Raw genomic sequence first — 130,944 nt, 5'->3', positions numbered from 1 at the left:
GCTGTGCCTACAGGTGTGCTGTGCTGGAAACAGGCCAGCCTGACAGTGTTAGTCTCAGTCGTGTCCGACTCTTTGCAACCCCATGGATCGTAGCCCCCCAAGGCCCTCTGTCCATGGGATTCTCCAGGCAAGAGTACTGAAGTATTCTTTCAGTATTCTCTCCCTTTTCTGGGGGATCTTCCAGACCCAGGGATCCAACCGGGGTCTCCTGCATTGCAGGCAGTTTCTTTACTGCTGAGTCCCCAGAGTAAAGTGGAGATCTGCAGGAGATAGGAGAGCTGGCTCTGGTGGGTCCTGAGGTTTCCCAAGGTGAGGGTTGCCTGGTTTGGCTCCACAGGGAACCATTTGCTGGATGGTTCTGAGCTGATGACACCTGGGGTGTCCTCCTTGGCTGTCCTCTCCTGATCCCTACAGCCAGGGACCCAGGTGGCTGGCAGAGGGCTTGGGGGCACAGGGGAGCATGGGCCGGTAGTGGTTATTGGGAGAGGCAGGCCCCAGGCAGGGGCGACCCAGAGGCTGAGAGGGAGGCAGTCAGGAATGGAAGGGGGATCAGCGCACAAGATCCAGGGATGTGTGTAGTCCCGGAGAGGGGTCGATCACCTCCAGCTGGAGTCCCTCTTCATCTCCTACTGGGCCTGGAACGTTGCCCTGAGTGGAGCAGGCTGGCGGTGCATCTCAGGCCGAGAAGCTCTGCGCAGCCAAAGCACCGCAGCAGTCGGTAGTCACCGCCCCTCCAGCGCGCTGGCGGGGCAAGGAGGCGGAGGCGCGGCCCCCGGGTTGGGATTTGTGGGTGTCAGGACTGCATCTGCGCCAGCATCTGAGCCTGAGTGGGCGGAGGAGCCAGGCAGGCGGACCGCAGACAGACCCAGCCGACCTTCCCCCACTCCGTCCCCGCCCCAGTCCCTTGGAAGGAGGGCGAGTTTCGGGGGTCAGCAGGCTCAGCTGTCTGCGAAGTGGGGCTCCGGGCTCGTCACCAGAACGCCTCTCCGGTCCCCGGGAGGCTGGAGCTACCCCAGAGAGGACGTCTGCAGCCTCTAGGGGGCTCTCGGGAGAGAGTAGCCCCGGGCCCCCAGCGGTCGCGGGCCAGGTGGCAGCGCCCGGGCTGGGCTGCGCGGAGGAGGCGGCCTCCCCCGCCTGGGGCGGCGGCTGGGGCGGCGGCAGGGGCGGCCCTGGGATCACATGGGTGGAGGCAGGTCCCGGAGTCCCGGGCGGGCTCTCCCCAGAGTCAGGCAGACGGCGGCGGCGGCGGCGGGAGCGGCGGCTTCTCCTCGCCTCCCTCCTTCCCTTCCCTTCGCTCTCCGGCCTTGCCGCCCAGCCCGACAGGTGAGCGGGAGCCAGGTGAGCGGGAGCCAGGTGAGCGCTCCCACCTGTGCTCGGGGCGCATGGCTGGCGTCCTCTCCGGCCCCCGGCGCCTTGGCCGTTCTGTGCGCCCGCGGCTCCCTGAGCGCCTGAACCTCTCTGCACACGGCCGCTCCCCGCAGCCTCGCCTGCGGTCGGTTCCCCACCTGGAGCTGGGCTTTCTCCTCCCGGGCGCTCCTACTCCAACCCCCGGGCGCACCGGTACTTTGGTTTCAGAGCTTAGAAGGCGCCTGAACTGGGCGAGCCAGGACGACGGGCTGGGCACTTCTTCGCTGCCCCGGTGCGGAGTCCACTGACCAGCTCAAAGGTCTGGGAATCCAAGGCATTTGTGAGCCGCCACAGCCGACCTGGGGCCTGTGCGGGGGACAAAGAGATTGGGCCGGCGCAAAAGGGGAAGCCGAAGGGTCGAAGGGTCGAGAAGTGGGCAGACAGCCTCACTTGCCCTGGCACCCTCTCCCCAGTCTCCTAAACACAGGAAGTGGTCTCAGTGTGCTTGATAGATTTTGGCAGCGTCTGTAGTCCATGGGCCTCCTCAAGGGCAGCCCCAGGGTGGGTGCTTGGTAGTGTGCTGGCCCAGCTTGGCATTACAGCTTCCTGCCTGGGTTGGCTCCTGACTCCAGAACGAGAGGGTCAGGAAATCCTACAAGGGCCTGGTCAACAGGGACACTCCCTTACCCAGTGGAGGGGCCCTGGATGGGAGTCCTGTGGCCCCAGCTCCGCGGCAGCATCCGTCAGCTCACCCTGCTGGTCAGTGCCCCGGGGTGGGTGTGCCCAGCTTGGCAGGTGAGCCTGTCCTTCTTCCAAGAGCGGCTGGGAGGGCAACAGGCCACTGGGGGAGGTGGAAGCCTTGTCTTGCCACTTGAACCACGTTCCCAGGGGCACAGTAGGCAGCTGGGAGGCCCCCAGCCAGCTACTTGAAAGCCTGCAGTGGTGCCACCCCTTTCTGTTCCCCGAGTGTTGTCCTCCCCCAGAGCAGGGAGGAAGTACCTTGTGCAGTCGGGTTTGGGGACCGGAAGCCAGCACTAGGGGCCCTTAGTGTTGATAGTGGAGGAGGGGAGAGGAAGTGCTGACATCCACCACCTGCCAGCCCTGCCTGCCCACCTGCTCTCAGCAAGCACCAGTGTCTAGCACCCCAACAGCCTGCCTCCAGGGAGCTGCTCTGCTGAAGACGCTAAGGGGGAAACTCAGAGTCCTGACTTCCCAGGGTGGGGGGAAGTGGAACTGAGGCCTGCGGGAGAGGTTAGTCACTTCCTCTACCAACCTCCACCCGCTGCCTCCCCACCCCGCCTCAGCCCCTAACTGGCTGCTCCAGGGACCTGTCACACACCCCGCCTCCACTTCACAGCATCCCCCTGGGGAGCTGAGGGGCCGGCTCCATCTCTCCATCCTTTCTGCCTCAGGTATGGCACTGACAGTGGATGTGGTGGGGCCAGCGCCCTGGGGCTTCCGAATCTCTGGGGGCAGGGACTTCCACACACCTATCATGGTGACCAAGGTGAGTGCTAGTTCCAGGAGACAGGGAGGTGCCCCCAGACTCAGGGCCTTCCCTGTCTGTCCAGTCCTCACAGTCACCTTTCTCTTTTTTTTGTTCTGGAGTCAAGGCCTGTTTCTGAGATTGTTGGCTGGGGCAGAGCTGGGACCAGGTTGCCATGAGGATGTGGTGGCCACTTCTAGGGAGTGAAAGGGAGCTGGGCCAAGTGCAGGGCCTGCTCTTTCTCCTCAGTCACTGACCCCATACCTACTGGCAGCCACTTTTGTGGTTAGTAGGAGAGGCGCCCTGAGCTCTTGGTGATTCTCCCTGACCCAGCCAGGAAGTGTTCATGCAGGAGGCCTGGGCAGGCAGTACCTGCATGATTTGGTTTGCACAAGCAGGGCTCTTTTCAAGCACAGTTCCTGAAATTCTGCCATTGCTTATTCTTTGAGAGGCCCCGTTAGAATCCCAGTGCTGGGGTCAGGGGTGGGGGTGGGGGGCTGCCACTCCAGCTTCTGGACCCCTCCAGGAGGGGATAAGCTGATTAACTGGGTGGACACTGGGTGGGCAGGGAGAGTGATGTTAAAGGGAGATACGTAGGCCAGCCTGGTGCAGGGCAGCTTCTGTGCTTCTTGGGCTGGACAAGGACATTTCCTCCCCTCATTCCCACCTGAGTGTCACTTGAGACGACTTGATCCTCATCCCCTCCAGGTAACTGAGCGGGGCAAGGCCGAGGCTGCTGACCTCCGGCCTGGTGACATTATTGTGTCCATCAACGGTGAGAGTGCAAAGGACATGCTTCACGCCGAGGCCCAGAGCAAGATTCGCCAGAGCCCCTCACCCCTGAGGCTGCAGCTGGACCGGTAGGCCCTCCACCTCCACTGGGCCTGCCAGTATCGCTCTGCCTTCTGCCAGCCCGCTGCACAATGACTGCCCTTACCCCCTACCCTCGGCTCCAGTCTGGCCTGCCTGAGCCACTATGGCTCATCCGTGGGAAGGTCTGGGGCTCTAGGGCTGCAGCAGGACAGCTGAGGCCAACCGGGTGCCCAACCAGAGTCGGGTGTACAGTCAGAGTCGGGCAGGCTGGCATCAGCCACCTGGATACCCGGGTTTGACTGGTTCCCAGTGTGTGGGGTACAGGGCGTGGGCATGAAGTGGGTTGAAGAGGAGGAAGGTGTGCCTGAGGCTGGGTCCCCAGGGTCCCTGCCTCCAATAGCCTCTGTTCTGATCTTGGGATGATGAGGAGTTTGGGGTCTCCCTCCCCATAGAACCCCCCTGTGGCTCCCCATTTCCTCTCTGGACCCTGTTGGGGAAGGTGGATTCCCAGACTCCTGGGTCTTCAGCCTGAAACCCTGGGCTGGGTTGAGGGGTGGACAGGTGGCTTCCTGGGGTGGAGCGTCCCAGTGAGTCAGAGGGCAGGAATGCTGGGAGATCCCCCTGCCAGGAGAGCCCTCTGGGCGGGTCTTGAACCTGAGTCAGGTACCTCCTATACCTCTGCCAATGCCTCCACCAGCAGCTTCCCTCTGGGCCGGGGCTCCATGCCCTCTCCTCACCTCTGCTGCCCCTCCAGTGCTGGGGATGCTGGCTGCCAGGACCTCACATGACCCCAGCGCCTTCAGTGCCTACATCGTGCCACTTCTGGGTCCTGAGTGTTTACAGGAGTGGGGCCTGGAGGAGGAGGGTAGAGAATGGGTCATGGCATCTGGGAGGGGACCGAAATGCACAAGAAGCTGCAGAGTGGGGTGGGGGAGGGGCGAGGAGCTGCTGACACCATCACTTCCTCTCGCGTCCTTCTTGGATGGGACCAGCCCCATCAGAGAGGTGGTACCCCCAGGCCTCCTCCAGTTCCATGTGGGGGCAGGTCCAGACTCCCTGCCTCCTCTCTCTTTTGCTCAAACCCCTCCTAACCTCTCCCAACACCCCAGCCCCTGGAGACCTCTCAGGCACTCAGAAGCCCCAGGCAGGAAGTGGTGCTCTGGGCGGGGCCAGAGCCCAAGCTCCCCTCACTCAGGCCCTAAACTCTCCCCTGGGAAAGAGCCGAGGCTGTGGCTGGCACGGAGTGTGGGGACTGAGGTTCCTTATTGACCTTGCTGGAAGTGGTCAGACCTCCAGGATTGGTGTAGTGGGACATGGTGGGCCCATCCCTCACCCTCAGCAGCTCCCAGCCCTCCAGTCACCTCCTGTTCAAGGCTCCAGTCAGATTCCATTGGAGGGGAGTCCCTGGGGAGCTGAGGCTGGGGGTTGGGGGTGCCTTGGTGATTGACAGGGGAGCTGCCTTGTTCTTTACTTCCTTCAGCTCCCTGCCTGGCAGGAAGCAGGGCTGGCTCCACCCTCTGTTTTATGGTGGGTAGCCTGCAGAAGGGGCAGAGAAGTGATTCTTTCAAAGGCTAAGCTGGCGGGGGGATAGGCCCCTGGAGAAAAGGGGGCAGTGGGCCCAGCTATTGCTGCCCTTTAGGAATTTTGGCAACTCTCTCTCTCTCTGGTCTTAAGTTTCTCTAGGGGTGAAAGATAAAGGATTATTTATATATAGTCAGCTGTCCCCTGCCAAACTGATCCACAAACTGATGCTGACTGGTGATACAGTTTGGGTGAAATGTTCCCCCACCACCACCAAAAGAGAAGAAAGGGAAAAACAAAGGCAAGGCAGAGGGGGGTGATATTGTTTGGAGGTTTTAGAAACTGGAATGGATCGGACTTCTTGCTGAAACGGTGTCCTTTCTGCTTTGTAGTGCCGAATTGTTCTCTGCTGTAAGAGATGATGGTGGTCATTGATGATAGTTACTTGTGAATTTGGTAAAGTTGAGACTTAGCTACCTGACGTCTGAATGTTCTGTACATTTTCCTAATCTTGAGAACCCAGTGTGGGCACAGCTGGAATCTACAGCCCCTACCAGCTTAGTGGAGGTGCCAGGACCCCAGTGACACTCACCTCCCTCTGTCTTCTCTTCAGGCCCCAGGCTGCCTCTCCCGGGCAGGCCAACGGGGAAGGCTCCCTGGAAGTGCTGGCCACTCGCTTCCAGGTAGGACGATACCTCCTGCTGGGAGCCCCACACCCTGAAGTGGTGGGGGCCCCACACCCTGAAGTGATGGGGGCCCCTCCCTTGCTCCTCTCGGCCCTGCTCTTCCAGGCCCCTCTCTCCACAGAGCTCCAGGAGGATACACACTGACAGCCGGGCCTCCCTCAGCCCCCGGACATGCAGCCCCTTCTTCACCCTGCCCCCGACCAGCCCCCAGGCTCCCACTGGAGAGGTGGTGACCAGCCACAGGTGAGCGTGGCGGGTGGGCACCACATCCACAGGTGGAGGCTAGCCTCTCAGAGTTCTGAAGCTGAGTTTAGGGGGCTCTGGGGGTCACCTCTGTTTCCTTAGGGCAGCCTGGTAGACAGGACCCAGGCACTCTCTGTCCATTTCCCCATTTCAGTTTCCAGAGCCTGGCGTACTCCCTGGAACCTGCTTCTGCTGACCACTTGTCCTGTGCGGGCTGCCCTGGAAGCCAACAGGTGAGGATACCTGGTTGGTTGGTAGTGGTGCCTGTAGGGCCGCAGGTAGCTGGCCCCACCTGGGCAGTCAGCACTGCGGTCTAGCAATGGGTGGGCTCCTCTGCGGAGCTAGGAGGCCAGCGCTCTGGTGAGGGAGCAGTCCTTGTGCTGGCTAGACCCAGGTGGCCTTCGCCTTCTGCATCTTACATTCCTACTCGCTGCCACCTCCTCCTTGCTGATGGCTTCCTCCCTTCTCCAGTGTTTCTCTTGGGCTGGGACCGAAATAGTTTTGCTGCTGTTGTTGGGATGATTCCCTTTGGCTCTGGCTGCATCTCTTGAACACATTCCTCCCCATTCCAAGCGCCATGCCTGCCCCCAACTCCCATCACCCATCCCCCCTCTTCGTCCTCTGACTCAGCCCCCAAGAACCACCAGAGAACCACCAGCCGGACTGTGATTCCAACTCGAGTTGCATATGGCTTATTCTCTGTTTTTCCCCCCCTCCCCAGCCTTTTACTTCTGGTCCCACTGTCTGATAGACAGGACCCCCCAGGTCCCACTGTCTACGAGTGACAGCCCAACCCCCACCCCTTGGTGGTGTTTCTCCTCTCCAGGGGCAGGGGTGGGGAGGTGAGGAGTGAGGCGGCCAAGAGTCCTGGCCACAGCTGCTGGGGGCAGAGTTTGTGGGGGCAGGTCCAGCCTTTGGGGTGAAGGGGATGAGGCCCAGCTGCTGGAATCCTACCTCAAGTTGATTCTGCATTCCAGAAAGCAGAGCCTTTGGAGACGGCTGGGGGAGGGTCCTAGAAACTGGGGGCTCTGGAGAAGGACAGAGCAGGGTCTTTTGGAGGCCTCGTAGTAGGGGCTCCCTGGTGACCTGCTGCAGGGCCTGCACAGTGGCCCTCCATGCAACGTGGGCATAGAGATGTATATATTCAATGAGACACCATCTTTAAGGAATTTCAAACATAGTTGTAGAGATAAGAGGGACATGCAAAACAATTTTGGAACAATTAAGCACTGAATGGTATGGTCTTAATTATAAAAGCAGGAGGCGTTCTGGGAGGGGACAGCTGAGTGTGGGCTGGGGTGGCCTGAGAAGTCTTTGTCAGGAATTTTGCTGGATGTCAGAGGTAGATTTCGGATTAGAGATGATGAGCTGGGGAGATGGGAACGCAGCGGTAGGAGCAAGACCTGGCGTGTCTGGGCCTGGGGGCCTTCTCCACAGAGATACGGGCTGAGACCAGCTAGGGATGAGCTTGGTCCATCCTGGCCTCCTTCCTCCCAGTGTCTGCAACCAGGGCAAAGGGGAGAGGCAGATGAGATGGGGAGTGGCTTTCAAAGTGGCGGCAGCAGCACCTTGGAACTTGTTGGTAATGCAGATTCTCAAGCCCCAGTCTAAACTTACTGGATCAGACAGGAGTGAGGGCCTGGGTGGGGTGGGGCCACCCATCTGAGTTCTCAGGAGCCCTCAGGGATCTGCTGCACACACAGCTTTGAGGACCACCCATGTGGTGTGAAGAGGAGCTCTGGGCGGGGTGGCAGGGAGACCTGGGTTAGTCTTACCTCTACTGTGTCACTTTGGACAAGGCCCCCTTCCTCCACTCTCTAGGCCTCAGAGTTGGACCTGAGGCTCTGAATTCCCTTCTTTGATCCTGAGGTCTCTTGTCATTCTTTCGACAAATATTTGTGGGGCAGCTGATTTGGTCAGGCACCCTTCTAGGCTCTAGGGATACACTGGTGGAAAAGCAGAAATTCCTAACCCCCTGAAACTTGCATTCTGGTCTACAACAGTGAGGCTGTGGTCAGATGGGGTGGAGTCACCAGACACATAGCTCCCTCTTGGGAACCACCCGTGCATTTGAGCACCTTCTGACTCTGTGCACTTCAGTCGTGTCCGACTCTGTGCGACCCCAGAGACAGCAGCCCACCAGGCTCCCCCGTCCCTGGGAATCTCCAGGCAAGAACACTGGAGTGGGTTGCCATTTCAAGGCTCTGAAAAGTCCTGTGAGAAAGATGCTTAATTTTATTAATTTCCTAAACTTGTTTAACTGCAGAATTTCTCCTGGGGTTCCCCATTATCCACTCCCCCCACCACTCAGTTATTAACATTCCCCACAACACATTTTGAGGAGTATTGGCTAAGTATTGACAGCTCTTGATGAGCAGATAAACAGCTTTGGAGATGAAAGGTGGTTTGGTAAAGGGAAGTGTCACCTATAGGTGCCTCGGGGGGAGGAGGGAGGGAAGGGAGGGGAAAGGTGAAGCTGCTCCAAGTCAGGGATTTGGGCTGCTCAGGCTTGCCAGGTGGCTCACTTGTAAAAGTACTCGCCTGCAGTGCAGGAGACACAGGAGACGTGGGTTCAATCCCTGGGTCAGAAAGATTCCCTGTAGAAGGAAATGGCAACCCACTCCAGTATTCTTGCCTGGGAAATCCCATGGACAGAGGGAGCCTGGTGGGCTACAGCCCATGGGGTCAGAAGAGTTGGACACTGACTAAACCACCACCACCTTGGGGATGAGGTGGTCTGGCAGGTAGAAGGGGGCAGAGGTGACTACAGACGAGGTGCCACTGCCCCAGGCTGCAGTGGTCATGGCCTCGTCTCTGGCTCCCGAGCTGGCTAAGGCATCACTGGGCTCAGGAAGTAGGACAATACCAGTCCTTATGGTGCCCTTCGGAAACCAGAAGTTGCCCCCTTCTCAACAGGCACACTCTTGGGTGACCAGATATGAAGTAAAAACAGCCCCTGTTTCACTGGCCAGCATGAGGACATGGCCTCCGAAGGGAGCCAGGGTGGATTTCAGCTCTCCCTCCCTGCTGGCCAGTGCCCCCATGCAGGGCACACGCTGGCCTCTCCGGGACAGCAAGATGAACATTGTTCTTGAGTACCTGGTGCTGGCTGTCCTTCCTAAGGGAATAGCCTCACCATCTGTCAATTGACTGCATGGCACCCAGGAGCCCAGCAAGGGGTCCTAGCCCAGCCTCCCACTCCCTGAGTGACTTGGACCAGCCAGTTTCCTTGCTGACCTTTAATCTCCTTACTGTAGAAGCCGAGGAACAGAAGAATGCAGGCTGGTGCAGGGGGTCCGGTGCAGTGAGAGCTTAGGGGTTTGTTTGTTTCTTTGTTTTTTTTTTAAAGGCTCTGAAGTTTCTGTTTTCAGCTTAAGAAGTCATGAAGTTTTCCCACTTGACACCATACTTCAGCCCCAACTTTTAAAAATAAAGCATTTAATTTGGCCGCGCTGGGTCTTAGTTGCAGCATGCAGGAACTTCTATCTTTGTTGTAGCATGTGAACTCTTAGTTGTGGCATGTGGGATCTAGTTCCCTGACCAGGGATCAAACCTGGGCCTCTTGTTTTGGAAGCTTGGAGTCTTAGACACTGACTCCATCCCTGGAAGTCCCATCCCTGACTCTGAATTTTAAAATCGAAAGTGTTTGGCTTTCTGGGAAACTCTGCCCTCAGCCTGGCCTTGGCGAGCCTAGTTGTCCCTGAGGCTCTCCTCTCCTTTGGGGATGGCTATAGAGAGAGTGCAAGATGCAGGCCAGAAAGCAGAGCGACAGGGAGACTACAGGCAAGATTTCCAGGTAGAGAACAGGTGTGAGAGGCCCAGAGGGCAAGCACACACTGAGCAGTGGACTCCGCTGTGAGCCCCAAACAGGCCTGGCTCCTCAAGGCTCCATGGGGCAGGACCAGACTTCCCAGGGCAGTCGGGAGAGGCCGGTGAGCCCAGACCCTGGTGTTATCAGAGGAGAGATCTCCTCCAGCACGTGAGGGAGACGGGACTTTTGTGTAGCCCCAACTCTGACACCAAGAAGGGTCTTGGCCCTTTATGTTTCCTTTTCCTCATTGCAAAAGGGTCAGCTTAGTTTCTCTCTGCTTGTCGGCCTCCCCTGGCACCAGTGTGCAACATCTTTGCAAACACAATGCGTGAGATGGCAGAGGAGCCTGCACAGTGGCCCCACATGCTTGTCTTCAATCTGTCCCGCGCCTGTTCCCCTTGGGGCAGCAGCTCACCCTTCCAGAGCTGGGTCCCTTCTCAGACCCAGTAGGAGCAGCTGCTGGTGGTTGCTGGTGCAGCAGGGGGAGCCTGCCGGTCAGCGAGGGCTGGGGGCCCCCTGGTGTTGGTCTGGGGAACAGTTGAGCTTGGCCGCTCAGATGGGTGTGCTGGCCCAGGGCCCCACTGCTGACTCCTCCCCTGGTGCCTCTCCTTCCCACAGGCCAGCCTCAGCCCTGCTGGCGACTCAGCGGTACTGGTACTGCCACCACCGCCCTCCCCGGGTCCCTGTTCCTCCAGCCCCAGGCTCAGGTACCACTGGGGTCTGGAGGGAGGGGTGGGATCTTGGAGGGTCTGGGAGCAACAGGAGACTGTCAGGTTTCCCAGAGAAGGGTGGGGGGGTCCCAGCTCTGTAAGCCCAGTTGGCTTCCCTTTGACCCCCAGAATTCTTTATCCCACCCCGGGCCAATCTTCTCTGCCCTCCTGCTCTTCCTAACCCCCGGGCACGGGCCCCTCACTCCTGGCTGGCTCCCTCCATCCCTGCAGTGTAGCCTCAGAAGGCGAAAGCCACCTCCTGAGAGAGGATTCAGAAGTCTTCAAAATGCTGCAAGAAAACCGCGAGGCACGAATGGCCCCCCGGCAGTCCAGCTCCTTCCGGCTCCTGCAGGAAGCCCTAGAAGCTGAGGAGAGAGGTGAGCCACTGGGGGCTCGGGCAGGAGGACATTCCCCCAGGACACTCTGAACCGCTGACCAGATGTGTTAATAAATTAGCATTTAGATCAGTATTTTTTAAGGCTCTGACTTATAGAAGCCAGCGTCCCTGAACTTCAGGAGCCTCTGGTCTGATAGGGGTTACTGGGGTGCACCCAAAGGTGCTGGCTAGGTTCACGGAAGTGCCAAGGGAACCATAAAGGTAGGTGGTGGGCCCTGGGTCTCCAAGGAGGACTTCATGGAGGAAGAAAGGTTTGACTTGGCCCTTGAAGAAAGATCAAGTCTTTCACAAACGGCCTTAAGATGGTGGCTGGGAGCCGTGTGGAATGTGGAGATCTGAGCCAGAGGGTTTTCGGGTGGGATCAAGAGGACTCTGGCTGCATGGAGGGGGGCTGAGGAGGTTAAGTCCTGGCTGTGAAGCCTTGCATCCAGGCTGAGGAGTGTCCCAACCCAGGAGGGCTGGGTTAAATAGTGCCAGAGGATACATGAGGGGCCGAAGTAGGCAACAGAAGTATGGGCTCCTGCCAGGGGTGAGTTGTTAATTCATCAGACGTTTACAGACTCATCCAGTGGATCAGCCTTAAGCTATGTGGCAATCAAAGGTGGTCAGGACCCACCTCTACTCCCGAGGAACTCCGTGTATTGGGCAGACTGGCTGCTCAGCATTCTGGGAAGTGGATGTTTGTGTGTGTGTGTGTGTGTGTGTATCTGTGTGTGATAGGGGGGCAGGCACTGCCTCCTTCCAGAGGAGAGATGAGGAGGGCCTGGCCTTGGCAGTGGTATCAGGGGGACGAATGATGGGACTGTCAGAAGTATTTGATCAGCAGAATCACTGGTACCTGGTGAAAGAGAAAATGTTAGTCACTCAGTCATGTTTGACTCTTTGCAACCCCATGGACTATAGCCCGCCAGGTTCCTCTATCCATGGGATTCTCCAGGCAGGAATACTGGAGGGGTCTCCAGTACTTTGGCCACCTCATTCAAAGAGTTGACTCATTGGAAAAGACTCTGATGCTGGGAGGGATTGGGGGCAGGAGGAGAAGGGGACGACAGAGGATGAGACGGCTGGATGGCATCACCGACTCGATGGATGTGAGTCTGAGTGAACTCCGGGAGTTGGTGATGGACAGGGAGGCCTGGCGTGCTGTGATTCATGCGGTCGCAAAGAGTCGGACATGACTGAGCAACTGAACTGAACCTGGTAACTGGTTCCAAGTCTGACGTTTTGCTCCTGGAGGTATTCACAGAGAGAAAGGAGACAGGGTAAGAAGGTTTGGAGCAAAGCACATCCATCACCACTCCAAGGCCTTGGCAGGCCCTGGAAGGAGGCACAGAGAGAGGTGGGGAGGGGGGCAAAGTGTGTCCATCACCACCCCAAGGCCTCAGCATGCCCTGGAAGGGGGCACAGAGAGAGGCGGGGTAGGGGGCGGTGAGGGCAGTGCAGACAGATGGTGACTTCACCCCTGAAGTCTTGGCATCCTCAGCTGTAGACAGGGACCATACCTGCCAGGTAACATCTGTGCTTCATCTTCACGTTGTTCCAAGGCTCAGACACCATAATGCACATGAGAGCCCTTTGAAAAGTACACAGAGGTGGTATGGTGTGTGTTATTATCTGTTATTACCATGTCTTTAATGTCATGACTGGATCAGCAGAAAGGAACCGCCTGCTTGGTCTGATGTGTCAGACACTGAGCACAGACACTGCTCAGGCTGCCTTAGCTTGGGTAGCTCAGCCTTGAACCTGCTCCCTGCTCTTGACCAGCCTCAGCCAAGGGTCTGGCATGATCATCTCCTTCTTCCATGACCCCCGCTCACACCCATGGTTACGTTGAGGTCCACTTGGAAGTGTACCTCTGACAACGAGTCTCTTTGGAGCTGGTGCTGGTGGAGGTGGAGTGAGCATCAAAAATACAGCCTGGGGACTTCCCTGGTGGTCCAGTGGTTAAGATTCTGCCTTTCAATGCAGGAGGGTGTGTGTTCAGTTCCTGGTTGGGAGACTAAGATCCCACATGCCTTGTGGCCAAAAAAAAAAAAAAAAAAAAAAACCAGCCTGATGCTGCTGCTATGGACAAGCTCTGATGTGTCTGTCTGTCCTCCCCCCTGTCCAGGTGGAACACCTGCCTACCTGCCCAGCTCGCTGAGTCCGCAGTCCTCCCTGCCCACCTCCAGGGCTCTGGCCAGCCCACCCAAGCTCCACACGTGTGAGAAGTGCAACACCAGCATCGCGTGAGTGTTGGCCGCCTGGGGCGCAGGGCCTGGGATGGGGAGGACAGGGCCCAGATGCTCTGCGTGAACCCACTAGCCAGAGGCCCTGGGGAGAGCGCTGCCACAGGGGACTTGTGATGGGCTCAGGGGTCGTTTCAGCCTTCTTGGGATGCTTGCACGGGCTTTTTCCTGCGGTCTCTCCTCCTGCTCCATTTCTTACCCTGCCTTCCTGGAGGAGGAAGAAATGCTACTGTTTTTGATTTCTCTCCAATCATCATCTCACTGCCTCTGGAGATCTGCTCCGCCTCCTCCTGGAAGGTCTTGTTCTTACTCCCTTCTTCCCGCTCTTAGGCTGCCTTTTCCAGAGGAAGGTGCATTTTTTCTCAGTGGGTGGCGTGATAATGTAGCCCAGAGAAAACAGTCTCTGGAAAATTGAGCCTTGGCCATCCCACTTTCCTGGTAAATTTCTTCCATGCTCAGTGTTGACGGTCAAATAACTCTAGGCAAGTCCCTGGCCTCCATGTTTCATCTGCAGAATGGGAGGCTGCCCACCCCTGCTGTGCATACCCAAGGAAGGGGATCCTACGCCTTGGTTCTCAAAGAGCTGCAGCTGGGCCCCTGAGGGATTTCAGCCAACACCCCCAGAATTTCCCCTTCAGGAGGTCCCCAGCCCCAGGATTTGCATCTCCAATTCATCCCCTGGTGACACGATGCTGTGGGTCTTGGCACCTGGGACTGCACTTGGAGAATCACTATTCTGTTAACAATCCAGAAGATTCAGGATGGTGCTTGTCTGCCTTTGTGTGGGGGAGGAATAACTTTAAAACTGGGGTCCTGTGGGTGTGGGCTGGGGTTTCCCTGAGGGTAGACCTGAGGAGTCAAGTGTTTGAGATTTTGGGACCTTCCAGGGTCCTCCTGGCTCTGGGCTGGGAACCAGGCTCCCTGAGAATGGGAATGGTGGCATCGTGCCAGGCACTCCTGTCCCTCCCTCCTGCCCCCCAGGTTAATGGCTGTCCCCTCCCTGTCCCTGCAGGAACCAGGCCGTCCGCATCCAGGAGGGGCGGTACCGCCACCCTGGCTGCTACACCTGTGCTGACTGTGGGCTGAACCTGAAGATGCGAGGGCACTTCTGGGTGGGGGACGAGCTGTACTGTGAGAAGCATGCCCGCCAGCGCTACTCTGCAGCCCCCACCCTCAATTCCCGGGCCTGAGCTCTCAGCCCACCCTCCACTCTGTGGGCACCTCACGCCAGACCTGTGCCAATAGCACGTTGGCCTGGAAAGGTGATGGGGAGCGGCGTGAAGCCAGAGGCTGGGACCTGCCTGTGCTGCTGGTGAGGGCAGCCCACCTCCCCAGGCCTCTGCTGGATACTATTGCGTCCTCCTGAAGGACAGGCTCTGCATTAAAACCCGAAGTGGATGCTGTACTGGACATCTTTGTGCACCAGGGATTAAGCAGGTTGGGACATGGATATGTGTCTAGAAGGAGAGGGGTGGGCCAGAGGCTACAGGTATTCACTGTGTAAAGTTTTCAATATATGAGCACTAAAAATATATACTGTACATGAACAAAATATAGCAGTGCCCCTGTCTTCTCTCCTTCCCTGCCCCAGCCCCTGGAAATGCGCTTCCCCTAATCCTAGGTGGAGAGTCTCTTTATTTAAAAAAATTTTTTTTAAATTTTGCACTGGGTCTTCACTGCAATGTGAAGGCTTTTCTTGTGACACACGGGCTCTGCAGCATGCAGGCTCAGTAGCTGTGATGTGATGGCTTAGAAACCCTGTGCCATGTGAGATCTTAGTTCCCTGACCAAAAATCAAACTCATGTACCCTGTGTTGGGAGGCAGATTCTTAATCACCCCACCCCAAGGGACGTTCCTGGAGAGTATTCATATATAACAATTTTTTGCCCTCTCATTTCCCCCCTCCCTCAAACCCCACCCCTACCAGATGCTTCGCCATGTGACATTCCCTACTGAAGAGACTGGCTCCTTTTAGTGGATGGTGATGCTCTCCCTGGACCATTTTGTAAAGATGCCTGTTTTATTGGGATGATCCCTGGTAGAGGAATGAGTGTCTCACTGGGAGCCTGGAGAGGGATTAGGGTGACAGAGCGCTGGAAGCAAACAGGAGGCAGGCCCTGAAACAGCTTCTGCCCAGGCCCGTCTCAGTAAGACAACATCTTCCTCTGCCAGCCCTGCCTGGGCTGGCGCTCTGCCCCTCGCTCTACTTCGTATGGATGCTGCCAGCCCTGCTGACTTGCTCAGAGGAGCTGGTGGGGCAAGTGAGGAGACAACACCTAAAGCTGTGGTCCCCAACCTTTTTGGCACCATGGATTGATTTTGTGGAAGAAAAGTTTTCCACAGACTGGGGCAGAGAAGGGGGATGGTTTCGGGATGATTCAAGTGTTTTTCATTTACTGTGCACTTTATTTCTGTCTTGTGGCAATCTCAGGATATTCCACCCTGACTTTAGGGCTAGGGTTCATGCTCCTGTGCAAATCTAATGCCTCAGCTGATGACAGGAGGTAGAGCTCAGGTGGTAATGGCAGTGTTGGGGAATGGCTGTAAATGCAGATGCTTTGCTCACTGGGCCTCCTACTCACCTCCTGCTATGCAGTCTGGTTCCTAACAGGCACGGACTGGTACCGGTCTAAGGCTGGGGGGTTAAGGACCCCTGATCTAAAGAACTTTGTGTCCTTGCCCAAGGCTGTCTGCACCCATTTGAGAAAGATCATCCCCAGGAGAATCCTTGGACAGGGCTGTGAGTTAGCTTTGCCTGGGAGGGACAACCCAGCAGTGCCCCCACCCTCCCAGCCAGGGTTGGTCTGCCCGCCTCTCCCCTGGGAGCCCCAGCTGCTTCACAGGTGGTAGATTGGAAAGCTGGTGCTAGGCGTGCCTGCCTTGGGGTATGTTTGAGTCAGACAGGGGGTGGTGGTCCTCTGCCAGATTTTTGGCTTGATTCACCCATCACTTCTGGTCCTAATCCCAGAGGACATTTTAGAAAGGCGCATGGGTGCTGCTGGGGTGCAACACCTACCTTACCACCCAGTCAGTCTGGAGAGAAAAGATAAAAGCTGGAGGGTGCTTTGGTGCTATCTGGTTCTTTTTGAATGGAATCTTGCAAAGACTGTGTGTTGCCTCCTCAGGCACCTTGATATAATTTATACCTTGCTATAACTGTCTCACTCTTTGCCTGAATGGCTGCCTTTATTTTTATAGGAAAGATCAAGCCTCTCTGTGGCTCAGGAGTTGTCAGGCCCCAACAATCTGGTCCCAAGTGGGACAGGGTCCTTGGCGCCACCTAGTGTCAGGTGTAGCCCTTGGCAGGGAGAATGCTCACAAAAGGGGACTGATTGACTCTGTACATTCTTGGGTCCTGGCGCAGTGGGAATACCGGAAGAGCACTTTTGTGGGTTTCCCAAAGATATATAATCAAGTGGCAGCAATAGAGTTGACATGATGAAAAGTGCTATATGGTAGTGAGTGTAAAGAGCTTATGTGGATCATACAGCAGCACTCAGAGTTCAGAGCCAGGGCCATCATTGTCAGAGGAACAGGACTCAGACAGACACGAGGAGAGCCCTGCAGAGTGAGGGGGTCAGTGCAAGCGGAATGCTCAGGTTAGGGGAGAGGCTGAAGGCGATACTGAGACAAGATTGGAAAGGAAGATGGGAGCCTTGAATGCCGTAAGATATGGTTTGAATTTCACCTTGAGGCTCTGTGGACAGTAAAAAAAATTCAGCAGGGAAGTGACAGGTTGGAAAACAGAACGTTGGAATCTTAATATGATCAGATCACCACGTGTAACAAACCATTATCTTAGACTCATGGTAGCTCTAAGAAACAGAGAACAAATGGGGTATGGATGGAGGCCCATGTGAAATGGGTCAGCCAGTGAGTTGTTGAAGGCCTTTCAAAGGCTGGACAGGTTTTAACTAACAGTAGTGTAGTGTTAGTCGTATCTGACTCTGCAACCCTGTGGACTGTAGCCTGCCAGGCTCCTCTGTCCGTGGGATTCTCCAGGCAAGAAGACTGGAGTAGGTTGCCATTCCCCTAACTGTAGCAGTCAGCTTTCCTCCTCAGGGCCCAAGTGTTTCAGCATCAGAGTTCTTTGCAGCCATCAGCCAGCCCGAGCCTGGGGGAGGATATATAATATCCTTTGGAAGACAGAGTTATTAGTCAATCCTGGTTCTTTGGAAGACAGAGTTATTAGTCAATCCTCGTTGCCAGAGGAGAAGGTGGGGGGCAGCCTTTGGTCTGTGCCCAGCTGTGAGCATCTACCTGCTTTGACCCAGACAAGCTGGGGAGGGGACGGGACCCCACCTAAGCAGGCAGCTGCTATTTGTCCAGCTCAGTGCCCTCGTTACTTTCTTCTGTGTTTTGAGGAATGACTTCAGAAATGATGACAGATTCGAGTTACAAGTGACCTGAGAGAGCATCTGATACAGCCCCCTGCTATCAGAGATGAGAAAATGACTTTCCCAAAGTGACACTGCTAGATAATTCTCAGGTGCTTTAATGTCAATTCTCACCATTCTGAAATAGGTACTGTTGTTATCCTAGTTGTATCGATGAAGAAACTGAGGACAGGGAGGATAAGTCACTGATTCAAGAACTCCTGGCAGTAAGGGCAGGGGGCTGAGGAGGAGCCAGGAGCCTGACTTCTGGGTTCCTGGCTTACCCTGGGCTGCTCTTGTCCCTTCACCAAAGGCAGCCTTCCAGGTCACGGGGGAGGTCACCACAGCTTCCAGCCATCTCTAGTCTGCCAGAAGCTGCCCTGGGCTCTTGGCTTTGCCTTTCCTCCTACAGGGCCTAGCTGGCAGGAAACGTGCTTCCTGAAGCTGGGACTTCCCCCATGGAGGCTGAGGGATGCCTCTGCTGGGGCTACCATGTGTCTCAGGGACTCATGGTAGCTACTCATCTGTCAGTTCGGCAGCGAGGGTGTGCCCCTCCCATCCCTTCCAGCATCACTCAAAGATAGATGATTCTTCTCTGGTAGAAGGTGGGGGGAAGGAGAGACAGCCTTCTGGGGGGTGAAGACCTGGTTCAGCTCCAGCAGGCGCTTGCCACAGTTAGGACAGTAAAAGGCAGATGGGAAGGCAGCATGAGGCCCCCCACTGTGGGGGATCTCAACCACCTTGAAGGTTCTGGCATATCTACATGGGGAGGAAGGAGTGGCCTGGAGGAGAGTGTGCCTGGTGTGTGTGTGTGTGTGTCTGTGTGTGTGTGTGTGTGTCTGTGTGTGTGTGTGTGTGTGTGTGTGTGTCTGTGTGGTTTGGGCCCACACAGAGCCCCATGCTGAGACACTGCATTCCTGGCTGGGCTGGCTTCCTGCTCCAGATACATTCCTGCCCCAGAGTCACCACAGAGACTGCCTGGAATCTAGCCCCACATTCTTGAAATTCAGGACAAGATCTGGCAAAAGTTCCCTCCTTTTCCCTCCCCATCCTCTGACTCAGGAGGGGGGAAGCCCCTTGACAGCCAGCCCTCCCTCTGTACCCCCCCAACCTCCGCCTCCTCCTCTGGGAAGCTTGGTGCAGGATATACCCGGCTGTTGGACTTGTACTGTCCCCAGGCCCAGGCTTCTCTGTACCTGGGAAAGAGCCATGGGGGGTGGTTTCCAGGAGGACAGGGCCGCCAGCGGGCAACCCAGAGAACTCAGATAGCAGGGAAGGGTGTGGCCTGAAAATCAAGGTGTCAAGAGTAAATTTGGGCAGTCATTGTTCCCGGGGGAGTTGGGCGGGGTGGGGGGTGGGGATGGTGAGGGTTTCGCTGCAGGCCTGTTTCCCCGTCTCACAGAGTTAGAATCATGTAGTTTTTGATTCCTGACCGATCCTGCGGGGGCTGTTGGAGGAAGGTAGGAGGAAGCAGGGGGTGGGCAGACTGTCTTCTCCCTCCCAGATAATTACCACTTGCAACTAGTGCCTCCAGCTCCAGCCCGCCCTCCTCCCTACTCCCAGAGGCTCAGGTGCAAGTTTGCACGTCCACCAGCTCCCTTATCTCCCTCCAGGGAATTTGGGTCCAGCTGGGATTTTTCCAGCTCCGGTGACCTTCCTCAGGAGACTGAGGTTTCCTTAGAGGCCACCACCCCATCTGATCACCAGGCTGTCTCAGCTTTTGCGGTTGCCTGCGGTGGTGGAGTTCCATGGACTCAAAGTGGGTGGGGCTGAGGACTGGTGAACCTTTATACTCCCAGACCTCCGGGCTGCCCTTCTGTCCCCCTGTTTCACTTTCCCGGATCCTGAACCATACCTTCGCCCCCGCCGGATTCTGCTCTAGCCCAGGTTCCAAGGCGCCCTGCAGTTGTTGGAAAGGATTTCTCTGTGCCGAGAATCCCTTCCACCTTTGATCGCGCCAGGTTTCAGAGTGGCTGAGTGACTTTCCCGAAGGCACACAGCTGAGCGCGCGGACGCGGACGTCCTGGCCGACGATCTTTCCACCGCCTGCACGTGCTGATCCATTTCCTTCCGCGCTCGCGTCCGGTTGCCGCCCCTCGCCTCTCCCAGCTTCATCTCGGCCGCAGGAAGACAGACTCGGCTTGGGAACTGTGGGCGGGGTGACCCCATGCCACGGGCGAGACCGCGTCCCCCGCCAGGGTCCCCGCTCCTCGGCTAGGCCGGCTGGGCAAGGGAGCCAGGGGCGGGCCTCCTACCCCTGGCCCTGACCCCGGCCCCGGTCCCCGCCAACACTGGGCTGGGGGGCCCAGGCCCCGCCCTCGCGGCCCTCCTCGTCGCATTCGCACACCTGCGCACCCTTCCCCGCCCCGTCCCTCCCCAATCCGGGCTGGGAGTGTCCCGTGGCCGCGCCCTGCCGGGTCCGGACGCGCAAGCCTAGCCGCCCGCCCGACAGCGGCTCCGCCACGGCGGCCGTGATAGCTCGGTCCTGCTGCAGCGGCCACGGCCCGGGCGCCGCACTGGGGCCGGATTCGGGCCATGCTGGGCCGGCGGCGCGTCTTCGCCGTGGAGCCACTGGGCGTCCAGGGTGAGTCGCCCACTCAGGGGCGGGCCCGGACCTTTGGCCTGGAGCCAACTCTTGTGCCCTGGCCCCTGTCTGCGCTCTCCGCCCCACCCGCAGAGCCCGCACTGCCTGGCGCAGCCCGCAGACCTCGGTGCGCCCTCCTCGCCGCCTCCCTTAGGAAGGGCCGGGGATCGCGTCCGCTGTTGGAGACTCTTACTTTTTGGCGTTAAACCGATCGTCACCTCCACCCCATTTTCCCGGGGTCCACTTACCTCTAATTCCTGGTCAGGATCCTCCTTTCCCTGGCCCCTGCCCCAGCCGGCGGTCGCAAAAAGCCCTCATCTCTGCGGCGGCGGACCTCTTTGCAAAGGAGCCGCGCAGGGGTAGACTTCCTGGTGGACTTTCTTGCCCAGAGGGGCCTGGTTTGGCATCCAGGTGCGGCAGTCCGGGAGAAGGAGGCCGGCCTCCGTCCCCTCCAAACTCCAATTCTGTATCTTTACGATCGATCGGGCACCTAGATTGCAGGAGAGCCTGGCACAGACCAGGAGAGCTGTAGAGAGGACAGTGATTGGGCAACCGCGCTGCTTCTCCTTCTACCATTTGGGTTCCCTTTCCTCAGTTCAGATTTTTCTCAACTCTCCCAAATCTTCTGCTTCTCACTTAAAAGAACAAAAGTCCAAAATGATTATGGCTATTGTGATTTTCGGTACCTTTTCCCTCCAGGACTTCCGGGATGGACTTTCTCTTGCATCCTGAGGCCAGTATAGATCCCCGCTTCCCTCTTTGTGTCCTTCCCCCTCTCCCGGAGGCGGGGGCACAGTCACACTCCCCCTTGGGGAGCAGTTGAAGAGGCTATAGTTCCCTAGTGATGGCTCAGAGGTCTTAGGCTGACCTCAGGGGCCAGAGTGCAAGGGCTCCCTGGAAGCAAGTGCCCACCCCTCGAAGGAAGATATCATTAACAATTACTTTTGTAAAAGGGACCCCGGTCCTAACCCAATCTCCCAGACAGGGATGGAGGGATCTGGACACGGCTGTTGTCCGCTGGTCTCCTCCCGTCACCTTTGACCCAGGACACTCCACCAGGGGAACACCACCAGTTGCAGGAATGTTGGCGCAGCCGGCCCAGCCTGATGAGTGACTCTCCTTGCAGATGGGGCTGGCGAGGACCTGGCACATGGTTGTGTAGTGCCTGGAGTCATCAGCACCTACAGGAAGATCCCAGATGTGGCTCCAGTTTGCTCATCAGACTCCTGGAAGAGGCACGACCAGCTGAGAGGTCCCCAGGGGCAGGCACCGCTTCTCAAACTGGCCTCCCAGGACTCAGGAGTGGAGATGGCAGTTGGGGACAGCTCCCCGGCCACCTCACTTGACTTTTCTCAAGACTCTCTGAACTTTGAGCCCCTGGGGAACTCTGAGTCCCTAGCCCTTGGTGCCCTGGAGCCTCCTGCCCACCTAAGCCGGCTTCTAGCCAGCCGTAAGCTGGAGCAGGTGCTGGAGCGCTCCCACCAGCTCTCAGTTCCCCCTACCAGCTTATCTCAACACTGCCACTCCCCAAAGCTATCGCCTAAGTGTGAAATGCCCCATTCTGAAGCAAGAGGACCGGAGGCCACAGAGGCAGAGAGTGATTTAGAGGATGGCCTGGAACAAGCAGAGGTGGTAAGTGCCAACTCTCAAGTGTGGGATGGAGATGGACTCCCCCCTACCTCCCCTGCCACCGCCCCAACCTTGTTCTCCCTGGAACTCTCCTAGGCAGGGTATTGTGTGTGTGAGTGTGTTTGTGTATGTGTTAATCACTTAATTGTGTCCAACTCTTTGCGACCGCCATGAACTGCAGGAGGAGACAACCCTGGCGCCTGCAGCTTGCCAGGCTCCCCTGTCCATGGAATTCTCCAGGCATGAATACTGGAATGGATTGCCATTCCCTTCTCCAGGGGATCTTCCCAACCCAGGGATCAAACCTGAGTCTCCCATGTTGCAGGGAGACTTTTTACCATCTGAGCCACCAGGGAAGCTGGGGCAGGGCATTCCTTGCTTCTAATTGATGGGTTGAATGAGATGTCTCACCTCACCCCCAACCCCCAGCTGTGTGGAGATGAGCAGGGCCTGGGGCCTACCTGGCCCTTTGCCTGGTTGGGCACAGGGTGACCAGCTGGGTGTGTGTTCCTCCTCTTACTTTTTCTGACCCCATCTACTGGCCTGTTGGGTGGGAGTCTGGCTGGGTTCAGAAGTCTCTCTGACCTCACTGTGTCCCACAGGTGGAGGACTTGGGGCCTGCGGCCTGCTCCGGCCTTCCGGGGCAGGGTCTTCGCTATCTGGAGCACCTGTGCGTGGTGCTGGAGCAGGTGGCAAATCTACAGCAGCTCTGTCTGCAGCTGCAGACTCAGAGGGGCCCTGGGGTGAGTGAGCTGTGAGTGGGCAGACCGGCTGGTGGGCAGGTGAATGGGGGAGGCAGAGGATCGGTGGGACCCCTGAAACCAGGACTCCCTTCAGAACAGCCTCAGCCCTCTAGCCAGGCCCAGAGAGCCTGTCTCTCCTGTGCACAGGATCCTGAAGAGGAGGCGCAGACAACCCTGGCGTCTTCACCTCTGCGTTCTTATGCCCCAGGCAGTGAGGTGCGCGGGCCGTGGGAACGGCTCAGCCAGACAGAGGAGACAGGTGAGCGCCAACGGCATCTCCCTCTGCATCTTGCCCGCCCAGGGCCCCACAGGCAGACCGCCTGAGCTCTGGGCTTGATGAGTGCCTTCCTGTTCCTTGCTTGGGGTAACCGGATTATCTTTCTGAAGGAGCAAAAACAGCTTCACCCCCAAAGGTAGGGGCGCCCAGTGCCAGCCCTCCCAGGCTGTCAGAGGCCCTGGCAGAGCCAGCTCACACCTTCTCATCCTCCCAGGAACACAAGGTGGGTGAGGGATATATGTGGGGCCTGGCCTGCTGCAGTGGGAAGCCTCGTGTGCTGCAGTCCATGGGGTCACAAAGAGTCGGACACAACTGGGTGACTGAACTGATATGTGGGGCCTGGTGACAGGATGGGGTGGGGGTGGTATGGTTGGGATGTGTGAATACCCTGAAAGCTAGAATATGAGAGGATTCCTATTTGGAGCAGGTGACTTGGTCCTGATTGTGGTTACAACTATCTGTGGGAGCTTGGTCAGGGATATGTTGTGAGGAGGGACCCTGGGTGACCCCCCTCACCCTCTGCTCAGGGGGATCACTCCCACTGGAACAAAGTCAAGGTCCTGCTCAACCGGATCAGGTGGGGCAGCCCTCGACCTGCTGAACTTGCCACCTCTGCCGATGGCCCTGTCCCCAGGTGAGTCCTGTGACCCAGCCCCCAGGTGAGTTCTGTGACCCTGCCCAGGGCAGGGCAGAAGGAGGAGCCTGATGAGCTAGGAGGCTGGGGTTGTGCTGCCAGTTGTTATTTTTGTCCCTGCAAAATTTGAGAGAGGCAGTCTTAGAGAAGGCTTCCCCGGTGGCTCAGCGGTAAAGAATCTGCCTGTGATGCAGGAGACCTGAGTTTGATACCTGGATCTGGAAGATCCCTTGGAGAAGGGCATGGCAACCCACTCTAGTATTCTTGTCTGGAGAATCCCATGGAGAGTGGAGCCTGATGGGGTCACAGAGTCGGACACAACTGAGCAACTAAACAACGAGTCTTGGAGAGGTTGTGGGAAGAAACAGAAAGTAGTTAAAAAGCCCCATTTATAGATGAGGAGTCTGAGAACTGGGCTGGGGAGGGAAGTCATCTTCCTGAGGCCACATGGCGAGCCAGTGGCAGAGCCAGGACCAAAAGATAGGAAATCGTCATGTGAACCCAGCAAGCCCTCAGCCCTCAAAGCTGAAACTTAGGTCACCTCCCTGGGTTTCTCCAGGAAAGCAAGGTAGCACACAGAATGCCACAGCGGGTGCTGGGAGTGAGGGCCAGCACCTTTACTGAATAACTCTCCAGGGGGAATATCCCCATCAGTTAATATTCTTAGGCTTTTCACAATTGTCGGTCAACTCTGGGGCCATCGTTACTTGTTTTTTTAAGATTAAGTTTTGGCTGTGCTGGACCTTTGTTGCTGCTCGGGCTTTCTCTAGTTGTGGCCACCGGGGGCTACTCTGTTGAGGTGTGTGGGCTTCTCACTGTGGTGGCTTCTCTCGTTGTTGAGCACAGGCTCCAGGACATACGGGCTGTAGTAGTTGGGGTGCATGTTAGCACAGCCTTGCAGACTGTGTGATCTTCCCAAACCAGGGATGGAACTCATGTCCACTACATTAGTAGGCAGATTCTTTTTTTAAAAAAAAAAAAACAACAAAAACCCTTTTATTTTGTATTGGGATATAACTGATTATTCCAGGGCTATATTGAAACCCTGGTGATTGTCCAGTCAGTTATCACCAGGGCTTTCCAGGTGGCTCAGATAGTAGGGTCTTACTGCAGTGCAAGAGACCTGGGTTCAGTCCCTGGGTCATGAAGATCCCCTGGAGAAGGGAATGGCAACCCACCCCAGTATTCTTGCCTGGGAAATCCCATGGACAGAGGAGTCTGGCGGGCTACAGTCCATAGGGTCGCAAAGAGTCGGACGTGGCTGAGTGACCACCACTTTGACTTTCATGGCCAGTTAACAATGTTGTTGTAGTTTCTGGTGAATAGCAAAGGGACTCAGCCCTACACATGCTTGTATCCATTCTCCCCCAACCCCCCTCCCATCCAGGCTGCCACACAACACTGAGGAGAGTTCCATGTGCTGTACAGTAGGTCCTTGTTGGTTATGCATTTTGAATAGAGCAGTGTGTACATGACCTTTTCAAACTCCCTAACTGTCCCTCCTCCCCACCTCCCACCCCAACCCCTGCCCTAAGCAGGCGGACTCTTAATCACAGCAATCTGCCATCATTACCTTTGTTTTTTTCCCCTAGTCTAGAGCTTCCTTCCTTTTTCCATAGGATTGCATCAAGGGACCTCCCTGAAAGGCCTCTGGGCCACCCCCTCCAGAAGACCTTTATGCCATCGTTAGTGGTTAAGAAGAAACAAGACAGAAACCTCTCTGTACGCTGAGACCTCCTGGTGCAGGGGTCTGACTCCCATGGGGCGAGTGCAGTGAAGTCTCCTTGCCGTCTGCCCTGATGCTGCTGCTGGGCACTGCCAGAAAAAGCTGTGGATGCTCTGTCTTCTCTCTGAACTCAGGCAAGGGCTGAGTCCTTCTCCTCTGAGCAGCCAAGGAGCCCTGGGTCCCTGAGAGGCCCCAAAGTGCAGCAACTCCGGGGCTCCTCCTTGGTTGCCAAAAATCCCTGGGCTTAGGCAGTGTGAACCTCACTGATTCATGGGGAATCCATGGGGCGTGTCAGGCACAGTGGTATATCGGCACCCAGTGTGGCTGTGGGTCTGTGGGACTGTCAGTGTGGTGAACGGATTGGATCCAGCTGGCTCTCTGGAATCATGCCCTCATGGTGAGGTAACCACAGGACGATGGACGTGGCCTTCACTCCTGAGTGGACAGTTACTGATCTGGAGTCCTATCTTCTTCCTCATACTCAAGTGGGTGGCCCTAGAACAGAGAAGGGTACTCTTGCTGCCTCTGCCTTGAAATCTTGCCTGAAGACTGCACCAGGGATGGGAGGGTCAAGTACAACACAAGGAACAGCAGAGTAATCTTCAAGGTCTACTCTCTGCTGCTTTACTGCTTATATCATGGCTGAAACCAGAGGCCCAAATTAGCATTTAGACCTTGACAAAATCGCTTAACTTTTCTGAGCCACAGCTGCCCACTTAATCTCCCAAATGGTACAACGATGCCTGCCTTGCCTACCTCACAGACTTGTTCTGAGGATAAAGTGAAATTAAGCTGCCTCAAAATGCTTGCTGCTGCTAAGTCACTTCAGTCGTGTCTCTGTGTGACCCCAAAGATGGCAGCCCACCAGGCTCCCCCGTCCATGGGATTTTCCAGGCAAGAGTACTGGAGTGGGGTGCCATTGCCTTCTGAATGTTAGATGAATAGGAAAGGGGGTTGGAGGGAGGCTAGACTGGAGGGATGGTGAGAAAGTCAGAGGATAAGGGGGAACTGGGGTTGCTAATTGGGGCTAAAATGGCCAGTGATTAGTGGCGAGACTTGGAGCGAGTCATTTGAGTCTCTCACATATCACATCTGGGAATTAGAACACTAACACCTGACCTGCTCATTCCCCAAGAGTTGATGTGAGGACTAAAGAAAATGACTGTGAGAATTCTTTGTAAATGTATACCTAAATATTGTGAAAGTTTATCTTTCCATATCACCTGTGTTGACTGAAAAAATACACACAACCTAAGAGACCTTTATTCCCTGGGAATTTTTAGGACTTCAGGCCTTGGAGACAGCATTTCCTCAGAGAACTCTTTCTAAGGAGGTGAGGCGAGGAGTCAGGTTATATAAAAGTTTGCAGCAGGGGATGGGGGTCTGAACAAAAGTTTATTGTTAATTAAGGAAAACCGAGTATCTCAAATCAAGAAATTTAGCACTCTTCTAAATATCAGAAGCTGCAAGCGTCTGGGCTCCCTGAATTCATTCTTTTCATATGCGTCTCACTTATTGGGGGCCAAATCCTACTGCATGATCATATACATCTTTAATTCCTCTTTCAGCTTAGGGAGTGGGGGATGTGGTGGGTGGCTGCCTCTTGCTCCTTCTTGCACACACCTGCCCCCTGCCCCAAGCTCCTCAACATTTACCAGGGAAGTGGCTAAGTGGATGATGGCTGCCAGATAGCTGGTATTATTCTACCTGGGCTCAGAAAAGTATTTTTCTGAGTGAGGAAATGGAGGAAAATATTTTCTATAGGAGGAGGACACAGTCAGCACACCAATATGGGAGGAACTATTCCATTTCACACCTTTTAGGTTCCAAGCTCTGTTAACTGAGCAGGGGGTAAAGTTTAGTCTCCTGCAGGCACCCAGAAGATGGGAGGTATAAGTGGGGGGGTACCCTCAACGAAGGGTAGGGCTAGAGATGGGGTCATTGGTTGAGTCAGACACAAGGATATCTCTATAGAAACAGGCACTGATCATGCATCCTCCTCCAGTCAGCTGGTTCTCTTGCTGCTGCTGGCTTGGGGGTCCGCCAGAATGAAGCATAGGTGCTGCTTTATGTTTGAGGGTCCAGCTCCAGCTGTCTTTGGACCAGGAACCAGTTCTCTGAAGTCTGCTTTTCTCATGGGGCACGTAAGCGAGGACACCACCGACGCGCGGCTTCCTAACGCATATCCGATCGGGGAAGGCGCACTTCCGCTCAGCAGTTGGAGCGGGATGGCAGGCCGGTGTGGGGGAAGGGAGAGGTCGGTGGAGAGGAGGGAGGGACTATATCCGGGAGAGTGGCAGCTTCCGACCAGTGGTCGTGCTTCCGGAGAGGCGCTTCCGGTGGCGGCGGCAGCAGTGGCTCTGGTGGTTCCGGGTGTCTTTGTCCCCCCGGTGTCGCGGCCCTGGCCCGCAGGTGGGTTGGGGGGGCCTTCCGCCGCCTCTCTGCCTCCTTGCCCCTCCCCCGGCCGAGGGGCTGCGAGAGGCAAGCCGCGAAGATGCACTGGGCGCGGAAGGGGCCGAGCCCCTCTCCGGACTGCAAGTCTCGTCTCCCTGGCAACGGCCTCGGCCCTGGGGGCGGGCGGGAGGAGGAGAAACCTCGCGCCTTCGTCCTCCCACGGCGGCCTGGCCGCGGCCCGGCCCGGGAGATCCGGCTCTGTTGGCCGCTGAGACGGGAGCCGAGGCACGGGGAGCGGGGGAGCAGGAGGGCGGGCGCGCAGCCGGATTTGCGTTCGCCTGGCCGCGGAGCTGTCTTCTCACCAGCCCGTCCGGGGAACAACGGGCCGGGCTTCCGGGGAGAGGGCCTACACCATCTCCTCTCCGGCACCAGCCTCCTCCATTTTTCCGGGCCTTGCGTGGAGCTTTTTGGCGGATGTATTTGAATGAATGAATGTCACCAGGGCTCTTTCCAACCCTTCACTCTCCCCAACCATCTGAGGGTGGCGTGGCATAGTGAGAGGAGCGCTGAGTTGTCGGGAGACCTAGGTGTGAGTCCTAGTTTTTAACGTACCTGGTTCTGTGCCTCGGGCAAGTCTCAGTCCCTCCGAGCTTCGGTTTCCTTTTGTTTGAGTGTAACAGTGTTACCCATCACTAGGTTATTGTGAGGGAAACTGGAGCATTGTAATTTCTCTATTTCCTGGTCCATTTCCTGTTCTCTCCATCTGTCTTCCCTATTCATTCTCAGTATACATTTCCCCACTTTCCTTCAGATCCTTAGTTCCTTTTTGGGGGGTAGGTGGAAAATCTTCCCTGTGAATTGTTAATTTATTTCTTTTCTGATTGAAGGTTTTTTCCCAAGACTCTGAAAGAGGACAGCATTCCCAATGTCCCAGTTTAAGCGCCAGCGGATCAACCCACTTCCAGGGGGACGCAACTTCTCAGGTGATCACCTTTATCTCTACCTGGCCCCACATTGGGAAGTATGTGGTTTGAAGTTAGTCTTTAACAGAAGTTAGTCTTTAAATCCAACAGGGGTTTTCCTGGTGGAGTGCAGTTTGCTGCTAATGTTTCTTAGGAAACTAGTCAATGACCACAGTGGTTGTCAGCAAAACTCTGTTGGGGCTTGTACAGATCCACTTTACACTTTGGGTTTCCTGTCTCCTCTAGCTGACTCTAGTGCTTACCATGGTAGGTGCAGTTCCTGGATTGCTTCTCTTCCAACAGGCGCAGCTTCGACATCCCTTCTGGGCCCTCCTCCTGGTTTGCTCACTCCTCCTGTGGCCACAGACCTGTCCCAAAATGCCAGGCACCTTCAGGTAAGTTGGGCATTCTGTCTGGTGAGTTTCAGCACTCGGGAGAACCTCAGCATGCATGGTTGTCCGATGCTTTCATTCTTACATGACGTTGTTCATCCTTCTTGACACTCCTGTCGTCAACCAGTCCAGAGATAATTAGATCTCTCTGACTGGGGAGTACTTGGTTTTGATTCTAGGGAAATCTCTAGGGTGCTTTTTGGAGTTACAGAAGAACTGGGAATCCTAGAAGCAGCTTATGGCCCAAGAATCAGCATGACTCCCCCCACCTTCAGTAGGTTATGTCCACTAGACACATGTGCTTCCTTCTACAGGAAGCTCTGTGCAGTACTTTGAGCTGGGGCTGGAGGGGTGGAGAAAGATGAGATGCTAATGGCAGAGCATGGATAGATGCTCCCTCTTACCTTTAAACTGCACTTTTCTCACATAGGGTGGAGAGAAACAACGGGTCTTCACTGGCATTGTTACCAGCTTGCATGACTACTTTGGGGTGGTGGATGAAGAAGTCTTTTTTCAGCTAAGGTAGGCTGAGGCTGTTCCCCTTCTGGAAATGCTTACGGGATTTGGTTCTGTCACCATGCTGGTGGGTCCTTCTAAAGACGTTGCTTTGCTGTTACGCAAGGTGTGAGAAATCTTGATGGGAAGGGCCTCATAGGGACAGTCAAGGTGGCTTGGCCAGGGTCTCTCTCCTGACTGGGTCTCCTGGCTTGTGTGCTGGCAGTGTGGTGAAGGGCCGGCTGCCCCAGCTGGGTGAGAAGGTGCTGGTGAAGGCTGCATACAACCCAGGTCAGGCAGTACCCTGGAATGCTGTCAAGGTGCAGACGCTCTCCAACCAGGTATTCATCTCTCTTCAGCTTGTGCATTGGAAAGGGGTAGGAGGGACACCCTGGTGCCCGGAAAGATGGACAGGAACCTTTCTTTGGTCAAGGGGGTAGGGCCACATCTTTCCAAGGTAGTGAGCGCTTCAGCCATGGGATGTCCTGAGTTTCCTGGTTACTGTCCTGCAGCCCCTACTGAAGTCCCCAGCACCTCCCCTTCTACATGTGGCAGCCCTGGGCCAGAAGCAAGGGATTCTGGGAGCTCAGCCCCAGCTGATCTTTCAGCCTCACCGGATTCCCCCACTCTTTCCTCAGAAGCGTGAGTACCAGCGACGTGGATATTGGGGGTGTGGCTTTATGGAGTACTCTGGTTGAATGGACTTGTAAGAATTAGGTTGTTCCTCTCAGTAGGAGTGGAGACTAGAAGAAGGGGACAGGAAAGTTGGGCAAATATTTAGGTGTTTTGAGTCACTATCCATTTCCTTTCTGCAGCTCTGAGTCTCTTCCAAACATCCCACACACTTCATCTGAGCCACCTGAACAGGTTTCCTGCTCGGGGCCCTCATGGACGATTGGATCAGGGCCGAAGGTAAGATGATGATCAAGCAGGAAAGGTGCTTCATTTCATTGCCTCTAAGAGAATGTGCCCCCCACCCCCACTTGTTTTTGGCCACTTCTTGACACTAACATTCTCTTTGTGCAGCTAGATCCTAGTCCCCTTACCCTAAGATAGGCTGACACATTGAGAAATAGTGGATCTTTATAAGCTGGTTCAACAAGTAGGGATTTGGCATAATTCATCTTTCAAAATATCACACTGAATTTGTTTTTAATGTGTAATTTTGTCTTTTATTTCTAGTCTCTAAGATTGGGACACCAAGAATCAAAACTGAAGAAAATAGTAGGGTCCAAAAAAATTTTTTTTGCAGTGTGTTTTTTTAACTGAAGCATAATTTACAATGTTATACCAGTAGATTGGATATTTTATGTATTATGAGATGATTACCACAATAGCTGGTTACTATCTGCCACTCTACAGAGTTATTACAGTATTGATTATGTTGTCTATGCTGTATATTACATCTCCATGACTTACTTACTTTATAACTGGAAGTTTGTACCTTTTAATCCCCCTTCACCTGTATTAGGGCTTCCCTGATAGCTCTTTTGGTAGAGTCCACCTGCAATGCAGGAGACCCCAGTTTGATTCCTGGGTTGGGAAGATCTGCTGGGGAAGGGATAGACTACCCACCCACTCCAGTATTCTTGGGCTTCCCTGGTGGCTCAGTTGGTAAAGAATTCGCCTGCGATGAGGGAGACCTGGGTTCGATCCCTAGGTTGGATCCCTGGGTTGGGAAAATCCCCTGGAGAAGGGAAAGGCTAACCACTCCAGTATTCTGGCCTGGAGAATTCCATGGACTGTTTATATAGTCCATGGGGTCACAAAGAGTTGGACATGGTTGAGTGACTTTCACTTTCACCTATTTTGCCTATTCCCCCCACAACCTCCTCCGCTCTGGTGACCACCAGTATGTTCTCTATATCTGTGAGTCTGTTTCTGTTTTTGTTGTTGTTGTTTTTTTTTTTAGTTTCCTGCAGTGCATGATTTAATTCTTAGTATAAAACATGTTTCTTCCTATACACACAGAAGTCAGTGATGTGATGGACTATGTATGTTGCACTCTGTCCAGAAATCCTGTGCTGTGGACATGTAGACGTGGCCTTGTATGGAGCAAGGCTTTGGGCCTTTGGGGCATTCTGGGCCATTGTGTGTCATCTGTGAGTGTTGGGAACTGCCAGGAGCATGCTTCCTGTTTTCTGATCCTGCCTTACCCTACCTAAAAGTTTTTGTTTCTATCCCTAGGAGTTATGCTCTAGACTAGTTTGTTGAAGACACGTTCAAGTTATTTCTGTCAGTCTTCTTTTTAACTTTTTATTGTGGAAATTTTCAAGTATAAGCATAGTAAATACCGTCATATACCCATTACCCAGCTTCAACAAGTATCAATACCTGCCACTCTTTTTCATCTACCTTATACTTTTTTTTTTTTAAGGTAAAATTTATGTAGGTTGATGTGCACAGCTCTTAGATGGGCAGTTTTGACAAATGAAAAATCCCATGTGACTCACCCCTTTTAAGATACAGAATATGTCCATCACTCCAGAAAGGGTTTTCATGTTCTAGTTCTCTTCTGAAATGAGGACTGTTCTCAGAAGGAAACCGCTTCCTCTCCCAGAAGCCAGTGATTGTTACTTGTAAGTAAGGGCTAAGACTGCAGTCTACTGCAAACATGTAAAGGGGGCATGGAGTTCCTCAGAGAAAAAGCTTTAAGCAAAGTGATGTAGCTAGTCTGCTGAAGCTACTGTGTGTTGCCTTGGGATAGGTCATTGGGAACTTTGGAGTGGGGAGCTCTGATTGTGTAGGATTTTTTTCCGCAGCATCTCCACTGCTTAAGACAGTTTCATTCTCATGTTACTGGTGTGTAATTCACATACACCCATACCTCTTGTCCTCTGCATCTTCTTGGTCTTCAGTTTCCAAGGACTCTACAACTCTCCCGTCCTGTGATTTTATTAAAGACTTCATTATAGACTGAGGACAGCAGGTGCCCTCAGGGGTAATGTAGCCTGGGTGGAAATCAATGGCTGCTATTGACTTTTTGCTTTAGGTTCAAGTGCAGCCTTCCGGTAAAGCCAGTAGCATTTGATTGTCCAGGACACACCAAGCCCTGTGCAAGTTCTGTGTTCTGTTACTTGGGCCATAATGCTTCGGTGTCATGGCCTCTAGAGATAGAAGACATGACTTTTGGGAGCGAGATCCTACCATGAGGCTGTAGAAGGGATTTGCAGAGCAGGGGAGGGGCCAGTAGCAATGAGGTCACCCTCTCGGGGAACAACTGTTTATAACAGAATCAGCCATCTTAGTGTGACTGGAAACCAGGCTTTCTTTTTGAACTTCAGGTTTTGGGAGGCAGAGACCAGTGTCTCCTTTGGATTGCTAATGCTCAACTACTGAGGGGTTTAGACAAGGATACTCAGCCGGGTAGACCGTCTCAGTGTCCTGCTGAAGTTACCCAGATGGCTTCCACTGTTCGTGCTTTATAGTCTCTTCCTGACAATTGACAATAAAGATTACAGGATTCAGTGGAACATGCACTTCAACTTGAGGTTGACAGCCTTTACTGAAGAGTTCACTTCAATCACGGGTGAGCTGAAGAGAGCTGTCAAAATGACTTTGGAGCAGTTCTTCTGTTAAGAGACACAGAAGCACTGATATCCCACAAGGGCAAGATTAGAAGGCAGCTTTTGGAGGGAGATACTGATGAACAAGGACATTACCCAGGCAGAAACGTGAGAAAAGAAAATTTCTGCGTTAAATATAATTGAGTTAGTTAATCAGGGGTGTAATGATTAGGGAAACAACCTAAGCAGGTCTAAAGGAAAAGAGCAGAGACCTGGTAAATAAATATAATTAGCTCAGCATTACCTCAGCACGAAGAATTGACAGTTGATTTTATTTCCCTTGTGAGACATGGGTTTTTTCCCCCCTTATCAGTCTGGCATTTTATAATGGTCTAAAGGTTTTTTCTTTTCTACTGTTTTTATTGCTTGTACCATAACATAGTGAGTGGTACTGTAATAAATGATTTATTATAAAAATGTAGTGTATGATATTATATAAAGTGAAAATACTACAAAAATGATCATTCCCTCTTTCCCTTTAAAGGTAAGCATTTAAAAACTTTCTAATTAAAGTATAGTTGGTTTACAATATTTTATTAGTTTCAGGTGTACAACATAGCAGTTATACTCCATTTAAAGTTGTGTGCTTTTATAGCTCATACTCCATTTAAAGTTATAAAATGTTGGCTATAATCCCTGTGCTGTGTATTACGCCTTTGTATCTTATTTATTTTGTACATAGTAGTTTGTACCTCTTAGTCTCCTATTCTTATCCCCCCATCCCCCTGTCCCCAAGGTAGCCATTCTTATATTTAAAGACTTTTAGAAAAGCAAAATTACTTCTGTCACTTTTTTCCCCAGTGTTCTTTTCTAGTCTTTGTATATCTATCTATCTATCTATATATGCATAGTTTTTATAATTTTAATCTGAGTTCAGATTTTTTAATGCATTCTCATTGAACATGTGTTCCATATTGCAGAGTAATCCTCAGAATTGTTTTAATGGCTGTATGATTAGTGAATTTTTATGACTTAAATGTGTAGGGTTAAGGGTTTGTTGGGCTTCCCTGGTGGCTCTGATGGTAAAGAATCTGCCTGCAGTGTGGGAGACCCAGGTTTGATTCCTGGGTTGTGAAGATCCTCCAGAGAAAGGAATGGCTACCAACTCCAGTATTCTTGTCTGGAAGATTCCATGGAACAGAGGAGCCTGGTGGGCTACAGTCCATGGGGTTGCAAGAAAGTCAGACATGACTGAACAACTAACACTTTCACTTCACTTTTTTCAAGGGTTTGTTACCAGATCTGTCTCTCTTAATTAAACTTGATAGAACCCATAGCATGGTACCATATATGTATCTCTTGTTTAAAAAAAAGTTCTTTTTCTCATTTCAAAAAATTTCATGTTAGCTGTAACTTACAATGTTAAAAAAAAAAAGTTCTTTTTCTCATTTCAAAAAATCACGTTAGCTGTAACTTACAATGTTCGTAAAAATATAAAAAAATTATTTATCAGCTTTATCAGTCAGAGGCGTCCACCATTAATCTTTTTTTTCTGTCAGTCTTTAAAGCTGTTTTTGCTCATTTGAGGCACTGTTATCTATACAGTGTTCCATATTGTACTTTTTGTTGAATATGAATGGTTTTCTGTTATTTAAAGCATTTAAATGTGTACTTTAATATCTTTAATAACAGTCTCTTATATGGCTGTTAGTATGGCTTATTTATCCATTTCTTTAAAGTTCAGGATTCAGATGGTTTCCAGCTCTTTTTAGGCCAACATGTCCTGAAGCTGTATTTAACAGTATGGTTTCTTCCTTCTGGTGATGAATCAACCTCCAGTGATGACTATGACTCCAAGAAACGCAAACAGCGAGCTGGTGGAGAGCCTTGGGGTGCTAAGAAACCAAGGCATGACCTGCCTCCTTACCGAGTCCATCTCACTCCGTATACTGTGGACAGGTGAGTGGGGAGGCTGGGCTTCGGGGTGAGACTTGTAGCTGGTAACATTTTTCTCGTGTAAATGAGATATAGTCTGGGAGTAATTGTGTATGTGTATTCTTATGACCTTTTTGCTCACTTCATTTTTGTTTTTTAATATGACAAATTTATTTCAGAATCTCAAATTCAGACCAGCATAGCACCACTGATTTATGATTTAATCACCAGAAGTTGTTATGCCAGCCTATAATTATGGCATCCCAATCAAAATCCAGGTGCCCAATACCAGTTATAAATCAGGTGGAAACTATGGGTCATGGGAACGGTGGGACTGGTTTCTCAGGGAAGCTGTGAATGGTTTCTTGAGTGTGACGGCATGTACGAGGTCACTGGCCCCCACACAAGCTTACTTCTCACGTGTAGAAACTGAGTAGATGAGTGATCCCAGATGCCAGCTAGCAGGGGAGATGCAGGGCTCCAGCTGCTGTGTTAGAAGCCCCCAGGGCAGATCGACTTTCGTCCACATGGAAGTGAGGGTGGCCTCTGAGCACCTCCTCATGATGGGCAGGGAGGGCGGGCTGCTCTGCTTCCTCCCCCAGGCCTAGGGCACACCTTGTACTCTACATGCTGACCCGCCTGCCTCCCTGGGGTAATCTCAGGAGACCCTGGTCCCCACATCACCACTGTGGGAGGGTGCATCTTGAGTGGTCAGGACACCGATTGCTAATGATTAGCCACACACACAGCTGTGATTTTTTTTTTAAATCACAGTGGAAGCCTGTTGTACATACTATTGGGCCCTTTGTTTTTTCACTTATCTGGAATTTATTCCACAGTTTGTTAGACTGATCTCATTCTTTTTAGCAACCACACGGCTAAGTGGATGGACCAGAATTTATTGAAACAGGTCTCCATTTTTAATCTGTAGTTATTCTAAATCTTGTTGTAATAATAAACATTCTTCTCTAGACATGTCTGTGGACAGGTGCAAGCATTTTATTGAGCTCAGTTCCTAGAAATGGAGTAGCTGGCTTAAAGGTCTGTGAACCTTGAAGGTATGGCCAGGCTTCTCACAGAGGCTGGGTCAGTTTACCTTCTCAAACGAATTGTGAGGTACTTGTACCCCTAGCCTTTGCCAACACTGTGTTAGCCAGCTTCATGATCTCTGTCAGGCCAGTAGGGGAAAAGTGATACCCTGATTTGAATTTCTTCAATTATGAGTGATACTGAGGGTATTTTCATGAGCTCTTCAGTCTCATTCCTTTTTCTAAGTATCTGTTGCTATCAGTTTTTCCAGTTGTCTCTTAGATGTGATTTTTTTTAGTGATTTGTGGGGTTCCTTTTGTATTAACTTTAAGGTAAAGACTCTTTGCTGTCATATATTGCAAATGTCTTTTTTCCTTTCCCTAGATTGACTTATAGCATTTTAGTGGTCAAATCTAATCCATTTTTCTCTCTTCAGAGGTGTCTTCCTTAGAAAACTCTTCTTTCTCAGATTATAAAAGAATTTGCTTCCTTTTTCTTTCAAGTCTTTTTAATGGTTCCATGTTTAAAAAAAAAAAAAAATCGTCTTTGCTCAATCTGGAACTCCCTGCTTTCTTCCCACAGCCCCGTCTTTGATTTCTTAGAACTCCAGCGCCGTTACCGCACCCTCCTGGTTCCCTCAGATTTTCTGGCCGTGCATCTGAGCTGGCTGTCAGCCTTCCCTGTGAGCCAGCCCTTCTCTCTCCATCATCCAAGCCGCATCCAGGTATCTTCAGAGAAGGAATCAGCTGCTGATGCTGGTGCAGAGCCCCCCCCTACAGACAGCGACCCCACCTACAGTTCCAAGGTGAGTTGGCTGGGGTCCTGCCACTTGATCCCCTTGTTGAGGGCTGAGAAAGCTCTCAAGTGTCTCCTTCACGCCTTCCCTATCAGGTACTGCTGCTCTCCTCCCCGGGACTGGAGGAATTGTATCGTTGTTGCATGCTGTTCGTGGATGACATGGCCGAGCCACGGGAGACCCCGGAACACCCTCTGAAGCAAATTAAAGTAAGAGCTGGGGCCCAGGAGGCAAGACACACTCACTGATGATGGTCAGTCCCTGTCAGCTGAGATGCTGCTCATGAGCTCAAAGAAACAGAGTTGAGATACTAGTCGTTCTGCCAGGAGCAGGGTGTGGCCCAGAGATGGTCTTACTAGATTCACGTGGGGTTCAAGTTCATGGGTAGAGAGCCGCCCTCCGCATGCAGTATGGTGGACTCTGTTCCCCAACGGTGGCAGGTTGTTTCCCAGGGGGAGGCCCAGATGATTGGTTTTTCGTGTCTTATCCCTGGTCTCTCTTTGCAGTTTTTGCTGGGCTGGAAGGATGATGAGGCAGTGCTGGTGGGGGGTGAGTGGTCTCCTTCGCTGGATGGCCTCGATCCCAAGGGCGACCCACAGGTGCTTGTCCGCACCGCCACACGCTGCGCACAGGCCCAGGCTGGCATCGACTTGAGTGCCTGCACCAAGTGGTGAGTGGCTGCCCGAGCTTGTCTGTGGGCACCACTGAGTGGGTGAGACCCGGCCGGAGGCCAGGCTTCTGCTGGGCCTTTCTGACCTGTCAGCTCCTGTCAGTTTCCTTGTCCCTGCTCATCTCCCTCCCTCCAGCCCTGCCAGTGGTTGCCGTAGTCCCGAGCACGGCTAGGGGTGTGTAATTGTGGTGAGAGCCAGCTGACCCTCCAAGGCTCCTCACATGTGGTCCCCAGCCACATTCCAAGCTCCTTATTGCCACGGCATCTCGGATAGTAACTGTTGGGTTACCTGTCTCTTCCCATGGACCACTTCTTGAGGACTTGGGCTGTATCTTTTAGAGCTTGGCCCTCAGTACATGTTCATTAAGTGTTGACTGGCAGCTGAAGCACTCACTTATGAATGTCATGGGTCAGCACTTCATTTTTCCTTTCACTGTGAGCAGGTGGCGCTTCGCTGAGTTTCAGTACCTGCAGGCAGGACCCCCGCGGCGGCTCCAGACTGTGGTGGTGTACCTGCCGGACATCTGGACCATCATGCCCACTTTGGAAGAGTGGGAGGCCCTGTGCCAGCAGAAAGCTGCAGAGGCAGCTCCCCCGCCCCCAGAGGTGCCAGCGGTGAGGCCAAGGCTTACGAACCAATGAGGGAGGTAGGTACATGAACCCCGGGACCCAGGTGGTCATAGCCCTTGACATCTGCCACAGGAAGCAGAGCCTCCAGAGCAGCCGGCTGATGGATCGGAGCAAGCAGCAGACACGTCTAAGCAGAGTGCCGAGAATCCGGAGGTCACAGCACAGCAGGAAGGGGACACCGACCTCCCGGAGGCCCCCCCACCCCCTCTGGAACCTGCTGTCATGGCACGCTCCCGCTGTGTAAACCTGTCCCTGCAAAGTATCGTGGAGGACCGGAGGCCAAAGGAAAGGATCTCTTTTGAGGCAGGTGTAGGAGCCGGCGGCTGTGGGGTGGTAGGGAGTGATGGGAACACTCTGTCCTGAGGCTCATGGCCTCCCGCCTCCTCCCCCACCAGGCCACGGTGTTGGCTGAGCTGTTTCTGGAGATGCTGCAGAGGGACTTTGGCTATAGGATTTATAAGACGCTCCTGAGCCTTCCTGAAAAGGTTGTGGCCCCGTCGGAGCCCGAGAAGGAGGAAGCAGCCAAGGAAGAAGAAGCGGTCAAGGAGGAGGCCAAGGAGGCCAAGGATGAGGTACAGAGTGAGGGCACAGCTGCCGAGGCAGACGCCCCGCCGGTGAGTATCGCTGCCCTCTGTGTGGGCACTGGGGCGGCAGGTCCTAAGGCCCAGCAGAACTGGAGCACAGGCACGCCACGGCTCTCCTCTCACTCCCCCACACTCACTGCACGCGCCTCCTGACCCTGGTGTGATTTGGGCACGGGGCATGTAACTCTCCTGTGTGGCTACACAGCTCGGAGGTGAAGCACCTGGGAGAAGGGAGGCGGGCCTGGAGCATTGTGAAGGGAAGCGTGGTTGACAGGGCGCCATGGACATCTGTGTTCATAGCAATGCTTTGATGGGTACAGGTGTTTTCATGACCCTACGGTTAACTACAGTACTGCATTTTCTTAACTGTTTCTAAAGTCCATGGGTGTGCTTCTTGCCTAAATATAATCAAGTAAGCAGATTGCTTATGGGATTGGGCTTGACTCCTGAGGAGCACCCCAGGTGTCTGGAACTCGCCCTGGTCTGCTCTGTGACCCCTGTGTAACAAAGTACATTAAATGAGACACTGCACGTAAGCCTTTATCCCATTGCCTGAAGACGGCTGACGTGAAAATGTTAACCATTGTTATGGTGGGTAATTCCAGGGGCAGCTCTTCTTATCATCTGGGTCTGCTTCTCCTAGAAGGAAGATGGGCTTTTGCCCAAACCCCCAAATTCTGGGGGAGAAGATGAAGAGAAACCCCGGGGTGAGGCGTCCGAGGACCTGTGTGAGATGGCCTTGGACCCAGAACTGCTGCTCCTGAGAGACGACGGGGAGGAGGAATTTGGTATGTGTGGCGCCGGCCAGATGGTGGCTTCTTGACACTGGCCTTACTGCTCTCGTTCTGGGTGGAGCCAGCCCGGACCCGTGTGAGCCCTGCTCTAGGCTCACCTGAGGCTTTCTGTAGCAGGAGCCAAGCTGGAGGATTCCGAGGTCCGGTCGGTTGCTTCGAACCAGTCAGAGATGGAGTTCTCAACCCTTCAGGACATGGTGAGACCTTCAGTGTGCTCTTGGGGCTCCGTGATCGGGAAGCCTTGTAAGGCCTCGGACTCTGCTGGGAAAGGGATGCTTTTACTAAAGGGCCTCTGGCATTTTTTTTTTTAATAGAATGATAGTTCAAAAAAATTTTTAGTTATTTTGGCTTCACTGGGTCTTAGTCATGGCACACCAGGTGTCTTTTGCTGTGGCACACCGATTCTCTAGTTGTGGCACGTGGGCGCTCTAGTTACTCCATGGCACGTAGGATCTTAGTTCGCCAACCAGTGATTGAACGTGTGTCCCCCACGCTGCAAGGTAGATGCTTATCTGCTGGACCACCAGGAAAGTCCCAGACACCTGGCACCTTCTCATTGATGAAAGACAAAGGTAGCTCTTGGCTCATGGGATACCATACTCATATGATCCAGGAGAATACTTCAGTGTCTCTATCAGTGTGGTTCTGAGCGAGCTGTCTGATCTAGGAGCACACACGGTTCCTCTCTGGGTGACAGGCCTTGGGGCGGAAGTGCCCTAGAGAGAGATCTTTGCTCATAGGCCAAGGGTCAGATCTCCAACTGGAAGGTGTGTCTGGGTGTGACTGTGTCAGCCAAGCTGCCTTATTTTGAAAGGGATTCATCCTGGGTGATTTAGCATTAAGAGAGCTATTTGTAAATCTTGTTCATCCTTGTTTCTCTTGCAGCCCAAGGAGCTGGAACCCTCTGCGGTGCTCCCTGTGGACTGTCTTCTTGCTTTCGTCTACTTTGACGCCAATTGGTGTGGCTACTTGCACCGGCGAGACCTGGAGAGGATCCTGCTTACCCTTGGGCTGCGGCTCAGTGCAGAGCAGGTAATGTCTTCCAGTCCTCTCTGAGATGCCTCTCCCAATGTCATTGCGTGTAGGTGTGGCTGGGGATGCTATGGCTCTAGGTTCTTGTGTGCCATTACAGGGGGCTTGCACCTTCTAACTGTGGGCATCGTGGGTGTGTGTTTCCTACAGGCCAAACAGCTGGTCAGCAGGGCGGTGTCTCAGAACATCTGCCAGTATCGGAGCCTTCAGTACAGCCGCCCGGAGGGCCCAGATGGCTCACTCCCTGAGGACCTGCTCTTCGGTGCGAACTGGGCTCTGCGGCCTCCAGGGGACGGGGGCGGCTGGGCTGCTTTCTCCCACTTCCCATCCCTGAGCCTTCTCCTGGCCCTCCTAGGGAACCTGGACCTGCTGCCTCCTCCCGGGAAGAGTGGGAAGCCGGGTACGACCCCAGTGGAGCACAAGGGCCTGGTGTCCCACAACGGCAGCCTCATCAATGTGGGGAACCTGCTGCAGCGTGCAGAGCAGCAGGACAGTGGGCGGCTCTACCTGGAGAACAAGATTCACACACTGGAGCTTAAGCTGGGTGAGTGGCCTGTGGCTTGGGGAGATGAAGCGGGAGGCCCGCACCCCAGACTCCAGGCTGCCCGCCATCCACTCCCCTCTTAGCTGAGCAGTCTCTCCGGCCTGCCCCCACCAGAGGAGAGCCATAACCGTTTCTCAGCCACTGAAGTGACAAATAAGACACTGGCAACAGAAATGCAGGATCTGCGGGCCCGGCTGGCCGAGGCTGAGGAGGTGGCCCGGACAGCCGAGCGACAGAAGAACCAGCTTCAGCGGCTGCTTCAGGAGTTCCGAAGGCGCCTGACCACCTTGCAGCTCGACACACAGCGGATGCTTGAAAAGGTGAGCCTCCTGGAGAGCCGGCCGTTGTGTGGTGAGGTGGGTCAGCACAGCCGGCCCAGCTTCACTGGCATTTGCCTCCATCTGCTAGTTTCTTATGGAATCCATCAGTCAGCAGCTTGTGACCGGGAGCCTCATAGGAGGAAGTGGTTAGTAGTTCTCAGATGGGATCTCGGATCTCAGCCCTTCCTCCTCCGAGCCCGGATTCTCATGTCTGTTTCTAACAGGCTGACAGCTGGGTAGAGAAGGAGGAGCCAGCACCAAGCAACTGAGGGGCCTGGTGCAGGAGCCGCCATCCTATGAGGTCAGCGATGGAGCCTGCTGAAGTTAGAGCCCAGAAAGCAGCCAGAGCAGGACCTGGGAGCTGGAGGCAGGGGTGGCTGACCCGGCGGCAGTCAGCCTCTGTAGAGGCGCTCAGGCCGTCAGGGTGGGGTCTGTCTGTGCCACGTGGGTCGGATGAGTGAGGAAGCCGGTTCCACGCGCAACTAAATCCAACATCTTGTGCACCCCTCGGATGTCATTTTGCCCTCTACTTTGGGATTCCTCCTGGGGCCCTTTCGTCTTGTGCTGACTTTCTCCTGTCCTCTTCCAGTTTAGAATAAGACAGGGCAGGAAAAGGCTTTTCAAGTCTGTCATAAGGTCTGATGCCAATAAACTAAAGAAGCAGACGTGGAATCTGGTTGGGGTTGTAAGAGCCCTTATGAATGGCACAAATCCTGCCAGGTTCCAGGAGCAGGTTTTTGGGGAGGGGGCTCCCTGGCCATCGCAGGAATGGTGTCAGTGCTAGCGAGCGTTTGGTGTGGGGCCATGTCTGCCAGTGAACACTGTGTTCCAGCTGCCCCAGACGTGCCAGAAGAAACCAGCACCTGTCCCCTGGCTCCCTGTGTTCAGAATGTGGTATTGGCTCTGGCCCAGCCTTTCCCCTTCCCCACAAGTCTTGCCTCTTTCCATTAATCCGTGGTTTCAGTTTGACTTTGTATATAAAGTTGGTTTTCTTTCTTTTTTTTTTTTTTTGGCTTTTTGTTTTTTAAATAAACCAAAGTCAAAAACAAACCCAGTGTGCTCCACAGCTCTCCCCTTGACTCCTTGTCTAGGTCTGATTCTGCACCCTCCTCCCCACCCTCAACCCAGCCTCTGCTGGTGGAGGTGTCTCCTCTAGAGGATGGTTGGTGGGGGGCAGCTCTGGGGTCCATGGCCTGCTGGTCAGGAGAGGGGATGCTACGGGTGGTTGGGGCAACCCCACCCTGACCACCCCCCCTAACTCAGCAGGGGGCAGCCTAACCCAGAGAGAGACCTGGGGTGGCCCCCTCTTTATAATTACAGCATACTAATATATGGACATTTCATTGAAAATTTTACTTGGAAAAATAAAATTCCAAATAACCAGGTGAGACATACACCCACTATTCTTGCTCTGAGGCCCATGACTTTGTCGGTGACGTTTAGTGTGGTAGGATATTTACACACGTTGAGTCCCAGCTTCTAAGGAAGCTGTAGGACTAGGGGTCTCCCCTGCAAGTGACCAAAGGCTACAAGTGGGCTGAGCCTGAGTGCTGGGAGACACTCCAGGGCAGTGTCGCAGCCTCTCCCAGAAAAGGTGAGTCTGAGGTGAAAAGGCAGCGTAGGTGGGGGACTCCCAGGGGAGCCCTTCGGGAGGTAGATGTGGTCCCAACTGTAGCCAGGCGGAGACTTCTAGGGACTGACAGTCCAGGCTCTGGCCCGAGGCCAGGAGGCACTTTGGACGGTTCTTGAGGAGCAGACAGTCTACACTGCTTACCTGTCTGCCGGTTTCTGCTACAGTGGGGTAGAGACACAGTAGCCTGCTAGGGCTCTTGGTGTCAGGCTTTCCCGGGGGCTGGGGAGGGGGAGCCACCGCTATCCCCATACTTCTCCCAGGGAGGGGCCCTTTGCTGGCTGATGCCCGAGCTTTTGAGCTTTTGAAAAGGGCAGATGAGGGAGGCTGGCTTGTGTTCCAGAGTCTTCCCCAGGCCAGGCTCAGTCATCGGCCACAATGGAGAGGGCTCGGAGCTCGCTCAGCCTGGCCTCGTTCTCCCGCTCCCGCTGCTCGTCAGGGCAGCCGGGCTGGTCAAGCTGCTGGGTCAAGTCTCCAAAGATCTTGTGCATTTCTGAGTAGTACACGACCTGGGGATGGTAAGAGGAGAGGTCTGCAGGTGCTATGCTCAGGACACGGGGCCCCAAAGCACTGCACCCCTGGGATGGTGGGCAGAGAAGTTGGAGCCTATGGGCTGGCCCCCTGCTGTTCCGTCACCTCCCCTCCACCACCGCCCTTCCCCTTGGACTGCAGGACAACCACGGCCCTGAGTCCTTCAGGAACGTTTGCTGCCCATTGCCTGGGTGCAGAGGGGAGTGACAGGTCCTTGGTGAGGTGGAGGCTTGAGCTCTCCAGGCAGCTGAGGGGAGAGGGCTGGGGGGAGTGGGTAGACCCTTGGATCTTGGGGGTGGGCCTAGGGAGTCAGGCACTTGAGGGGCTACCTGCTTTATGGAAGCCAGGAGAAGCTCTTGGCCATGGGGGAGAGATCAAGGCAGCTCCCAGAGCCCTGGGACAGTCTTAGAGGTCAAGGTGAGAGGGGACACACCTTCCCAGCCCTGACCACCACCTCAGCTGCAGACCCAGGAAAGCCAAGCCAGAGACCAGGATTGTTCTGTGTCTCCTGCACAGACACCAGAGTAGGAAGGCGGCCTGCAGGAAGGACGTGGGGGCAGGAGGCTGAGGAGCGAGGACCATCAGCTGGGGGCCCCTTCTGCCTCAGCCTCCACCTCACAACCAAATGAAAGCATGGGCTTTCAAGAAAATGTTCGATACTGCTTGAGCACCCTGAAATTTTACCAGCTCCAGCTCCAAGGTGTCTCTGGGGAGGAGGAACTCTCCTTTTCCTGAGGCTTGCAGTGCTACTAGGGGCAAGGCCAGGTCACGTCGCCTTCCACACTCCCAGAGCTGGGTCTCCACTGGCTGAGGGGTAGTTGAATCAAGGTCTCCAAATCCTGTGTCACCCAAGGGGCTGGGGCCTGGGCTGGGGTGGTGAGGATGGATGGCTCCCTCCCCCAGCTCCCTGCCCCGAGCCGCACTGCGCAGGCTGAGTCACTCGGAATGCTCACTTCTGTGACTAATGACAGCAGCAGCCGCGGGAGGGGGAGGCTGGCGCTGACGAGGCAGTAAACAACCCCTCACCACCTTGCTGCCTGGTTACAGGGCGCCCAGAGCTCCCTGCCTGGGCACTTGGTTTTCCTCCTGCACACAGTGCAGGGTGGAGGGGCCATGCTGGGGGCCTGGGAGCACGGCACAGGAGAGGGAAGGCTAGGGCCTCCTCAAACCATTGCCCTTTAGCCCAGGGAGAAGCCCCTGGAAGCAAGCCTGCATGCACCTCCAAGGGCAGGGCCACCCCCACGCACTCAGCTCTCTGCTTCACTTTCCCTGCACCCCCGGGGTTCTGGTCACTAATGTTAATCCTGCTCAGGGCTCCGGATCCCATGATTCCCATGGGTCCTGGGGTTCTCCCAAGATAGGCTGGGAGAGAGAAACCTGGCTTTTCCTCAGAGTCTGCAACTGTGGACACTGCAAGAACGAGTGTGTCCACTAGAGGGCGCCAGACACCCAGGCCAGGAGCTGAGGAGCTGAGGAGCTGAGGTTGGAGGCGGAGGGGGACATGCTGAGCCTTTAGCTTTGTTACCTGGTGGGAAATTGGCAGAATGCTGACTACCTGCTGTCACCTTGTGGGGGGAGTGGGAGGAGGCGGCGGGGTGTCCCACATATAGAAAACCTTTTGGTTTTGGCACCTCAACCTTTTCCCGCTAACTGCCTGAAGAATGTGGGGCAGAGGAGGGCAGGAGCGACTCTGTCTTTACACCCTTGAGTGGCAGGAGGCATGGTTCCTAGGGCCACCTCAGTGCACCTCCACCCCAGCCCAGCCCGAGTGAGCCTACCTTTCCACCGAAAGTGGTGCCCCAGAGGGAGTGCTGAGCATGGTTCTCTCCAGGGTTTAGGGACCCTGCCCAGAGTTGCTAAAGGTCAAGACACTCCCTGGTCTTCCACCGAAAGGGCTAATCAGGGTCTGTAGGAAAAGGCCTCTGTTCTTGACCTGAGCCCACCAGGCAAGGTACCTGCCCATCAGGGTGAGGCACTGTAGGTGCGGCCTGGTTTCTTCCTGCCCTTGTGGTTGAGCGGGAGTGGGGAGAACTTGAGGGAAGGACTCATGGATAAGGTGGACCTTGTCCCAAGGCTAGGATTAACCACAGAGCAACAGAGAAACCAAAACAGGAATTCTAGCCAACAACCAGAAGTGCCTGGATTCCTCCCCTCAGGCAGTGCTGGGGAGGGCGGGGGTGGTGGGAGAAAGTGGCTAAGCCCACTTCAAGTGTGTGTGGTGGGGCTGGGCTGGTCCGAAGCCCACAGCCGCCTCCCCACCAAGAGAAGCAGTGCTGGGCCATCCTCCAGGGCAGGAGGGGTGGCAGCCGCCTCACCTGTGCTCTGATCAGGGACTCAAAGCTGGGCTGGAAGTAGTCCAGTCGGCTGTTGTAGAAGCGCGGCATCTCATCCAGGAGCTGCTTGTTCTTGGCCTCAAAGTCATCCCGCACTGGCCTAAGCTCTTCTCGGGCCTGGGGAGCAACACGCTGGGTGTCACGGCTCACCCAGAACCCTGACTGGGGCAAGATATGTGTGTGGGGGCGGTGGGGGGGGGGAGGGTGGAGTTGTCAGGACATCTGGTGTCTCGGCCCCTTGGTGAAGGAGGAACTTGCCGTGTGGGACCACACGGCTTTCGGTCCACCCCCAGCACTTCCTCCTGGTACCTGGTGGAGTTTGGCCAGTACCGGTCCCGTCTTCTCCTTCTCCTCGTACTTCTCCACCTTGGCTTGGAGCCTTCTGTAGTCCTGCAAGGCCTGCTCCCGCCGTTTCACTGCCATATTGAGACTTGGGAACACACTGCCGAACCTGGGAAGACAGGCCCGTTCTTAGAGCTGCAGGCTGGCAGTTCATTGCTCATTCAGAAACACATACTGAGTGTCTATCAAGGACCAGGCTTCATTCTAGATCTTGGGGATCTTACTATGGATGAGTCAGATGTGGCCCTGGCTTCAGTGGGGTACATGCTGAGAATATCACCGTGGGGTAAGGTCGGGGGAAGGAAGACAGGGCAAAGGGCCTCTCCATGGCCCCTAAGGAGACTCGGGGTCGTGAATGCAAGATGCCAAGGATGTGGCCACTGCCTTTTAGCCCCCACCTTGTAAGACTCCACACATTTCAGAGTATGGAGGAGCTGAAGACTCCTTGGAGTATTTTTTTTTTTGACTTGGTACAAAATGATTCAGCTTCTATTAATTAGCATCATGCCTCTGAGAAGAAACAAAAGACAGACGAGCTAGCAGAACCAGGAGAGCTCCCTAGACAATCATGTAGGGACAGGGGTAGACAGGGCTCAGGAAGCCATTTGAGCAAATGGAGACACACCCTTCACGATTGGGCCTGGATCCAAGGGTGCTCCAGGAGCTGGGCCAAGGGCAGCCACTCTGAGGGCTGGTGTCAGAAAAGCCTGGAGATCAAGCTTCTGTCCAACATCTTCCTTTAAAAAAGTGCAAGAGCTGAGACCAGAGAGATGACATGAATTGTCTAAGGTCACAGTTAGGTAGTGCGGGCCCAGCAGAGGTTCACTCCAGGGTCCCAGCTCTCCATCTGGCACCTCCCCACCGCCTCACACTGCCATGAGGTGCAACCATGCCTGCTCCCACATCAATCAGCCATTAAAGAAGAATGAAGTGATGCCAGCTGCAGCAAGACTGATGGACCTAGAGATGACGATGCTAAATCAGACAGAGAAAGACAAGTATCATATTGTATTGTTCATACATAGACTCTAAAACACGACACGCATGAACAAAACAGAAACAGATTCATAGACGTAGAAAACAAACTGATAGCTACCAAACAGCAAGAGCTGTCAGTCACTAAGTCGTGTCCGACTCTGCGACCCCGTGGAGTGCAGTTTACCAGGTTTCCCTGTCCTTCACTATCTCCCAGATTTTGATCAAACTCATGTCCATTGAGGAAGGGGAGGGGTAAATTAGGAGTTTGGGACTAGCCAGATACACACCGCTATATATAAAATAGATGAGCAAGGATTTACTGCAAAGTAGTTGCTGTCTAGTCACTAAGTTGTGTTGGACTCTTTGCAACCCCATGGACCGACTGTAGCCTGCCAGGTTCCTTTGTCCATGGTATTCTCCAGGCAAGAATAATGGAGTGGGTTGCCACTTCCTTCTCCAGGGATCATCTGGACCCAGGGATCAAACCTGCATCTCCTGAATTGGCAGGTGGATTCTTTACCACTGAGCCACCTGGGAAGCCCTTACTGCATAGCATAGGGAACTATATTCAATATCTTGTAATAACCTATAATGGAAAACAATCTGAGGAAAACAATCTGAAAAAGAATGTTTATAAAACACACATACACACACATACATACATATATAACTGAATGGAGAATTCCCTGGTTGTCCAGTGGTTAGCACTCTGTCTGCACTCTCACTGTCAAGAACACAGGTTCAACCCCTGGTTGGGAAACTAAAATCCCACAAGCCACACGGCATAGCCAAAAAATAAAAACAAAAAACAGAATCACTCTGATGATGTACACCTGAAACTAACATAACCTTGTAAATCAACTATATTCCAATAAAACAACAACAACCTACTCCTGCCCTTTTCTACCAGTTCCACCAGAAACGCAAGAATCCGCATGTTCTGCTGTTGAAATAGCCAAACTGTCAGACCAAATGTTTGAGAAAAATGACTCAAGGAGCTCTGCCCCACCAGGACTAAAGCAACCACAGGGAAATGCTCCAGCAGCTGGTCAGAAAGAGCAGCAGCAGAGGCATGGCTGGCCACCGTAGGCACAGTCTTTGTGATGAAGGTCCTCTTTGACTGGGAAGGGCAACCTAGTCTTGAGACGAACCCAGGGCAGGACCACATCCATGCTGCGTTCTCCTCGACTAATGAGCGTGGGAGGAGGCCGGGCAAAGCCATGAGTGGGTTTTCTGGAACTGGACAGAAAAAGGGTGGTTTGAACACTAAGCCTGAGTAGCTGGTGGAGATGCCACCTCCAGCTGAGAAGATGATGGCCCAGCGGTTATTCTATGGCTGACAAGCATGAAGAGGGAGGCTCAGAAAATAGAAGTTGGGGCAGGAAAAAGACTCAGCAAATCAAGAGTGCAGTGACCTAAGAGTAGCGACCACTTCTGCCAGAGAACAGAGGACAGAAGCCTGACTGGAGCATAATGTCCCAAACAAAGCTATGGACCCAGGCAGTAAACTCGGATGAAACAAACAGGCCACTGAAGAGGACCCTTCTAACTGCCTGTGTGTCTGTAATGGGCTCACTGTGTAGCTGGAGATGCGAATGTGGGCCAGAGCAGCCACCCATCTCAGAATCCTTAGTCACAGGCCCCTGTACACTGTAATCAAACCAATACCCGAAGGACTGCTCTGCTGGGCAGAAGACTCAGGCCTACTCGGTGCTGGGCAAACTGGAGCAGATGGCCACCTCCACGACACATGGTCCCCCAGGTAGGGCTGGACACCTAGGTGGCTGAGACCCTCCAGAGAAGATGGGACTCATTTCACCTCTTTGGCCTCAGGCAGTGCTACAAGGGGGTCTCAGGTGCTAGGGGAGCCCCTGTCCTTCCACCCAAACTGGACATGGAACACCAGCAGCTGCCCTGACTCTCTCATTAGCAACACCCCTGCCTGGCATCCCCAGTGTCCCGGCCTCTGCTCCATCTCTCTGGCTGCCTGCGAGGTGGTGGGTGGGGGCAGGCACAGAGATAGGACAAGGACCAGGCAGGCAGAGAGCGGCAGACAGTTTCCTCGTCTTTGTCAAGGTGCTGTCACCTCAGCTCCTGTCCTTAGGAAGGAGGGTGCCATGATAAGGAAGCAGCGTGTGGGGGTAGATGTACAGCTCTGGACGGGCCACCATCCCACGGTCGGTCAAGCAGTTCTCACTACTCTGGCCCCGGCAGCACCTGAACCACACACAGCTAATAACCTCTCTTTCCCTGGTGGTCAACCAGGTTGTATCTCCAAGGCCAAGGTCAGATACACTTTGGAAGACTGACTCAGCATGGGAACTGGGCTAGCCTACACAGGAAGTGTGTGGAAGAGGAGATAGCAAGAATGAGCTCGACATTTTAGGAATCAGTGAATTAAAATTGGACTGGAATGGGTGAATCTAATTCAGATGACCATGACATCTACTACTGTGGGCAAGAAGCCCTTAGAAGAAATGCAGTAGCTCTCATATTCAAGCAAGAGTCCGGAATGCAGTACTTGGGTGCAATCTCAAAAACGACAGAATGATCTCTGTTTGTTTCCAAGGCTAACCATTAAATATCACAGTAATCCAAGTCTATGCCCCAATCACTAATGCTGAAGAAGCTGAAGTTGAATGGTTCTATGATGACCTATAAGACTTTCTAGAACTAACACTAAAAAGAGATGTCGTTTACATCATAGGGGACTGGAATGCAAAAGTAGGAAGTCAAGAGATACCTGGAGTAACAGGCAAGTTTGGCCTTGGAGTACAGAGTGAAGTAGGGCAAAGGCTAACAGAGTTTTGCCCAGAGAACACAATGGCCAGAGCAAACACCCTCTTCCAACAACACAAGAAACGACTCTACACATGGACATCACCAGATGGTCAATACCAAAATCAGATTGATTATATTCTTTGCAGCTGAAGATGGAGCTTTATACAGTCAGCAAAACCAAGACTGGGAGCTAACTGTGGCTCACATCATGAATTCCTTATTGCAAAATTCAGACTTAAATTGAAGAAAGAAGGGAAAACCACTAGACAATTCAGGTATGACCTAAATTAAATCCATTATGATTATACAGTGGAAGTGACAAATAGATTCAAGGGATTAGATCTGATAGAGCGCCAAAGAACTATGGACAGAGGTTCATGACACTGTACAGAAGGCAGTGATCATCCCCAAGAAAAAGAAATGCAAAAAGGCAAAATGGTTGTCTGAAGAGCCCGGAGAAAAGAGGAGAAGCTAAAGGCAAAGGAGAAAAGGAAAGATATATCCGTCTGAATGCAGAGCTCCAAAGAATAGTAAGAAGAGATAAGAAAGCCTTCCTCAGCAATCAATGCAAAGAAACAGAAGAAAACAATAGGATGGGAAATCTAGAGATCTCGTCAAGAAAATTAGAGATACAAAGGGAACATTTCATGCAAAGATGGGTATGGACCTAACAGAAAGGAGAAGATATTAAGAAGAGGTGGCAAGAATACACAGAAGAACTATACAAAAAAGATCTTCATGACCCAGATAATCATGATACTATCATTCACCTAGAGCCAGACATCCTGGAATGCAAAGTCAAAACAAAGCTAGTGGAGGTGACAGAATTCCAGTTGAGCTATTTCAAATCTTAAAAGACGATCCTGTGAAAGTGCTGCATTCCATATCCCAGCAAATTTGGAAAACTCAGCAGTGGCCACAGGACTGGAAAAGGTCAGTTTTCATTCCAATCCCAAAGAAAGGCTATGCCAAAGAATGCTCCAACTACTGCACAATTGCACTCATCTCACATGCTGGCAAAGTAATGCTCATAATTCTCCAAGCCAGGCTTCAACAGTATACATGAACTGAGAACTTACAGATGTTCAAGCTGAGTTTAGAAAAGGCAGAGGAACCAGAGATCAAATTGCCAACATCTGCTGGACCATCGAAAAAGCAAGAGAGTTCCAGAAAAACATCTACTTCTGCTTTATTGACTATGCCAAAGCCTTTGACTGTGTGGATCACTACAAACTGGGGAAAATTCTTCAAAGAGATGGGAATACCAGACCACCTGACCTGCCCCTGAGAAATCTGTATGCAGGCCAAGAAGCAACAGTTAGAACTGGACATGGAACAATGGACTGGTTCAAAATTGGGAAAGGAGTATGTAAAGGCTGTATATTGCCACCTGCTTTTTTAACTTATATGCAGAGTACATCACGAGAATCGCTGGACTGGATGAAGCACAAGCTGGAATCAAGACTGCTGGGAGAAATATCAACAACCTCAGATGTGCAGATGACACCACCCTTATGGCAGAAAGCAAAGAGGAACTAAAGAGCCTCTTGATGAAACTGAAAGAGGAGAGTAAAAAAGCTGGCTTAAAACTCAACATTCAAAAAACGAAGGAAAAAAAAAAATGAAGATGGCATTCGGTACCATCACCTCAATGCAAACAGATGGAGAAACAATGGAAGCAATGATAGATTTCATTTTCTTGGGCTCCAAAATCACTGCAGATGGGGACTGCAGCCATGAAATTAAAAGGAATCTTGTTCCCTGGAAGAAAAGCTATGACAAACCTAGACAGCATATTAAAAAGCAGAGATATTACTTTGCTAACAAAGGTTCATCTAGTCAAAGTTATGGTTTTTCCAGTGGTCATGTATGGATGTGAGAGTTGGACTATAAAGAAAGCTGAGTGTCGAATGATCCTTCTGAACTGTGATGCTGAAGAAGACTCTTGAGAGTCCCTTGGATTGCAAGGAGATCAAACCAGTCAATCCTAAAGGAAATCAGTCCTGAATATTCATTGGAAGGACTGATGCTGAAGCTGAAACTCTAATACTTTGGCCACCTGATACAAATAACTGACTCACTGGAAAAGACCCAGATGCTGAGAAAGACTGAAGGTGGGAGGAGAAGAGGATGACAGAGGACGAGATGGTTGGATGGCATCACTGACTCTGTGGACTTGAGTTTGAGCAAGCTCTGGGAGTCGGTGATAGACAGGGAAGGCTGGAGTGCTGCAGTCCATGGGGCTGCAAAGAGTTGGATGCAACTGAGTGACTGAACTGAACTGAACACAGGAAGTAGGAATCCAACCCTAGGTTGGGCAGGTCCTGAGCTGAGGCAGGGAGAAATGGATCCAGGGCAGATTTCCAGGCAACCTCAGGGGATGAGTGTGCTCACAGGAGGCTAGCTTCAGCTTCGTGGGAGCAAGACCACTTGTCCTCTTGTGGGGAGCAGCAGCAGCTCTGTGAGACCCTCTAGGAAAATGGTCTCTTCAACTACACTAACTCCTGTCTCCCATCAGAGCACCCCACAGTCAAACCAGAGGCCGAGGAGGGCTGCTGCGCTCACTCTGTTTGCCACCGAGGATCATGAACCACTTACTACCTGTGTGGCTTTGGGCCCTGGACTTCAGGACCCCCTAGGGGCTGGGGTTATGCCCTTCCCATATGCAAGCAGGGAAACTGAGGTGGGGCAGGGGAGGTCAGGCAGTGTAATCCGAAGTAGCTGACAAAGGGTGGGGGTGATCAGGACTCTATAATCCCTGGCTCCTGTCACTGTCTCACTGAAGCCCCCCCTCATTTTCTCCTCAGAAGTTACAGAAAGAACTCTGTCAGCTCCATGTACTAGAGAGTATAAATACCACAGTGCTGACCCCGCTCCTCGTCTAGGGTGTATAAATGCCGCCTCTACCTTCACGTCGGGGCAGGGACATGGGAGGGAGGTTAGGACAAGCACAGGCTAGTCCCCAGGGCCTGGGCCCCTCCAAGACATGGCCCTGGGACCCTACAGGGCACCTTCGGAATTGATCTGACAAGGACAGGCAGCTCAGCTTTCCCTGGGGACCGAGTTTGCACTGTGACTGGGTGGCCATGAAGAAGCAAGGCTGAGGGCTCAGAACATCTCTGCTCAGTGCCGGGAGTCCCCTGAAAATTACTGGTGAGGGGGACATGGGGTCCCTGGTCCAGGACCCCAGGAGTGTCTCTGCCCTCCATGCACAGTGACTCCAGCCCATGACAGCTCCTTCACCCACTCAGGGAGGTGATGATGGGCTTGGTCATGTCGAGAGTTTAGCCCTGCTCCCCTTCCACAGACAGGAGACAAGCCTGGCCTGTCCACGGCTCTTCCTGCTCCACTGCACTGCCCTGCCTTGGCAGTTGTCACTCTGGACCATTTTTTGGGAATGCCACAGGGCTTCCTCACTACATCCCAAGACTGAATCACATCTACCCACGGAGAAGCAAGAGCAAGGCTGGGCCTACCCCGGGCGCTTGCTGAAGCTCTGTCCATTTCTTGCCCATCCTGAGTGGGGAACAGCAAATGCCTCCCGGGGTACGCATTGGGTGAAGAGGCAGCGGGAGGTGGAGGGAAGGGAGGCCGGCTGGGAGGTGGGCTGGGAGCAGCCGGCCCTGGTGGGGAATGCCTGCCATTCCTCAATCTGTGCCCACACAGCCGGGATCTTCCACCCACCAGGAAAGGGAAATTGAAAGCATCCCCATCCGACCATGTGAACGCGGCCCAGAGACTGGGATTAGAGGCCAAGCCCCCCAGGGGAGGCTGGGGGCGGTGGGGAGGCCATGTGGCAATGTTCCTCATCAGAGGACAGGAAAGCTGCAGTTTCCTGTTTCCGGTACTGGGGTCCCTGGGAGCTTCTCGCCTGACAAGAGGTGGCAACAGGCAGTGCCGGGTTTACGTGGTTGGAGGGGATCGCATGTCGGCCACGGGATGCATAGAAGCCAGGCAGGCAAGCAGGCCAGGGGGCTCAGGCAGAGGTCAGCGGATCTGCTGCGGAGATAGTGGCCGCCCCCTCGACCGGCCACTCACCCACCTTCCTGGCAGGTGGTGGGCTGCTGGAGTGGTGGGAAGCAGCCGGGATCTCTCTCCAGTTGGCTCTAGAAGCCAGGCATCGAATTTCAAGGCCGCCTCGGTGGTGGTGAAATTGAGGCGGGAGTCAGTCCCCCAGTTCTCCAGGCTGGTGTCCCCTGCCTCACCCTACCAGCCTGGGTGTCCACAGCAGCCTCCATGACAGCCCCCGGGACCCCAGTGGGCAGGATCTGCTCGGCCCGAGGTCCTTCCCACCCAGCTCTGAACCCTCACACCTGGAGACTGACTCAGAGAGCCATCAGCAGTGGAGCTCTGATACCTCCCTCCTGAACTGCTTCCCTCCAGCACCCAGCTCCTTGGGTGACCCTGCCACCTAGGCTCGGGCAGGGGCTGGGGGCAGGGGCCCAGGGCAGGAGTGGGGAGAAATCCCTACAGGCCAAGGTCCGTCTCCCTCCGTGGCTGAGCCTCTAGACGGCCTGGCTTAGAAGGAGCTCTCCCTAATCCCACCCCTTGGACCCGAACAGGGAACAAGAGCTCAACAACCCCAACGCCAGGGGTTGGAGGATCAAAAACCTGCGCTCTTCATCTCCCTCCGGGCCCTGATCCAGGCCTAATGGTAATTAGCGCAGCCTCATTACCCAGCCCTGGTGAGGCAACTGCCAGGGACCACCACGGAAGAGGTAATAAAGAGCAGCTGCTGGGCTGGCGCGGGAGCCTTTCTAGGTCAGAGCTGGGCTGGGAGAGGCCAGGGAGGAAGATGAAGTGATTCGGGAGCTTCAAGGCGATGTTCCTGCCTGTCCTCCCCACCGCCGTCCCACTCCCCCCACCTTAGGGGACCCAGGGAATAGGCCCGTCTGATCGCTGACCAGAGCCTGCCAGACTGAAGTTCAGCCTCACAGAAGAATTTCTGACCCTGACAGGTCACGAGTTGGGGGACCTTCCCAGGCGGCTGTGCCCCTCCCTGTGTGTGGCCACCCCCACATTTTAAAAGCCGGGTGCTGCAGGCAGCTGCTCTCCCAGCCCGGGTGAGATGAAAGGCCTTGCTCATCTCCGCTGAGGGCTGGCCAAGATCTCTGCTAGCTTAACCCCACAAGCTCTGGTCCATCAGGAACAAAGGGACAACAACGTGGAAAGACTGCGGGGATGCCAGCCGGCTGCTGTGGAGGGTCAGGTGGGCCCTGTCGTCACTGAGCACTCCTGGCCAGGTGGGGTGCTCTGGAGCCACCCCGAGTGTCAACCCCAAGGCAAGCCACCAGTGTCCCCTGGAACTTCCTGTCTGCCCAGTGACTCTGGGGACAGGTTAACAGAAATGATATTCAGTTCCCAAGTGGCTGGCTGAACTACCTTTTCAGTACATGCCCTGAGGGCCATGGACCCCACGGCTTTTACTCACTTTTTTAAGGGTTCAATCACAGTCTTCTGTATCTGGTTCACCTGTTGAAAGAAAAACCAGATGGCGTCAAGACTTGGGGGAGGCCAGTCTTCCCCAAAGGGGAGAAGAGAAAGGAAACGGGCCTGACAGGGGTACCCTGAGAGCTCCCAGCAGGGAGGGGCACCCCTAACTGCTGAAGGAGCGAGGCAGAGACGACGAGCAGGCAGCCTGGAGGGCGACCAGAGGCACTGGTCTTGTCCCACGGCAGTTCTCATCCTGTGGACCAGGGTCTGGAAGGCCAAATGTGGCCGTGTCTGGTGAGGAGGCTGGGTGGCTAGCCACAGTGAATCTGAGGGGATATGGGTGCAGGTGGGCGGAGCTGGCCTGAATCTCCTTTGTGGCCTCACGGTGAGTGACGTGAGCTCACGGGAGCCATGGCAAGCACCCACTGCAGGGGCACAGTGGCCAGGAGAGAGCTCACAGGGCTGGGACACTGAGGCACCCAGAGAGAAGACTGAGCCTCCGCAAAGACTCCATGCAGCACTTCTCCCAGAGAGAAGCCTTGAGAAGGGGGAAGACCAACACCTCAGCCACCCTGGAAATTCCCTGGTGGTCCAGTGCTTAAAGACTGCACTTCCACTGAAGGGGGAACAGGTTCGATTCCTGGTTGGGGAACTAAGATTCCTCCGGCTGTGGAATGTGGGGGGTGGGCAGAGACCCCAGTCACCTTTTCCTGGTTGAAGGCATCCATCCGCTTCATGGCCGTGTCCAGGGCGGTCACCATGTTCAGAAAGTCCTGGTCTTGCTCGCAGAGGGGGTTGGAGAGCAAGTCCAAGGATATCTTCACAGCGGATTTAGACATGGCTTTTTAAGAGAACAAAGTTCAGTGAACTGACGACAGGACAGGCTTCAAGGTCTTCTCTGCAGGCTCCCTGTCCTTCCTGGGCCCAGAGTCTTGCACCTGGATGACCTCTACCCACGGCCACAGGCCGTCAAAACCACAGTTACCCCAGAGGCACCAGGCACTGGCCTCATGGTACATAACATGCGTGCCTGACGCTGCTAACGTTCATCGGATGCTGCTTGTGGGAATTCTTCTGAGCAGATTTACCTGCTGCAATGACCTATTTTCCAAACTCTAGATTCTAACAGAATCATTTGGATGGGAAGCTGTAAGGAATACATATTTCTAGCTCTAGAGATTTATTTCAGTAAGCCTGGAATCCAGGAATATGTGTTTGAAAAAATCTCAAAGCAGTCTGGATGTGAGGCTTGTTTGGGGCTCCCTCATGGAAACAGTAACATAGTATCTACATCAGGGAAGCAAACTTACTGTACAGGGCTACAGACAAGATTTTAGACTTACAACAACTCAACTCTGCCACAGATGATACCCAAAGAATGGGTGTGGCTATGTTCCAATAAAACTTTATTGACAAAACTTGGCAGGCTTTGGTGTGGCGAGGCAACCTGTCGGCAGTGTTGGAGTTCTTGGCTCTATAGACTTTTTCAGGCCTTTATTACCGGCAAACAAAATCCCAGAGGGGCCAGAAAGGCTGGAGAACGGCCTTGTTTGCGCTGTAGCGCCTGTACCAGTTTCAGGGGCTCAGGGGAAAACAAATCTTTGAACTATTTCTTACTATTTTATGTCATAACATTAAAGATGTTGTCAATTGTAAGACATGCCATTACTGTATAAGCCATTAAGGAAAAAAAAATGCTGCCAATTAAACCAAAGCACGCTATTGTAATAAGCACCTTGATTTCTCTTGACTCTGGGAGTGTGCCACAGATCCCCTCAGCCGAAGGGCAAAATATGAGAGATGACTGGAAATGTAAACCTCCCAGAGATGTTGACCCAATGGAGGGAAAAACCCTCTTAAAAAAAAAAAAAGTAAAGTAACTTTGTAGGTTTAGGCACAAACTCATATGCACGTTGACTAGATCATGAAATGGCTGCAGACAACATCACTAAAAGATGAAAAAACCTGGACAAATCTAAAAATGTTTTTGGAAAATTTCTTCTGCCTTTTTTTTTTAATAGTTGAGGAGAAAACCCCCAAAAGGCAAAGGTCAGGTGGGAAGACTTTCTTCTTAATTTTCCTTTCCTTTCCTACAGGTGCCACATCTTCATGTGATGTCTCTTTGCCAGAACCACCTGAAGTGAATGAAAAGCGAGGATCTGCAGGGTGGCAACTGGGTTGAACTCCACTCTGGTATGACTGGCCTGCACGAACAGAGGGCCCCCCACGCTCCGCTGGAGCAGCTCACAGCCCCCACCCTAGCTCTGCAGGGTCAGAGGAGGGGCATGGCCAGACCAGTACAAACCAAGAGGCTTGGTGGGCTTTGTACCTTGGTCAGCTTGAGGTCTCGGACCCCACGTGAGTCTCTAGGGCCTTAACACAACCCGGGAGTGCCAGGGTTGATGAGGACCCAGCGGGGACTGGTCACGCCTCCTCGATCTTGTTTAGGACCCACAGCTTCGGACATGAGATCCTGTCTAGGCACCAGCTCAGGGGTTTCCAAGATCAGGAAAGGCATTATCTGATTCCCCCCGATTGTCTGGAGTAGTTTTCAAAGTGGGGTCCCTGGACCAGCAGAATCAGTGCTGCCTGGGAATTGGCTAGAAACACAAATTTTCAGGCCTTGCCCAGACCTGATGACTCAGAGCCTGGGGGTGGGCCGGGCCATCCGCACTACAGCGGGCACTCACTGCCTCTGACGCACCAGCTGCCAGGGTGTGAGGCTGCCTGGACTGGGGGACGCAGGCTTTGTGATGGGTGAGGGCACCACTGTGTCAGGAGGGCTTTCTCTGCCCAGACTCCACTTCTGACTTGGGGTGGAAGAGGTCAGGAATCTGAGGCCCCAGAGGCTGGCCGTTTATCCTGGTTTATTTGTTAAAAACCTGTGCTCTCTACAGTCAGAATCCACCTCACGGATTACTGATGTTCTGTTCCTTCCATTCACATTCTGAGGAGTATGGGGAAGCAGGAGGGAAAGGAAGCCCAGGCCGCAGCATCTCCTCCTGGGAAGACAGTAGGAGCCAACAAAGAAAGATGGGCTCCAGGTGACTCGGAACTAACCCCTACAAAACAGATAATAGATGGACTCAAACTCAGACCTGTGGCTTGCTATACAGTGTGGAGACACCGGGAGTCAGGAGAGTGGGGGAGGTCACGGCCAGAACCTCCCTTCCCTTGGATGAGCTCTGGCAGGAGGCTCTGGGGCACAGACCCCAGAAGCTGGCCTCCACCTGTCGCTGGTGGTGGCTGCTGTTCCAGGGAAAGCAGAGAGCAGCAGCCTGCTAAGTGAAACGGGGCCTTGTGCCACTTCTCAGGGACATCTGCGGGGCGACTGCTAAGTGCACCTTCTTCAAAGCCAGCCCTACAGGGACTGAGTGAGGAGGGCGACCATCTCTGCCCTTCTCCCCTCCAGGCTGAGTGCGGGGGAAGGGTCACCTACCCAGGTCGGCGTCTGTGCTCTTCCTCATGTCCTTCTGCAGCCTCTTGGTCTGCTCCTCCAGCCTGCAAGGCAGCAGTATGGGCCTGGAACTTGGCATCGCCTGGCTGCCTCTGCCCCTGTTCGCCCACCCATCTGAGCTGCACCCTATGTGGGACTCAGGGCTCCTGCCAGGAGGAGGAGGAGGAGCCTCGCTCTGCTAGGATGTTCCTACTGACCGAAGGGCCACTACAAGCTTGGCACGAGGCCACACACCCAAAGGCTACGAGATAATGACTATTAGGCGGCCACCACTCGGCAGAATTTCTGGCCAGTGGTGGATTGAGCTGCCCTGGCTCCTGGGGTGCCGACAGGATGGATGGTCAGTGGATGAGGTGATGTGGGAAGTGAGACTGGGCAGGAGAGTCTTTCCTTTCCCGAGCAGAACCCCCTTCCCGCCCACCCTTCTCAGGGCTGACACTCACTGCTGGAGTTTTCCATACTCTCGTTCAAAGTCTCTCTCCACCTGAAAAGGAAGTGATAACTCAATCACTGGAAGACTGACAGCACGTTGGAAAAAACCTGCCACCTACGAAACTCCCGGCCCGCCCTCCCAGCCACCCTTTCTGCAGAAAACAATGCCATCCAGTCCACACAAGCACCGCTCACGACACAGGAGCCTTGTGTTCCCAAATTAATTGTTTGATTTAGGGTGAAGGCCTCCCTTCCCAGACGGGCCAGCCAGGCAGGTACCAGCGGATCTCAGCTCTGTCTGCCCCCGCAGGGAGTGAGGCTGGGCTGTGCTCCCTACACCCCTCCCCTCCCCTCCCCTCCCCATGGCTGGGGGAGCAGGTAAGGGGCTCAGAGTGTGACAAAAACTCCTCACCCAGGCTTGGCGGAAAGCAGGCGGGAACCAGTCCCCTCCCAACTCAGTTTCCTCACAAGTCCCAAGCCTGAGCGGTTCAGGTGGATCGTGAAAGACACAGGATCACCGCTCTGTGCGCTGGGATACTTATGCCCATCACAAATATCATTATTGACTCAGCAAGGCTATCTAAACTCTGGATGAGTTACCAGGTTTCCTCGATATTTAAACTGAGTGGGTGTGTGCCTGGACCCCAATTCCTTGGCTGACACGGCAGGTGAAGTGAGGAAAGTCACCGCACTTCTAGAGCCTGAATCTCCCCATCGGTCATGCAGGGCCCAGGCAGTGGTCTCAGCAGGGTGGCCAGTGGAGTCCCACAGGAGGACTGAGCCTTGCCTCTGCTTCGTCCTCTCCCAAGGAGGCCTAATTGTTCCCCGCACGTTTCCCGAGCCGGCTTTTCCTCCATCAGTCACATGGCAGGCAGGTGTGCTGAGGGCCCTCAACACACTGAGGTCCCTGGGACAGAGGGGTGTCGGCTGATCAAGGTCACACCACTACTGAGCAGGAGGCCTAGGGTTTGAATACGGACAAGGCAGCCCGGCTCTCAGCTCTGTGCCCTTAACTGTCATGCTACCAAAGTGGGGAAAGCCCCAGCTGATGAACTGAGGCCATGACCTCCGAGAGGGCCTTCCTGGCTGCCACCTAGAGACTCCTGCTAGGGAGAGCCCTAAATCCTGTCACTGGACATACAGGTTATAGGTAAGGCACGCAAATCTGTAGTTATCATCAAAGACTCATGTGCTGTTCCCTCACACTGGCCTCACGTTCCACATCTGGATGGAGGTAAATTCAACACAGTCACAGACTGGCAGAACATTATCCAGGCCAAGGATTTCATGTGATAAGTGAGGAGCATGCTGCCAGAGGGAGTGATTTACTTCAGGACCCAGGCCTAATTTGTGGGATAGCAGGGCTAGAATGCAGACTGCTAGCTCAGGTCTTTAAAAAAAAAAAAAAAAAGAAGAAGAAGAAGAAAGAAAGAAAGAAAAACTACATTCACAGGATTTTCCTGGTGGTCCTGTGGCTAAGACTATGAACTTCCAATGCAGAGGGCCCAGGTTCAATCCCTGGTCGGGGAACTAAGACCCCATAAGCCACTTGGCACAAACAAAAAAAAAAACCCAAACAAACTCCCCAAACAAACAAAAAACCTCATCACTGGTGCCCCAGAAGAGTCTTCATGTCTTACAGGCATTTTTTGACCAAAAAGATGTAATTGAAATGAAGGTCATGGCTGGAGATTGCTCTCCTGAAGATCAAGAGCAGACAGAAGGGGCCCTGGGAGGTGGCGGGGGGTGGGAGTGGGGGAAAGGGGAAAGGAGGCGAAAGCCTGGCTTGCAGCATGCTCTTGTGCAATCCCCAGGGTGCTGTGCGGGGTGTCAGGGAACTTGGTCTCCCTGGGTGCCACTGCTGGTCCTTGCATGTAGAAGGGCTGTAGGTTTCCAACTGGCTCAGGAGAAACTTGGGGATCTTACGCTGGAAGCAGAGAGGTGCGTTGGGTGGGAACTCGGGCTCTTGCTCTACACACTGGCGGCCTAAGAGAAGGTCAAGGATGCTTCACCTCCTGTCTCTGGTAGCCGCCTGGGGCTACTTTCACAGCTCACTGTTCTGGAGGTCTCTGGTCCCCTGGGGAAAGATCTGAGAGGCACAGCACCCGGATTCTAGACTCTCAGACGATGGCTTAGGGGATCAAGGGACACACTGAAGTCTCGTTCCAAGGTGTATCCGTGCTGAGGAAAGGAGCCAAACACAAAAGATTTGAACATCTTTGGACACCCAATGGCTTTGCCAAAAAGGCAACTGGACCCCAGTCAACAATGCAAGTGTAAACACATGTGTGCGACCGTCGGCGGGTCAGGTCTGGCTGGTGAGGTCAGCGCTGGGAGGATCAAGCACTGAGACCGCCTCGGCATTCATGGAGGCTCGGGGTGGCCAGAAGCGCTGAGCGGCTCATGGCTCATCTCCAGGGCCTGGGCCAGACTGCCGCATGGTAGGAGCTCTGTGGTTGTTAAGTGAGTATGGGGCAGAATTTCTGCCCATTCACACGCATGGGGAAGACAGGGAGGCCCATGGGCAGGGCCAGGCGCTCATCCTGGGGCTATAAGCTGAGGTGAGGAAACAGGAACCCTGGGCCAGCTGAGAAACTCCCCTTCCAGGAAGCAGCCTCTCTCGGATTTGTTACAAAGGGTCCCTTCACTTTGTATGTGGAAACAGTTCTCAAGGGAAGGATCAACCTGCTGTGACTTCCATCTACTCTGACCTTCCGGAATGCCCGCCTGCCTGGCTGGGACGCTGGGCATATGCGAGACCCAGGGAAAGCCTTGCTTTAAAGGCCAAAGTCTGGGACATCCTTGGTGGTCCAGTGGCTAAGACTCCACGTTCCAGATGCGGGAGGTCTGGGTTCAATCCCTGGTCAGGGAACTAAGATCTCATATGCTGCAACAAAGACCTGGTGTGGCCAAATAAGAAAAAAAAAAAAAAAGACGTCTTCCATCTTCCTGGCTATAGAGGGAGGTACAGTTTCTCTTCTGCACCATGACACTCCAGCTCCTTGATGGGCTGGGGCAGTGGGAGAAGACTAAGCAGCAGCTGAGGACTAGGAGGTGGGCGAGTGCCCATCCTTCCATTTCTGTCCCAGGGGTCAGCCCCTGCAGAGAACACACCCTCCCAGCCAAAGCTTTGACAATCCTGGGGTTTGTGTTAATAACCTGGGCACAGGAGAATGGGGAGGGCAAATGCACAATGCTTTCTTTGTGTCTGATGCTTGGGTGCCTCAAGCCAAGAAAACTCCTGGAACTCCCTGAAGATAACATGAGCACTTCTTCCCATGACAAGGGTGCCGCGACTTCCAATAACCCAGGCAGCCACATCTGTTCCCTCCCCAAGAGGGCCTGGAAAAACAGAGTGCGTCACCCGAGTTTGAGGGCAGCTGCCAGAGATGCTGAGACAACTGCACGGCTTGGGCCTGTGTGGGGGCCAGGAGGGGGCTGGTGAGGTGGAGGGAGACTCCAAAGAAGCAGGGTCTTGCTCCACAGATTCAGTGCCTCTAGGGAGTCGAGGAAGCAAAGGCCTCTATTCCAAGCCATGAGTTGGCTCTGATTTCCTCTTGAGAAACTGAAGGCCCAGGTGACTGGACCGGTTGGTTGCAGTGGGGAATCCAGCTGTTTGGGACAGGCTGGGTCCTTGGTGGTTTATGCAGTCACGTCAGCTATCATCTCACTATGTAGTGAGTACTTGCTGAGAGCTCACTACCTGCCAGGTACTGTGTTAAGTGCTTCATCTGCTCCTCCTGTGAGATACATCACACATCAATGACATAGGAGCTAGTAACATCCTCACTTCACCAAAGAGAAAATGAAGGATCAGAAGGGCTTCCTTGGTAGTCCAGTGGTTAAAACTCCGAACTTTCAATGCAGGAAGGGGGTGGGGTTTGATCCCTGGTTGGGGAACTAAGACCTCATATGCAGCAGGGTGGCTTGACCAAAAAAAAAAAAAAAAAAAAAAAAAACCCACACAGAAACCCCCTGAAACGAAGGCTCAGAGAGGGTAAGGAACTTGCTGAGGCTCACAGGCAGCATGTGGCAGGGCCAGGACGGGAATCCAGACAGAGAAGCTTACAAATCCACTCAGTGCTACCCAGTCTGTCTGGAGGAGCTGATGCCAGGAGTGACAGGACTACAACTCTGTCCCAAACACGACGGACTCTAGGATGGGAAGAGGGAGGCCTTGGGCCCATCCACAGGCACTGAGTCTGCCATTTGCCCTTCCTCTGGGGAGTCCTGGCCATTCCCCCAAATAGAAGATCCAGAGACTTTCCAACAGCGAAGTCTGCCAAGGAAGCTAGAAACTGCATTCTCGTCTATACTTTTTCATGGAGAACAAAGCCTATTTTGATAAAGGCTGGGATGTTAGGAGACATTTTTGTTTCTTTGCTTGTTTTTTGGTAGTGAGTGCTGGGAATAAAAGACCCTTCTCGAAACCACTTCCCTTTCAGATCTGCCCTGGATTAAACTCTGGAGACTCAAAGCCACACCTTCCCACTTCCTGTGGCCAGCTGCAGCACGCCCAGATTCTCTGCGCCTCAGCCTCCACAGCTGCTCAGCCTCTGCATGGGAGGTAAGCTCTGAGTCTGTCCCTGGCCTGCCTTTGCTTGAAAAACAGGAGGGATCTTTTAATGCAGGCCCATTTCCTCCTAAGTGACCTGATGGTGGATTTCCAAAGATGAAGCCAGTGTTCAGATGTGCTCAGAACTTCCCTTGCCACCAAACCCAGTCCTGAGTCTTGCTGCTGCTGCTAAATCGCTTCAGTCGTGGCCGACTCTGTGCGACCTCATGGACTGCAGCCTACCAGGCTTCTCCGTCTATGGGATTCTCCAGGCAAGAGTATTGGAGTAGGGTGCCATTGCTTTCTCTGGTCCTGAGTTCTGAGCCAAGGTTATTCAGACAAGAACTGCCAGTGGCTCGGAAGACAGTGCAGAGCCTCCAGCAGGCTGACAAGTGCTAGGCTTACAGTTATGGTCTCCCACATTAGACCCTTATGAGTCTTACTCAGATTTGTGAGTGAGGGGTTGAAGAGGCCATTCCTGACTAGAATTTCAAAATCTCAGGTCTTCACAGTCCAAGTGAGAACGTACAAAGCAATGGCAAGGGTCCTGAACACGAGTCCTAATTCCAGCTCTGTCAGAATTAGGTTTAAGACCTTAGAAAGTCACCACAACTCTACGGCCACTGGTCTCCTTCTCAGGAAAACTGGAGGCTGGACTGGACAATCTCTAAGGGCACGGCATGTGGGATCTCAGTTCCCTGACCAGGGACTGAACCTGTGCCCCCTGCAGTGGAGGCAGAGTCCCAATCACTGGACTGCCAGAGAAGTCACACAGTTCCAACTTCCTGAGAATCGAGATTCTCCTCCTCTTCGGTTGGGATGATAAAACGGGGGTAAAAACTGTGAGCTTACAAGAGGGTTGTTGTCGATGAGTCACTAAGTCATGTATGACTCTTTGAGAGCCCATGGACTGTAGCAAGTCAGGCTTCCCTGTCCTTCTCTATCTCCCAGAGTTTACTCAAACTCATGTCCACTCAGTCAATGATGCCATCCAACCATCTCATCCACTGCTGTCCCTTTCTTCTCCTGCCCTCAGTCTTTCCCAGCATCAGGGTCTTTTCTAATGATCTGGCTCTTCATATTAGGTGGCCAGAGTATTGGAGCTTCAGCATCAATCCTTCTAATGAATATTCAGGGTTGATTTCCTTTAGGATTTACTGGTTTGATCTCCCTGCCATCCAAGGGACTCAAGAATCTTCTCCAGCACCACAGTTCAAAAGCATTAATTCTTCAGTGCTCAGCATTCTTCATGGTTCAAGTCTCACACCCGAACATGACTACTGGAAAAACCATAGCTTTGACTATATGGACCTTTGTCAGCAAAATGATGTCTCTGCTTTTTCATAGGAGGGTAGGAGTCAATCATGCCCTTCCTCTGAGTGGCTCTGGGTCCTGCCTAGGAATGAATGCAGCAGCAGAGAGAAGGGGACCTGGGCATCCCAGGAAGGCTCCCTGGGATGTTATGCAGCTTGAGGAGGCCGGAGATATAGGTCTGGGGCACATCCCTGCTGAGTTTCATGAATGCTTTTAGTAAAGTGCAGATTGTCACAGCCAGACCCCTGTGACAGGCTGCTCAGAAGCAGCGTGTCTGTCACCTTGTGACCCACGCTTGCCACTTCCCTAAGGAGGGGGAGGGGCCCAGGCTGACCTGAGAGAATAAAGTGTCCTGGGACAGGAGGGCCCTGCAAGCCCCCACCTACTAGAGACCCTAGAGTGACGCGACTGGGAGTAATCAGACCGGCTCTGCTTCTCCATCCCATGACCCGCTGAGTCAAAGCTCCGGTTCTATACAAAGGCCACGTGCGTCTTGGAGTCAAAGAACTGGTTACTCACTGTTTTGGGGACAATCTGTTTCTTGGGCTGCCCAATCTTGAAAGGAATCCTGTGAGAGAGACAGAGAGAGATGAAGAGGGAGGTTAGGAGAAATGGGGAAGGACGTGGCTGAAAAGATTCAATGAGGTACGGCCACTTCTCCCCTGGAAGGGGTGCCTCACCTTAGGGTACTCATACCACATGACTTGGGTCGAGGACCATCAGCAGCCAGGCAGCAGTGGTCCTCCACGGACACGCAGATGGAGATGCCCTGAGCACTACTGTCTGTTGTTTAAACACACTGCAAAGGTGAAGCCAGGAAAGGCGAGACACTGTACTAGCAACAGTCACTACAAAGCTTGCATCTTGGGGAGTGGCTAGGGCAGAGACGTCACATGCTCACCTGGACAGTTCTCATCCTTGAAAACATGCCTTTAAAAAACCACCACAAAACCCACTATCATCTCCCCCCAAATAAATAAATAAATAGAAGAAAACAAAAAACCCACTCTCATCTGTCCCTATTTTTCTAGAGAGAGACACACTGTGGAGGGCATTTTTTCTTTAACCTGAATTTTAAAAATATGTATTTATTTATATATTTGGTTGCACTGGGTCTTCGTTGCAGCATGTGGGATCTAGTTCCCTGAACAGGGGTTGAACCCAGGCCTCCTGCATTGAGAGCATGGAGTCTTAATCACTGGACCACCAGGGAAATTCTGAAACTGTGGAGAGCTTCTTGTGGGGCTGGGGAGAGAGGACAAATTGCAGGGGCATTAAGGATCAGTCAGGCTGGGTTATGTCCCGCAAGAACTGACAACATCTAAATAAAGCTAGCTTGGTGAAGAATCTGAATTCAGCTCAAGGTTGGCTCGAACTTGCTGGGAAGCTCTGCCCCTCAGGTTGTCCACCTGGAAATGGAAGACAGCTTGCCCTGACGGGAGGAAGGTCATGGTGGAAGAGTCTAACCCCACCTCCCCTCTCACGGACAGGCTGCCCTTCCCCAGGACTGTGCCAGGACTTAATCTCCTACTCTGGGAAACAAGAGGGTTAAACTGGGAGTCTACAAGTCTACAAGCTTCCTTCAGGTGCTGAAAATTCTACGATCCTATAATTCTGAGACTTAAAGAAGCCACAATGCAACCCAACAGCTACAGAAGTACAGGCTTCTCCTACCCAGGCAGGAGGGAGGGAAGCCTTCCTGGCCGGGATCAGCTCAGGGAAGAGCCCTCGGGGTGCGGGTTGGACCCCCGTCAAGGCTCTCCTTCCAGGCTCAGGACCAGTGGTCCCTTCCATTCAAACCTCCCGCTCCCACCGCATCCCTCACCCCCTCCCTACACACATCCCTCTCCTGGAGCCTGACTTCTGGCCCGCACTGACCAACACTGCCACTAAACCCAATGGTATAATTAACCACCGATAATAACCCCAGACAACGATCTGGTTGAGAGGATGGGCTGGCCTGAGTCACAGCGGTTTAAATTTAATTTCTGGAGGACATCCTGTTTATTGTTAACCCAGCCCCGTAATTTGGGAGTGTTAACCCTTTGGCGGCTGGCTCATTCACGTGGCTTCTGTAAACAAATCAGCTCTGGCTGTGTCATTACCAGGGAAAGGGAAGCGATGGAACAGAAAAGCAAAGGGAAAAAAAATGAAATTGCTACTTCTTTTTCTCAGACCTGAAGAAGACAGGTTAAGGGGAGAGCCTTAGACTCCTCCCCCTCCCCCCAGTTACTTTTCCCCTGATTGACACAATGGTTTTGGACAGTGAGACACTGCCTTCAAGGACCATTTTGGTAACAGTGCAAATGAGATCCTGGTGGCATTGCAAAAGGACTGATCCTGCTCTGTGGCAAGCATAAGGCCTATAAAAAGCTCGAGACCAGGAATCAGAAACCTTGGTCTCTGCCTCTGACTAGTTTCTTAGACAAACTATAAAACAAAGGAGTTGGACTAGGTGGTCCTTTCAGCTTATCTAAAACCTGAATTCTACACTGAATTTCCCTTCCAAGAATGTGGGGAGCAGGATAAGAATTCCAAACATGACTCGGAGCAGCCATCAAAGTGATTCTAGCTTGGCGTCTGGTACTACTGCCTCCCCGGTGGCTCTGATGGTAAAGAACCCGCCTGCCGTGCGGGAGACCTGGGTTCCATCCCTGGGTTGGGAAGATCCCCTGGAGAAGCGAATGGCAACCCACTCCAGTATTCTTGCCGGGGAAGTCCCATGGACAGAGGAGCCTACATGCAGGCCACAGTGCATGGGGCTGCAAAAGAGTCGGACGTGACTGAGCAGCTAACACACACACACATCACCGCCAACTAGAGACAAAGGAATTAGGAACCTCGGTTCCATTATTTGTGGTGCCACAGCCTCTTTCTCTCTAAATCTTAATTTTAGAATCACGGTATTTTTAGAGCTGCGAGTTACCATAGAAATTTTTCCAGTTCAACCCTCTCATTTGGTGGATGGAGAAGGAGATATGGCGGGGCGCAGTGACGGGCCCAGGGTCGCGCAACGACAGGACGCAGAACAAACTGTCAGGGCCTCGATTTGTCCACGTTTCTCTCGGCTTCTCAGAGTGTAGTACTCTTTCACACGAACACATTCCTTCCCATGTATCTGAAGAAATTATGAAAGACCATCTGACCACAATACCTCATCTTAAAATACTATGGATTTTACAAAGGGTTCATGGTTATGAGACAGGACACGAAAAGAGGACCGTGTTATCAGGAGACTGGTGCTGAAAGGGGTGCTTCTACACAAATGAGAGGCTACATGCACCGTGTAGATGGAGCCAGGTCTCTGTAATCTCACTGTCAGCAACTGACAATCACCTAGAACTTTATCATTCAATTCTGATCAGGTTTCAGTTCACCTCTTCAAAAGCCATCTCCCTGCCTGAAGAATGCTTTTCTTTAAAAAAAAAAAGTTACTTTTAATTTTAAAAGTTTCAGGTTTACAGAACAATTGTGAAGACAGTCCCTAACTCCATATATTCCACACCCAGTTTCCCTTATTATTAACCTCTTACAGTTGCATGGTATATTTATTACAATTAAGAAGCCAGTCCTGAGATATCAAAGTCTGTGCTTTACTCAGATTCCCTTAGTTTTGACCTCAGGTCCTTTTGAAGTTCAGGATCCTAGCCAGGCTGCTGCATTCCGTTTAGTTGTTAAGTCTCCTTAGCCTCCTCTTGATCTTTTCTCAGACCTTCCCAGTTTTCTGATGACCCTGACCATTTTCAGGAGTGCTGGTCAGGTATTCTATGGACGGTCCCTTGGCTGGGGTTTGTCTGCTCTTTTTCTCATGACTGGATTGGGGTTACAGGTTGTGGGGGGTTTGAGCTATCAATGTGACTTTTTGGAAAAACAAAACAAAACAAAAAAAACTTACCATTGGAATTTTCTAAAAATTCTTTACTGACTTTGTAAACAATATTGCTTCTGATCTATGTTTTGCTTTTTTTTTTTTTTTGGCCTCGAGGCATGTAGGATCTTAGCTCCCGGAGCAGGGATCCAGCTTGCACCCCCTGCACTGGAAGGCCCAGTCTGAACCACTGGACCGACAGGGAAGTCTCTCAGCGTGACTTCTTGCGGTTGATGTGAGCCTCGGTCACCGGGCGGATCGAAGCAGTGTTTCTTGGGATTCTCCCCTCTATGGTCACTTCCCAGCCCCACGCCGATACGCCCCCTCCCCTCTTTGGAAGGAAGCCACTATGGAACAGCCCATACTTAAGGAGGCGTTATACTCCACCTCCTGGAGGGCAGAGTATTGGCACAAGTCGTTTGGGATTCCGCACGGGAGAATTCTGTTCTTCGTTTATTTATTTATTCAGTCATTTGTATAAACGCATATTTATTTTATATGATTTACAACCCAATACTACTTTATTTGTCCTTCCGACTGTTCCAGCTTTGGGAGCTCCTTTAGTTGGCTCCTGTGTCCTTTTGACACACCCACATCAGTGTTGTGTGTGTTTTGTTTAGTACTTCCTTGCTTTCTGGACAACAAGATGCTCATTGTGTACATTTCCTGCAGCAGCCCTGGAACTGGTGAAGGGACTTCCGAAACCAGTAGTCACTGTGCCTCTTAATACGGTCTCGCTCTGCCTTTTAGCTTCCTTTCTCTTTCAGCCAATGCAACTACCACCCTGACTCAGCCAAGCGGCTGTTCATTTATTCCCCAGATCCTAAATCCCTGTCCCAAAGTGGGATGTCCATTTTTTTTTTTTTAGCATCAACACTATTATTTACAATTTCATCAGGATTAAAGGTATAAAACTTGGGGCAACTGGGACATACAGCCATTCCACCCACAGGGAACCCTTCCCTTCTCTTGGTTTCATCAAAGCTGTTCTGAGTCTCAAACTTTTGTTGACCTTCTTTGAAAGTCGATGACTTTATTTGGCATTTTAAAATATTCTACCTTTTACAGTTGATTACATTTCATCTCTTTAAAAAGTAAAACATGCTCATCAGAGAAAACTTGAGAAATACAGAAAAGCCTAGAAGAGAGAAAAAAGAGACAGAAAGAGGAGAAAAAGAAAAAAACCCCAAACAGCCCCCGGTCTCCTATCAAAAGACAACCAAGGTTAGTGTTTTTGTGTTAATTATATTTTAACATTTGCAGGAAAAAAAAAAAAACACATACACACACAAAACAAAACAAAGCTTGAAGGAGATATGCCAAATGTTAGTAGTTAATTCTGGGTGGTGGGAATATGATTACTGTTCTCTTCTTTGCACTTTCCCTACTTCTCAAATAAACTTAAGAAAAAATTTACTTTTTTTCTTGACTATAAAAATAACACCTGATCAGTGTTGAAAACTATGAAGAACACAACACAGATACAAACACACAAAATCCCAGAGAAAAAGTACCACCTAAATCTCAGTGTACATGAGTGTGCACACGTATACAGATGTATTACTTACACGACTTTTAAAAAATAAAGGGACCATATATCAGGAGTGTTTTTATATGCCAACTTAGTTTTCATTGGCCTTTTTCTTTTTTTATTATTTATTTTTAATTAGTTTATATTGTTTTTAATTAAAGGATAACTGCTTTACAATATTCTATTGGTTTCTGCCATACAGCAACATGAATCAGTGATAGGTATACATATATTCTCTCCCTCTAAACCTCCCTCCCACCCCATCCTACCCCTCTAGGTTGTTGCAGAGCCTTAGTTTGAGTTCCAAGTCATTCATCAGATTCCCACTGGCTATCTATTTTACATATGGTAATGTATATGTTTCCATGCTTCTGTCTCCATTCATCCTCATCTTTCCCTCCTCCCCTGTGTTCATAAGTCTGTTCTCTACGTCAGCATCTCCATTGCTGCCCTGCACCATCTTTCTACATTCATCAGCACCATCTTTCTAGATTGCATATGTATGTGTTAAAATATGACATTTGTTTTCTGACTTCACTCTGTATAATAATTAGCCTGCCTTTTAAGAGCTAACTAGTATCTCATTCATCAACTGTACCACTAGTTTTCTTTTTGGACTCACATCGCTCACTTACTGTTCATTTCAACTGCTTCAAGCTTTTCTTCTCTTGAAAATGAAAAGGAATGGCTAAATCTTTGGGCACATCAAGGATTAGTTATAATTAGTTGGAATTGTTGGGTCAAAGGATACCTGCAGGTTCAAGGTTTTGATTCACTTGCCAAATGGATCCTGAGACAGATTGAAACAGTTTGTATATTTTTAAAGGACTGAAATAGTTTCTATTTTGCTACCAGCGCTTTGGACAGTGTATCAGGATTCTTTTCCTGGCTTACTGTTTTCCTCTCCATTTTATACGTGTGTGTGTGTGTGTGTGTGTGTGTGTGTGTGTGTGTGTGTGTGTATTTAACGGACAGAAGGTTTTAATTAGTATGAAGCCAAAATGACCAAGTCTATCTTTTTCCTTTACGATTTCTTCTTTTGATATCCTACAAAGCCCTGCCTCCTCCACCCCAACACAGAAAAATTCATCTAGATTTATTACTTTTATGATTTACTCTTTAAGCTTTGCTCTTATTAAAGCTATACATGTGCACTGTTTAACAAGGGAACAATGTTTGCTAGGCAAAACATTAGGTTCTAGGCTCCCCAATCTCAATTGCTTGAGATGAGCACTTCTAACTTGGCTGTTCTTTTTTGGTTGTTGTTTTTTGATATGTACCTTTGCATCTTTAAATAGAAAATGTAAGCATTGCCCCTCAGTGATTATTAGGTTTCAGGCCCTAGCTATTGACTTTTTATAGTGGAAGATTTAACTAAACAAACACATGCACCTCTTTTGGGTCTTCACCCCTATTACCAAAGGCATATTTGCAACTCTGTCTTCTCAATAGAGTTATACTGTGATCTGGTTAGATTCATATGAAATACACTATTAGGAACATAATGTGATTTGTTTTCCTTCCTGCATGTGGCAGCCAGCAGACTGTTCAGCCTCAGCCAAATCTTCAGGAGACAGCAGAGTTCCCAAGCCAAACTCCCCAGCTGAGCCACTCCCAAATTCCTGACAATCTGAAACTGGTATTGTTGGGAGGCACTGTTGGTGGCTGGGTGGGGAGGGAGGTAATCTGTTACACAGCAACACAGAACTCCGAACACTGCATAAGTTTCCCTAAAAATAGTTTTTACTTTCACATGCTTAATTTTCTATGTTGAGCCCTAATCCTCTCTCAGTTGTCTAAATCTACCCAGTACATTCCCTTGTATTAGGTATTCTATCACCTTCCCTTCCTGAAAGTCTCTACTGGAGCTTTGAACCTAGTCTGGATGGACTGCCTCTCCTGGGCTCTCCCATCACCATCTTCACAGGGATTTCTTTGGCCTCTCTCGTAGGAGCTTCTCCACCTGGACTCTGAGTCTTCCTTTCTTGGTTTAGTCCTCATTTGGGTGGACAAAGTGTAAGGGAGATCATTTTTTAAAAAATATATTTATTTGGTTGTGCCAGGTCTTAGTTGAAGCATGTGGAATCTAGTTCTCTGACCAGGGATTGAACCCGGGCCCTCTGCATTGGGAGTGTGGAGTCTTAGCCACTGAACCACCAACGAAGTCCTGGAGATCATTTTTGAGACGGCACAACCCAAACTCTTTTTACCCTATCCTCACGCTATAGTTACTTGGACTGGGTATAGAATTATAGGCTGGGAATGACTTCCAGAATCTCAAAGGCACTGGTTCCTTGGCTTCTCTTTTCCCAGTACCTTTTAGGTGGTGAAGTCTGAAGCCACTCGGATTCCCAAACCTTTGCATGGGATCTGCTTTTTATTCTCTTCATGCAAGCTTCGAGGATCAGATGTGCGTCCTCTGCAGTGCAGAATTTCACAACAGTGTACCTTGTGGTGTTTTTATCCATTGTGCTGGGGTATTCACAGGACTCTGTTAAGTGCTGGGGTATTCACAGGACTCTGTTAAGTTAGCCATTTATAATCTTTAGTTCTTGGATTAAAGGAGACTTTGTTGTTGATGACCCACTCCCATTTTCTGTTTGCCTTTTAAAAAAATTTCTGAAATAATTCTGGTGCTGACCTTGGTTGGTCCTCTAATTTCTTTTTCTCAATGTTTCCTTGCTTTTTAATATTTCTAAAGAGATTTTCATTTCTGCTATCATGTTTTTCATTTCAACAGCTCTTCTTAATTTTCAGGATGTCTTTTCAAAAAAAGAGTAACCTGTTTTTACTTATCAGATGCTTTATCTGAAACTTTCAATGAGAGCTTTGAAAAGAGCTTCCTCTAATTCCTTTAGAGTCTCAGTTTCCCTTCAAGTTGCTTTTTTGGTTTGTTTTAGTCTCCGTTTTTCACACTAAATATGTCCCTTGGATGAACAGTACTTGGTTATCTTCTCAAATATATGACTAGGACCCAAAAGGCAGCTGTGAGTACATGAATAGTGTCTGTCTATTGTGTAGGATGATCTGGCTGAGAAGTCTTATAGGGGATCCTTGATGTCAGTAGCTGATCTTTTCTCTGAGGGAGGTGAAATTCCCTAGAGATGATTCTTCCACTCCCATGCACTGGATATAAAGACCTAGCTCACTGTTCTGGGATCGCAGGGAGCAGACGAGGCCGTGTGTGTGCACGTGGGGAAGGGGTGTGTCAGCACTCCATATGCATTCACCCACTTCGTCGCCTGTGAAGTCCTACCCGCACCTGCGCCTGAAGCGGGTCTAGGTGTTGTGGCCCTGAAGTGTACACAATTCTGCATGCCCTTTTAGAGAAAGAGATTGCAAAGCTGCAAATGTAAAAATAGGTCTGATAGTGAATGTTTATTTAGACAGAGAAAGAGCATCATAAATTACAAGTTATAAAACCTGACAAATAACATGAACATCAGAAAATCAAGACTAACCTAATATTTTTATTAATCATCTGCCTGACACACCTTTATATTTACTTCTCTACTTTTTTTTTTTTTGGCTGCATGGTCTATGATTGCCTCTTCATATGACACAGACTTGATAAATCATTTTCTTAGAAAAGAAAGATAATTTAGCCTTTTTCCCAGTGGCATTGATTGAAATTTGTTTTCTATTACTGACAGTTTAGAAAAGCTTTTTTATGCAGCTTACTGGTAACATGGGACTTTCCTGGTGGCTCAGACGGTAAAGTGTCTGTCTACAATGCGGGAGACCCAGGTTCGATCCCTGGGTTGGGAAGATCCCCTGGAGAAGGAAACGGCAATCCACTCCAGGACTATTGCCTGGAAAATCCCATGGACAGAGGAGCCTGGTGGGCTGCAGTCCATGGGGTCGCAAAGAGTTGGACACGACTGAGCGAGCCCGACCCACCTTTATATTTACTTCTCTACTTTTTTTTTCGGCTACATAGTCTATGATTGCCTCTTCATATGACACAGACTTGATAAATCATTTTCTTAGAGAGAAAAGAAAGATAATTCAGCCTTTTTTCCAGTGGCGTTGATTGAAATTTGTTTTCTATTACTGACAGTTTAGAAAAGCTTTTTTATGCAGCTTACTGGAAACATATAAATACAATATAAATTTTAGGACTGTTGTAAAATTTATGAAAATCTCATGTTTCTTTCATAAGTAAACTGTAAGATTTCAGGGCACATTTCAGATTTTCTTGTACAATGACTAATCTTAAATGCTCTCTGAATTAATGAGAGAAACTGGCTTGTCACTGATGTCCTTGTAGGAGGGCATACCATGAGTTTTATGTTTTCTTTGTTATGTCTCTCATGTTAAATCCATTAGAAATTTAAATGTTTTAGCAACATGTTCATATGATTTGCTCCTCCTCATTAGCTGGATTATCAAATAATCATCACTTCTATTTAAAACTGATCCATTCTCTTAATGAATTGCTAGCTTTTGGTACAATGTGACATTGTTTTGTTACACTTTACTTGATTTCAGAATAATATGTATTATTTCATTGCCCCCCCATCACTTGTTTTGTGTTTTATTTTTATCGAATTTTTCTTTTAACTATAAAATAAATTTGAAGATGTCCAAAAAAGGTATATCCTTTGTATATTTCCAACTTAGGAGTCTATAATTTGTCACTTGGTTTATTAAAGATTTCCAAAAATCTCCTTACAAATTGAAGTCAAAACAGCAAACTTTCAATTCAACATCCCCCCACCCCAATCCTGTCCCATCTCAAAAAAGGTCTAGGCTACTCTAAAGCTGCCTGACATGAAGAGGAGTATATAGAAGAAAAAGGAGGACCTAGAGATTGTAATACTGAGTGAAGTCACACAAAGACAGACATCATATGATACTGCTTTTATATGGAATCTAAAAAAATGGTACAGATGAACCTTTTACAAAATAGAAACTGAGTCAGATGTAGAAGACAAACTTATGGTCACCAAGGTAAAAAGATCAAGGAGGAATAAATTGGGAGTTTGGGACTGACATATACATACTACTATATATGAAATAGATAACTAAGCAATAAGGACTTGATGTGTAGCACAGGGAACTCTACTCAATACTCTGTAATAATGTGTAAGGGGGGCCTCACAGGGGCTCAGTGTTAAAAAAGAAAAGAAAAGAAAAGAAGAACCCTGCCTGCCCATTCAGGAGATGCAGGAGACTCAGGTTTGATCCCTGGTTGGGAAGATCCCCTGAAAAGGAAATGACAGCCCACTCCAGTATTTTTGCCTGAAAAATCCCATGGACAGAGGAGCCTGGTGAGCCATAGTCCATGGGGTTGCAAAGAGTTGGACGTGACTGACCTACATGGGAACCTACACACACAACCTACATGGAAACAGAATCTAAAAAAGAATGGATACAAGTATTTGTATAACTGATTCACTTTGCTCTACAGCAGAAACTAACACAACATTGTAAATCAACTGTACTAAAAAAAAAAATAGTAAAAAAAGAAAATGGAAGAAAGGAAGGCAGAGGTATTCTTAACTGAGTGCAGTATAAATACATTTCCGAAGTTTATGGAAATAGGATTATTTGCACACATGGCTAGGTTTCCTACCAGGGCCCTGGACAAAGTCCATGTAAGCAAGGGGCCCTGAAGTTGAGGCTTTATTAGTTTCACACAGTAAATCCACTTTTGTGTGCCCCCGTAGAGAAACTCTCTGCTTCACACTCTTCAGGGTGGAGCCCTTTCATTCTTATGCTAGGGTGAGGTGGGGACAGTCTCTGGGGAAATGGACCTGGGGAGGAGATGGTAGGACTCTCAACTTTTTCATAGGCAGCTTTCAACCAGTCTTCCTAACCTGAGTGTTTGGCTTCACTTCACTTCTAGAGGTGTCCAGGGCCACCAATTCCTGAACTTTTGAGGATTTTATGATGGAAGTTCTTGGTTTTCCTGAATGCCAGTTCATGATCTGGCTTCCTGGGAAATGCAAAGTCCGTTACTCAATGTAACTGCATTCTAAACCCCAAGTGTTGTTGATAACAAATACCAAAAAGCAAAGATTAAAAATCTAGAGTAGAGGTTAGACTCTCAAAAATACAATATTTAAAAAACAAACAAAACAAAATCACAAAGATTATAAAAATATATATATGAAGTTTGCTTTAAAAATAGGGTCTTTTTTTTTTGCAAGACAGGAAACACAGAAAAGATGTATAAACTTGAACCCCAAACAACAAAGTAAATGGCAATGGGATCATACTTATCAATAATTACCTTAAATGTAAATGGGTTGAATGCCCCAACCAAAAGACAAAGACTGGCTGAATGGATACAAAAACAAGACCCCATATATGCTGTCTACAAGAGACCCACCTCAAAACAAGGGACACATACAGACTGAAAGTGAAGGGCAGGAAAAAGATATTGCACACAAATGGAGACCAAAAGAAAGTAGGAGTAGCAGTACTCATATCAGATAAAACAGACTTTGAAATAAAGGCTGTGAAAAGAATCACTCCAAGAAGAAGATATAACAATTATAAATATATATGCACCCAACATAGGAGCACCGCAATATGTAAGGCAAATGCTAACAAGTATGAAAGGGGAAATTAACAATAACACAATAGGGGGAGACTTTAACACCCCACTCACACCTATGAACAGATCAACTAAACAGAAAATTAGCAAGGAAACACAAACTTTAAATCATACAATGGACCAGTTAGACCTAATTGATATCTATAGGACATTTCACACCAAAACAATGAATTTCACCTTTTTTTTAAGTGCACACGGAATCTTCTCCAGGATAGATCACATCCTGGGCCATAAATCTAGCCTTGGTAAATTCAAAAAAGTTGAAATCATTCCAAGCATCTTTTCTGATCACAATGCAGTAAGATTAGATGTCAATTACAGGAAAAAAAAAACTATTAAAAATTCCAACATATGGAGGCTGAACAACACGCTTCTGAATAACCAACAAATCACAGAAGAAATAAAAAAAGAAATAAAAATATGCATAGAAACGAATGAAAACCAAGTGTTGTTGATGTCTCTATTTTCCTTGAATTTGTAGGTTCATGATTTAAAAAAAATCACCTCACTGTGTTTCTTGTAGGATTTGTAAGGGAGATAAAACTAGATGCATAATATTACACAGTATAATGTATAATGTGCTATATATATAGATACATTATATTATACTATATATACCTAGTTTCTCTCTCACAAATCCCACAACCTGTCACCTCTACTCAGAACCTGCTTTATTAATCTTAAATAACAACTTTATGAGATGAAATTCACATACTATAAGATTCATTCTTTTATAAGTGTACAATTTGGTGTTTTGGGTATATTCACAGACTTGTACAACTCGCATCACTAATTTTATTTCTGGCCATGCTGTGCAGCTTGTGGGATCTTAGTTCCCGGACCAGGGATTGAACCTGCACCCTTGGCAGTGAAAGCAGAGTCCTAACCACTGGATTGCCAGAGAATTCCCACCACTAACTAATTTTAGAACATTTTTATCACCCAGAAGGAAACCCTGTATCTATTAGCAGTCATTCATCATTTAAAGCTCGACATTCAGAAAACTAAGATCATGGCATCCAGTCCCATCACTTCACAGCAAATAGATGGGGAAACAGTGGGTGACTTTATTTTTCTGGGCTCCAAAGTCACTGCAGATGGTGAATGCAGCCATGAAATTAAAAGACACTCCTTGGAAGGAAAGTTATGACCAACCTAGACAGCATATTAAAAAGCAGAGATATTACTTTGCCAACAAAAGTCTGTCCAGTCAAGGCAATGGTTTTTCCAGTGGTCATGTATGGATGTGAGAGTTGGACTATAAAGCAAGCTGAGTGCCGAAGAACTGATGCTTTTGAACTGTGGTGTTGGAGAAGGCTCTTGAGAGTCCGTTGGACTGCAAGGAAATCCAACCAGTCCATCCTAAAGGAGATCAGTCCTGGGTGTCCATTGGAAAGACTGATTTTGAAGCTGAAACTCCAATACTTTGGCCACCTGATGCAAAGAGCTGACTCATTTGAAAAGACCCTGATGCCGGGAAAGATTGAGGGCAGGAGGAGAAGGGGACAACAGAGGACGAGATGGTTGGATGGCATCACTGACTCAGTGGACAAGGGTTTGGATGGACTCTGGGAGTTGGTGATGGACAGGGAGGCCTGGCGTGCTATGGTTCATGGGGTCACAGAGTCGGACACTACTGAGCGACTGAACTGAACTATTTTGTAGTGTAGCAGAAAGACACTTTCAGTCTCTCAGGATTTGCATATTCTGGATATTTCACATAAATAGAATTATATAACATGTGGCCTTTTGTGTTGGCTTCTTTCACTGAGCAAAATGTTTTCAAGGATTAGCCATGTTGCGGCATGTATGAGTATGATGTTGAGCATCTTTTTTGGTGTTTATTAGTCATTTGTGTATCTTCTCTGGAGGAAACATCCATTCAAATTGTTAGCCCATTTAAAAACTTGATGTTCTTTTAACTGTTAAGTTGTAAGAGTTCTTTATATACTCTGGGTACAAGTCCCTAATCAGAAATGTTTTGCAAATATTTTCTGTCATTTGTGATTTGTTTTTTTCTACTTTCTTCATGGTGTCCTTTGAAGAATTAAAGTTTTAGATTTTGAAATAGCCAAATCTATGTTTTCTTTTGTTGTTTGTGGTTTTGGATTTTGTATCTAAGAATTCTTTGCCAAATCCAAGGTCAGGAAGATTCACATTTATGTTTTCTTTACTTAGAGCATTCTAGTTTCAGCTCTTATGTTTAGGTCTTTGATCCTTTCTAACTTCAGTACATAGTGTAGTAAGGGTCCTACTTCATTGTTTCACATGGGGCCATGTGGTTATCTCAATATTGTTGGTTGAAAAGACTTTCCTTTTCCGTAGAACTGTCCTGACATCCTTGTTAAAAATCAACAGACCATATGTAAAGGTTTATTTCTGGACTCTATTCTACTCCATTGATTTGCATATCTATCCTAATGCTGGTACTACACTGTCTTAATTACTGTTGCTTTGTAATAAGTTTTGAGATTGGGAAGAGTAAGTCCTCCAACTTTGAATTTCTTTGCTAAGACTGTTTTGGCTATTCTGTGTCCCTTGAATTTCCAAATGAATTTTAGTGGTTTGTTTTTTATATTTAAATCTTTACTCCATGTAGAGTTTGAGTGTATGGTTAGCCAGTTGCTTTAACGTGATTTTAAAAAATAATCTTTAAAATATATATATATATATTTGTTTTAAATGACCATTTTTAAAGTCTTTATTGAATTTGTTACAATATTGTTTCTGTTTTACATTGGCCATGAGGGATCATGTGGGATCATAGCTCCCCAACGAGGGATCAAACCTGTATCCCCTGCATTGGAAGGCAAAGTCTTAACTACTGGACCACCAGGGAAGTCCCCCCGCAAAAATTAATCTATCTTTGAAAAATCATTTTATTAGTGTTAAACATTTCCACTCTATACCACAAGTAGGTCCACTCTCTTTCGAACACAGATTTAATTATTAGGTTTATAACAACTCAAATCTTTCTCATTACATTTCTTTTTTAGGTAATTTCTTGGCTACTTTGTTTTCAGATTTAAGATGAAATTCAAAATCATGTGCTGTATCCTCCCTTCTAAATCAGGATATTTATTACTGAAAATATATTCAGTTCAGTTCAGTTGCTCAGTCGTGTCTGACTCTTTGCAACCCCAGGCCTCCCTGTCCATCACCAACTCCTGGAGTTTACTCAAACTCATGTCCACTGAGTCAGTGACGTCATCCAACCATTTCATCCTCTGTTGTCCCCTTTTCCTCCTGCCTTCAATCTTTTCCAGCACAGGGTCTTTCCAAATGAGTCAGTTCTTCACATCAGGTGGCCAAAGTATTGGAGTGGCATCGGTCCTTCTAATGAATATTCAGGACTGATTTCCTTTAGGATGGACTGGTTGGATGTTCTTGCAGTCCAAAGGACTCTTAAGTCTTCTCCAACACCACAGTTCAAAAGCATCCATGCTTCGGTGCTCAGCTTTCTTTATAGTCCAGCTCTCACATCCATCCATACATGACTACTGGAAAAACCATAGCTTTGACTAGACGGACCATTGTTGGCAGAGTAATGTCTCTGCTTTTTAATATGCTGTCTAGGTTGGTCATAACTTTTCTTCAAAGGAGCAAGCGTCTTTTAATTTCATGACTACAGTCACCAGAAGATTAAACTCAGAGATTCTTACTAAAGTCAGAAGCATCATTTTCTGCAAATTCTAGCCAATGCCATTAGACAATAAATAGATATTAAATATTGGGGAAGAAGAGGAATATCTTAGTTATTTTTATTTTTTACAGTTATTTTTAAATGAAACGACTATTTGGAGCCCTAAAAAAATAAAGTGATTTTGGAGCCCCCCAAAAATAAAGTCTGTCGCTGTTTCTACTGTTTCCCCATCTATTTGCCATGAAGTGAAAATACATTATATTTATAAATTAACTTATGAAGAACTTACATCTTTATCTACATTAGGTTTGTTCATTTAGGGCCAAAACATTTCTTTCCAGTCATTCGAGTCTTTTCATCACTTCCTTTGGCCTTAAGAGTTTTTTCATATAGGTCTGCTACATTTATTTTGTTAAATATTAACATCCCAAAGAACACTTACTGGTGAAATTTTTTGCCCTACATGTCTTAGGTGCACTCCATGGAATTTTATATTTTGGTTATGCTACGAATGGATTCTCTTTTTCACTTCATCTTCCTGGTACACAGGAAAGCTGTGGGGTGTTAAATATTTACCCCACAACCAGTCACCACACCTATATATTTAACCTAGTCTTAAAAGCCCAAGAAATTTGGCTGGCAAGAAAAAAAGAACTCACTAGGTTTTCCAAATAGTCATATCATTTAAAAATAACTGTAAGATTTTCCTCTTCTTCCCCAATATTTAATATCTATTTATTGTCTTGTATTATGGCATTGGCTAGAAATTACAGAAAATGATGCTTCTGACTTTAGTAAGAATCTCTGAGTTTAATCTGCTGTAGAACAAGAAGAAGGCTCCTGGTTTCAGCCAAGTAGCCTCCCACTGGGTTGGCCAAAAAGTTCATTTAGGTTTTTTCTGTATGATAGTAGAAAAGCCTGAAAGAACATTTTGGCCAATCCAATAATAGTAAGGACATATTTTTCAGTTTCCAGTTTACTGAAAGATATAAAGATTGGACTTTTGAATTATATCAATGCCTTTTCAGCATGCATTAATTGACCAGTTGGTTGGCCTATGACCTTGTGCTGTGATGAACTGTGTGAATGCATGTCTCCAGAATGAGCCATCCTTTCATTACTGAAGTAAGCTCTATTTGGTAAAAAGTACAGGTTAATTAACTCTGATGTGTACACATCTTGTTTTCTCATTACACCACAGAAGCACCTCAAGGGTCGGGACTCTTGACTTATGGTTCTGTGCATCTCCTGCAAGTGCTGTGCTAGGCACAGTGCTATTCTCAACCTTTCACTGAATGAACAGCCGGAGACTATGTATTAAGGGTATCCTTCATGCCTAGTACTGTGTGAGGATTAGGGATCTCAGGATGAACAAGGCAGACTCATTCTATGATTTCGTGGAGCTTATAGTCTGGTTTCATACACATATTAAGCAGGTAATGAATGACTAAATGAATGAGTAAAATGAGACCATTGCCCCCAGGGCCCTATCAAATAGCACACTCTAATTTAGGGCTCCTGAAAAAAGCTACTCTTAGATCAGGCTATATACAGAACAAAGAAAGGTAGTATCATTGTCCTTGGTCTCCCAATCCTTATCTAGTTATAATAAAAACCTAAAAAGGCATCACCAGCCACAAGCACCAGCTGGGGTCAAGGCAAAGTACATTCAGTGGAGACCGAGAGAACAGAGCTGGCCTTTGGCGCTGGCAGTAAAGCCTGGCCAAGTTAGCAGCGTATGGGTCAAGGGAACACATTCTCAAGAGCCTGAGAGGAAATGTGAAAGGAGAAGAGTCTCCTGGGTTTCTTCTCAGGCTGCCAAAGGGCAAATGTGCTCTGCTCTGCCAGAGGAAGAGCCAGAGAACTTGGGCAGGTGGTCTGATGGAAGGATCAGATTCTCTGCCGCTGAAGTAGTAAAGGGTGGAGAGAGAGCAAAGCAACTTTAAGGCAACTGACTCTTCGGCCTCTTCGCCTCCTTGACCTCGGGATTTCACCCTGTGGTTCAAGGCCCCCACAGGGATGTCCTCAGAAGCAGCAGCAAGAGTGGCAGCACGGCAGCATCTCTTGAGGGCACTGCTGCCCTGGCATAGCTGGGGCTCTGGGATGAGGGGCTCACTGGGCTTCCAGACTTCTGTTCTCCTCCTCCTTGTCCTCACAGCTCTCCCCTTGGAATCGGGCGCGGAGGCGGGCGGTCAGGAGAGGTCCAGAGAGGAGATGGGGCTCGCTCCCCAGAGAACCTCTAAACTCTGGAGCTATCAGAAAGGCTGTGAGCTCCCAACCCAGGGAGTGGGCTTCCTTACTTGGTTCTCCTTGCCATTCCATAAATACGAGCATCAGAGGGCAGGGGAAGAAATATTTTGGTCTCGGGGACAAAATGGAGAAAACATTTCTCTCAGCCTTGCCCTTCTCCAACCCCCAGCCAGCCCCACCTCAAAAAAGAAAAAAAAAAGAAAAAAAGTTCTATGTGTACAGAGGGAAAGGGGAAGAGGGGGGAAAGGGTTCTATTTTCTTTCACAATAAAGAAAAGTCAACAGGATGTTCTCCAAAGCTACAAATATACTTTTCAAACAGTAAATATCTCTATTAGCAGCAGGATGCCAGTTGGCTAATTCTGTCTCAGTAAAACCTTTCCCAAAAAACTCCTGCTCTTGTGTAATGTCTATTTACAAAACCGGCTCTTGTGCCTTTTCAATTTGTTGGGTTTTTCAATCTTTTGTTTCCCCACCCCCTCCACGGCAGAGGCAGAGACTGAGAGGCAGCCCCAGATGGCGGCTGGGTGGGGATCCCCCTGGTCACCCCAGCTCCTCTCTCAAGCCCTGCCTTCTTTGGAGAGTCCTCTAGTCCATCACCAAGAAGAGATGAAAGAAGCTAAAATCTATGTCCTTCTCCCTGGCCTTCACTGGGCCTCTTGGATTTGTTTCTATGGAGGCTGAATGGGCCTAGGCCCCCGGCCGGGGGTGGAGAGAACCCTGGAATGATTCAGTCTACCCCCACCCCACCATCTTCCAGATATCTCCAGCTGAGCAAAGATCAGAGTTCGGGGTGGTGGGGAGAGGGAAGGCTGAGCAGAGAGTAGGAGGCAGTTGATAGTGGCTGAAATCCTGGCTCCCCAGGGAGTGGTCTGGGCCTGAGTCACCGTCTCGGCAAGAGCAGGAAGGTGGGCGAAAGGCAGCAGTTTCTGCAGGCTGGGAGGACGAGCCCCTCCTCCCCCAGCCCTCTGTCACTCTATTCTCGGGTAGCTGCTGGCTCTAGTCTGAGGCCCCCACCAAGGCTACCACCACCTTGACCATGAGAGAGAGGAAACAGCAGGCCGGGGCCAGGGCAGGGCTTACAGGGAGTCAGCTGGCTCCGGAGGAGCAGCTGCTCAAGGGATGCCATCTTCTCTGAAGGGCCAGCTGGCCACAATGCCTGGGGCCAAGGAAAGTTCAGCCGGAGCAAGGACGCGAGAGACCCCATCAGAAAGACAAATGGCCTGAGCTATGAACAACCAGTTTCCAGTGCCTACGACCACAGCCTCTCCAGCCCCACCTCAGTCCTTCCCCTAAATTAGCTGGATCCCAAACCAGAGCACAGAGGACACCACCCTCACTTGCCACTGGACCGAGGAGGTGTGTGTGTGTTTAAAAATAAAAGGCATGACTCTGTGACTTGGCCGATTCAGTGCTTGGACCAGCATGATCGCCCAGCTCAGCTGTGATCCCTCCTTCCCCACGCTCCTGGGGCTGACCTCTGAAAGCAAAGGCAGAATGAATCACAGAGTGTGGAGTGAGTTCATCCAATAAAGAGGCCATTTACTGAGCATCTACTATTGCCAGTTTCTGTGCTCACTGCTTCCGCTACGTCAGTTCATTCAAAGTGCTGCCCTCCCATATTTCACTCAAGAGACGGCGCACTGTGTGAGGGGATGGACTCCGGATCCAGGCTGCCTGGGTTCAAGATCTGGCTTTGCCAACTGCCAGCTATGAGACTTGACAAGTGACTTAATTTTCCTGTGTCTCAATTTCCCTGTCTATGAAATAGGATCATAATACAGCTATCGTATAGGGCGGCTGTGAAAGCTAAATGAGTTTACTCTTTACAATAGTTCCCGACCTATAATAAGCAGCCCATATCTGTCATAAAGATGAGGGTGGTGGTATCCTGATGATGCTAATCAAACTGAGGCCTAGATGGGGGACTTGCACAGAGTTACACAGAGGTTAAGTACGGTCAGGAGACCTGAAATGGTTGTTTTCTGTTTGGGGAGCACGCAGCAGTCCCATAACATAATCGCCACTACCAGGATCAAGTTGATATATTTGCTTACAATTGAGTGGTGACTTCCTCCTGATCACTAAAAGGATTTGTGACAGAAGTCTGGAGACTTTTGGAACATCCAAAGATCAAGAAAAGAGAGTAAGGAAGGCAATTCGGGGAGGTGGCTTGGACTTTTTTTTTTTTTTGCCTCTCTTTAAGAAACTCCTAATATTTGACAGACATTTAAAAAAAAAGGTTTTCCCATTTTATAAAAGGGGACCATAAGGCACTTGGAGGCGCAACGTTTGTCCTGCTTACTGGACAAGCCAGAGCTAAGTCTTCTTTGGCCTGACCTCCACTCTGATGGGCTCATGGAGGCTGAGATGCAGAGACTCTTGAGAAGCACCAGATGAGCTGAGGCACTAGCTCTGATCTCATTCTCACTCCTGTCCTTCACCAACCAGGAATCTTAAAAGCGCTTTTACTCTGTCAGGTCCTCTTCTCTGTTGAAGGTCTGGTCCCGAGAAGTGAGAGGAAGGCTGGGATGGACATCCACCTGTAGGCTCCCCTCCCTTGGTCATCCCCAGCTTTTGGTCACAGGAGGAAATGATTCTTTTGCTATGAGGTCAGCCCTAGCTATGATGCTGGTCAGGTGAGGCATGAAAATAGTTACAGAAATATTGGAAATGAAAAATTCTGGCACATGTATAATAAATACTCATGTATCTACCACGGAGCAATGTGAAACTCTTAACACTGAGCCACACTTGCTTCAGGTCTTATCCTTCAATCTATACAACAGCACAGATACTGCTGAAGCTCCTGGGGTTTTCCAACCTGATCCCATTTCCTTCTCCCCACCCCATTATCCTCGACATAACCACTACCCTGAATTCAGGGTGTATTATTCCCATATTTTCACTTCATAAATTTGAATCCATCAGCACAACACAGTACTGTTTCACAGGTCTAAACTTTATACAAATATGTGCTGGGCTTCCCAGGTGGCACTAGTGGTAAAGAACCCACCTGCCAATGAAGGAGACGTAAGAGACGTGGGTTCGATCCCTGGGTCGGGAAGAGCCTCTGGAGGAGGGCATGGCAACCCACTCCAGTATTCTTGCCTGGAGAATCCCATGGACAGAGGAGCTTGGTGTAAAAAATCTCCCCTATGGGGCAGAGTTGTATAATCACAAAAAAATGAGAAAAAGCAGGTCCCCACAGAGGTACAGAGTCTAACATGACTAAAGTGACTTAGCACACACAAACATTATACAAATAGTACAATAAACGTACCATTTGGAAACTTTATGTCTAGCATGATGTTTCTGAGACACACATGACTTCATTCATTTTGACTACAGCTTATTTTACTATGTAACGATAAAGTGTTTTATTTCCCCATTCTTCAGAGTCTGGACATCTATTAATACAAACAATGCAGCAGGGGCATTTCTGCCGCAGGCCTCCTGCTGCACAGGTGTAAAAGGTTAACTGGGTGAGGGGTAGGCCCAACTCTGACTGCGTGCGGAGCTGCAAAACCTCCCAGTGGTCATGTCAATTCCCCGCCCCCACCCCATGCAGTGGCTGTAGTTCCCACTGCTTCCTCAGACACCTGGCATTGCTAGACGAAATTTACCGTATCTTTTGCCAGTCCAATAGCTGTGAAATGGCATCTCATTTCTCACTGTTGGTTTAATCTCCCCTTGAATATTATTATTATTTTTTTTTTATGTGGACCATTTTTTTTTTAATGTGGACCATTTTTTAAAGTCTTTATTGAATTTGTTACAATATTGTTTCTGTTTTATGTTTTGGGTTTTTTTGGCCCCAAGCCCTGTGGGATCTTAGCTCCTGGACCAGGGATTGAACCTGCACTCCCTGCATTGGAACCTGAAGTCTTAACCACTGGACCACCAGGGGAGTCTTTCTTTGATAATTAATACATGGAAAATCTTGGCTGAGGCTTTTGTCCACCTGGTTCTCTTTTCGATTAAGTGGTTGACAGTTTCCAAATCTATGGAATAAATTCTTATACAGAACCAACCAATGTTCTTTACAGCAGCCCCTTCTGTATTTATTATAACCTATGACAAAGAACCAAATAAACAAACAGCACTATCTTGACCAGGCTGAAGTCACAGGTAGAAGCTTCTAGTCTGAATATTTGTAATAAACTCTGGGTCTTGTGTAGAAGACCCATCACTCACTGATCATTTACACTACTGCATGTCATTCCACTGTAAACATCTATCAAAATCAGTCATGAAAGCAATGAAGTGGGTCTTTCTTTAAAAACCAAAATAGAACATAATAGAAATTATCTGAGTGCATCACACACACATCCAATGTGAAACTAATTTCAAGTGTGTGTGCTGACATCAAAGGCATTTCTAACTGCAAACTGTGGTCAAAAAATTTCAGAAGCCACTGTCCAAGTTGCCCCATCCCCATCTCCATTCTTTCGCTTCTGAATTATCCTGCAGACCACTGCCGAATTAACCTGACAAAAATCATTGCTTTTGCCCTGCCACTTCCCTGCTCAAAAACCTGCAATTTTCAAAAGCCTAGGCTTGATTTCAATTCCTCAGCATGGCACTGAAAGTGCTTACAGTAGGGCCCCAACCAGAGTGCCAGCTCCCATCCACGAAGCTTCTACCCAAATCACTATTTATTAAATACAAGCTGGCCTCCCAAATGCCCGCCCCCAACACTCTAGAAGCATTCCATCTCCACGCACTTTTCTCACACCACTTTTCCAACCTGTACACCCCCCTCTGTCGTTCCCCACTGCAATAGAATACGCTTACTAAGTCAACGTTGAGGTATAGTCACATCCTCTGCTTGATGTCTTTCATGATGATGCTACATGGACGTTTAGTGATCCGCTGTCATTCCTGTGAACCCCTGGCCCTTTGCATACACCAGATGAAGGCAAGGATAGATTCTTAAAGCCTTTGGAATGTCCCCCAATGTTTAGTGCTTGATATATGTTAAATCAACAAAGATTCATTGAGCTCTATCTATGTGCAACAAACTACACTGGGCTCTATTTAGTAGATCAGCCACCAGGCTAATGGTTTTGGGACAACAACTCTAACAGTTTAACTGCCAATCTGAAAGCTACCTCAATCCATTTACTTAGACTAGAATAATCAAGTTGGCCAAAAGGTTTGCTCAGGTTTTTCCACAAGATGTTATAGGAAAACCTGAATGAACTTCTTGGCCAACCCAATATAAGAAAATGCCTTTGACTAAGAAGCTGTGGGACTCAAGATACTTGACTCTTTCAAACTGCTCCCAAATCAGGAAAAAGTCCCTTCCCCTCTTGTTACAAATGGCTGAAAGTAGAGTTTTACACCTGAGCACAAAACAATGTCGAATACAGAATCCCGTGGGCTCCTCACTGGGCATTGCTATGCTCTTTACGGGCTTCCCAGGTGGCATCAGTGGTAAAAAATCCGCCTGCCAATGCAGGAGACATAGGAGATGAAGTATTGATCCCTGGGTCTGGAAGATCCTCTGCAGGAGGAAATAGCAACCTGTTCTAGTATTCTTGCCTGGAGAATCACATGGACAGAGGAGCCTGGCAGGCTACAGTCCGTGGGGCCGCAAAGAGTCAGACAAAACTGAGCATATGGCTCTTTGTAGAGGAGGAAGAAGCTTGGGGAGAGGCTGGCCTGTCCAAAGTCACAGAAGTGAGTGGTAAGGCTACCCCAGGCGGGGAGGCCCCATAGTAGGAAGGAACCAAGATAGCCCAGAATACCTGAAGGTCTGCAGGACATGGGACTTCCTCTGTCACTTAATGTGTGAAGACCGGTCACTTCCTATAATTTACTACCAACCTGCTCATGTTAATCAGCTGACAAAGTCAGACACCTTCCTCTGGGATCCAGTCAACTTGGGGATGGTCTTCCCCTTTCCTAATGTTCCTGTTCAAGCGTGGGAATTCTCAGGCTTCAGTTCCAGCTCTGCGAGGTGAATGAATTCAGATAAGTTGCTGAAGGGAGATAATCAGACCTGAACTGCAAACCTCAAAGGGTAGACGCAGGGATGCTATCAGATAATGGATGGGAACATAATTTGCAAAGTTGAAAGTACTGTAAGAATGTAAGATAGCAATGGTAGTGCCAGAGGGAAAAGAGCCTCCCCTGAGAAAATGTTTGCCATTGAATGGATGTCTCCCTCTGACCCAGCAGTTTACTGTCCTTCCTTTGCATTCCATCCAATCCATTTGACAATTACTGATTAGGTATCCACTATGTGCCACACACCATGTGTACACACAGATGGAGAAGCCATAGATCCTGCTCTCGGGGACTTTACCGTGTGAGAGGCACATGTTTACGATATGTGGAGAGCGCGGGAGAACTGTTATGAGAAGCGCTGTGGAGCTGGAGAATAAAGGAGTTAAGGGTGGGGGTGGGTAGGGAAGGCAAAGGAGAGGACAGACAGAGTAGACTGGGAAGCCACTTCTTCATGTTAACGACAGCATACTTAGACCCTCTTCAGTTCGTAGAGTAGCTTTTGCACATTTTTATCTTACATTTTTCCTGAGCGAATGCAAGTCAGTATATGGGAATACAGTCCTCATTCACACATTTAGTCAACATTTACGGATTGCCGGGGACAGTGCTAAGGCTACTATGGTGGCCAAGAGACAACTGTTTTCAATAACTCATCATCTAGTGGGCTGACTGAAAAGCCAGCAATTCAAGTATAGATGCTAATGAGGGCCAGAAGAGGGGCACCCCACTCAGCTTGGCAGGGTGTGCAGGGGCCATTTAGGGAAGACCCTCAGAGGAGGTGAAACCTGCCCTGACTTTTTTTTACTTTTGGCTAGGCTGGGCATTTGTTGTTGCATCGGGGCTACCCTCTAGTTGGGCTGCACAGGCTTCTCATGTCGGTGCTTTCTCTTGTTGCAGAGCATGAACTCTAGGGTGCACAGGCTCAGTGGCTGTGGCACACAGGCTTAGTTGCCTTGAAGCATGTGGGATCTTCCTGGACCATGGATCAAACCCATGTCCCCTGCATTGGCAGGCAGGACCACCAGGGAAGCCCTGCCCTGACTCAAAGGATGAGCGGATGCTGGCCTGGAGGATAGTAGGGCACGGGGAGGAAAGCGTTTTGGGCAGAAGGGGCAGTGGGTAGAGAGGAGCAGGGGCACAAGAGACCACGAAAACCGTGGATGCAGGAGTGAAGGGGGATATCCAGATCCAGAAGGGCCTTATCAGACATGGCACGGAGTTAGGGCTTTATCCTGAAGATGATGGGGAGGGTACAGGGTGAGAACAGGGTGTAGAAAAAGATGTTCCCTGAGGAATACCAATGTTTAAGGGGGCAGAGAGAGGTAGAAAAGCCCAGAAGAATCACAAACACAAAAAATCAGATCTGCAGGGTTTCCATTCTTTTCACAGCAGATCTGGGTGACAAAGTGTCAGTTGAAAGTATACAATGGAGAAAACAAGACGGAGAAAGATCAAGTGCCTGACCAGGCCACACTGTGAATGAGGGAACCAGAGCCTGAACTCAGCACACCAACTCCCACCAAGTCTATTTGTGCTGATTTTAATTTCCTGTCTTCTGAGTCAAACTCCTGAGCCTCTAGGTACAGGCCGATTTCCTTCAGCAGTGCTCCTTTTTCCTTGTCGTTGAAGCCTAACATCATTGTCAAGGTGTGTGGTTCCAAGGAAGACAGATGAGTAAGATTAAAGCCACTATCCTTAAAACTACTTAATCCTTCCTCCACATCATAATAAAGACACACACACACCCAGGAAGAGAGGGAGTGATGGAGAAGAGGAGGGGAAAGAGAAGCATTTGGCTTAGGGCCAAGAGGTAGATCTGTGATCTGATATGTGAACATCAAATGCCTTCCTCAGAGCAGGGCCCACCACTTGGCCACCTTGCTGAAAGGCAGATCGGTGGATGGTGCAGGAAGGCAGCAAGGGCCCACTAAACAAACAGGCAGTGGGCGGGCTGCATGCACTGAGGAAGCAGAGAACAAAGGGCTCTCACTCTTCATGCAAAGTCCACAGTGTGCAAAGGGCACCAATATTGGACATTTCTCACTGTGACATTTTGAAAGCCCAGTCTAGCCCAGAACAATGGTTGCCCTCTGGGGACTAAGGGCTGCGTGCCCCTAGGCCTTATTCAATGATGGCTGGCATATCCTATGTGCTTGGTGAACTTGACCTTGGGCATCAGCCTCCCATGACGGCTCTACGTCACTCTGGTCTCTTCCCCCACTGAGAATTCCAGTCGCAGATGAATGGATGGATTCATTCTGGGAGCAGGAAAACCACTCCAGGAGTGAATCAGAAGGATCCAGCCCTGGTCCTCTTGCCAGCCATTGAGCCAGGAACTGAGTGTGATTGTGTGCCCAGGCGCCGGTGCTGTTCCCCTCTCAGGGAGAGAGGGTCAGGGTCCACGCAAGAGATGACGTAGAAGCCCTCTAAGGAGGAAGAGAAAGGAACCTCAGCTTTGAGGGACAAAGCTACCCTTTTGGTTGTGACCCTCAGTCCAAGGAGGAGCCAAGACGGGTGTGTACTGGTAAATTAATTCTACTGGATAAAATCTCAGCTTTGGCTGGACAGTTACTTGTCAATTTCAATTCTCTCCAGCCTGAAAGGCTTTAGGAAATAGGCTACTAGTTTTTTCAGGAAAAAAAGGTTTCTGTGAGACAGGTGGAAACAGTGCATCTCAGATCACCTAGAGAATCCTTTGGCTTCAGTGGTCTCTGCTCTGCTCCTCCCCTGATTTGTGAAAAAAAGATAGATTCACTCTTAAGAATTGTAAATGCCAGTCTAAGCAATGTAAAGCACTTGTACTGTCTGCTTTTCACTTTGAGGAAATTAGGCAAGAGAACTCCAAAGATTCAAGATGCAGCAGGTAAGAAGACATCCATCTCACAAAGAAAGGGGACCCTGGTTGACCCTTTAAGGAAGCAATTCCTCTAGGAAGTGGAACTGAAGGATTGCCACTTTGCCCGTCACTGATTAGGTTATAACAAGATGGAAAAATCAGCTTTTTAAGGCTCTAGCCCCCTATCGGCCTCCTGGAGCAAAGGTGAAGGGAAAAGGAGCAGCTCCTGCTGGGGCTTGTTAGGGGATTGCTCCGGGCTGCCCTCCGCGTGCTGGCGCTGATTGTCTTATATTTGTCAATCTTCATCTAACAAGCAAGGGGGTTAGGTAGAAATGGCTTACTTTTACACTACAGAGCTGTCCTTTACACTGAATGACATCAGCTGCTTGTGGCCAGAACTTAGTTTCCACAGATGGCCAAATGCGAGCCTGCAAGAGCCTTCCTGAAGAATATTCTACCATCTTTGTTCATTCATAACTCGCTATCGTCGTGTACTTTTGGTAAAGAAACAGACTAGACTCTGAGAAGACAGTGGCGAAGATGATACCTATACTAACAGAACCTGGATTCCAAAAGGATTGATTCATCCTGTACCTCCCTGGCGGGGGGGGGGGGGGGGGGGGGGGGGGGGGGAGGGGAGGAGCCGTGCATTCAGACCTATTCAACACCTATTGTGTTGGTTGGATGCCCTGGGGTTTGGAGTTGTGAATATGTAGGCTCTTGGGCCCGAGGGTAAGGTCCTTCAAGCAAATTGAGTTTTACAAAAGAAATCAACCATTGAACGATATCAAGTGTTTATCATCAGACAGTTTCATTGCAACGCACCGGCCAGCTCTTTAGTTGTGACTCTACTCTGAGACTCCCTCCCTTCTCTTCTCTTGGCTTGATCCTTCCCATAACATTTACACTTACTTATGCTAACAGGGAAAGCAAAGAGGGGGTAATGGCCCTGGAAACCATGAAAACTAGTCTGATACTGTACTGACAGGGTGCTGTGTAATTCTGGCATCTTCTAAAAGAGAAGCACGGTTTGTCTCTTGAAGACTAAGTGGGGCAAAGGTTACTCTTCTGAAAGCAAGGGGTTTAGATTCGTGAACTGGGCTCAGATTGTCAGAGTGAGGACCACCTGGCAGCGGTGGAGAGACGCTCACGAAGGGAGAAAAGGAGATATTTCTCAACGGATATCTAGAAAAGGAGGTAACAGGAGAGTCCCTCCCTTCACGTTGTCGAGAGAAGACGGACGGGACCGGCTCCTTGGAACAAAGTCAGAAAACAAACGCCAAGATCCGACGCTAAAGGGATCCCACGCCTCACCTCCCGGTGAGGCCTGCAGAGAGATGAAGCCTGCCGGCAAGCACCTGAGCAAGGCCCCTTGAACGACCCTAGGTCCCGGGCCAGTCGGGCCCTGCTCCGGGGTGAAGGGTCCGCGAGCAGCAGGGACCAAGGGACACAACTCGGACGGACGCAGGGCAAAGCGCATTGCGGGCTGGGGGCTCCAGCTGTTCCCGCCGTCTGGCCTCACTCACCAACTCATGATCCCGAACCCTGCCCTGCCACCGGGGTCCTCAGCTGCAACTCAGCCCTGGGAGATCGCTTCCGGATTCAACCAGTCTCCAGGAAGTGACGTTAGCCCCGCCCCCTCTGCCCGGAAGAGGCGTTCGGGGGGGCGGGGGTGGGGCGCGCGGCGCGTTAACCCTTCCGCTGCCGCTTGCTTCCGAGGTGTTGCCCTGGCCCGCGACCCTCAAGCGTTGGCTTGGGGGCTCCAGAGGACTCAGGCTGTGGCGGGGGCTTGAGGACCCCTGGGTGCGTTTTGTTCCTTAAACACTGGCTTGGTAAAATTATCTTCCACAGACTACACGTGTTGCTTAAGCGCTGATTGCCTTAGTTTTTCAGTCTGTAAAGAGATTTCTCATCCAGGGACGGTAGCAGTAACTAATTGTCTGGGGATTGGGGTAGGGAGGGGGAGAGGAGGAGGATGAAGGAGGGAGTGTGATGGATGGAAACTTATATTCACTGTATGGACTTTTTTATCTTTTCAAAATTTTCTACTGGATACATAGTTACCTGTTACAAAGAAAGAAATAAATGGATCTTTCTGCTTCTCCAAGATGGCACAGGACTGTGAATAGAAATAGAATAGGTGCTTTTCAGGTTGGAATGTTCTGTGGATTTATTCAACAGAAGAAGAAGAAGAAGAGTAAGTGTTGTTCCCAGTCTTCCATCTGTGCTCCCCACTATAGAACCCAAATGATGTGAATTGTCCCATTCTTTCTACTCATTCAGCTAACAAATATTCACTGGGCTCCTACTGTGTGCCAGGCACTGCTCTAACTTCAAGAATACAACCATGGAAAAACAGTATAGTTCCCGTGTTTACGCTCTCCTAGAGCTACTTACCTGGCAGTTAGGCAGTTATAAGTGTTTGCCAGGCTCCTCTGTCCATGGAATTCTCCAAGCAAGAATACTGGGGTGGATAGCCATTCCCTTCTCCAGGGGAATCTTCCTGATCCAGGGATAAAACCTGGGTCTCCCACTTTGCAGGCAGATTCTTGACCATTTGAGCCACCAGGGAAGCCCCTGTAGGGAGAGGTAGTTAGGCAACTAAATAATAGTGTATAATGGGAAAGAACAAGGCATTGTGGCAGCCTGTAAGGGGCCCCCGTAAACTGCACATGGGTTTTTAGTGAAGGCTTCTGGGAGAAGCCAATGTGTAAGCCACATCCTGACGGCAAATCAGGCTGGCTGGGTGAGACCGAAGGGAGGCTTGGTGAAGGTGCGGGCAGTGGGAACCTATCCTGGCTGAGAAGAGGACTGAGTTTCAGGCAAGCAACTCATTTGCCTTGGGTCTTCCAAAGTCAGATTCAGGGCCTTAGTTCCTGCTAAGTTACCTGGGGTCCTGGGCCAAGCTGGTCTCCTTACCCCCCAGAAACTCCCTGCCTTAGAACAGAGAGCAGCAGGCAGTGAGGCTACAGGTTACTGCTGGGGCCCCAAGGGCCTTCCCTCTAGGTATTCTCCTCCTTCACATAGGCTTCAACGTTACTGGGGCTGCTTGGAGAGTAGTTAAGCCTGTAAACTAGAACAGCGGTCCCCAATCTTTTTGGCACCAGGGCCTGGTTTTGTGGAAGACAATTTTTCCATGATGATGGCTGGGGGTAGGGTGGGGCAGATGGTTCCAGTGGTAATGTGAGTGATGGGGAGTCGCACGTGAATCTTTGCTTGCTCCCTGCTGCTCACCTTCTGCTGAGTGGTCCATTAGTGGCCCCCCTAATGGGGGTTGGATACCCCTGAACTAGAGCAAGGAAATGTATGATTTTTTTAAAGACTTAATTTTTTTTAATTGGAGGATAATTGCTTTACAACATTGTGTTCTTTTCTGCTGTATATCATGAATCGTGCTAAGTGGTAAGTCACTTTAGTCGTGTCCGACTCTCTGTGACCCAATGGACTGTAGCCTGCCAGGTTCCTCTGTCCACAGGATTCTCCAGGTAAGAACTGGAGAGGGTTGCCATTCCCTTCTCCAGAAATATTCACAATTCAGGGGTCAAACCTGAGTCTCTTATGTCTCCTAAGTTGTGTTGGTTTCTGCCATACATCATTGTGAATCAGCTATAAGTATACATGTATCTTCTCCCTCTGGAGCCTCTCTCCCATCCACACCACCCTCCCCCCCCCAAGGAATGTTTGATTTATTCTGACCTCCCAGGGTAGGGAGGAGGGCTTGACCAGGGGAAGCAGGGGAGCTCATAAGATCATCCACAGGGAGTAGTCTCTCATTTTTATTTTCTGTTTCCATTCTTGAGGGTATATGACTCAACAGAGGTTTTCCAGTGAAGGGTGGGCCCCCAAGCACATCACACAGATTGGTTCCATCACCATGTTGCTCCTCAGGAGACAGGCCAAAGTGAGCAGCAGGACAGCATTGAAGAGCAGAGAAGAGGAAGAGAAGTCACCAAAGGGCAGTGAGGGTAGAGTGGACAAATGGAGGGACAGTCCTTGCTGCTTCGCCCAGGATGGACGGAGGGTGATGTGCTTATGAGCCTCCTGGAATTTCAGCACCTGTGGATGGCTCCCCCACCTGCTTCCTCATTTCCCCAAACTCTGTCTGCCCTGGTTATTGCCCCACAGTGCTAAAGAACTTCCAAGTATTAGCCTAGGCAACCACCATATCCCAGGGGAAGTCTGTTTCAGGGCTGTGGGATGGAAACCACATCCTGCAGGGCAAGAATGATGAGTTCCGGATTAAGAATCTGGAGGAGTCCTGCGCTCTGGTTCTTTGACCCCAAGATGACCTCAGACAAGTCACAGCTCTTTTCTGGGCCTTGATTCCTTCTTTGAGATGAGTGGATGGATCTCATCACCAAAGTCACTAGTATTTTGAGGTTCCAAGTCAACTATTGACTCCAGAGGCCCCCAGGAAACAGAATAATAGGAGAGGCATATGAGATGGGGCTTGAGCAGGGAGGGAGAGGCAAGCCCAGAGAAGTGAATAGGTCTGAGGAATCATCAATGTCTGGAAATGAAGCAAAACACGCACCTTCTGGAATGAAAGGATTCAGCCTGAGGCCCCCCCTGGGGCTGTACTGCTTACCTTTGACCCCAAAACTTTCATGTAGCCTGCACCTTTACTGGGAAAAGTGCTGGCCTCCCAGGAGTCTGTAAGGAGAGTGTCTGCTCTGAGCAGAGCTCCATCTGCCTACTGTGGCTCATTGGCTCAGCTTGAGGCGTGCTGGGCTGAGGGTGGATGCTGGTCTCAGGCAGGCATCCTGCTATCCCATGAACTCACGAGCTTCCCTCCATGAGCATGGCATACCATGTGGCATTAATCCATGGGGAACTGAGCACAAGGAAGGACAAACACCTCCCACTGTTGGGGGAAACTCAGCTGTAGGGGCTCCAGACCCAGGGCTGGGAGCTTGTCTTGCTCTTCTATAACCAGCCCGCTCTAGTATTCTTGCCTGGAGAATCCCATGGACAGAGGAGCCTGGCAGGCTACGGGCCATAAGATCCCACAGAGTTGGACACAACGGAAGTGACTTAGCACACATGCATGCAACCAGCATGATATAGGTTGACCCTGGCCCTTCAGGGTGGGGGATGGACTAGAATATGAGCAAATTCAGTTTCTAGGTGGAAGCAGAGAGTGGACTGGTTTTGGGTAGAACTATCAATAGATGCTTCTGGTTTCAAGCCAGGTGGCTACTCCATTCTCCCCAGAAGCCTGAGTGTTCAGGTGGCAGGAACAAAGCAGAAGGAGAGCAGCTTAAGGGGTTTCCTGGTGGCTCAGTGGTAAAGAATCCACTTGCAAATGCAGGAGATGCAGGTTTGCTCTCTGGGTCTGGAAGATTCCCCTGGAGGAGGAAATGGCAACCCATTCCAGGATTCTTGTCTGGAAAATCCCACGGACAGTGGAGCCTGGTGGGCTACAGTCCGTGGAGTCACCGAGTTGGTTGCGAATGAGCATGAGCACGAATGAAGCAGCAGCAGAACTAGCTTCACCACCTGACTTCTCGTTGGAGTTTTTCATGCCGTAGTTGGTAAGCAGCTGCTCCCTGTTAACCCTCATCTCTGAGTTTGTCATATACACCCTCCCCCAGCTTCCCCACACAGAAGTCTAGGGAGTGCTGGAGTGCTGTGCTGAGGATTCTGGGGAATCTTCCTATTGGTGGGGAAATTCTTCCTATTGGTTGACTAGCAATGTCTGCCATGGATGAGTAAGGGGAATATGATGGTATACATTCCACTTTATTATTATGTTGTTGTTATTATTTTTATGAGTTAATTGAGCAATCATGATATGCCAGGCACTATTATAAGCAGTTCCCATTTAATCTTAAAAAAAATTATTTACTTTATTTTTGACTGCTGGGTCTTTGTTGTTGCTTGGGCTTTTCTCTAGTTTTGGAGAGTGGGGGCTACTCTTCATTGTAAAGTCTGGGCTCTAGCGAACTCGGGCTTCAGCAGTCATGGTTCCTGGGTTCCAGAACACAGACTTGGTAGTTGTGGTACATGGGCTTAGTTGCTCCAAGACACATGGGATCTTCCCGGATCAGGGATCAAACCTGTGTCTCGTGCATTGGCAGGCAGATTCTTTACTATTGAGCCACCAGGGAAGCACCCCCACCCCCACCCCTTACCCGTTTAATCTTCACAACAACCCTACGAGGTAGGTACTGTTGTTATTGTCCACCTGAAGTACAGTCAGTAAGTAGTGAAATGGAGATTCTAACATGGGCAACCTGACCTATGGCTGGGTTGGGGTGAAAGGAGGGGCAGCACATGACCAGGCACCTAACTAACAAGAAGCTGACATTCAGCCTCAGCCTCAGCCTGAGAGCTTTTACATGCTTCCTCCACTTTGGGGTGACCAGAAGGTGGCAGCACCTGGTAGGGTGAGAGGAAAGGGCAGATCCCAACTTGGCATGGGAGTCCTTTAGGGATCAGACAGCCCAGATATAGAGGAAAGCAAGAACAAATGAGGGTGTGGGGGAAGTCTAGCCAAGGGTCCAGGGGAGGAGAGACTGAGCCTCAGACCCACACTGGAGCTGCTACGGCCAATGCTTTAGTTCCATCTGCAGCATGAGTCTCTCAGCTTGCATTTCATGGTGCCTGCTGTGGGCTTTTTTTTTTTTCTCCTCCACTCTGGGAGAATGACTAACTTTAAGGACTAAAAAAAAAAAGTGTTTTGATTACACTGCCTTTTTACCAACTGGGAGCATTAGTCACCGTGGATTGCTGCAGATAACGGGGAAGGCAAGCAGCATCCCCCTCCTCCCCCTCCTGCTCCCTGATTAGCTCACAGAAGCCAGGGAGGAGATGCGAGTGAGAGAGAGAGAGCACACCAGGAGGGAAAACAATCCCCCCTGGACAACATATGCCCCAGGCATCAGTCCAAGGGATGCTAAGTCAAGCCTGGGCAGCCCCCAGTGGCTTACCCCACAGTATCAGGAACCCTCTGGAAAGAGAACTGGTGGGAGGGGTACTGAGCCCATGGTTCCCCTCAGTCCATGTAGCTTTGGGTGACCTGTTCCTCCAGATGGGTCCACCAAGATCAAGTCAAAGGAAGTTCCTGAAGATGCGGCTCCCAGGATGGAGCACTGGCTGTCAAGGATGAGGGAGAGCATGGTGGAGTTGTGATGGCTGTGATGTGGGGCTGGTACCCGGGCTATGGTGGGGCTAAGGACTGCCTTGGTCTGGGGTCCTCAGGGCTCAGACTGGTCTTGCGAAGTTCCTGCAGGTGGTGATGGTACCCACTTTCCAAGCCCTGCTCTTCAGGATGCTCCCTTTCTCTCCATTCCCAAGGGGGAGGTATCTAGTATTTTGGCCTCACCCTTCTACCCAAGTGGCCTTCTTGGTACCTGCTGTGGTACTGGTGGAGCAGGAAAGCTAAGGCATTCTCCCAGTCTGGCCTGTTTGCCAGGGTGCCAGAGATGGGAGCTCTGTGCCTGGTTGGAGATGGGAAGTAGCGAGGGATGGCGCTCCGCTGCGTCGGGGACAGGCTGGCCCTGCGCATCCTGCTCTCTGGGCCCAGTGCTGCAGCCTGTTCCCCACAGTGTTGCACCACCTGGGGAGGAAGTCGGTTCTCTGAGTGGGCCTAGGAGGCCACTTGTGGATGTCTGTGTGAAGAATTCCAAGAATCAGGGCGAATTAGCATTGGACTCTAACAGTAAAGAAAAAAGCAACAGATTTACTTCTCTCTCAGGATCAAGGCACTTCATCTTGATTTTGCTGATTCTCTTTTAAAATAAAACATTTATGAATAAACAACCAGGTCCTACTATATAGCACAGGTGGCTATATTCAATATCTTGTGATAAACCATAATGGAAAAGCATGTTAAAAAAAAGAATGTATATATGTGTATAACTGAGTCACTTTGCTGTATGGCAGAGATTGGCACAACATGGTAAATCGACTATACTTCAATAAAAAGTTAAGCAAAAAAAAGAAGAAATCCACAGGTGTCTGGTGTCCACTGATCTCAAGAAGCATATATATATATATACACATGTATATGTATATATACATGTGTATATATGTGCCATCTTAGAGCAAATGGGACTGAAAGAGGAAGAAGGCCAGGTTTTCTTACTCTCTGCCCCCAGGGGCATCACTGAAACTGGGGGTGCTTGGGTGCTGTGGTCACTGTGTGGTTTGCCCCATCAGCCCTGGCCTGTCTCTTCAGGCTTTGCTCTTCTGAGTGTCTTAGCACTGGCCTCTAAGTGTTCCCCAGCCCCATTCTCTGGCCTTCTGAAGTTCCCCATAATAACAACTACCACTGGCACTTATTGATACTGGGTTAAGCATTTGGCATGCATTAGATAGCGTCTTTTTCACAGTAACTTGTTAAGGCAGCTCCTCTGATTATCTCCTTTTCATCAATGGGGAAACCGGAGCTGAACCGATTCCCCAAGGTCAAAGTGCCGGCCAAATGAGAACAAAAGGTTGTTTCAGCCCCTTGTGTAAAAGTAGCAGGAGGGCAGGGAGCCGGCATTTATGGGGGACTCAGTCTCACATGTCCCCTTAGGCTCCTCCCTGAAGGAGGACGATGAGGCTTGAAGGGCTTGATCACAGGAAAGTCTTGCTGAAGGTCACAAGGAAGTCCTAGCTGCAAAGCATGTTCTCCAGACATGGCATTGTCCAGGGGTCAGCTTACAGCTTGGGGAGGGGTGCTCACTGGGGGCAATATGGCGGGGTGGAGATATTCTTGGAGTTGATTGTGGGTAATGGAGTAGCCTCTGGACTTTTACCCCCTGGCTGGGATGGCTACCAGTTCCCAGCTGAAACCACAGGGCATCCCAGGAGGGCACAGCCCCCAGGAGAGCATGGCTTTCCTGGGGAATCCTTGCAGGTCCTGTGGGTGGTGAGGAGCAGATATGGGGAGTAGGGTGGGGAGGACTGCCCCAGTCTGACCTCACTCTAGGCCTGGCTGCCCAGTGTCCGCCCCCTGCTGCTGTGGCCGAGACAGCCCCCAGACACCGGCAGAGCAGGTGGCAATTATCCCGGGGCACTGATTACACCACAGGGCTGGTCAGAGCCCCAAATAGCCCAGCAGCTCAGCCTGGCACAGGGAGTGGGGGAGGAGGAGGGTCCCACTAGGGATGAAGGGGCAGGACTGAGGGTGCATGGGGTGGATGTGTTTGGAAGGACTTGGGGAGTGGAGGAGGAGTTCACCACATCAAGGCTTCTGCCTTTCAGGCAGGCAAGGGCTCTCAAAGGAAGGAATGAGTCCCCATTGCTCTAGGGTGACCCAGAGGGATTAGATGGGGCAGACACCATTACTACAGGATAAATCTGGTCACACTGAGAAGGTGGTACCCAGCATGAGCAGAGATGTCAAGCGGGGCTCGTAGCTGTAGAGAAAGAACCAGTGATGCCCCTGAGGCCAGGCCAGCTGCCCCCCAAGTCCTGGCCAGTGGTACCTCTGGACTGATCAGGAAAGGGTCCCCAAAGAAGGCACGTGGGGAGGGAAGGGAGACTAAGTGAGTATGAGGAGGGAACTGGGGGCACACCCCCCAAAAAAACCCTGCAGAGCTAGGACAAGATCTGTGTGCAGGACAGGTCTTAGACCCTCCTGTGCCCACCCCTTGTCTCATGTGGAACTGCAACTTCCCGGGCCCCATGGACCCTCCCTCAGGGTGGTCTTCAACCAGAAGTAAAGGCAGGTGGATGCGGGCATGGAGGGCTGGAGTCTGGGAGCTGAACCAGAACCTTTGGGTTGCGGCACCCTTCAAGACAAAGCTCTTCAACCCCTCTGTGTCTAACTGCCCTCCTTCTACCAAAGCCATAGCTTCTGGACTTCTCTGAGGTGTCACAGAAGACTTCATACCTTTGGGGCCAGCATCTCTTCACAGCAAGGGCTGAGGGATAGGGGAGGGGGCCAAACCCAGTTTCTCAAGCAAGCCATGGAAAAGTCAGGGGCTGGACCCTGAGGGCGCTCTGATGCAGTGAGTGGCAGGGTTCCTCCTGGGGCCTCTCTGATCTGTCTCCCACAACCCTGGATGCAGCATCTTTAGAGGCTTGGTTCGTGCAACTGTATGAGTGCCCAGAATGATTGAACTGGAGGAGGTATATTGCGTGAAAATGAAATAGAAAAAGAGAAATATATTCCCCAGCATGGACCCCATTTTCCTTCTTGCATAAATATGGATGCCTCTGTGTTGATCCCTCTGCCCCCCTTACTACTTTGAGAGTCTGCAACCACAGCAGCCTCCAATCTGGTCAGCCTGGGTTAAGTGGGGGAAGAAGTGGGGGTTGAGTTGCTGGCCCCTTCCCCACACCCAAGAGCTACAGCAGAGGACAGAGTTCTTCCAGGTATTTGCCACATTGGGGTCAAGGCCTCAAGGTTGGACAGAAAACTAGTTCCCTGAAAGTCCCTGATTGGTTTTTTGGTGGAGGGAGGTGGGGTGTGGTGGTCTCCTGGACCCACTGTGCCCAGCCTTGGGGCTCCTTTGCTCCAACCTGTGGGACCCAGTCCCTGCTCGAAAGCCACCTGTGAGTGCACCAGACCCAGGTCAGAGAAGGAGGTTGTCAGTGGCTCCAAACCACCTCTCTCAGGAACTGTGCTGCTAATCCAAATAAGATAGGGAAAAGGCAGTGGGAGGAAATGATAGTTTCATGGTTATTTTCAGAAAGGAAACAAAAAAAAAAAAATGCAAACAGGAGCACACCCTGCATTTTGGTACAAAATCTAGGAGTTTTAGGGAAAAGAACCTACAGTTCTTCCTTCTTGTCCTTTACCAGATGCTGGGGAGGGGCTTCCCCAGGCTGCTGGGGACCTTGAGCTGCTTTTTCTCAGGGGGAAAGAAAGTTGAGGGGCCTGCAAAGACCCCCTCTGATGAAGGCAGGCTGAGAGAAACTGAGGTGTCTCTGTCTTGGGGCCCACCCTTTTGAGGGTGGAGTTGGAGGGGATGCGGTGGAGGAGCAAGCAGAGAACTGGGAAATTCTGGAGCTGAAGCTTGTAGAGCACAGTGGCGTGTGTAGGATTGGTGGGTTGGGAGGGCGTGTTCTTGGAGCACAGAACAGAGAGAGAAATCGAGAAGAGGGAAGGGAGGGCAGGAGAGACTGCTTGCGGGACAATGGAGTGGGGCGCCTGTGAGCAAGTGTGCAGGGCAAGCGTATAAAGATAAGAGCTGTGCCCCCAGGGCTGCACACAGAAGGGACTGCTGAGGTCCCCGCCAGATGCTGTGTGAACAGACAGCAGAACCCTCTTCTTGTTCCCAGAGGAAAACTAGGCCTTGCTTTGTAACCTCTGGGTTTCCCTAGATGAGGCGGGGGCAATGCAGAGGGAAGTGGTGACCTGAGCCTCTGTGGGGAGGCCGGTGGGTCTGGAGGCCTGTTCTCAGGGATTTTATGGGATTTGGAGATTCCTATAAGAAAATCATCGGAGACTGGAGGGTAGGGGGTTGTGGATGGGAGAGAGCTAGTCCCCAGAGCAAGGGGCAAAGTGAGCTAAGAAACCCAAATGGATGCAGAAGAGGTGTTGTTCTCAGTACAGGGGTAAGAAAGAGCAGAGAACAAGCAGACCTGAGAGAACCAAAGAGGATCTTGGAAAGTGGGCTGGCCAGTGTCCTGCCTGAGGCAGGTGAGGCATCATTATCCTCATTTCAGAGATGTGTCATCTGAGGCCCAGAGAGTTGAGTTGGTTGCTGTGTCCAAGTTGCCCTGAATACTTGGAGGAGGTACTGCCAGGGGAAATGGGCAGGAGGAATACTCAGACAAGCTACTGGGTGGTCCAGGGGGTGATGGAGGCGGTTCACGGGGGTGACCTAGGAAGGCCCACCAGGGACTGTGCCAGGGAAGACAAAGTTAGGCTGAATCTCAGGGAAATCCTTGTCCTGGGAGGCCTCTTCTACTTTCATGGAAAGGATGTGTCTTCCCTCCCAGCCTGCTAAACCAGACCAAGCCCTGCGACCTGGGAGGACTGGGGAGGAGATGGAGGTAATGACTCAACCCATCCGACACAGGCCTGACCCAGGGGTGGTTGGGAAACCCAGCAGACGCTCCAGTGGGGTGAGGGGTTAGAATAAATAGGTGATGTTGGAGATAAGGGAGACAGGGTGTGCCGGCCCGGCCTGGCCGGGAGGGGCTGCTGGCAGCCTACCGAGGAGGAGGATGGGGAGGAGCACACTTGGGTTTTGGGGTTCGGAAGAAGGAATGAGGTTCCAGAACTCCCTGGGAGGCCTTTCTTGGGACGAGGTCCTGGCAGCAGAGGCAGAGGCTCAGGTGGTGGCTTTGGGACTAAAAATCTAGCCATGGAGGACTCCCAGCAGTGTGAGTCTTCAGGATGGAGACCCAGAGGCAGAGCTCTTGAGCCCTCCTGCTCCCTCATCAAGGCAGTGGCTCCCTCAGGAACCAGCCACTCTCTGGGGCCTTCCAGTCCACAGGTGGGAGGCTGACCCATTCACGCATCTCAGGCCTCTCTGAGAGCATTTAGACTGACTGGAACCCCAAACCAGGGGACCTCACTCCACACCAGTTTCTATACACTTTGCAGGCAAATAAGGGGGGACAAAGGGTTTCCTGGGTGGCACTAGGGATAAAGAACCCGCCTGCCAATGCTGGAGACGCAGGAGACACGGACTTGATCCCTCGTGGGGAAAATCCCCTGGAGGAGGGCATGGCAACCCACTCCAGTATTCTTGCCTGGAGAATCCCATGGACAGAGGAGCCTGGTGGGCGACAGCCCATATGGTCACACAAAGTTGGACATGACTGAAATGACTTAGGAAGCCCACATGGGGAAGAGGGTTAAGAAACACATTCCCCAAATAATCACAGCCCCAGAACACTCCCCCAGTACAGACTCAGGCCAGAAGGAACTATAGTCAGGGAACAGAGGCCCCAGGGAGCCAGCACAGGGCTGGAGAGAGGCCGGAGCTTTTGAGCAGAAGGAAGCAGGATCATTAAGCTAGGGCCCAGGAGGACAAGAGCAGAGGCCTCTCCCTCAACCTGCAGTGGCGCAGCCCTGGCTCAGCTCTCCCTGCTGAGATGGAGGCCTGGGTCTTGTGTGGACCCATAAGACCCAGCCTGCCGTTCCCAGAAGATCACAGCTGGAAGTGATATGAGGGGGACACCGACTTTGCAAACATCATACAGTTTTGTCCTAATCTCAGAATCAATACCAGTAGCCAGATGTCCTAACTCCTGATGCAGTGGGGCCCAGAGGTGAACAATGGTTTGACAATACAGATTCTCATTGGATGTAGATTTCCGCACCCCACGACCCAGAAGGTACAGTTTCTAATGGTGAAGCAGGGACCATGCTTGAGCTTGTCACCTGGACCCTGTGTGGTTTTTTCACATGATCTAGTAGGAAGAATTCAGACCTAGCTCCTAGATCTCTTGGGAACATCTGCCCAGAATATTCACCTGTAGAAGGAGAAAAGTATCCCCCAGCAGTCTTCTTCAAGCTTTTGGGACAGAAGAGCTCTTTATCACAATTTTACAATGCAGCAGATCCGCTCAACAGCCTGGTGGAGAGTAGGGGCATTAACCCCATTGTACAGATGGGAAAACAGAGACTCAGCCAAATTATGAGGTTGACATATGGTCTAACACAGAAAGGCAATTCTGGGGCTGAAGCTATGCCTTTGGTCTTTTTTAAACAATTCTTATCAATGGTTAAATTTTATTTTTCTATTTGTTTTCTTGACATATGTCTTTTTCTATAAGAATAGTGAATTATCAGTGCTTATAATACTCTAAAATATCTGAAAGTGCAAGTCGTTAATAAATAATTTTTTCCTCAAATTTACTTGGCTTTTTTTTCACTTTATCGGAGTGCCTTTGGTCTTTTGGCTGAGAGATCTGAGCTCTTCCAACAGCAGCAAAGGAGAAGCAGGTGGGTGGGCTGATAGGGGGAAGGCAGAGGTCTGTCCCTGGTTGGAATTGTGGAAGTGTGTTAGTCACTCAGTAGTGTCCAAATCTTTTGCCACCCCACAAACTGTAGCCTGCCAGGCTCCTCTATCCATGGATTCTCCAGGCAAGAATACTGGAGTGGGTTGCCATGCCCTCTTCCAGGGGATCTTCCCAACCCAGGGATTGAACCTGGGTCTCCCACATTGCAAGCACATTCTTTATCATCTAAGCCACCAGAAAAGCCCCTGGAATTGTAGAAGCAGAACTCTGAGCATCAGAAGAAAGAGGGCGTGGTGTGGCCTTGGCTCCCAGCTGACCATCTCAGGCCCTGAGCTGAGAAACAGCTAAGGAGAAGAGCAGAAAGGATGCTCTGCATGGACCAAGAAGAATCTGGAGTCCCCATCCTACCCCCTCCCCAAGTCCCAGATAAGTCTGCCCTGTAGGAAGAAGCAACCAGAATGTAATACAGGGAAGTGTCATCTGGGTTGGACAACCTCCACCAAGCCAGCTGGGCCCGCTCCAGATATGCCAAGCTGCTATGTTGTTTTCTGGGGCCTGTGGGCCACCAGGATGTTCTCTTTCTCCTTCGGGAAAAGGACAAGAGTGAGCAGCCCCATAGGCCACCAGGTGAACATCCCAGGTAGATCCACTTCACCTCGAGCCCAGGGAGATAATTCACAAAAGAATCTAGCACAGCACTTGACAGGTAGTTAAGTTCCTGGTGACTTTGGGGCTTCATTATTATTGTGGGGTCTGGAGAGGATGCTCTAAGTTCCCCCAGGAAGCTTTCCTCACCCCACCCCCACCTCTCCCACCTCCCACTGGACTCTGATTTAGATGCCTTCCTATCAGGCATTACCATCACACGGCATGTGTGCTAAGACTCTTCAGTCATGTCTGACTCTGTGAGCCTGTAGACTGTAGCCCACCAGGCTCCTCTGTCCGTGGGATTTTCTAGGCAAGAATGCTGGAGTAGGTTGCCATGCCCTCCTCCAGGGGATTGAACCCATGTCTTTTCTCTCTTCTGCATTGGCAGGCAGGGTCTTTACCACCAATGCCACCTGGAAAGCGCACGTGAAAAGAGGCCCAATTTACGGACATGGTCTGTTTACGTGTCTGCCTCGCCCTTGACAGAATGGAAGATCCTTGAGGGCAGGAACTTTGCCCTGGGCTTGTTTGTCTTTGTACTGCTGCTGCCCCTCCCCTCGAAGGGGCAGCACTGGATCTGCTTTGATATGGTTTCACTAAATTAATGGATAAATTAATTAGATGCAAAGAAACTCTGGATGATGCCAAGTTGCCACAGAAAGATGGAGATTGATGGGGGCTTTTGGAAAGACATGAAGTGGAAGACCCAAAAAAAGGCAAGGGAAGACATTTTTTCTTCTCCAGAATGAAACTGCTCCGATGAGTGTATAGAAATGATGCTCCAAGATTTGCAAAAATCCAGGGAAATGGAGCTTATGCCAGGAAGACTGCAGATGAAGTGATTTCAGGAATGTTCCATCTTATAAGATGAGGGCTGAGACGGGATGAGAATATGACCCTACTGGAGAAAAGCGGCCATCCACCAGCTCTTTGCCAAGGCAGGAAACATGGCCAATCCAGCCACAGATGAAGGAGGCGGCTGCCTTTGCAGCAGTTCCTCAGAGATGAGGCCAAGGGAAATTCCCATTCTGAGGTTGGATAGCAGGAAGAGTCATCCATCTTATTAGGGACTTGGCATCAAGGCAAATGGCAACAGGAGGAGAAAGGGTTTTCAGGCTGTGGTTCTCAAAGGAGGCAGCTCTGTCTCTCCTTGGACAATCTAGAGTCTAGGAATCATCAGTGGCCTCTGAGAGGATGTGGAAGAAGGGTAAAGAAGACTGCAGTAAGGGGGTGAGGAGGCCAAGCAGAGGAAGGGGGTTTGAAGGGTGAAAGGAGAGGGGGAGAGAGGGGGCATCCAGGCACAGGTCAGTGTTCTCCCCAGACGCTTGATGGGGGGACGGGGCTCTCTCTGACCATCAGTTTTCAGAATGGGTTTGCTTTCTCTGTGATCTGGTCCCCACACTACCTCTCTGACTTCTTCCTATGGCTGACTCCTTCCCTGGCTTCTTTCCAGTCACTCTGGCTCCATGTGATTCCTTTAATACTCTAAGAATACCATCATTAGGACCTTTACACTTGCCATCTCCTTTGCCCGGAGAGCTAATGCCCAGAGGTCCCTGTGTGTCCAGCTCCATCATTTCCTGCATCTGTGCACAAAGGCCCCTTCCCTTTTTGGTTGTCCTGGACCACCCTACAGTATATTTTTAAAATATATTTATTTTTGGCTATGTCAAGTCTTAGTTGGAGCTTGAGGAATCTTTCATTGCAGTATGCAGTCTCTCTAGTTGTGGAGCGAGGGCTCGGTAAGCCCCCTGGCATGTGGGATCTTAGTTCCCCAACCAGGGATCTCCTGCATTGAAAGGCAGATTCTTTACCACTGGACCACCAGGGAAGTCCTGCACCCTATATAGTATTATAATCAGCTCCCCAACACTCGTCATTCTTCTTACCCTTCTTCTCTGTGACACATATCACAATCTGACACAACATGTATTTCCTTGTTTGTTTTTTACCCGTTTCTTCCCTGGAGAAGAGAATCTTTGAGAACAGAGGGACTTTTTCTTTTGTTCACGGCTATATCCTTCCACAAATATTTATTAAATAAGTGAAGCAATTAGCACCCTTTTATGAGACCATCTGCCAAGAGTCTGGATCTGAAATCCTGACTTTGCTTTTACTGGATATATATGATCTTGGACAAATCATGACCTCTTCCACACTTGAAAAGGAGTGTGTTGGCCTAAATAGCCTCTCAAAGTCCCTTTGTTGTTTTGTTGTTTAGTCGATAAGTCATGTCCAACCCCATGGACAGTAGCCCGCCATGTTCCTCTGTCCATGGGATTTCCCAGGTGAGAATAGCGGAGCAGATTGCCATTTCTTTCTCCAAAGTCCCTTATGATTCTACAGACCTAGGGGAACCTGCCCAAGGGGGTGGGATGAGGTAAAGGCCCTGGCAACCCTGATTCCCTCAAGAACATCATTGTCATTAAAGCCCTGGATGGCACTTCTGTTCCCAAACTAGGGTGGGGCAGGGGCAGCACCAACAGCCCTGGGGCTGGAAGCTGAGAACTGGCCAGAAGGCTGAGGTCAAGGACTGATGACTAAGACCAAGTCTCAGATCCAGGGTGAGGGATGGTCCGGGAAGAGCTGGGGCTGCTGCGTTTTATTTAAATCCCTGATAAGGATCAGGAAGCAGGCAACAACCTGATGACACATTAATTAACTTTGCAGATGATACTGGATCAGGAAGGTGTTACATCCACCCTTCTAAGTGAGAGAGACAAAAGGACCAGGGAAGGGGTCAGGAACCAGGGCAGGAAATGGCAACAATGAGCAGCAACTGCGGCCAAGAGGGGCCAGGACTCGAGTTCTCTGGGTGGATTGCGGGGGTGGGGTGGAGAGGACCCATTTTCAGAATACAGATGTCCCGTGGATGGCTGGGGTTGGGAGTGGCTTTGAGGACTGCACGTTCCTCTGGTTGTGTTTGGATCCATGTACCGATCCCTGGTGGAGCCAGATGCCTCTTTTCTCGCATCTGGGTTTGGAGGATGGGGAAAGAGGGTGGGGCAAGGAGCAAGCAAGATAAGTAGCGTTTATGTTGCACCCACACTGAGTCAGGCATCGTACACATCACCTCACTTGAACCCCACAACAGTAATGATCAGACAGGAGGCAAGCGGTGTCCAGAGAGACCAAGAAACTTGTTGACAGTCACACTGCAAGAAAGTGGCAGAGCTGGGTTCAGATCAAGGATGGATGATGACTACAAAACAAGTTAAGGGCCCCAGGGGCACAGCTAGAGTAGCTGCTGGGTTATCAAACTGCCTCTCAATTTTCAGGACGGAGACCTGAGTAACAAGTGCCCCTAAGTAAGCTTTCCTTAACACCCGAAGGTCATACAGGAGCAGGAAAATTTTCTTTCCTGCTCAGAGGGCCTGACCTTCCTAAGCAGTAGGGGAAAGGGAACAAGGAAGAATGGAAGATCTCTGGGTGCCTGGACCACCTGGATGAGCAAAGCGCTCAGGAGTAAAAGTGCCAGAGCTCTTGCAGCCTTTGTTGAGAAGAAGCCAACGTTCCTGGAGGCCCAGTTCTGTCTAATCTCTTTCCCTTTGGTGGAGACAGGGACCTGATGACTTCTGGGTAAGTGGTCAACCCCTGAGGTGGACCAGAATGCAGGCCTGCAGATAAGGGTAACTTCCCTCATGCAGGGCTAGGCTGTCCTCCCCAGCCTCAGCAGTGTCAGACACTTCTCCTCCAGGGAGCTGAGAAATGGAAGCATTCTTGAGCCTGTCACTAGAAACCCAGTGGGTGACCCCAGAGGGGACTCAAGTCTGTTGTTGGCTGGATCAGAAAAGAGCATCAGTTTCTGGTTGGAGGTGATGCCACTGTGAACAGTTCAAAGTGAAGATGACGGCAGGCCCTGGGCAGGCCTCATGGGAAACTGCTCGGAGGGCTAGTTGTGTGGATCATGCTCCACACAAATAAGAGAACATAACTGGAGGAATGATGGCATTAGAGGGTTGTAGAGTCTTGAAGACCCCTAGGAATGGATGGAGGAGGAGACCATAAGAGCAGGGTGGGGTGCCTGAGATCAAGGAATAACATTCCAAAAGCCCAGAGATTATGTTTGTTCTTTGTCCAGAGACCTTGAGAGCGGAGCAGGATCTCAGTAAGCGACCCCATATTCTGCTGAGTAGGCAGCACCATCTAGAACACTGTATTCTCTTATTCTTATTTGCCACTTTGTGGCCATGATCTGTTTACATTACCTCCTTAGTAAGATTGCTCAGAAACCTTGCTTCTCACCACCTGTATGTTTGTCAGAGAGGAAGACATAGTTTTTTCATGCCCATTAGGGGGCTGAGGAGCACTGTACCCCTGGGGGCCTGCAGGGGTGGTGGTGGCAGGGAAGACCTCAATTCCAGAGCCCACATGAAGAATGGGGATTAAGGATCCCATGCAGGAAGCTCAAGACCTGCACTCTTTCTGCCCGGGCATAACCCATTAGAGACTCTAGTGCAAACTGGGGAGAGCCCCACGAGACTGCCCCCAACCCTGCCCCCACCTCTGTTGTTGCAGGGAAGTGAAAATGGTCAGTGTGGAAAATATTAGAGATGGCTGGCATGGATGGGAACTTTCCAGCAAAAGGAGCAGTGAAATTTCAAGAGCTAGGATGCTAGGAGAAGCTGATGAGGCCAGACATGTTCCACGCCTTCGCAGATGACAGATGGAGGAGTGATGGTGTGCCCTAAAGACTGTCTCAGGGGCTGCTGGGACCAAAGGGCTCCAAGGGTCACTCAGATCCATCCCCTTCTTCTGGGGAATTCACTCCTCCCCACACAAAGAGCGGGTTTGCTAAAAGGAGCCACTAGGGATAGATTTAGGATTACGACCTATTTTTAAAACCCCATGGCACCTTTTAGAAAGTCATTTTCCCTTAGTCGTTAAGATTTTTGCCAGGATGATTTCTAGTCTTTGGGATACACAGAGGCCTCCTACTTTCCCCAGGTTTATTGTTCCAGGACACAAGGGGAGCCAATGGAGGCCAGGAGAAGGCAGTTCACAACCCTCACCTCCAGCAAGCAAATTCTGGACTAGCAAAAGGGGATCAGGAATGAGGGGCCACGCGTTATTGCCTACACTCACCAGAATCCACCTTCCTATTCCTTTTTATATACTTTTGAATAATACATAGACACACACACACTCGTTCACTCACTCACCACCACCACCAAATAAAAATATAAGCTATTCCCTGCCCCCGGTTCTCACAAAGTATCGCCTCATTTGTACCCAATCCCAGTTCACTAAGTACAATTTTCTAGAGTCATCACTTTCAGTATGCCACTCCGAGGGGTGTGTATGTGTGTTGGGGGGCATCCCTTCATTCACCCCCAAACAACTTAGGGGTTTCCACACTCCCGGGCCTCTTCTTGGCAAAGCCCCCATGGATTGTTTCTCATGATAGCCCCATCCAGAACTTTCCTCTCCCCTACCCTCACTTCACCCTTAAGTTTCAGGGTTGAATCTCCTCTCCCCACATTTACAAAACTCAGGCAGGTTGGGTTGGTGATGTGATGCTATCTGGGGCAGCCTTATCTACCTACAAAGTGTGAATCAGAGATTACACCACAGAGGGCTGGTGCCAGCCAGGCAGGCTGCCATATTGCCAAGTAGCCCAGTGGTTGAACCAGGTCGAGTTGAGTAACATGCACCAATGGGAAGCAAGTTTATTAATCAAGCCAGTAGTACACCGTTGACGAAGTGTCCCTCTGAATGCCGGGTTTGACTGGAGAAGGCGCAGGTAGGGCTGTGTCCTAACTGTGAAGAAACCCAGTGACCTCTCTTCCTCTGATAATGTTCACTTGAAAAACACATGGAAATCTGGAAGGATTCATCCAGTTTAGCAAGGAGACGGACTATATTCTCTATCACTAGGACCTTTCAGCCATCTTGGATTCCTTGGGTTAAAAAAGAAGGATACCTCCTTACAGCTGTACACAAAGTTTCAGCTTGGAAGTTTCCAAGTTTCATGAGGCCAGAGAAGGGAATTCAAGATGGCAGCCAGTGACCTAGAGCTGTGTGGGTGAGAACATGAGAGATTGCACACTGCATTCTCTTTATTGATCTCTCACATCAAAAACATTCTTTTCTAAGCCACAGCCCACCTCCTCCACCCAGGTCTGCTCTCAGCCTCCACCCAGGTCTGCTCTCAACCAGAAATACCACCCATATTTTTCACTCTAATGGGCCTGCATGGAGGGCAGGGGGCATGATAGAATGGTTTTCACGCAGGGACACCGCAATGTCGTTCCCTCACTGGATGGCTGGCCTGGCTGGCACCTCAGGTGGTGGGGCGCTGTTCCCAAGTCACAGTGTCATGGTACACTGACACAGTTCTGTATTGTACAACAAGCTCCTACACGTTGCTGAGGCAGGTAAGATACAAAATGCATGGCTAAGAAACACAAGCGAGTGTTTCAGGGGGCAGGCAGGAGAGGGAGAGACTGATCTGTCCAAAGACTGTCCTAGAACAAGCCTCTCAAGGATAAAGGATTCTATAGACGATGGGAAATAAGGAGCAGGATGGAGATGTGAACACAGGAAGGAAGTGGAGAGTATGTGTCTCTTCAAGAGAAACGGTGAAAGCTCTGGGGCTGGCAAATAAAGTAGGTTAAGATGAAGTAAGGTTCCAGAGAAGAAAGCTCCGAGGGTAGGGAAAGCATTACTCCTATGGGAGATAGAAATTGTAAGATGGGAGGGATTACTGTTATAGAAAACATTCCCTGTATTTCTCCAAATTCCAGGGTTCTTTCTCTTCTAAGCATTGGATCCTTGGGTAGTTCATAAAAACTAAGACTCCCTTTTCCAGGTCGCTATGAATAGTGGGACCTGGAGAAGCCTGTCCAAGTAGGACTGCGTTGTAGAGCCTTTAAACCCGATTTTTCCCAATTATCTGATCACAAGAAGAGCTCTCCCTCTCTCTAGTGATCTTGCCAACCCTGAAGAACCCCCCTAAAATCTCTATCTGCTTTTCAGTAGCTTTAAAAACTCCAACTAGAGCATGACTGAATGTGGCTGCAGAGACACTCACCCCCCAACCCTGGGTCCTGCTCTGGTGCTCACTGTAACCACCAGAGAAGTAGATCCTAAACCAGGAGCTCCCTTCCCTTCTACCCTCAAATAACCATTGGAAACCAGAGAGAAAGAGTCCAGCCCAGAGTCCCATGAGCTTATCTAATCTGTTCATCTAATCTCTCTGGCAGTTTGAGGCTCTCAGAAGGGTGGAGGAGAAACCTTAGAACCACAGTGGAATTCGCTGAGAACCACAATAAACACTCAACATGGACCTGGAAACACCAGAACCCCATACAAAATTCTGACCACCTTCTAATAACGCCAGACTCCACCTTTCCACGGTAAAGGGTCTCAGATAAAGAACCACAAAAACCAGGCACAAGCACCACCTATCAAACCAACTACCAGCCAAAAACAAAACAAGACAAAAAAAAAAAAAACAGGCCAAACCAAAACTTTATGCCATGAAAACAAGAAATAAAATAAGGAGATTTATAGGCCGGCTGATTGTCAGCAAACACAATATATTTACTGTATTAGCATTTGCTCACAGTGCAAATGGTACAACATGACACCATTTCAATATTTCAGTTTTTAAAAATGCTGTTTTCATTAACTATATTATATTGGCATAACAATGTGACAAAGGAGCAAATGAAATGTTGGTGAAGAATTTCACCTTTTCACAATATCAAGCATATTTTTTTAACCTTAGTATAAGGTACTATAAATCCAAGAAATAAAAACATCCACAAAATATATTACATCTGGTTTGTCTTTTTCTAAGTACTCAACTTTATACAAAAGTCTTTCAAAAAATATCATTCCCCATAGGTTTTCCTGTTTAAAACCTGATTTTTTTTTCTCTCAGTTCACATAAGTTAGAGTGCATTTTCTCTTTTTTTCTCTTAAAACATGCAGACATATAAAAAATCTGGATAGCACAACCTTTTGGCAACAAAGTCATTTTTCTCTTAGTTTAGCTTAAATGTCTGAGAACAGTTTTATTAAAACAAAGGAAAACTCAGAATTATCATGCAGTGACATGCATAGATCAGAAGGAGCAAGGAAAAAATATTAAAGGGTATCTGATTCCTCCTTCCAGCTTTGAAGTGACCAAAATTTTTGTTTTGTTTTTTTTTTTAAATAATCATCACATTATAAAAAGTATTCAGCAAAATACTGTCTCTGCAAAGAAAGATTTTACCCTTCAGCTGAAAAAATATGGGCCCTCCTGACAAACTTCATCCACTTCTCTCTCCTTCTACAAAAAATCCAAGTACCTGGAAATCCACAATCCTCTTGCTCTATGATTTCCCCCTCCCCTTTCACTAGATTCCTTTTAGTATTATTTATCCACCACCAAAAAAACCGGTGCTTTTTTCTTAAAAAAAAAAAAAAAAAGTGGGAAACGCATAAAGTGACTTTAAAAACAGACATTCTGTAAACTCCAGACCTGTCTTCCTTCTCTCTGGGCAGCTTACTGACCCCAGGAGAAATAACGCTAACAGGGAACAGTACATTCAGGCAAGACTGCACTGGAAGCTGTGTCTCAGGCCAGCTTCCCTACTACTCCACATCCAAATAGTTCCCCCTGTGCGGAGGAGGCTGGGGAGGAGGGGATGCCTGAGAAGAGGTGAGGTAGGGCAGGGAGAAGGTGAGACTGGGGTATGGAGAGATGTGCCTCATTCATCAACATGGATTAATGCAGACATCCCCATAACTTGAGGAAAATTGGGACACAGATGTGTGTCTATGTGTTTCTATGGATGCATATATACATACTCACATACACATACACACATGGGCAGATACAGTCTCATTGGTTCCATTTTTTCATAAAAAATAAATCGTTTAAAGCTGTATATGCCTATAAGTTCTCTTTATTCCGGTGCACTGCACTGGATTGCCAAGTACCTTAGAGATTTAATTTTGCTAGAAATACATACTGTGTGCAGGTTATATATATGTGTGTGTGTGTGTATATATATGCGGGTGTGAACACACACACCTATTTATACACATACATACACACACACATGCCATTTACCTAAATTTGAATTCTACCTGTTGTATGGATGATGACAAAGGAGGGGAAAAAGGCTGCATTCCAATCAATGGCGGGAAGAGAAATGGGTACGTGAGAGAGAAAACAAAAAGATGGTGAAATGGGGTGGCTGGTTGAGGCCTGCCTTTTTGGAAAAAAGATTTGGAAAAAGATGGGAAAAGGCTTAGAGGGGAAAGGAAGGGGAAGGCAGAGGGCAAACTCAGATTTTTAAAAGTGGGGCTGAGGAACACATTTCTAAGAAGGCAGGTTCAAGGATGGCTGCTCCTTCTCCCCGCAAATCAAACTGCCCTGAGGCCTTGAGAGGGAAGCGCTCAGAAAAGGAGGGATTCTGAGGGGCCAAACCCTAAGCGGCGGTAGCAGCACCGCGGCGGCGGCATCCGAGGCATTTCTGTAAGAAACATTATTTCTGAGCAGATGGAAGACCGTCTCGTCCCGCCACGCGCAGGCCCCCAGGCTGGGACGTTTCCCTAGTGGCCCGGGGACCCGAAGTGGGGAAGAGTTTGGGGTGGACACAGCCCAGTTCAGCTCAAGAGTCTCACACACACTCGTGCGCGCGCGCGCACACACACAGAAACACACACACGCACACATAACACATACACACACGCGAGCACGCACACTCGCGCGCATCCCCGCACGCAGGCGCGCGTGCGTGCGGCGGGCAGCAAGCTCTGCGCTTTGGTGCGCTCCTTACCCCCTCCCCCTCTCGGGTCTTCGAGGGGGAATCGAGGGACACGTGGGGGGAACCGTGAGGTGCTTGGGTCCGGCGAGGCTTGGGCGGACCCCGCCTTCAGTCCCCGGCAGGTCCTTGGCCCGGCCCGGCGGCCCCTGGATCAAGACGATCCGAACTGAACAAAGCGGGCTAGACGCCACCTTTCCGCCCCCACGCCTTGGCTAAGGGGTGGGCAGCGAGGGGAAGGCGCCTCTTGCCCTGGCCCCCGACCGTCGGCCGATGTGAAAGGGTGGAGACGGGGACAGCGAAGGGAAACAAGGGGCCTTACGTCCATGGAGAGGCCAGGGCGCGGCCCCTGCGCCTCCGTAGCTAGCTTTTCGGCTGCGCATTCAGGCGAGCAGCCGGGAGACACTGAAGGGGAAAAGTGGGATCTGGGGGCCCGAGCCTCAGGCGCAGGTGGTGACCACAGGGGCCAGGGACACCGGGGCCGCCGAGGACGCAGAAGGCGCACCCCCCTTATCCGCTTTCTTCTCTTTTTGCTTGAGGTGGATCTTGGCGTGGCGCTTGCGTTCGTCGCTGCGCGCAAACTTGCGCCCGCAGAACTCGCAGGCAAAGGGTTTCTCGCCCGTATGCGTGCGGATGTGAGTGGTAAGGTGGTCGCTGCGGCTGAAGCTCCGCATGCAGATCCTGCACTGGAAGGGCTTGTGGCCCGTGTGGATGCGCAGATGCCGGGTCAGCTCGTCCGAGCGGCTGAAGCGGCGGTCGCAGCCCTCCGCCGGGCACGCGTGTGGCCGCTCGTGGAGAGGGGTCTTGCTAGGTCGGTTGGGGTACTTGCGAGGCCGTATGGGCTTGAGCGTGAGCGGCGGCTGGGGCAGGCTGCCAAAGCCCGGGTGGATCTGCTTGTCTTTGAATGCCTTGATGGTCTCCAGCGGGGTAATAGGGGGCGGGTTGACCCGGATGGGGTCCATGCCCTGGAAGGGCTTGTGCTCCGGCATGGAGCCCATGTCGTTGGGGTGGTGGTATAGATTGTAGTCGGGAATCATGGGGAAGAGGTTGCTGTCCAAGGCCGGTTTGGCCGATTGGTAATCCTGGGGGGAATAGGCGAGCCCGGGGTTGCCCTGGGGGTCGTGGAAAGACACAGGCTCCGAGTAGAGATCACTGCAGTTAGAATAAGGGGGCAGCGCCGGATACATGGCCTCTACGTCCCCCTGCGGCGGCTGCACCATGCTGGCCGTGGAGGTCTGCGTGCTGAGTGCCCCAGAGGCCGGGGGCACCCCCAAAATGCCGGCGCTCATGAGGCTAATGATGTTGTCCTGGCACCAGTTGGAAGGGGAGTCGAAGGCGAACTTTCCCAAGTAGGTCACGGTCTTGTTGCCGGGGGCTGGCTGGAAGGAGCCCGAATATGAGAGTTCCGGGTTGGGCTTCTCGTTGGTCAGACCGATGTCCATCACATTCTCTGCGGAGAGCGGGGGAGAGAGGGGAGGGGTGAGTGAAGCCGAGTCGGCTCCCGGGCCGGGGCGCCCAGGTCCTTGCCCAGGTGTGGAGGGTGCGGCCGCGTGGAGTGCGCAGAGGATGGGATAAGAGGAAAGAAAGCTGCGCCCAGCGCAAAGCGGGCGGTGCCGCGCTCCCGGGCGCAACCTGGATACAGCAAAATACTACGGATCGGGGTGTGGAGTGGCTGCTGCACACACACCGCACACGCCGTACACACACACTCCCGTACCACACACACACACACACACACACAGGCGCGAGAGCGAGAAGCATTGTTGTTATTCCCGAGGTGGGGCGGGCAGGTAGCTGCAGCTACAGGTAGTTTCAGACCCGGAGCGCGCCGGGCTCTCGCTCTCCAGCGCACACAACTCGGCCCTCTTCCCCTAGCCCTGTCCGCGCCGGACCCCGCGCCTTTCCTGCCCCGACGAAGCCCCCTGTGCGCACCGCGCGCGGGTAGCTGACCCGGAGCGCTCTGCCGCTTTGTCCTCGGCGCGTAGAGGGGTGCTGCCCGCAAAGGGAGCTCTCCCGCCGCCTCCCCCAGCCCCAGCCTCCTCCGGGCCTGAAGGAGCTTTCGGCTCCTGCTGGAGGGGGAAAGCCCAGCCTCAGCTTAGCGAGAGTGGAGGGCGGCGGAAAACCGGCCGGCGTCTCCATGGCGGGAGTGGCCGCTCTTCCCAAGCTCCTCGGTCCGGGGATCGCCCCCCGTGGCAGCCCCCAGGCGGGTGGATCCCCACCTTCTCCCCTCCCCGCCGTCCCCACACCCCCACGGCTTTGCTGAACGCCCTGGAAAGGCAGCGTCGCAGTACCTCTCCCACCGCGGGGACTCCACGCCGCACATGGCTCCATCCCGGGTGGGAGGCTGAGGGAGTAAGGGGGGAGAGCGCGGGTGAAAAGGGACGTTGGGCTCCTCCCGGGAAAGGGGGCGACGGCACTACGCCTTGCGCGCAGCCCGGCGATCGCGCCCCCTAAGTGGAGAACCCCAGAGCCGCTCGCACCTACCTCCCTTCGGTCGGCGGCTGCCCCCACCCGGAAGAATCGAAGCCTCTACCGTGGCGTCGCCAACCGAGCCTTCCCGATCGGGGAGGGCGGGAGGAGTGGGTGGGAAAAGCAACTCGCCCCCCGGAAAATTCCCAGCGCGCGGCCACCCCCCCATCTCTCCATCCATCCATCCATCTATCCATCCGTAGCTAGCTCGTTCCCTCCTCCTCTTCCTCTTTCCCTTTCCTTCCTCGCTGCCTCGCCGCCTCCCCGCCGCCCTTACCTGTAGCCATCTGATTGTAATGGGCTACCGAGTCGCTGCTGCCAGAAAAGAGGTTGAGCGCGCTGGGGATCTCCTCGGGGTACAGATTGTCAGGCAGTTGGTTTAGCAAACTGCTCATGGTCACCGGCAGCTTCTCGGCGAGTTTGCCGGTCATAGCACTCCCGAGCTGCCGCCGCCGCCGCCGCCGCTCGCTCCTAACGCAGCTTCCAGGCAAGCGGCATCCGAGAGGCGATCGGTGGTGCAGGGGAAAAGCATGCGAGAGGGAAAGTTCGGGGGGAGGGGGGAGGGAAGAGGGGAAGGGGTGGGCCTGGGGAAGGGATCTTCTCTTTTTTGAGGGGTGGGTGGGGGAGAGGGTAAAGGGTGGGTAATCCTCTTGGATGCCTCAGCTGGCGCCGTGGTAGGAGGCTGGGTCGTGGTGGTGTTGGGGGGGGGGAGGCGTGTGCGCGAGGTGGGTGGGGGCTGGGTTCGGGTGGGGTGGGGAGATCTCGGTCCAAGGGGGTCGCACGCGGCCTCAGTATTGATATCACCAACAGACACGCGCCCGCGGCCCCCCCGCCCCCCGATCCGCCACCGCCACCGCCGCCACTGCCTCTGCCAGCCGCCTCTGCCGCTGCCGCTGCCGCTGCTACCGCCAGCACCAGCCCCGCCGCTTCCTAGCAAGCTCACTGCTGCCCAAAAGCTCCCAGCCAGGGAACTCCACCAGCCTATTTATCTGAGCCCCGGGAAAGCTCCGTGACGTAGCTGCCCATATATGGACAGACAAAGCCCAGCCGAAGGGGCGCGACGTCACAATGGAAGCTCCTCACAATGGAACATTAGAAAGCAGGAAGCGGGCCGCAGCCAACGTGCGGCGCCCGCACCGCTCGCGGATCTTAAAAAAAAAGAGAAATAAAAGAGAAGAAGGAAAGAAAATTCGAGAGGCGAGAGGAAAGAGGGCTGTAACTGAAAGTGAAGCGTAAAGCTCACAGCGCGGGGTCGAAAGAGCGGTAATCTCCTGTGTGTTTATTTGGTGTCGGCACTTGGAGAGAGCGCGCTTATAGGATCGCAGGGCGGGGCGGGGGGCAGTGAGGTGGGGTGGTTTGCAAGTGTCCTCCGACATTCTCCCCACAGCAGGAAGAAAAAGGATTGAAAACACACGGCAGAGGTCCCTTTGCAGCCTGGGAACTTCTGGGGAACCCGGAAGGTGTGCGCTCCGACCCTGACCCCGCACCGCTCCTCTCCTGTCCAGGACTCCTCTCGCCTGGGACTGGGACAAAGTCCCTCTGAGGAGGATTCCAGCGGGCGAGGGGTCTCCGGTCCAGCACCTCGGAACTTTTGTGCCTCCCTCCCTCGGGTTTGCCGCCCACATTCCTGCTGCTCCCTGGGCCCCTGACCCTGAGCTGACACCAGGCTGAGCGTAGTGTTGGGGAGATTGGTAGCTGCAGAGCGGCTGCGCTGGAGGCGAGAACCCCGCACCTCGGGAGGTCGAGGGTGTGCAATTTTGGTGGTGGAATGATGTCGAGGGGATAGGAAACGTGTGTACCAAACCCTCCAAAAATCGCCTAATGGTTCCAAAGCACCCCTTTGACCACGGGATGGCAGGAGGGCCCAGCAGGCCCAGACGCAGTCGCTGTGTAGTGCTTCCTGAGAAGGGCGCGCCACCGAGTTGCCGCAAGAGTCTGCCGAACCCACAGTCTCCGAGCCACCGCGGCGACCTCCCCTGGTCTCTGCCCTCCCCCTGGCTTTCTACAGGGCTGTCCCCGTGGCTGAGTGCCGGGTGCCCTGCAGTCGAGGGCCGCCTGTTAGCCGACCCCGAGCGATGTCACCTCTCGGGGGAGGCAGAGATCCCGGGGGCGGCTGATAGGTTCCCCGAGGCCTGTTCCCGGAGCGCGCGCGGCCGGGCCGCGGGAGAGGGGGAGGAGAGGAGAGGAGCGTGGGGGAACGACCCCAGATCACACCGTCTCGGCGTAGGAGGATTCCCTCCTCGGTGGCCGTGTGGGCGCTGTGGATCCCGCGGTCCCTGGCCCGGGAGCTGGGGTTGGGGGAACGTGCATTTCTCAGGGGGAGTGGGAGTGTTGACAAGGAGGAGGAGAGGATCCCCGGGCCTCACTCCGTAGGAGGGCCACGCGGGCCGGGGACGTGTGGGAGGAACTCCCAAGCTGCTGCTCGTCGTGGGGGTGGATGACAACCTCGCTCTCCTCCCCTCCATTTCACTCGATGGAGAGCTAGGGGTGGGAGGGCCCGGTCTCCCCCGGATCTCCTCTGGTGCTTAGGAAAGGAGGGATTCCCGCCGCCCGCGGGTCCCCTCTCCCCCGCCCCTGCTGCCGCTCCCGCCAGGCTCCCCGCACCTATACCAGGGAGGTTCTGCGCCCCCCGGGCTCTCCTCCGCCCGCGCGGCGCGGGGAGGGAGCGTTCTGCAGCGGTCCCCGGCTCCGGCCGGAATCAGGGCATGCAGAGCCTCCCGCCCCCGGCTCCCTCCCAAGGCGGCGGGGCGGGAGGGTGGGGGGGCGACTGGCCGGCCAGGGGGCGTGGGCGGCAGTGTGAGCCGGGCTGGGCGCGGGAGGGGCCTTGGCGGCTGTAGAGGGTCGCAGGGCGGCGGGCCAAGCCGGGAAGAGCCATACAAGGAGCGGATCCGGTGACGCGCCGGCCGCGCCCCTTCTCCTTCTCGATTTGGCTGCAGATTCCGGTCCCCGGATTTGCATATTTTGGCATCCAGTGGAAAAGGAAAGAAGAACGGAACCCGCAGCCTTTAAAGGAACCACACAGGCTGTAGCGTCACCTAGGGAGGCGGTCTGGGGGGCGTGAAAAATTAGCCAGCGGCTCCGGCCTCTGGCCGCGGAGCCTGGCAACTGGGGAGAGACGGCGAGAGGCAGGGAGCAGCGACCCCCGGCGAGCATCGGCCGCTCCAGTTCCGGCCGTGGCCTCTCCGCGGCGCTTTCTGCTGCGCGTGCACCCGGAGGTGGAGAGGGGTTCTGTGAATTCCTGTCCGGGGCCAAGAGACGCCGCGAGGTTCGCGGCCTTCATGCGAGCCGCAGAAACCAGTGGTGCCTGCAGTGCCCATGTTTCCCCGCGCGAGGCACAGCTCAGCCCGCGGGGGTGGCGGGGAGGAAGTGCGAGCGCTCCCGGCCGCCCGGCTCAACTTGGGAGGACCCTACCATGATGCAACCGCCACCCTCGTTGAGACCTGGGAGAGGGAGATTGAGGAGCTGGAAACCCTGGGCCTGTTTGAAAGGCACCCGCATTAGGAAAGGCAGAGGCCGGTGGGAGAATCTGGGATTCTTGAAAGCTTCCGGGGCCCCAAAGACCATAGAGGAGTGTAGCCATTCCAGAGGTGGGCCGCACACACTTTTAGGCCAACGGGACCTGTTGCATACAAGGAGAACAAGTAGAGTTTGCAGGCCTGCTCCAGACCTGCTTGCTTGGTGAGAATGGGTAGGAGTCTTTTTTTGAGCAAAATGCCCGTCCCCTTCTTCCTGCTTGTCTGTGACCTAGAATGGGAGCCTTCAATTAAATAAGTATTCATTAAAACTTTAGTGTGATCTTGGGCAAATTTCTGAATCTCTTTCTGGGTCTCAGTTTTCTTGTCTGTAAATTGGGATAATAATAGTACCTACCCCTTAAGAAGGTGTCCCCTAGTGGCTCACCATAAAGAATCCACCTGTCAATGGAGGAGATGGGGGTTCTGTTCCTTGGGTTGGGAAGATCCCTTTGAGAAGGAAATGGCAACCCACTCCAGTATTCCTGCTCGGGAAATCCCATGGATGAGGAGCCTGGTGGGCTACAGTCCATGGGGTCGCAAAAGAGTCAGGACTTAGCAACTGAACAACAACAACAACAGTCCCTTAGGAAGAACTAAATTAGATAACGTCATAGAACACTTTGGCTAGATCAGTAGCAGCACTCAATAAATGGCAATTATTATTGGTAAACTCTATTTTCCCCCACCCTACCATGTGACAGAAAAGCCCATTCCCCTTGTGTATCTTAAGGGTGAGTGTAGTTGACACAGGGAGTAAAAAGGGCCAGGTAGGAAACCCCATACCCTTCATCACACATATCAGTGTGATCATATATAGGAAGTTTTCATGTGTGAGCTTTACATCATCACAGAGATGGTTAAGGAATGGTCCCTACTCTGTGAGAACCCAGACAAGGATGGAGCCCTTGGTAGCTGGTGATGACATAAAGTAGAATACCAAGCAGTCATTCAGTTGCTCTTTAACACTCTGGAGCATCCTTCTAGATATGTTATAGAGGATGGCTGTGGCTTCAGGATGGGGTGGGGGATCCTGGAAGGATCCATGCTGGGGAAAGCCCGCCTCCGCAAGCATGGGTCCTCACTGCCTGAGTGCTGGTCTGATTTCAGCCCACACAGTTGACCCCTGTCAATCTGGATGAAGGTGGCAAACAGAGGCCAGGGATCTATGGTGGGCACGGGCAACCCTGCCTATTAGAGTTGGGGTAGAAGGTATGGAGTGGCCCCTTAGAGACTAACAGCATTCTCCCTTCTGCTTGCTCTGTCTTGAATTCAGCATAGAAAAAAAAAATTCCCTTCCCTCCCATTTTCTCGCCTTTCTGCCTCCTGAACAGGGGCTGAGGGTGATTGTCTCAGTTTATTGGCGGGCTCAGGTGAGTTTGCCAAGGGCCTAATTACCTGAACTGGAAGCCTTGGACTTGTTGGGGAACGAGTAGGCACTGGCTCAGGGCATCTTCACCCTGGAGATGGTGAGAGGCAGGCCCGCGGCTCTGCAGCAGGGCCAAGGCCACCCATTCCTCTCTGCTTACCTCTGGGATTGCTGCTGCTTGTGGGGGCAACGAGTGTGTTTGTCTTGGTGAAAGAGTGGAGGGAGGAGGGACTTGGCCCTACAAATCCATCACAGAAAAAGGCCAGGTTGGAACTCTGTCTTGTTCCTTAGTCACCTCTGCCCTAGGAACTTGAGCTCCTTTTTACTAAAGATATCCAGTACTTCTCTGCTGTCTTATAAGAAAGAAGCCTTTATTTGGGGGAGAATGGATACATGTATGTGTATGGCTAATTCCCTTTGCTGTCTACCTGAAACTATTAATATCACAACATTATTGATTGGCTCCACTCCAATATAAAATAAAAAGTTAAAAAAATAAAGAAGCCCCCAATTATTTCAAACTAGGGTGCTGGTGAGTTAATGCCTTACCATTTCAGACAAGATTTGTCTTTTTTATCAGAAAATGCTTAGAAGAGGGTAGTGTGTAACCCAGAGGAAGTTAGCCCATTGTTAAGCATGGTGCCTGGAAAATGATAGGAACTCAGATACGTTGATGGGCTGAGGTCTGACTGTGGGATGTCAGACCCAGTGACAAGGATTTGGAAGCTTGGGGTACAGAGAACAGCTGGCATTCCTCAAGTCACACCATGCACCCATGTAGAGAGCCTACCCTGGTGAGATTGCTCCTGAATGATAACTTCCTCAAGGGCTTCCAATTGCTTTCTGTTTTGGGCACCCCACAAGAGTGGACTGTTCATCCTTGGAATCAACCTGGACAACCCTCCTTGGCATTTTAGAGGTCATGCAGGAGACCTGGGTTCGATCTCTGGGTCAGGAAGTTCCCCTGGAGTGGCAACCCACTCCAGTCTTCCTGTCTGGAAAATCCCATGGACAGAGAAACCTGGCGGTCCGCAGTCCATAGGGTCACAAAGAGTAGGGCACGACTGAGCGACTAACACACACAGCCAGCTCTGAGGTGAGATTGGTTTGGTCTAGAAGCCCATGGAGGGAACTTGACAGTAATGACAATTTGCGGGGGCGGGTGGTCCTGGTTAAGAGTGTTGTGTGGGGATTGCTGGAGGCATCCGGCTCACTGATCTTCTGTACCCACAAAAGATGGTGGCCTGTGGAGATACACCAGCTTCATTCTTCACAACAATTCTGTGAGGAAGCTTTAACGGCTGCCCCTCAATAGTTTTTTTTTTTTTTTTCCCCCTTCATGAAAGATTTAAGGAGTTGGAAGAAATCTGAGTAGTTAGTTGGAGGGTACTTGGCCAGGAAATGGCTGAGCTGAGATTTGAACTCAGGGTCTTGTGACTCCAAAGATACTGTTCTTAATTCCAGCCTTTCTGGCTGTCAGGAGAAAGAAAGGAAATGGCAGGTGTGGTAAGAGGAAGTGAGTGCATGCTCAGTCGTGTCCTACTCTTTGCGACCCCATGGACTGTAGTGCACCATGCTCCTCTGTCTAGGGATGATTTTCTCAGCAGGAATACTGGAATGGGTTACCATGCCCTCCTTCAGGGGATCTTTCCGACCCAGGGACCTAATCCACGTCTCCTGCAGCTCCTGCGTTGTGGGTAGGTTCTTTACCACTGAGCCGCTGGGGCAGCCCAGGTAAGAGGAAGGAGAGGTGTAAAACCTATGGAGGAGGCAATGAATAGAAGAAAGCCTACCAGGCCTCCTAGCATCCTCAGGACCCAGCTGGCAGAGAGGAGAGGAGCCCCTTCCCAGGGGAGAGGAGGGACTCTAGCCCACAGGCAGGTCAGGGAGGAGCAGCGTTTCTGCCAGGGTTCCCAGTAGGCAGAAGAACATCTTTCCCCTTGGAGCTCGGGTCCCACTGCCCTAGGCTGTCGCAGAGGTCACAGGCTCCTCACTAAGCCAATTGCATACTTTCTTCTGAAACATCTGCTGTGCCAATTTGAACAAACTCATTATAATTGTGTTGAATAAGGGTGTTTTTGCTTACTCTTCAAGCAATGATGGGGAGAAGCTAGTGACTGAAGGGAGAAAGTCTTGTTACAAAGTTACATTTGCTGGGGGGTAAGGTGGGATATAAAGCCTTCTTGGAGATCCCTCCTCAGACACAAGTCCCAGGCTGTAATTGCTATGGTGGTCCAGAGGTTGAGATTTCGGGCAGGGCTGGTCTAGGGAAGGGAAAGAAGGCTGGTCTTAGATAGAAGGCAAGACATGGAAAAAGTGTACTGTATGGGGACGTGGAAAGAACAGGCCCTGGCCTGGGAATCAGGACTTCTGGTTTCCACTATCAGTTATCTGTGTGACCTTGGGCTGCCCTCTGACTCCTGGGCTTTTGGGAGGGATTGGACTGGCTAACCTACCTCTAAATTCCTCCTAGTAGTGTTGATTCACCAGTTCTGGATTCTATTTTGGAAAGGGCTGGGAGGGGAGTTTGAGGAAGAATGGATACATGTATGTGGATAGCTGAGTCCCTTCACTGTTCCCCCGAAACTATCACAGTATTGTTAATTGGCTATACTCCACCAGAAAACAAAAAGTTTAAATTAAAAAATAAAGGATATCTTCTGTGGCATTAAAAAGAATAAATTCCTCCCAGCAATGTTGTCCTTGAGTTTTGGATTCTATTGCACAAAGTATTGGGAAGAGATGCATGTTCCCAGCCAAGTTTGGGCTTCTAGGACCCTCAGGGAGGAAGAGGGATGGGTCAGGGGGTAAGGGCTTGTAATGGGAACTTGGCTGTCATAGCTCAGGGGTGCATGGAGGGTAAGTGGAGTCATGTGCTTGGGTGGAGGGGTCTGCCATTGCCCCTGGGGGCCACAGTGGGGCAGCCCCCTTCTCAGCTGGGAGGGATGATGTCTCTGCAGTGAAGACTCTTGGGGGATGAGGCTTTTTGGAAAGAGGAACTTTGTCATCTGAAGTGAACCAGAAAAGGTGTGAGTGTGGGGGTGGGGTGGGGGAGGCAGTAGAGGGAGCACACAGGGAGTGAGACAGAAAAGGAGGGAGAGAGAGGTGAGAGCACAGATGAGAACAGGGGCCCCCTACCACTTGCCCACACAGCCAGCCTTCTGTTGGCTGCAGGCTTCAAGCGTGTGACAGGTCAAGCATCTAAAAGCCTGGCAGGTTGCTTTCCTCTCTGCCCTGGAAAGATAACCGTTGGAGGATCGGAGAGCTGTGGTCTCTAGATCTTGGTGTTTCAGATCAGCTCCCAGTCTCAGGACCCTCCTCAGCCTTAAACAAGTGGGCCTTTGGCCTCATCCACCAAGGTGATGAGTTAGGGGCCGACTTTTGGCTTCTTCTTTGTTATTTTATGTTGTCAAAAAACAAAAAAAAAATTACCCTGGGATGAGGGGAAAAGCAGTTAATGACTCTTTTGGGCCCAGAATTCGAAGTCCTCAGTTAGGTTAGTATCCTCTTTCACCAGAAGGCCCAGGCAGGGCTTCCTAACTTTTGTTATGCCGTAGCTCTCCTAGAAAATGAAATTCTTTACAACCACTGGTGTAAAGAACTGACATTGCCTCTGGCCCGTCCCATCACTCTGAGGGCTGACAGTACTAGCCAGCTGGTACTCACAGGAAGTCTGCCTATCAGCCTGACTGATGGCATGAGCTTTTTCTGCTGGGGTTCAGGGCAGATGGGCAAAGGAGAAGGGGCATGATAGATTTCTCTTTCTCTCTGCAGAATTATTTTGGCCTTTTAGAGTTATCTGGCCCCAGATCACCAAGAAAGTTACTGGATAACAAGAGTTGGTATCTGAGCTCCCTGGGGACAGGGACTGAGTCTGATTCCTCTGCCTCCCTAACACTCCCCTGGCTGTTCCCAGCAGGTGCTCCACAGGCTGTTGTTGACCCAGCTCAAGTGTCCACATGGGTGATTCTGAAGCAGGCCGATTTGAGGGACTAGAATCCGCAGTGTGCTTCCTACCTTGTTCTTGCATCTCTACTACTCCAGCATCCTCTACCCCCTCCCCCCCTTCCACTATATAGGATGGGGGACCTCTTGTCTACCTTGTTCTTGCATTTTTACCACTCCAGCACACCACCCCATATTATAATACAGGATGGGTTCTACCACTCCAGCACCCACTCTCCCCACACTATACAGGATGGGGGACCCCTTGTCTACCAAAGTTTATTTCTCACTGGGGTGAAGGGAGAGGCTCCTGTGTCTGGGACTAAATTCTCTCGTTTCAGTGAGAGATACCTTCAGGGAGCACTTCCTGTAGAGGGACTCAGGCTTAAGACTGGGATTTGCCATGTGTCAGGGAGCAGGCAATTTAAAGGGAAGTGAGGGATGAGACTGAGGTAGAAGCGAGGACACACAAGGCACGATCGCTTCTCAGAGGAAGCGCCGGCAAGGAGTTCAGGCAGGGAATGACTTGCAGGAGGACAAGCTCAGAGACGGGAAAGCCTGATGGGGGTGTTGATCAAGACCTTGAGGACTGGGTTGGCTAAGACCTCTAAGTGAGGAGGAGAGGGAAGGGCAGGGGTATTCTGTGTGAAGTGAAAGTGTTAGTCACTCAGTCGTGTCTGACTCTGCGACCCCATGGACTGTGTAGCCCTCCAGGCTCCTCTCTCCATGGAATTTTCCAGGCAGGAATACTGGAGTGGATAGCCATTCCCTTTCTCTAGAGGGTCTTCCTGACCCAGGGATCAAACCCAGGTCTCCTGCATTACAGACACATTCTTTTACTGTCTGAGACCCAGGGAAGCCCATTCTGTGTAAGGAGCTGTGATTCACCCCTTATTTTCATGTTAATTTTTTAAAAAAAATCTCTGAAACTAGCTAGAGCCCATTAGCACTGTCCTTTCAGAACTTTTCTGTTAGTTTGTGGATGAGTGAGGAATCCTAGAGGAAGGGAAGGAAGACAGCTCTGAGGCAGGATCTGGAGATGCCAGCAGACACTGGAGCATCTACTAGAACATAGGGTCCAGGAAGGCAAAGGCTGGGGTCCAGACCTGCACCGCTGTACCCCCAGCTAGACCCTGGCTTATGGGGGTTCTCCATAATGTGGGTGCTCCATCTGTATCTGTAATATCTGTGGGAGAATGAATGTGCTAGACCCTCTATCATGTCCCGTGTGGGGTGCTATTAGCACGAGCAGGAAAGGGGCTAAGTTCAGGTGTGGACTCCAGGAGAGAGGAGGTACTTGAGGAGTCCCAAGGCAACCTGGATCCCAGGTTAGGGGCGGGGTAGGATTCATCAGACATAAACTCAAGTGGTAATAGCTCCGTTAATTGAGTGGTAATGATCCTTGGCATTTTTCATCTTCAAAGCCAGGAAAGAACTGTAATTAATACTCCCGCCACCCGGGGGCAGGGTGGGGGTGGTGTGGAGAAACTTGAGCTGCTGTTGCTGCTCAGTCGGGGAAACTGAGGCACTGACAGAGAAAGTGCCGTTAGGGGCAGTCGATGCCAAGGCCAGCAGATCCCGGCGGAGTCGGCAGGGGTGCCCTGAGCACCACAGAACGCTACCGGCTTCCAAAGCCAGGTAGCGGGGGAGTCGAGGTCAAAAATGATGGGGAGGGGCCGCTGGAGACCTGCGCAGGGGCAGAGAAAGAAGTCTCAGCCGAGGGCCTGGCCGAGGGTGGCAGTGGGCGATTGGCTTTGCCGGTGGCTTGGTGGAGCAAAGCCGGCCGGGGGCCTCAGCTCCCCGAGCTCCTGGGGCGGTGCTGGAAGGGTGCGCGGAGCAGGAGAGGCGACCCGAGAGTCCCTCGGGCCTCAGAGCGCTGCACACTCAGCCTGAGTCACCGGCGGCTCCGAAATGCCTCCCGGTTTCCTCATCGCAGTCTGGCTGGCCCGCGCCCGGAGGGAGTTTTTCATTAGGGTGATTATTACCCTGCCATCATTAACAGCCGGTAAACATCACCCAGGGACCAAGGGCGCGCAGCGGCCTCTAACTGCAGCCGGGGGTTCGCAGGCCCAGGAGGTGTGCAGCACGGCCCGCCTAACCCCGCCATCCGTCGGAACCACTTGCCGCGGCCCCAATGCCGTCCCGCATCTAGAGTGACGTTTTCTCTGGACCCTGGTGTCTTGGAGGACATTCTTCCTTCAGTTCAGTCACCGCTCACCCAGAAAAGCCTTTCCTCTGAGACCCTTGGTCCATGTGTTTGTTGCTATGTCCAATGGTTACCAGTCCAGTGCTAAATGCTCACTGCACCAAACAGCCCTGCTGGGTTGCCCTGGTCCTACCCACCTTTTCACATGAGTCTGTGTCATTCTTTGATGGGTGTCTGCCTCTCACCCTCCTGCCCCAAGTTCCAGAAAGGCAGGAGCCACTTCTGATTTTACATATTCCCATGATACGGTCCCCTCTCAACCCACCCCATCCCCACCTAGGGCTACAGTCTGGTGTAACAGCAGCCCACAGCATTTTCTTCTTCTTTTTTTGACCTCACCACCTGGCATGTGAGATTTTAGTTCCCTGAGGAGGGATTGAACCTGCATTCCCTACAGTGGAAGTTCAGAGTGCTAACCACTGGATCACCAGGCAAGTCCCATAGGCCTCAGCATTTGTGAGTTAACAAGTTCTCATGAGGCAAGAGAACTGTTTGGTGACTGCCCCTCTACCTGACTGTCTTCAACATTTAAGATTTATCTATTATGCACCTACTGTGTGTCTGGCATTGGAGACAGCTGTGATGAAAAGAGCTTGTGCAAAGACTCAAGGCCTAATGAGGATTCAGGGTGAGAATGGGCTGTAAGAAAATTCATACAAGGTGGTGGTAAGTGATGTGAGGAAAAAGAAATGAGGATAGCAGGGTGATGGGGAGTGCGCACTGGGATCTTGTTATATGTAGTCAGTCATTCTTCCCCAATGCTTGCATTTGCAGCCAGCATTAGTGCCACAGACTAAAGTACTGACTCAGAACATTTGAGGTCTGTGCTGTTAGTCCAGCTGATTCATTGGATACTCTTTGAAAATTTCTGGGTAAATAAGATCTTTGTTTTTTAAAAAGATGACATCAAAGTTCAGTAAGGAAAGTCACGTCTCTGAAGGCAGAGTCACCTGTGATTGGGCCCCTTACCCCTAGCACAGCCCCTCTTCCCTGGTCAGCTTTCCTGCCTGCCACCAGGTGGCCTGAGAGAAAATTCTGATGCGGTCTTCTTTAGCGGCTTCTGGGGAAAGGATGGCAGTGGGCCAAGGGTGACTGTGGCTGTGAGTACCTCAGGCCTGAATCTCAGAGCCCACACTGCCTCTCGCACCAACCCTCTTGTGGATGGGCAGGAGAGTTTCATCTAGACCCCAAATGAAAGAAAGAGTTGCTGCAATGGAAACTCAAACTAACCTCCCCTCTTGCCCCACTTCCCTCCCGCGGTCACACTTCCGGCAGCCGCCACAGGGTATTTTGGGTTCGAAAACAAAGCGTCAGATCTATTTGAGCAAGTTTTTTTTTCCATCGGAGTAGAAGCCCAGGGGCCTGTGGCCACCCTGGGCTCGGCCA

General features: G+C 51.1%; 5 protein-coding genes across 48 annotated transcripts; 3 read left to right on the top strand and 2 right to left on the bottom strand.

Annotated features, from left to right (window-relative positions):
- Positions 1–1,212: 1,212 nt before the first annotated feature.
- On the top strand, positions 1,213–14,794 carry PDLIM2 (PDZ and LIM domain 2). 6 transcript variants are annotated; one of them, XM_004004189.6, is made up of 10 exons: positions 1,213–1,323; positions 2,760–2,854; positions 3,542–3,693; positions 5,781–5,850; positions 5,975–6,096; positions 6,251–6,329; positions 10,526–10,614; positions 10,849–10,994; positions 13,125–13,242; positions 14,255–14,794. In XM_004004189.6, the coding sequence occupies exons 2-10, from the start codon at positions 2,762–2,764 to the stop codon at positions 14,430–14,432; spliced, it is 1,047 nt and encodes a 348-aa protein (XP_004004238.2). In that variant the 5' UTR covers positions 1,213–1,323; positions 2,760–2,761; the 3' UTR covers positions 14,433–14,794. The 6 variants fall into 6 exon arrangements, with proteins under 6 accessions (XP_004004238.2, XP_011974654.2, XP_042099072.1 ...); XM_012119264.5 differs by having other exon boundaries at positions 1,228–1,338; XM_042243138.2 differs by having other exon boundaries at positions 1,319–1,353.
- A 5,240-nt stretch (positions 14,795–20,034) lies between these two features.
- On the top strand, positions 20,035–26,015 carry C2H8orf58 (chromosome 2 C8orf58 homolog). 5 transcript variants are annotated; one of them, XM_012119295.5, is made up of 7 exons: positions 20,035–20,203; positions 21,330–21,835; positions 22,435–22,575; positions 22,723–22,834; positions 22,963–23,075; positions 23,380–23,486; positions 25,106–26,015. In XM_012119295.5, exons 1-7 carry the CDS (start codon positions 20,155–20,157, stop codon positions 25,215–25,217), a joined length of 1,140 nt encoding a protein of 379 aa, XP_011974685.2. In that variant the 5' UTR covers positions 20,035–20,154; the 3' UTR covers positions 25,218–26,015. The 5 variants fall into 5 exon arrangements, with proteins under 5 accessions (XP_011974685.2, XP_042099069.1, XP_027820140.2 ...); XM_042243135.2 differs by having other exon boundaries at positions 22,675–22,834; XM_027964339.3 differs by lacking the exon at positions 22,963–23,075 and having other exon boundaries at positions 22,670–22,834.
- Positions 25,234–42,345, top strand: CCAR2 (cell cycle and apoptosis regulator 2). Of its 23 annotated transcripts, none has more exons than XM_060409193.1 (21): positions 25,304–26,545; positions 28,494–28,589; positions 28,872–28,963; positions 29,391–29,482; positions 29,682–29,796; positions 29,968–30,097; positions 30,271–30,367; positions 34,801–34,920; positions 36,508–36,730; positions 36,817–36,930; positions 37,228–37,391; positions 37,835–38,006; positions 38,094–38,324; positions 38,417–38,635; positions 39,249–39,393; positions 39,514–39,596; positions 40,285–40,431; positions 40,582–40,693; positions 40,787–40,975; positions 41,090–41,295; positions 41,520–42,345. In XM_060409193.1, exons 2-21 carry the CDS (start codon positions 28,532–28,534, stop codon positions 41,562–41,564), a joined length of 2,754 nt encoding a protein of 917 aa, XP_060265176.1. In that variant the 5' UTR covers positions 25,304–26,545; positions 28,494–28,531; the 3' UTR covers positions 41,565–42,345. The 23 variants fall into 23 exon arrangements, with proteins under 23 accessions (XP_060265169.1, XP_060265167.1, XP_060265176.1 ...); XM_060409201.1 differs by lacking the exon at positions 25,304–26,545 and adding an exon at positions 27,537–27,624 and having other exon boundaries at positions 37,835–37,997; positions 38,417–38,593; positions 39,517–39,596; XM_060409200.1 differs by lacking the exon at positions 25,304–26,545 and adding an exon at positions 27,537–27,624 and having other exon boundaries at positions 37,835–37,997; positions 38,417–38,593.
- A 284-nt stretch (positions 42,346–42,629) lies between these two features.
- Positions 42,630–93,410, bottom strand: BIN3 (bridging integrator 3). 12 transcript variants are annotated; one of them, XM_060409214.1, is made up of 9 exons: positions 93,315–93,410; positions 65,601–65,649; positions 59,224–59,264; positions 58,763–58,845; positions 56,028–56,164; positions 55,322–55,362; positions 46,099–46,240; positions 45,772–45,906; positions 42,630–43,434 (listed from the first exon to the last, which is right to left on the bottom strand). In XM_060409214.1, exons 1-9 carry the CDS (start codon positions 93,320–93,322, stop codon positions 43,288–43,290), a joined length of 783 nt encoding a protein of 260 aa, XP_060265197.1. In that variant the 5' UTR covers positions 93,323–93,410; the 3' UTR covers positions 42,630–43,287. The 12 variants fall into 12 exon arrangements, 11 of the variants coding, with proteins under 11 accessions (XP_060265197.1, XP_060265201.1, XP_004004236.1 ...); XM_060409218.1 differs by having other exon boundaries at positions 42,630–45,362; positions 58,763–58,824; XM_004004187.5 differs by having other exon boundaries at positions 58,763–58,824.
- An 18,527-nt stretch (positions 93,411–111,937) lies between these two features.
- Positions 111,938–119,487, bottom strand: EGR3 (early growth response 3). Of its 2 annotated transcripts, XM_027964329.3 has the most exons (3): positions 118,804–118,882; positions 118,349–118,401; positions 111,938–117,507 (listed from the first exon to the last, which is right to left on the bottom strand). In XM_027964329.3, exons 2-3 carry the CDS (start codon positions 118,386–118,388, stop codon positions 116,498–116,500), a joined length of 1,050 nt encoding a protein of 349 aa, XP_027820130.1. In that variant the 5' UTR covers positions 118,389–118,401; positions 118,804–118,882; the 3' UTR covers positions 111,938–116,497. The 2 variants fall into 2 exon arrangements, with proteins under 2 accessions (XP_027820130.1, XP_027820129.1); XM_027964328.2 differs by lacking the exon at positions 118,349–118,401 and having other exon boundaries at positions 118,804–119,487.
- Between the last annotated feature and the right edge of the window lie 11,457 nt (positions 119,488–130,944).

Source organism: Ovis aries, chromosome 2, assembly GCF_016772045.2.
Source record: "Ovis aries strain OAR_USU_Benz2616 breed Rambouillet chromosome 2, ARS-UI_Ramb_v3.0, whole genome shotgun sequence".
NCBI classification, from domain to species: Eukaryota; Metazoa; Chordata; class Mammalia; order Artiodactyla; family Bovidae; genus Ovis; species Ovis aries.
Note: the sequence above shows the minus strand (reverse complement) of the source record. Positions and strands in the feature narration are given on the sequence as shown.

What these genes read in the sequence shown, in the direction of transcription:
- PDLIM2 (XM_004004189.6), top strand. Translation starts at nt 2,762, where the DNA reads ATGGCACTGACAGTGGATGTGGTGGGGCCAGCGCCCTGGGGCTTCCGA. An exon ending in TCCTCCAGCCCCAGGCTCAG is followed by an intron (nt 10,615 to 10,848) that starts GTACCACTGGGG and finishes CCATCCCTGCAG; the next exon opens with TGTAGCCTCAGAAGGCGAAA. An exon ending in AAGTGCAACACCAGCATCGC is followed by an intron (nt 13,243 to 14,254) that starts GTGAGTGTTGGC and finishes CTGTCCCTGCAG; the next exon opens with GAACCAGGCCGTCCGCATCC.
- EGR3 (XM_027964328.2), bottom strand. Translation starts at nt 118,957, where the DNA reads ATGACCGGCAAACTCGCCGAGAAGCTGCCGGTGACCATGAGCAGTTTG. An exon ending in TTACAATCAGATGGCTACAG is followed by an intron (nt 117,508 to 118,803) that starts GTAAGGGCGGCG and finishes CGCTCTCCGCAG; the next exon opens with AGAATGTGATGGACATCGGT.
- BIN3 (XM_060409210.1), bottom strand. Translation starts at nt 68,185, where the DNA reads ATGTGTTCGTGTGAAAGAGTACTACACTCTGAGAAGCCGAGAGAAACG. An exon ending in GAACTGGAAAAATTTCTATG is followed by an intron (nt 65,650 to 68,007) that starts GTAACTCGCAGC and finishes TCTCTCTCACAG; the next exon opens with GATTCCTTTCAAGATTGGGC. An exon ending in GAGTATGGAAAACTCCAGCA is followed by an intron (nt 56,165 to 59,223) that starts GTGAGTGTCAGC and finishes TCTCTTAAAAAG; the next exon opens with CCATGTCTAAATCCGCTGTG.
- C2H8orf58 (XM_042243135.2), top strand. Translation starts at nt 20,155, where the DNA reads ATGCTGGGCCGGCGGCGCGTCTTCGCCGTGGAGCCACTGGGCGTCCAG. An exon ending in AGACTCAGAGGGGCCCTGGG is followed by an intron (nt 22,576 to 22,674) that starts GTGAGTGAGCTG and finishes CCTTCAGAACAG; the next exon opens with CCTCAGCCCTCTAGCCAGGC. An exon ending in GCCGATGGCCCTGTCCCCAG is followed by an intron (nt 23,487 to 25,105) that starts GTGAGTCCTGTG and finishes CTTTTTCCATAG; the next exon opens with GATTGCATCAAGGGACCTCC.
- CCAR2 (XM_060409186.1), top strand. Translation starts at nt 28,532, where the DNA reads ATGTCCCAGTTTAAGCGCCAGCGGATCAACCCACTTCCAGGGGGACGC. An exon ending in ACCCTCTGAAGCAAATTAAA is followed by an intron (nt 36,931 to 37,227) that starts GTAAGAGCTGGG and finishes CTCTCTTTGCAG; the next exon opens with TTTTTGCTGGGCTGGAAGGA. An exon ending in CCGAGGCAGACGCCCCGCCG is followed by an intron (nt 38,636 to 39,248) that starts GTGAGTATCGCT and finishes TGCTTCTCCTAG; the next exon opens with AAGGAAGATGGGCTTTTGCC.